The sequence below is a fragment of the Gossypium hirsutum genome, chromosome D01, assembly GCF_007990345.1.
Source record: "Gossypium hirsutum isolate 1008001.06 chromosome D01, Gossypium_hirsutum_v2.1, whole genome shotgun sequence".
In the NCBI taxonomy this organism is placed as follows: domain Eukaryota; kingdom Viridiplantae; phylum Streptophyta; class Magnoliopsida; order Malvales; family Malvaceae; genus Gossypium; species Gossypium hirsutum.
Genome location: NC_053437.1, coordinates 60839553 through 60966389, shown reverse-complemented (window position 1 = coordinate 60966389; position 126837 = coordinate 60839553). Strand labels below are relative to the sequence as shown.

The 126837-nt window shown below is 31.9% G+C and overlaps 10 protein-coding genes, 4 long non-coding RNA genes and 1 other non-coding gene across 26 annotated transcripts; 9 read left to right on the top strand and 6 right to left on the bottom strand.

The window, feature by feature from the left end:
* Nucleotides 1-4867: 4867 nt before the first annotated feature.
* On the top strand, nucleotides 4868-8460 carry LOC107922326 (receptor protein kinase-like protein ZAR1). The gene is made up of 2 exons (XM_016852312.2): nucleotides 4868-6462; nucleotides 7677-8460. The coding sequence occupies exons 1-2, from the start codon at nucleotides 5163-5165 to the stop codon at nucleotides 8303-8305; spliced, it is 1929 nt and encodes a 642-aa protein (XP_016707801.2). The 5' UTR covers nucleotides 4868-5162; the 3' UTR covers nucleotides 8306-8460.
* Nucleotides 8461-26008: 17548 nt separating this feature from the next.
* On the top strand, nucleotides 26009-29085 carry LOC107921052 (transcription factor bHLH130). Its single transcript, XM_016850908.2, has 6 exons — nucleotides 26009-26920; nucleotides 27756-28024; nucleotides 28127-28297; nucleotides 28367-28432; nucleotides 28510-28578; nucleotides 28668-29085. Exons 1-6 carry the CDS (start codon nucleotides 26527-26529, stop codon nucleotides 28737-28739), a joined length of 1041 nt encoding a protein of 346 aa, XP_016706397.2. The 5' UTR covers nucleotides 26009-26526; the 3' UTR covers nucleotides 28740-29085.
* A 418-nt stretch (nucleotides 29086-29503) lies between these two features.
* On the top strand, nucleotides 29504-29586 carry TRNAL-UAA (transfer RNA leucine (anticodon UAA)). Its single transcript has one exon. It is a non-coding gene; the product is annotated as a tRNA-Leu (tRNA).
* Nucleotides 29587-30610: 1024 nt separating this feature from the next.
* Nucleotides 30611-32842, bottom strand: LOC107921086 (3,9-dihydroxypterocarpan 6A-monooxygenase). Its single transcript, XM_016850940.2, has 2 exons — nucleotides 31851-32842; nucleotides 30611-31317 (listed from the first exon to the last, which is right to left on the bottom strand). The coding sequence occupies exons 1-2, from the start codon at nucleotides 32763-32765 to the stop codon at nucleotides 30688-30690; spliced, it is 1545 nt and encodes a 514-aa protein (XP_016706429.2). The 5' UTR covers nucleotides 32766-32842; the 3' UTR covers nucleotides 30611-30687.
* A 2825-nt stretch (nucleotides 32843-35667) lies between these two features.
* Nucleotides 35668-38277, top strand: LOC121213996 (uncharacterized). 4 transcript variants are annotated; one of them, XR_005909604.1, is made up of 5 exons: nucleotides 35668-35916; nucleotides 36194-36348; nucleotides 37321-37463; nucleotides 37683-37869; nucleotides 37957-38277. It is a non-coding gene; the product is annotated as an uncharacterized lncRNA (long non-coding RNA). The 4 variants fall into 4 exon arrangements; XR_005909603.1 differs by having other exon boundaries at nucleotides 37683-37877; XR_005909605.1 differs by having other exon boundaries at nucleotides 35670-35916; nucleotides 36204-36348; nucleotides 37683-38277.
* LOC121213997 (uncharacterized) lies at nucleotides 37239-37737 on the bottom strand. Its single transcript, XR_005909606.1, has 2 exons — nucleotides 37644-37737; nucleotides 37239-37503 (listed from the first exon to the last, which is right to left on the bottom strand). It is a non-coding gene; the product is annotated as an uncharacterized lncRNA (long non-coding RNA).
* A 930-nt stretch (nucleotides 38278-39207) lies between the features above and the next one.
* On the bottom strand, nucleotides 39208-42992 carry LOC107915020 (uncharacterized). 6 transcript variants are annotated; one of them, XR_005909601.1, is made up of 3 exons: nucleotides 42032-42987; nucleotides 41839-41942; nucleotides 39208-41750 (listed from the first exon to the last, which is right to left on the bottom strand). It is a non-coding gene; the product is annotated as an uncharacterized lncRNA (long non-coding RNA). The 6 variants fall into 6 exon arrangements; XR_005909599.1 differs by having other exon boundaries at nucleotides 39208-40413; nucleotides 40730-41942; nucleotides 42032-42986; XR_005909597.1 differs by having other exon boundaries at nucleotides 39208-41942; nucleotides 42032-42146; nucleotides 42522-42985.
* A 5746-nt stretch (nucleotides 42993-48738) lies between these two features.
* On the top strand, nucleotides 48739-49577 carry LOC121213995 (uncharacterized). Its single transcript, XR_005909595.1, has 2 exons — nucleotides 48739-49120; nucleotides 49357-49577. It is a non-coding gene; the product is annotated as an uncharacterized lncRNA (long non-coding RNA).
* A 26813-nt stretch (nucleotides 49578-76390) lies between these two features.
* LOC121213994 (uncharacterized) lies at nucleotides 76391-79484 on the bottom strand. 3 transcript variants are annotated; one of them, XR_005909593.1, is made up of 4 exons: nucleotides 79144-79484; nucleotides 78563-78696; nucleotides 78269-78438; nucleotides 76391-78122 (listed from the first exon to the last, which is right to left on the bottom strand). XR_005909593.1 is itself a non-coding variant. In XM_041087561.1 (4 exons), the coding sequence occupies exons 1-3, from the start codon at nucleotides 79406-79408 to the stop codon at nucleotides 78367-78369; spliced, it is 471 nt and encodes a 156-aa protein (XP_040943495.1). In that variant the 5' UTR covers nucleotides 79409-79484; the 3' UTR covers nucleotides 76391-78122; nucleotides 78329-78366. The 3 variants fall into 3 exon arrangements, 1 of the variants encoding a protein (XP_040943495.1); XM_041087561.1 differs by having other exon boundaries at nucleotides 78329-78438; XR_005909594.1 differs by lacking the exon at nucleotides 78563-78696 and having other exon boundaries at nucleotides 78329-78438.
* Nucleotides 79485-82498: 3014 nt separating this feature from the next.
* LOC107944570 (3,9-dihydroxypterocarpan 6A-monooxygenase) lies at nucleotides 82499-84338 on the top strand. Its single transcript, XM_016878383.2, has 2 exons — nucleotides 82499-83484; nucleotides 83561-84338. The coding sequence occupies exons 1-2, from the start codon at nucleotides 82582-82584 to the stop codon at nucleotides 84203-84205; spliced, it is 1548 nt and encodes a 515-aa protein (XP_016733872.2). The 5' UTR covers nucleotides 82499-82581; the 3' UTR covers nucleotides 84206-84338.
* A 4166-nt stretch (nucleotides 84339-88504) lies between these two features.
* Nucleotides 88505-90727, top strand: LOC107944571 (cytochrome P450 93A3). The gene is made up of 2 exons (XM_041087560.1): nucleotides 88505-89404; nucleotides 90040-90727. The coding sequence occupies exons 1-2, from the start codon at nucleotides 88505-88507 to the stop codon at nucleotides 90655-90657; spliced, it is 1518 nt and encodes a 505-aa protein (XP_040943494.1). The 3' UTR covers nucleotides 90658-90727.
* A 1961-nt stretch (nucleotides 90728-92688) lies between these two features.
* LOC121213993 (protein ABHD18) lies at nucleotides 92689-95920 on the top strand. Its single transcript, XM_041087559.1, has 5 exons — nucleotides 92689-93429; nucleotides 94158-94242; nucleotides 94343-94512; nucleotides 94602-94876; nucleotides 95533-95920. The coding sequence occupies exons 1-5, from the start codon at nucleotides 93054-93056 to the stop codon at nucleotides 95707-95709; spliced, it is 1083 nt and encodes a 360-aa protein (XP_040943493.1). The 5' UTR covers nucleotides 92689-93053; the 3' UTR covers nucleotides 95710-95920.
* Nucleotides 95921-98208: 2288 nt separating this feature from the next.
* Nucleotides 98209-99859, bottom strand: LOC121213992 (60S ribosomal protein L6-1). The gene is made up of 4 exons (XM_041087558.1): nucleotides 99456-99859; nucleotides 99256-99362; nucleotides 98634-98815; nucleotides 98209-98520 (listed from the first exon to the last, which is right to left on the bottom strand). The coding sequence occupies exons 1-4, from the start codon at nucleotides 99710-99712 to the stop codon at nucleotides 98365-98367; spliced, it is 702 nt and encodes a 233-aa protein (XP_040943492.1). The 5' UTR covers nucleotides 99713-99859; the 3' UTR covers nucleotides 98209-98364.
* A 2617-nt stretch (nucleotides 99860-102476) lies between these two features.
* Nucleotides 102477-103630, top strand: LOC121213991 (zinc transporter 9). The gene is made up of 2 exons (XM_041087557.1): nucleotides 102477-103189; nucleotides 103283-103630. The coding sequence occupies exons 1-2, from the start codon at nucleotides 103058-103060 to the stop codon at nucleotides 103403-103405; spliced, it is 255 nt and encodes an 84-aa protein (XP_040943491.1). The 5' UTR covers nucleotides 102477-103057; the 3' UTR covers nucleotides 103406-103630.
* Nucleotides 103631-109376: 5746 nt separating this feature from the next.
* LOC107944815 (bZIP transcription factor TGA10) lies at nucleotides 109377-114967 on the bottom strand. 2 transcript variants are annotated; one of them, XM_041087555.1, is made up of 11 exons: nucleotides 114550-114967; nucleotides 114357-114454; nucleotides 113821-113903; nucleotides 113586-113720; nucleotides 113401-113475; nucleotides 113266-113325; nucleotides 113108-113185; nucleotides 112958-113033; nucleotides 112571-112842; nucleotides 111798-112037; nucleotides 109377-109675 (listed from the first exon to the last, which is right to left on the bottom strand). In XM_041087555.1, the coding sequence occupies exons 1-11, from the start codon at nucleotides 114693-114695 to the stop codon at nucleotides 109523-109525; spliced, it is 1416 nt and encodes a 471-aa protein (XP_040943489.1). In that variant the 5' UTR covers nucleotides 114696-114967; the 3' UTR covers nucleotides 109377-109522. The 2 variants fall into 2 exon arrangements, with proteins under 2 accessions (XP_040943489.1, XP_040943490.1); XM_041087556.1 differs by having other exon boundaries at nucleotides 113401-113472.
* Nucleotides 114968-126837: the final 11870 nt, after the last annotated feature.

Here is a 126837-nt window from a genome sequence, read left to right as displayed (position 1 = left end):
ATTTTACTTATTGTCTTGTTGTAATTGGCAAATAAAAATTAATAGCTTTTTACTATTAACTCATTACTACTTTTTTTTTGCTACATAAGAATAAGAAAATAAAAAGAATAAGTAGGCGTTAACTATGATCTTAGCGTGCAAAAGCCAAGCAAATCTTCCTCCATCAAAACTCAGACTTGAGGGGGAGCATCAAATATAGTAATACCATGTGGGGTATCATGAGTCATGTTCGCTAACTGATCCGCACACCTATTGCCTCCGCAGAAAATATGTCTAATTTCCAAAATCCAATCTCCCTTGATGAGTTCCAAGCAATCTTTAACTAATGTGTAACAAGGATGAGAATCAATCATCGTGGACTTAAAAAAATGAACAACCACCGATACATCGAGCTCTACTATTAAAGGCAAAAATCCTCTCTCCTTTGCTAGTAATAACCCTTGCCGTATGCCCCATAGCTCCGCTTCAAGGCTGTTCGTCACTACAATGTTGATCACAAACCCTGACATCGAAATCCCTGCAGCATTCTGGATTAACCCCCTACCGAGGCATGACCATTATCATGTCGTCTACAGTCATCGATATTTAACAAAAGGATACCCTCTGGAGGATGTTTCGACTTCACAATTTGACCTGAAGCACCCCCTAAACTCACGGAAGAAGAAAACACTAGCCCCGCTTCACAAGCAAGTTTAGTAGCATAAGCAAGAATAGCATCCGCACTTGGGGTTTTAGCATTGAAAACTAAATCATTCCTAGCGTTCCAAATACTCCATAACAATAAAGGAAATAAAGAATTCTAATTACAGCCATGACTTACCCGAATCTTCTTATTGATGTTGGTGAACAACCAATCCACCAACTCATGTTTGTCATCAAACTGAACCCCAAATCACTTACCTACACATTCCCAAATACCAACTACAAAGGGGCACCTACGGAATATATGATCGGCATTTTTCAAATCTGCTTCGCAGAGAAGACAATTAGACTCTATATCAAGTCATTTTCGACACAAACTCACACTTTTTTAAATTGAATAATGATAATAAGTTGTGCACAATATTAAATAAATTTAATAAAGCACAAATATAACATTTAAAATTTAACATAAAAAGTTATCAAGCTCGCTCCCGTAAATACCTTAACAAATAAAAAACGAGTAATTATAGATAATTAATTTATTATATTTCAAAAAAATTGTTTGGAAAGATAAGTTTCAACATACAGGTAGTGACAAAATAAAAATATATATATATTTTATCGATATAACAATTGCATCTGTTGTTTTCTCCTTTGAAATCAGTGCAGGTTTATTGGGAAAGATTATCCTTTGTATATTTTCTATACTTTCATGCTGTTATTTTCTCACCGTCCAAACACAGATCCATACCTTTGATTTATTTCTCTTTGGTATAAATTTATACCTTCATTACATCTAAAAAAGGACAAATGATTTCTTTAAACCACATAATAAGAGATTGAGATAAAATAATAAATATAAAATTTTCAATATATAAAAAGTAGATTGATTTAACAAAAACTAATCTCTATAAAATTTTCAAAATCTTGAAAATCAATTCTATCTATTCGCATATTTGATCGGATTAAATTTTGAAAGTTAAAATATGTTTCAAGTCTCTATACATTTTTTATATTCAGAATTTAGTACCTTATTAGTATTTTCATTTTTTGAATTTGATTATTCAGGACCAATCGGTATTGTTGTTAATATTCTTCTATTAAATTTATCGATATAGCATTTTAAATTTAATATACATATTCACTTAGTAGTAACGTAATAACAAGAATAATGTTCAAAACACTGATAGTATATATATACTTGTTTCTTAAAGCACCAATTCGAACTCGTCATGATAAAATATATTTTTTATTAGAGTAGTGTTCTTCAGAAAAGTCGATGTAAACATTTTAATTGAAATAGTTAACACCATTAACTATTTAGACTAACTAATGTTATTATAAAAGTAGATGAATCAAATTGTATAAAAATTAAAGCATATAGATTAAATCTCAAATTTTAGCATAGTATAGTGGCTAAATTAAAACTTGACTACTGTCTTGTAATGTTTTTTTTAATCGAATGTCTTGTAATGTCAAGAAAAAAAAACAATATAAACTCAAAATAAATGAAAAATCATGTGTACCGTTAAGGCATTTAAATTATATATAATCAGATAATATTTTAATAAAAATATAAGACTAATCTGTATTAAAAATTAAAGTATTGAATTTAAGCATAATAGATGAAGTAAAATTAAATTTTAGCTTTCCTATAATAGAGAGAGCAAAATTTGGGTACTCACATGTCAACACCTTCCTTTTATATATATATTTATTTTAATTTGAATATTTAATAAAAATAATTATTTAAACTAATTAATAATATTATAAAAATATAAATATTAAATATTAAATTTAAGCACAATAAAAAATTGAAATTAAAATTTAACTTTTTTTTTATAAAATTTAACTATTTTTTAAATTTGTAAAAGACCAACAACTATATACCATATGTTAACAAAGAAAGGTAATTTTGAGAGTTTTTTATATCAAAACTATAAAATAAATAAATATCAAAATAAGATAAGGGGATTAATATACACGAATGGTATTCACTATATAAGCAGCATGAACAAAGAAGATCATACACCAATAATTTTAACGGAAAATAGAACCGCCTATTTCGACCAGGGAGAATAGGCCATTCGATAGGGGATTCTAAAATAGCAGAGGCTTGGTTCGATCAAGCCGCTGAGCATTGGAAACATGCTATAGCACTTATTCCTGGTAATTATACTGAAGCGCAAAATTAGGGTCTGTTTGATTGACGAAATTGATTTTCCGGAAAATCATTTCTAACTTTTCCAGCGTTTGATTGGCGGAAAACATTTTCCATTTGGAAAATGAACTCCAAAACAAGGGAAAATGGGTTACATTTTAGAGAAAATGTCTTACCCTTTCAATTTCCGTAAGACATTTTCCGTGCTCTCCTCTCTATCGCCTCCTTCATTCCTTCCTTCATTTTCGGTAGAGAACTGCTTCTGTTTATCGATTTTCCAGTAACTTGTTTTTTTAATTATTCAATACTTATTTTTTTAACACAATTACAAATAATTTATTTGATATTAGTTTTTTTCAATTTATAACGATTAATATTGTAGCTTAATAATTGAGTATTATTATAAATAAATCATTGCAGTATATGTAAAAATAATTTAAAATATAAAAAATTATTAATATATATTAATATATGTAAAAACAACTTTTCTGAAAAATATTTTCAAAAAATTTGCCAAGCAGCAGAAAATATTTTACACAGGTTCAATCAAACACCAGAAAATATTTTCCAGTAAATTATTTTACAGAAAAGTAAAACATTTTCCAGAAATATTTTACGGAAAATATTTTACTGGCAATCAAACAGACCCTTAGTTAAAGATCACGCGTCGTTTCGAATAAGAACAAGAGCTCTCTATTTATTTATTATTATTTTAGTTTTAGGATTCGAAATTTGAATTAAAAATTAGAAAATTATATTAATATTAATATTATATTCTTATTCTATTTAATTTATATTAAATCTATTTATTTAATATTTAATTTAATTAAATAAATTACGGTACCATTTAAATTATTAAATTCGATTTTCTAGTCAAATTGAATATTTAAATAGTAAAAAATATTAATTTAATTGGAATTGTTAATTGTGTAATGGTTTGATTTTGTTTGACCTATGGGTCAAATAAAATGGAGCATTTCTCTCTTTGGGAAAAACCAATCAAAGAATTTCATAATATCATTTCTCAAATCGTTCTATTTCGTTTGATATTTCGTAAGGATAAGTAATACACGGATACAGCAAAATAAAATATATAATTCTGCTTCTAGTTCTATTAAAACTAAAACTAATAAAAACCCTTAAATGACTAAATATCAATACTCAAGTATCCCGTAATAATGAATGTGCACGTGATTTGGGATAGAGTAATATTATTTGTTCCATCCATGTAAAACAAAAAAACTCCACATTGGAACTTCTAATTGAGATATGAATACACTACACCAGTTGCACGAATAAATGGGTTTTGCACCAATATAAGTAAAGTCCATAAAAGGTTTTATAATATTAAAAAGGTCCGTTGAGCGCCTCATGGATATGTCATAGTAGATTCGAACACTTGCCCCAAATTGACTTCCAGATCATAATTGCTCTAGTGAATAACTAAAATAGAAATAGATGAGAAATAGAAGAGAAGGAAACTAATTATAAGCGTCTCTCATAGGTTCACTAATTACTGACTGTTGGTGGGTCTCTTTGTATGTGTTTCCGGAAAAAGGAGGACTCAATGATTATTCATTCGCCAGAACCAGAAGTGAAAATTTTGGTAGATAGGGATCCTGTAAAAACTTCTTTCGAGGAAAGGGCTAGGCCGAGCCATTTCTCAAGAACAATAGCTAAGGGACCCAATACTACCACTTGGATCTGGAACCTACATGTCGATGCTCACGATTTCGATAGCCATACCAGTGATTTAGAGGAAACCTCTCGCAAAATATTTAGTACCCATTTCAGCCAACTATCCATCATCTTTCTTTGACTAAGCGGCATGTATTTCCACACTCAGCGACTTAAAATAAAAAAAAGATTAAAATTAAATCACCAAAAGGTAAACATGCTAATTACAATTTACCCAAATTGATATTAAGTTAAAACATTTAATTCTTTTAAGAAAATTCCTTTAATGAAAAAACTGGATCAAGACAAAAATTCAAAATGTTTTCAAAAACAAACTTATTATTATAATATTTAGAGAATCAAGAAAAGAAAGAACAACTTTCAAGGTAAATCAAACCATTAATATTCCAATGTCTCATCCACTTAATGATGGTATTTGTCAGTGTTCTTTTCATTTTCATGATAACAAGAATGTGACTGATGTTCAATAAACTAATAATATTTTTTGAAAAATCACTGTTCACCAAGAAATTCAAACTTTTATTTTTTATACAAAACACAACCCCACATCAGACACTGTCCTGTCGCTTGTTCTTCTTCTGCAACTTCTCGTTGCGTTGAGTTGAGTTGGGTTTTTTTTTGGGATTAAATGATCGAATGAAGTGTTAGAAAGAGTGGCAAAATGATGTTACGTTTAGTTCTTGAAGTTGTTTCTTTTTTGTTTTTGTTTACTTCATTGGTTTCGTCTCTTAATTCTGATGGTCTTTCTCTTCTTGCTCTCAAGGCAGCTGTGGAATCTGATCCAAATCGATGTCTTGAAAGTTGGTCCGAGTCTGATGCAACCCCATGTCACTGGTTAGGAATCGGTTGTACTCGGAAACGAGTCACTTCGATCTTTCTTCCGAACAAAGGGTTAACTGGTTATATCCCATCGGAACTCGGTCTTCTCGACTCGTTGACTCGTCTTAGTCTTGCTCAAAACAATTTCTCAAAACTGATTCCGTATCATCTCTTCAATGCCACAAACCTTGTCTATATTGACCTGTCTCATAACTCGCTTTCTGGATCAGTTCCTCCACAGATAAAATCACTTAAAAACTTAACCCACCTCGACCTTTCCTCCAACTCACTCAATGGGTCACTCCCTGAGTCACTCGTTGAGCTTAAAAGCTTGAGAGGGACCTTGAATTTGTCTTTCAACAAGTTTTCAGGTGAAATTCCAGCTTCTTATGGAGAGTTTCCGGTTATGATAAGCTTGGATCTGAGGCACAATAATTTAACAGGGAAAGTGCCTCAAGTTGGTTCTTTGGTGAACCAAGGTCCCACCGCATTTACAGGAAACCCTAATCTTTGTGGGTTTCCATTAGGGAACCTTTGCCCTGAAGCTCAAAACCCTAGAGCTATCTTAAACCCTGAAGAAAACCCAGAAAATCCCAAAGGTTTAACCCCTGTTTTTTATGATGGGAATGGAGATAAACACAAGGAGAAAATTGGGTCGGTGGCAGCTCCTTTGATCTCCGGCGTTTCGGTGGTGATCGGAGCGGTTTCAGTACTTGTTTGGTTGGTTCGGAGGAAATGGAAAACCGGGGAGGACAAAATGGGGAAAGAGAAAAAGAGGGAGGAGGTTGAAGAAGAAGGACAAAACGGTAAATTCATGGTGGTTGATGAAGGGTTTGCCTTAGAATTAGAGGATTTGTTAAGGGCATCCGCATATGTAGTGGGGAAAAGTAGGAGTGGTATAGTGTATAAAGTGGTGGCGGGGAGGGGATCCGGCACGCTGGGGAGTACGGTTGTTGCCGTGAGGAGGTTGAGCGAGGGCGATGCCCCATTGAAGTTTAAAGAATTCGAGGCCGAAGTAGAGGCTATTGGGAGAGTTAATCACCCCAATATTGTAAGGTTGAGAGCTTACTATTATGCTGATGATGAGAAATTGCTGGTCACTGATTTCATCCGTAATGGAAGCTTGTATGCTGCACTACATGGTAACATTCCCCTCTTTGACTTCTCATTTTGTACTACAACATATGTCAATGTTTGTGGAACATGTTTTGTAGTTCAATGTTGGTTTATGGTTTTGCTATGAATGTACCCCTGAATCTGCATTATGCGCAGTAGTTATTTTGTGTACATGATGGCATTGTGTCGATAAATCCCGGTTTGGCTCTTAATTGTGGATAGAATTGTTGGTTATTGTAGTTTATAACAGAAGAAAAACAACTTTTAGTGCTTCAATTTCAACTTTCTGCTCATAGGTTATGATCTGGTCAAAGTGTTGATCGGAGTTTTTGTGCATGATAACGCTTTTGAGGCACTTTTATAATGTATTTTTGACCAAAAGTCTAGAATTTATCTGTACTCATTTTCTAGTACATGATCTTCCTTAATATTATATAGTTTATCATCTAATATATTAGGTGTATCAAGGTAAAATTACCATGGAGGCCTTGTACTTGGAGCTGGATTGCATTTTGTCTCATTTACTAAAAAAATGGGCAAATTAGTCTTTGTACGTTAGATCAAATAGTAAATTGGTTCTTCTGTAAAAAATTTTATCCTTAGAAACTGGTCCTTGTATCTCAGCATGAGACCACATCCCACTATTTGGTTCTTTAACAAAAAGGACAGGTTGGCTCTTTGATCTAATGTATGGGGACTAATTTGCTTATTTTTTGAGCAGAGGGGTCAAAATGCAATTTCACACCTAGTAAAAGGGCTTCCATGATACTTCTACCGGTGTATTGGTTAACATAGAAGCATTCTTGCTTTAGTGCATTTACTCAAATGTTGCTTCAATTCCTGACCCACACACACACACACACACACGTAGTCTATATATTTAGAGAGTTTGTTGGTCCTCATCGGTCATGTATTAACTCAGCCCTGGGTCACCTGTGATATATTTTTTCTCTCTTTTAAAAGAGTTGTCTTGCATGCCTTTTATTGGAATCATTTTCACTTTATCAAGTTTAGAACATATATGATATATAATAGTGTGGTCCTTGCTGCTTTTATGCTCATACAAATTGAATGGACCCTATCAAGTTGACTGTCAGCTGCATTTTTTGTTTATACATCATGTTTTTTGTTGATGACATTTAATAAAAGCTGGACCACTTGCACAATATTTGCATTGTTATTATCTTGAATGCAATTTATATTTATTAGCCATTCTAATGTGGTTCTTAATTTAATGCAGGAGGACCAACCGATAATTTGCCGCCACTTTCTTGGGCTGCAAGGTTGAGAGTTATTCAAGGAACTGCAAGGGGTTTAATGTACATCCATGAGTCCAGCCCTCGAAAGTACGTTCATGGCAATTTAAAATCGACGAAAATCCTTCTTGACAAGGAACTCCAGCCTTACATCTCCGGGTTTGGACTCACTCGCCTTGTCTCTGGGACTTCGAAATATGCCAGTTCGATAACCAAAAAGTTGATCTCAACCCAAACTGTTGCAGTGGGTTCAAGAATTTCAACTCCTAATTCTTACCTGGCACCCGAGGCTCGAGTATACGGTAGCAAATTTGCTCAGAAATGCGATGTGTACTCATTCGGGATTGTGCTATTGGAGGTTTTAACCGGCCAACTTCCTGATGCTGGACCTGAAAACGACGAGGAGGGATTGGAAGGTCTTGTGAGGAAAGCATTTCGAGAAGAGCGTCCCTTGTCTGAAATCATAGACTCGACACTTCTAACAGAAGTTTATGCAAAAAAGCAAGTGGTTGCAGCATTTCACATTGCACTCAATTGCACTGAACTTGATCCGGAGTTGCGACCTAGGATGAGAACGGTGTCGGAAAGTCTCGATCGTATCAAATTGCAGTAAAAAAAAAGTATGTGCAGGACTTGTAATTTGTGTGAAGTTTCCATCTTTTTTGCTGGGAGAGCTGTTTTGGTGAGTGGAAGCTGTGGGAGCTGGATCACTTTGGATGTAGGACTTGTTAGATTAATTGTTGTAATAAAGTGTCGTTTTCCTTTGAATGTTTTTCGATCAGCCTGTATTTGAATGCCGATCATCTCATTTCCTAGAGGATTTAGATTTTTAAAGCAAGGCAAATTGTTAAGAGAAACATCAACTAACTCAAAAGGATGGGTGCATTCAAAAAGGAAATAAGTAGAATTGTTTTGTTAAAGAGCAGAAAGGAAATAAGTAAAATTGTAGCAGCCTTGAATTCTGAATTCTGAATATATACTGTAAGTTCAAATAACTTAATTCTAAAGACATTTTTAATAGAGGTAGCCTTGAATGGTTTGGTTCTACTTCTCTCCAACTCATAAATAAAAGGATAATAAGCTTCAACGCACTCGAACCAACGTTTTCTTGCATTGACAACAATACTCATGACAATCGAGCTAAGACTCAACCAATAAATCCTGTAAAGCCCAAATTCTGCCCAAGCCCATTTAGAAGCAACAAACAAAAATAATAATAAACCAAACGAAAAATAAAAGTCCAATAAATTAATGTTCAGTCCATTTACAACAAAAAAGGCCCAAATTACCAAACCCAAAACAAGCCCAATAACCTAAAAACTAATCCTAGCCCACAATGTTTTTAAGAAACAAAAAATAAAACCCTAACAACAACCACAAGCAGCCGCCGCACGCCGCAACAGTAGACGCCCTTCGCGCTACCTCCTCCACGTGTGCCGCCATGTCTGTACCTGCAAAACGGAATAGGAGAGTCAAAAAGTAAAAAAACAGTGTAAAAAATAGAAAAAATAGAGAAATAAGTGGTATTTTCAGGCTATAAAAGGAGCCCCGATTTTATGTATTTGACTTATGAATGAATCAAAAGAAAACGGAAAAAAGTCAGTTCAAATACAAGCCATTTTCGAAGGTAGATCTTTTACCTTCTGATTTCTTATTTATTTACTTTTTTTTCCTTTAAAAAAACTGAAAATAAAAAGGATAAAAATCGTACCTTTTTGCGGAGGAGGTGCCGATTTCGATAAAAATCGGTGTTTTTTGAGTCGGGGAGTCGAAAAGCCCGAAAAAATGGGCGTTTTCGATTTTTTGGCCATTGCAAACTGCAGCGTCATCGCCGGCTGCCGGTGGCTGCCACGGTGGTCCGGCAACCAAAGCTGGCCGGATTCTGGGGAGTTGAGAGAGAGTTGAGAGGTTTTTGAAGTTTTTTAAAAAACAAAGGCTGAAATGAAGTTTTTTAAAAAAATTTGGGCTTAAATACCCATATCAAAACGACACCGTTTTGAGTTTTAAGTTCAGAGGCCAAAACGACGCTGTTTTGACCTTTATTGCCCTTTGACCTGCGCGGTGACCTAACCAGGGAAAGGATCCGCATTTTTTCTATTAATGGGTTATTTGTGTTTTAAGTCCTTCTCCATTTTTGATCTGTTCAATTTAGCCCTTTTCGCACTCTTTCCTTTATTTTCAAATTGGGCTTCAAGTTTTTTTCGACTGACAATTTAGTCCCTGACGCGCTAATCCTCTGGGAAGTGACACGTGTCCAGGAATTGGACTTATTGCTCATTTGGCCCTCGTTTCTTCGCGCGTGCTACAATTTAATCCTATATCGATTTTATCTTTAAATTTGCTACGAATTTTACTTCAAATTTTATTCTGATTTCAATGTAGTCCTTTGCTTAATTTTACTTTATTATTTACCTATTAATTTGTCTTGTTTTTCTTTCGTTTTTTTAGTTAATATTATTTTTTTATATATTTTTTATGTATATTTAAATCTTAATTTTTTTTCTCTTTTATAATCCATAAATATAGTCATATGTATGCTTTATTTACGTATTTATTATCTTGTTTTTACAATATTGTTATTGTCATTATTATCACCATCATTTTCATCATTTTTTTACTGTGTTATTTAATATTTAATATATATATATTTATTTACTCTCAATTTTAAATCCATCTTATATTAGTTTTTATTTTATCATTATTTTTTTATATTGGCTTGTTTATTTTATTTTATTTTGTTTTGCCATTATTAGTGTTATTTTATTCCATTGTTAGTTTATTTGGTTTTTTTTAAAAAAACCTTCAAGTTTTAAACTTATTGTTATGGTTATTGTGGTTGTTGTTGATTCGTTATTATTTACTTGTTGATTGTTAATATTAGCATTGAAATGATGTATGCTATATTATTATCGTTATTGTATGTACAACGATTTGCTTATTAATACATTCATTGTAATCGTTCGATAACTTGATATTTTATTCGCATATCACTTTAAACATTGCATTAATTTTCGTCCAAATTCGAAAAGAAGATTTTTTAAAAGCAAAGACAATATTTCGTATCTTTGGAATTCGAGAAGTTGTTCCCTAACTTACGGGGTTTCAATTTTCCGAAAAATCCGATTATACGAACCATTTTTTAAAAATACATTTTTAAAATAATCTCGGGATCAATAAAGGATCGTGTTCTAACTTACGGAATATGATCTTTTTTAAAATCGAGATAATCAAAATTTCTAAAAAATAAATAAATTTTTTGTGTTTATTCTCATGTCGGGATTAAAGTATTGTGTCCTAACTCACAGGATATAATTCTTTTTCTCGATTAATGTGAAATACACCATTCCTTAATTTATTAAGTGATTTTAAAAAGGATCATATTTTTAATTTTCTTTTCGAATTTTTAATTTTTCGACATTAAGGCATTAATTAATTGATTAGGTACCAATTTTGGGCATGATGAGGGTGCTAATCTTTCCTCGCATGTAACCGACTTCCGAACCTGTTTTTCTTGAATTCCGAAGACCAAAATTATTGTTTTAGTAAAATCAAAACGTTTTATTAAAACGATTGAATCGCAAGGTGATCTGATCACACCCAAAATATATCGGTGGTGACTCTTGTTTTTTGTTTTTCAAAATCTAAGTCGATCCTTTTATTAAAAAATGGTTTCGACAAATCCTATACGTTTGAATGATAATAATTATTGTATTAAATATAAATTCCTTTTGAAAGTAAGTGCATATCATAATATTCTATCTCACTTGGTTATGGAAGGATAATTATTTGATATATTGGTGGTGAAAAGTTTAAACTCTATACGTGAATTGAAATTTTGTCATATATTCTTAAATTATATTTAACAAAGATAAAAATAAATAAATGTGACTTGTGTCAAAATGAATAAGTCTTCTTTAAGCTTGGGTTCAATCTATAGATATTTTATTTTAGTTGTTTTATTTAAGCATTTCATATAAAAATAGTAAAAGACGAAAACATAATCATATTCATATTCATATTCATTATTCTAGTAAAACCCAATTTTTAAGTAATTTCCATGACCGAATTAGTTTGGAGTTAACTCATGACACCAACTTAGTTAAATATTTAAAAATAATAAGGTTAATATATATTTTGTGCTTTGAACTTGTCTAGTTGTATTTTATCCTAATTGGTACCTAAACTTGTATTTTATTAACCAGTTTGGTACCTTCGCACTAACACTGTTAGTTTGTACTCACGTGGCACCGCTAGACAATCTGGTGGTGCGACATGGTAGTCTCTTAGTATACAACATAGCAAACATAAATGTGAAAATATAAAAATATTTATAAAATATATAAATTAATTTGTATCTCGGCAATCATTTGTCCAAATTGATTCTTGATGCATTTTTAGTGATTTTATATATTTTTAATTTTTTCTTATAAATATCAAGTTATTTATGTTATTATTTTGAAAAAAATAGAAAATATAAAAATATATAAAAAAGCGTATAATATTTTGAAAAGTATATAATTTATAAATTTATTTTTATGAAGCATGTCTAGAATGAATCTAAACAACCAAATCTCTGGTTCATTCTTAATATAAATAAAATTTTATACTTTTTGTTAATGTATATATATTTTATTTTTTAATTTAAAAATAATATAAATAATATAAAATTATTAAAAACACAACTAGAATGAATCTGGACAAATGATTGTCCAAATACAAATATATCGAGAAAACAATTTGTCCATGTTTATTCTTGATGTGAAAAATGTATACTTTTTATTATTTTATATTTTTAAAGTTTAAAAAAATTTAATTTATGTTTGCTATGTGGTATACTGAGAGGCTACCACGTGCACCATTATATATTGGTTAACAATGCCACGTCAGCTCGAACTAATGATGTTAGTGCAGTGGTACCAACTTGGTTTGATAGAATACAAGTTTAGGTATCAATTAGGTTAAAAAAAAATTAAGGACCCACTAGTGTCACGGACTTGGATTTAGGTAATTCTTTTGCACAAAAACGCCTAAGTTAGCCTAACTCCAAACAATTAAGGATTCAGCAGAATTCCTCCAAGGAACCAACACAAAGCGGAAGCAATTCAAAGATGAATAAAGATGAACAAAGAACAAAGACATAGAAAAACTAAGAACAGAAGAGAAGTTTTGAGTGAATGCTATCAAGAATTCTTATTACTCAAGAATGAAATGATTTACAACGAAGGGGAGAGGCCTCTATTTATAGTTGAGCCTCCCCAAATTCAACGGTACAGATCAAAATACATCAACGACTGATATTAAAAGCTGTCTACAAATTAAATTTCTAAGATTACAGAATCATATCTTCTAAGATTTACATATCATATCTAAGATTGCATATATATGAAGATTACGTTCCATATTTGCCAGCTTTGTAGATGGACTTTCAATCTCTCTAAGAAACGAATTAGTTCGATTGGGCCAAATGACCTCCCTTGAACTTGATGGATCACACAAGTGTGTCATGGTTGCGGGCTCCCATACTCAACCCATGATATTCTCCCCTACCTGTTCTAGCGACGCCCTCGTTGCATCCTTCGCGTGAAACTAGTTTATCTTACCTTGGAATTGTCACAAGGCCTTACCAGGTTTCCAACTTGCCTCACTATCGCGAAAACCCGAGATTGAAACCTAAAAATTGTCTGAACCGGGCCCTGTGTGTGAAACTGGGTTGGTGGTCCAACCGGTGACTTGACTAGACTAATCGAGTCGTCATTTGCTCGGATCGAACCGGCAGCAGCCGAACCAGCCAGGCCTATTCGGGCAAAACAGAGACTATTCGTGGTGTTATGGGAGTCGTGTTGGCGATGACATTGTTGGGCACGATGGCGATGATCTAATGATCGACGGATGGTCAACGAAAGTGGTTCTTCGGTGGTTGAGCAGTGCAAAAATTAGACTCCTAGTGAGACTCTACCGGATAACTTGATTTTAAATTAACTTTTCCAAAGATAATATTGTTTTAATAAATTTAATATTAAATTTAATTTACTATTTATCTAGATAATATTTTATTAATTTAATATTAATATGAGATTAAATTAAATTAAATATTTATCTAGATAATATTTTATTAATTTAATATTAATGTGATTAATTTTAATCTTAGTTGAACTCTCTCTACATAAAAAGAGCATTGGTCATTATTCTCAAACACTTGAATTCAAGAAAAGTTGTAGAAAGAGAAAATTAACTGAAGAAATTATTTCAGAAAATTCCTAGAGATATTCTTGTCATTTACATCTTGACCCTAGAAGTTTAGAGAAATTACAAAATTGCCCTACAGGTAATTTTGTGAATTTTTTATTTGAAGTGAGCCCACATTCGGCAAACAGGAGCTTGAGGATAGCAGAGAAGACTTCTCGGTCAAAGCATTCATCCTAAACGAATAATAAATGTATAATTTTGATTAAGTGTTTATTACTTTAGATAAAACAACCAAGTTCTTATTTTTGGAAAAAAATTTAAAACTCTGGTTTTCCCTTAGACCTATTTTTCGTTACGTTTTTTAAACTTGATTTTCCAACATAAAATGGTTGTTAATGATATTTGAATTGGATGTATGCAATTTATATAAACTTGTAATTACAAAATTTGATGTATTCTTGTCATTTACATCTTGACCCTAGAAGTTTAGAGAAATTACAAAATTTCCCTACAGGTAATTTTGTGAATTTTTTATTTGAAGTGAGCCCACATTCGATAAACAGGAGCTTGAGGATAGCAGAGAAGACTACTCGGTCAAAGCATTCATCCTAAACGAATAATAAATGTATAATTTTGATTAAGTGTTTATTACTTTAGATAAAACAACCAAGTTCTTATTTTTGGAAAAAAAATTAAAACTCTGGTTTTCCCTTAGACCTATTTTTCGTTTTTTAAACTTGATTTTCCAACGTAAAATGGTTGTTGATATTTGAATTGGATGTATGCAATTTATATAAACTTGTAATGCTTTGACTTGAATCATGGAAATACCATTGAGCTTTATCGCTCAGTGTACGATTTGTTTTCTCCATGCGTAGGTATAGGTAGGGGTGAGCATTCGATCGAATCAAGTGAAAAAATTTCGAATTAACCGAGTTGATGAGTCCTATTTTATCATCCTAACTTGATTTGAATTTTTTTCGAATCCAGTCGAGTTGAATTTAGGAAAATTTTTGAGTTAAATTAAAAAATTAAATATGTCGAATTAAAATCTTGTTATGATATAATTAATTCCATATTAAAATACATAAATTTGAAATTATATATATTTGAAAAAAATTTCAAAGTAAAATAAGAAATAAAAATAAGATACTTTAGTTTGATAAACTTGAATAATTAATTAACTTATTTAGGTCCCAAAATTATTATTTTAGAAAATTTTAAAATTTTAACTTTCTTTATATATTCTTTTGAATTTTTATAAATATTTTGTATTTTAAAAAAATATTTTGAATTTTTGAAAATAATTTTAAATTTTTTTTGTAATTTTTGTTGAGAGAAAGAGACCAATTTGCTCATTTTCAAATTGACAGGGACTAAAGAGGTATTTACACCAATTTGTTATTTAAATTATTCGAGTTGTAAAATTAAACTCGACTCGACTCAACTCGAACTCAAAACTCAAAATACTTATTTTAATTTACTCGTATAACTCAATTTGAATAACTCGAAATTTGATTTTTTTTCCGAATTGAATCGAGTTTTGCTTACCTTTAGGTATAGGTTCATCTTGAGGTCCCAAGAAGTGATTCCATCCTCGAGGAAGCTATCTGCAACTTGACAATGTTTGTATAATCCCTTTTGTTTTGATAACTGGTATGTACCTAAGTCTCAAGTCTATTTTGTGTACATATTATAATCATGTTGAAATTGAGCTAGTAATGGTTAGCTAAATATGGAATACTAGTATTGTTCAAATCATGTTTTGAAATTGTTGATAATGAAAAGAAGTTGATATGCATATATAGTTTTGAAGTGAATGAAATGAGTTGGTACCTTAAAACCAGTAGTTGAGATGAAGAAAATGTGTTTGGTAAATCAATTGGAATGGTGTTTTGATATAATGTGTATGTGTAAGTTGTGTTAATGCTTATAAATAAGCATTGGATTATAGTATTTTGCTTGTTTGAATGAAGGAAAGTGTAACACCCCTATCCCGTATCCGTTACCGGAACAGGGTTTAGGAGCATTACTGGAGTTTTCAGATCAAAATTAGATATTTTATATTACTTAACATTCATATCAGAAATTAATTATGAATTATATTGTCCCTTATATGAGCCCTCGAGGCCCAAAACATACATTAGAAACAAGTTGGGACAAAATCGGCAACTTAGAGAATTTTTTTCGTGAAACTTTAAAAATTTTTTCAAGTGCAGGGGTCACACGCCCGTGTGGTCAGGCCGTAAATTTTATTATCCACTAAATTCGTACATATATATGAATGAGTTGAACTAGGATCAATTAAAGTAATTATATAAGTATCAAGAAGAGAAAAAGTACCAGTAATCACATCAGGTGTAGAGGCATTCTCACGTGCACAAATAGCATATGCTATTACCGGTGCTCGTGCTTCAGATTTGATAGTTGAATCTTTTGCTGTACCTGGCTACTACTCACATTACTAGGGTTATGAGGTAGTCTACCTCTCGAGGCAGGGTTGCTCAGCCTTGAAGTCTATACAGTATCGTTCTCAGACTTTTTCGGGCAGTCTTTGAGATAGTGGTCAAAAGAACTACATCTAAAACATGCTCCGCTTTTCATGCGACACTCTCCAAAGTGAAATTTATTACAGTGTTTGCACCGGGGTTTGGGATTTCCAACACTACCAACACTTGCTACAGATGTAGCTCGAGATCTTTAATTGGAATGTTGAATACTTTTATCTTTCCCAGAATACACCGTAGAGGTAGTAAAATGATCAAAGTTTTTCTTTGATTTGTTTGAGGCCGACGGATATGACTTTCCTGTAAGTCTTTTACTTGAAGTTCGGGCTTCAATCTTTGCTTGTCTCTTTTCTTTGCTTAATTTTTCGGTTTTACGTGCCTGGTCAACCAGTACAAGAAATTTTTTTAATTCCAAAATCCCAACTAACAACTTGATGTCTTCATTTAAACCCTCTTCAAACCGCTTACACATGGCAATTTTAGTCGAAATACATTCTTTGACATATTTACTCAGTTAGACAAATTCTCTTTCATATTCGGATACCATCATATTCCCTTGTTTGAGCTCCAGAAATTCTTTCTGTTTCTGATTAAGAAACCTCTGGCTGATATATTTATTTCAGAATTCAGTTTGGAAAAATTCTCATGTAATTTGTTCTTTTGGCACAACATAAATCAATGTATTACACCACCGATAAGCCGAATCTTTTAACAGAGATACAACACATTTCCGACATTCGGTCGATGTACATGATAATTCATCCAAAACCCTGATAGTATTTTTTAGCCAAAATTTACCCTTTTTAGGGTCATCTTTGGTTGTTTCTCTAAATTCTTTTACCCCATATTTATGGATTTTATCACCAGAAGGTTTACCAGTTCTAACAAGTTATGCACCTTGTGGCATGTTGGGAACCGATTGAGAAACAGGAGGGGTGGAGGTTATTGTATAGCCGGATTTATTCTTACAAATTCAGTAAACAATTCATTCATTATCTGAAAGAAGGCTTCTTTAGCCTCTCCTTTTCGTCCCTAAAAAATAGGCCTTTTACTACTCGAGGCTGCTCTTTGTATTGAAGCTTGAACATTGCTCTCAACTTCCTCGGATTCAACTTGGTTGGATGACATTACTATATGAAAAACATGTTTAAAATGGTCAGGAGATATCACATTATCACATGTTATATAATGGCATGTATAGCTAGACTCGTACATGCTAGGTTAGTTCAAGAATCGGCTAAACCGTAGCTCTGATACTAACAAATGTAACACCCCTATCCTGTATTCGTCACTAGAACAGGGTTTAAAAATATTACCAGAGTTTTTAGATCAAACTTAGATATTTTATATTACTTAACATTCATATCAGAAATTAATTATAAATTATATTGTCTCTTATATGAGCCCTCGTGGCCCAAAACATATATTAGAAACAAGTCGGGACTAAATCGGTAACTTAGAGAATTTTTTCGCAAAACTTTAAAAATTTTCCTAAATACAGGGGTCACACGCCCGTGTGGTCAGGCCGTGTGGCTCGTGTCTTAGGTTGTGTGGTATTTGAAGTAGGGCACACGACTGTGTCCCCAGCCCGTGTAACACTCTCACTTGCAATACATTTAAGTGCAGGGGTCACACAGCCAAGCCAAACACTCATGTGCCAGGCCGTGTGAAAATTCTTGAGCATTCTGTTTTGAATTTCTAAGATGCAGGGGACACACGGCCAGAACACACACCCATGTTCTAGGTCGTGTGTCACACATGGTTGAGACACACGCCCGTGTCTTTTCACGTGTGGACAAAATAAGGCCATTTTGAAGCCCTATTTCTCACCCAATATTGTCTTCCACTTACATTAACACTTAAACACATCCCCAATCTAATTCAAGACATTTAAACCAAGCCAAAACCAAGTCATATGCATGATATTTTCATCACATGTATTCCTATACTCAATCTTACCTAATTGATCAAATTCCTATACTCCATCCGTTCATCCATATGCTTACCATCATTAAACCATTTCAATTTCACACATCAAACATGTTAAGGCCGTATATATATTTCAAAATATACCAAACACAAGCCATATCAATGGCTAGTTACAACCAAAATATTTAAAATGCCAACAATGGCTAAGTTAACCTATACATGCCATTATAACGAAAATTAGTTTCATAATTGTACCGAAATGGGCTGGTGGATAGTGTGAGTGATCTCCGCCAAGCTTCCAAACCAACGAGCTTCCGAGTACTATAAAACAGAGGAAATACAACTGAGTAAGAACTTAATGCTTAGTAAGTTCGTATAACAAGAAATTATCTTACCATTCATTTACTCATACAATAAACATGCATAATACATCCAAAGCAATTTTGCAATTAGCCTAACACATATAATTTCAACAAACGTGTTAGTCATGTATTTCATGTGAATAACAAGAACAAGGATGAGATCATCAGGTATCGAGTTTCCAAGTATTTTATGCATATACAGATAATAGTTTCAGTTTAATTTCACATGTTCTCATGTCAGAATTTCAACTGTTGAATCATTTGAAATCCCGATGGATACTTGGGTAGTACACCTAAAGTGTACAATACTATAAATCCGTCAATTCATATCCGAGAGTGCTTTTATGAGCAGTGAAACAGAAAGCTCTCTCTCAAGCACTATAACAGGAAGCTCATTAAGCCTTGTATAGGAAGCTTATCCAGACAATATAACGAAAAGCTCACAAAGACCTTATAATGGGTAGCGCCGAAGAGCAATTAACGGGTAGCTCCGAAAAGCATTTAACGGGAAGCACCGGATAGTCATATAACAAGAAGTTCAAACAAGCACTAACGGGAAGCTCACGAAGAGCCATATAACAAAACGCTCATAAGAGCTGTGGTGTGCCCACAACACATGTAGGGTCACAACCGATCGGGATGCTTCAAAAAGTATTTAACGGGAAGCTCGCAAGAACACTATATAATGGGGAGCTTGAGAGGGCTTATAACGGGATGCTCTTTTGAGTTATAGTACGTCCGCAACATATGCAGGAACACTACCATTTCGGGAAATAGAACCCTGTATCCAATCAAATTTCATTTATTCAAACGAGATTTAACATTTATCGGGTATTTTCCAGATATGTGATCAAATTTCATATACATGGCTAATACACAATTCACATACAAATCATTCAAATCAATTCGAACATACAATTACACAATTAAGTTACACGAACTTATCTCGACAATTGTTTGTGACTTGTAAACTACTAATTCGATACTTTTTATTTTCCATGATCTAACTCCGTTTTTGATCTATCCTGATCTATACGATTAAATTTAACATCAGTTTGATACACTTTACATTCAATTCAATCCACATCTTAGGCAAAATTATCGTTTTGCCCCTATACTTTTAATTAATGATAATTTTGTCCCTAGGCTCGGAAAGTGAAATTCATGCAATTTAATCATTATTCCAAGCCTAGCCGAATTTTACATGTATCAATAACAGCCCATGTATTTCACAAAAATAAAAAATTTTCCATAGATTTTACATTTTTACAATTTAGTTCCTAAATCACATTTTCTTCAAAATTCCTCTAACAAAAGTTGTTTATCTATCAACAACCTTTCATTTTCTACCATAAAACTCATAATTCAACTATATTCATCCATGGAAAAATCCTAGAACTTTGATAGCTTTGCAAATTAATCCCCAAAATAGCTTAATTATGCTATTACAATTTCGGAAACATAAAAATTACTAAAAACGGGACAAGAATTCATACCTAATTATGCCAAGAAAGCTTGATTGAGATCTTTTCTCTTAGTTGGAGTTTCCATAAAAAATTTGGGAAAGATGATGATAATGATGATATTTTCTTTATTTAATCATTTATCATATTTTAAAATCTTTTGTTTCCAATTTCATCTTTTTCTTTAATTAAATTTTCATGGATGAATCATTATCCTTATCTACTAACTTCTCTTAATGGTATATTTGCCATATAACGACCTCAAACTTTGAATTCCATAGCTATTTGATACTTATAGCTACTAGAACCCAACTTTTGCATTTCATGCAATTTGGTCATTTTATCAATTAGACATGTAATCGGTAAAATTTTCTTAAAAAAATTTTCATACGGTTTTCATATTATAATTCAGACCATGAAATAATATTAAAATAATTTTCTTTTTGGATTCAGATTTGTGATCCCGAAACTACTGTTCCGATTTCATTGAAAACAAGCCTAATCAGAGAATAGGTACCCAATTGGAAACAGTGAGTCACATTGCGACGAAGCCTAATCAATGAGTTGTGTCGCGACGAGAAACCGTAAAAGTCATGATGTCAACCCGATACTTTGAAATCTTTACAATTTAGCCCTAATTTGACCTCAAGTTCGCAAAAGTGTTTTCGTAAGCTCATATAAGACCCGAAAATGATTACATATCATATTATACATGGGTACTACTCATATTTGGATGTTTAATGATTCTAAATTGAATGTAATTGTTTGTAGTTGCTCCGAAACGAATGTAACATCCTGTAGCTCGGACCCGACAATCGGGTTAGGTATCAGGGTATTACAGAAACTTTTAATTTTGTCACTAACATTTTTGATCAATTCTTTTTTTGTCACCCTTTGTTAAATCCTTAACTAGAATGATGAGATGACCTTTTTAAATTGATATAATAACTACTTTAACCCTAAACACTTGCACATTCTATCAATTTGGTCTTAATTCTAAATACTTCAATAAATTTAACCCTCTATATTTGCAAATTCCATCAATTTTATCCTTTAACACATATTCATCGTACTAATTTGTAACTTCCATTTTTTGAACTCTTTTTACCAACAATTAAAAGTGCCAACAAAATACTAATTTGGTTGGCATTATTGTTGTTGTAATTGTGAGTTCGATTGCAGTTAAGCATGTAATATCTTCTAGTTTAATTAATTGGGATTTGGGGATTTATGGGTAATTTTTACATAGACTTGTACATAGATTAGAACTGATTGAATCATGGTTAGAAATTTTTTATTTTCGTTACCCAAATATATTAAAAAAAAACCTCTCCTATCTTTCTCAAAGTATGTAAATTGCTCCATTTAAAAAGATTAAAAAAACTTAATCATTGTAAATTTTGAAAGTGAGCGTCTAAGGACAATTAATACAATGCTTAGAATTATTCATAACCCCTCCCCAACCCTTAAACAAGAGGATAATACACTTTAGCAGACTTAAATTCACGTCCTTCTACACTAATAAGAATACCAATACCAATTGAACTAAGAGTAAGTTGACAACTTATACAAATATTTGAATAATAATTAAGTTAGGTGAAAATAACTACTTTTTTATCCCAAAGAAAAAAAGTTTGAAAGGAAAGTAAGGGCCCAGTGACTTTACATCTCTCTCTCTTTATTTCTCAAAAGTAGGAAAGGAAAGTGAAAGGTGAAACAAAAGCCAAAAAGATGTTTGCTTCAATTAGAAGCACTTTCTTTATATTAAACCCACCCCTTTTTGGACATATAATAAAAACCCAAATTAAGAAAAATGACTCAACAATTATTTTTAAAATTAAAAAAGATAATATTTACCCATTTTATTACAGTAAAAATAAATAAGAGGTTGAGATGTGGTAAATTTTAATTAAAATCAGTAAAACAAAGATCAACCCAATAAATAATTACACTTAAAACAAAACCCCTTGAAGGCGGAGTGTATGTGCGTTTTCACGTGTCTTTGTTTCCTTTCACACAAACATTTACCCTTTTTATTAGGGCTCACAAATAACTCATCAAAATTATAACATCAAATTATTTAATATATAATTAATTTTAATTTTTTATATTATAAAAGTGAGGGAAAACTATAAAAATAGTCATTTTTGTGTACCTTAGATTATATTTTAGTCACTTATATTTGAAATGTTACCTTTTAATCACTTACATTATCGTTTCGTTACGAAGTAGTCACTCTACCGTTAAGTTCCGTTACCTCCCTAACAGCGGTCTTACGTGGCAGCCCAAATGGTTTTAAATGTCAACTTGGATGTCCTACGTGGTAGTTTTAATTAAATTTATTTAATTAAAAAACCTATTTTCATCCCAACAACTAGACATTCAAGTTGTCATTTAAAACCCATTTGGATTGCCACGTATCGTTTTAGTTACTTATGTTTGAAATGTTACGTTTTAGTCACTTACGTTATCGTTTTGTTACGAAGTAGTCACTCTACCATTAAGCTCCGTTACCTCCCTAATAGCGGTCTTACGTGACAGCCCAAATGGTTTTAAATGCCAACTTGGATGTCTTATGTGGCAATTTTAATTAAATTTATTTAATTAAAAACCTTTTTCATCCCATCAATTGGACATCCAAGTTGGCATTTAAAACCCATTTGGACTGCCACGTAGGACTGCCATTAGGGAGGTAACGGAACTTAACGGTAGAGTGACTACTTTGTAACAAAACGATAACGTAAGTGACTAAAACGTAGCATTTCAAACATAATTGACTAAAATGTAATCTGAGGCAAACAAAAGTGACTTTTTTTTATTTTACCTTAAAAGTAAATATTTTATATTTAAAAAAAGGTGAAATTAATATAAATTATTGTTTTTTAGAAATATTTATGAAAAAGACTTGAAATTTTGTTAAATAATATTGAAAAGTCATAAAATAAAGTTCATTTTTATCAAAATAAGTCAAAAAATCAAAACAAAAAATTAATATGAAAAAACCGAAAACTGAAGGAGCCGAACCGAATTATGATGGACGATTCAAAAAATCTAAGAAATTTGATTGAATCGAACCGATATCACCCTCTAAGCTTTTTACTTTAACAATAATCACTTGCACCAATTAGATTAGATTAATTTAATTTATTTTTTAAAATATAATGGTCCCTATTTAAATTTAGAATTTAATATTTATATTTTATATTGAAATAGTTTGATTCTTATGTATAATACCATTAGCCAGTCGAAATAGTTGACACATTTAATTATTCTAATTTAAATGCTGAGGACAAATATTTTGTTAGAAATAAACATTCCAACGTATCATTTGGAAATAATTTTTTTTGGGTGTGTGTGTTAGGAAGGTCTTTTTATGAGAATTTTATGCTATCATTTTAATCGAAATAATTGAAGATGTTAACTTTTTTTTTTGAAAGTTAAATTCATTAATTCATTTAATGAATGGAGCTATACAATTCAGGAAAAAGTAATAATAAACTCGTCGTAGATGGAGCATCAAATTAAAATATAAAGGCTAAATCTCAAATGTAACAGCAATAGAGGGATCAAAACTATAAATTTACCGTTATCTTATAATGATCATAAAAAAGAGAAGATAAATACTTCCGTCATTAGCCTATCCACATAGTTAGCACTCTTAATGATTTTTTAAGAGTGATGTGGATTTTTTTAACACACTTATTCTAACTCATTATCGAATGTTTTTTGGTTAGAATAGTAATTTAAAAAATGGTTAACAATTTATTGAAATAGTTATCAATATTCACTATTTAAACTAAATTCATTTAAAAAATATATATAAAAACTAAAATAAGTTATAAATTAAATTATAGAAATTAAATCTCTAATTTAATCATAATAGAGGGACCAAAACTGAAATTGGCCACTTCTCTAAGATAATAATTTGAATGAAAACAAAATTTAAAAAATTTAAAAAATAAATTAGAAAATGAACATAATAATATTAACCCATCATCGATTAAAACAACTTTGTATTTCTCTATGATGCGATCGTAATTTGAATGTGATTTAATACTTCCGCTTTAATACTCCAATATTTGTTTTAGATACTTTTAACTTATTAATGTTAACAACCTCCGTTATAGAAGTGAAATCCGATAAATAAAATCTAAAAAAATCTAAAAAATCAAAATAATAACTAATAACATAATTAAAATATATTAATTATTTTGATAATTCACATTTCTTACCTAATCATCCTTAAAGAATTTGTAAAAACTATAAAAAATATTAATATATTGTAAATTAAATTATTCACTCGATTTTTTATTTTTAAAAGTCAATTGAACATAATAGTTAATAGATAATATATAATTAATATAAATATAATCTATTGTATTAAATTATATAACTATATTATTTATAACATTTTGTTAATATGTAAAAATGTAAGTTGAATTATTGAATCTAAATAAATTAGAAGGATTTATTATAAAAATATAACTTACAGAACACCAATAAAATTATATTAAAAAAGGTGGACGGGTTTATATCGCAATTTTTCCCTCCACAAATGTTTACTTGACAAAATATTAAATTTTTATAGTTTGATTTAATAAATTGACGGTAGACTTTTTTTAATTGTATAAGCGAGATTAAAAAGTCATCACACAACATAAGCTATGAACACATGCAACCTTCTTCCCTATTAAAGGCTATTTTGACTATTTGATCTGCTTCCTTGTTTTCTTCTCTAGGGATCTATTCGAGTGCCCATTTATCAATAGTCTTCAAGAGGAGGTGAATGTGCTTGATTATCGTTGATTTCGAGGGTTTTGAATTTGAAATTTGGATAGCTTCAATAGTCTCGAAACTGTCTATTTGTATCATCACTTCATTTCATTAGTTTTCCTACATCAATGATAGACCATCCAAGATGCCCCATAATTCCGCTATTTTTCTAATTAATGACATAAAACAGTTTGTTAATATCACAGTGTAGCTAAAAAACCTCCACTATTACCAAATGTTACCAATAAATATTTGGTGTAATAGTAAGTAAAGTTATCAGAATTGAATTTATAGTTAAACTGGCCAGACTAATATTTTTTTTCAATTTAATTAGTTTGTACTATTCTATTAAATGAATTATTAAAAATAAAAATTCGATTTAAAAAAAGACGGGTCTGTTTGATTGCCAGTAAAATGACTTTTGGAAAATGTTTTACTTTTCTGTAAAATGATTTACTGGAAAATATTTTCTGGTGTTTGATTGAATCTGTGTAAAATATTTTCGGCTGTTTGGCAGATTTCCTAGAAATATTTTTCGAAAAAGTTGTTTTTACATATATTAATATATATTAATAAATTTTTATATATTAAATTATTTTTACATATATTGCAATGATTTATTTATAATAATACTCAATTATTAAGCTACAATATTAATAGTTATAAATTAAAAAAAACTAATATCAAATAAATTATTTGTAATTGTGTTAAAAAAACAAGTATTGAATAATTAAAAAAGCAAGTTACTGGAAAATCGATAAACAGAAGCAGTTTTCTACCGGAAATGAAGGAAGGAATGAAGGAGGCGATAGAGAGGAGAGCACAGAAAATGTCTTACGGAAATTGAAAGAGTAAGATATTTTTCCTAAAATGTAACCCATTTTCCCTTGTTTTGGAGTTCATTTTCCGAATGGAAAATGTTTTCCGCCAATCAAACTCTGGAAAAGTTAAAAATGATTTTTCGAAAAATTAATTCCATTAATCAAACATTTAGATTCAAATCTTAAAAACAAAGCATTAAGGAAGTATAAGTTAAAAGAAAAACTCCACTATGAGAAATAAATTATATATATTATATATCTAAATTTAGACATATAAACCCACCTTTCTTCATTTAACTTTTTTCTATTTGTATCCACACCGCTCCTTTTTTTGGGTCTTAACTAGATCTTCCTTGCTTTTGCTGCTCTGAAACCCAAATCTCAGCCTCTTCTCCATCTATCTGTCTCTCTCTTTTCCTCTGTTCTTTCACAAATCCGTCTTTTTCTTTTGTCTGATTCCAATCTTCTAAAACCTTCAACTTCCCATTTATTTAAGCTTTCATTTTCTCTAGTTTGGGGCATTTTTCTTTCTTCTCTTGTCAACTTAGTATTGTTTTGGAGCTTGGGTTTTGCAGTTCTTAAAACAGAGCTATTCCTTTTTGGTTGCTTCTTCTTCAAGATCTTATCTAACTCTGCTTATAAACTAAGCTGAAAGTGTTTTTTTTTTCATGGTGAAATTCCTTCAGAATCTTCTTCATCTTCGTTTTAAAGAACGTAGACTTGGGATAAGGAGAATGGTTTTCTAGCTCCTAGCATAAACATAGCAGAAAAAAAAATTAAACAGAGGTTGTCAATGGATTCAAGTACCCATCAAAGCTATCAAAATCAAAACAACCAATCCAATTCTGGGTTATTACGTTTTCGTTCAGCTCCAAGTTCTCTCCTCGCTACCGTAGATTGCGGCGTCAACAAAGGTGGTTTCGAGTCTAGATTCATAAATTCAAGCAGTGGCGGCGATAACGAAACCGAGGATAAATCTGGGTCAGTGGCGGCTGTTAACTATGCCAATTCGGCGCCGACTTATTCAGGATTGCCGCCTCAGTATCCGAGGCAGAGTTCTGCAATGGATAACTCATATGAGTTATTGGGATTGAATCATCACAGTCAAGGGAAACCCGTTACTTCTAGCTTAATGAGACAAAGCAGCTCCCCTCCAGGGCTTTTTACCAACTTATCTGTTCAAAATGGTATTCTTTATTGTTTAAAAATGCTTAGCTTTTTCTTGTTTTACCATTTGATGCGTTCACTTTCTTTCGGGATTTAACATTAGCTCACTTGGCACTGTTACGAGGATTCGAACCATGTTTAAGTGCATTCCTTCTTTCGGACTCACTAAATTTTATGTTTTATCGATTTAATCTTAAGGTTAAAGTCATGTTTAAGTATGTTTTCACTTTGATTTAGTAAGCATATATAGAAAACTTTATGCTTTTGACTTTTGTACTCCCTTTTTATAATTTGGCACAGATTTAAAGTTGATATTTTTTATAATGTTTATAACTCTTAAATAGAAAAATAAATATGTTTTTGCATGTTTAAACTCACGTTACAACAATATCAATTTTAATCGAGCTCAGACTTTGGTAAAAATTGACATCTTAATCTATAAACTATGGAACAGTAAAAGTACTATAGAGACACTTAAATTACGAGTCAAATTACATTTTACTCCTTTAATAAAAAATAGTAAAATTAGTCGTCACATTAAAGTGCAAATTGGTCTTTTTTTTGTTAATAATTTTATCCATTTTTGTCGTTAAAAACTGGTGTGGTTGACAAAATACGTGTACCTCATACATGAGCTAATTTTTAACTGTATAAATGGATAAAATCTTTAACAAAAGAATCAGTTTGCTCTTTGATCCAATATATAGACTAATTTACCAATTTTTGAGTAAAGGGGACAATGCAATATGATACCTAGTACAAGGGTCTCCATGTTACTTTTATCATTATAGAACCTGAATGTATAGATGCTGTATATCTAGTGATGTTAAGCCAAATAGATTGAATAACTTGCAGGGTTTTCCGGCATGAAAGGTTTGGGAAACTACTGTGGGGTGAATGGTACTAGTGGAGAATTAAGTCCATCATCAAATAGATTAAAGAATCAGATTAGTTTCTCATCAAGACAACCTTCATCATTAGGCATTTTGTCTCAGATTTCTGAAATCGAAAATGAAAACCTTGGGGCTAATAGCTTTGATGGTGGCAAACCTGAATACCAATGTGGTTCTTGGAATGAATCTGCACAATTGACTGAGAAGCACAAGTTGTTTACCAATAACCAGGTATATTTGTTTAGTTTCATATCAACTAACATGCATCTTTCTCTTAAATCCCTCAACATAGTTTTATTATTATATCATTTAGTGACTGTTTTTATCAAATAGAATGGAGATATTGGAAGTGGTGTTCATGTATTACCGCGCCATTTGAGTCTGCCAAAAACTTCGAACGAGATGGCTGTCATGGAGAAGTATCTACAGTTCCAAGATTCAGTCCCTTGTAAGATTAGAGCTAAGCGTGGTTGTGCTACTCATCCTCGAAGCATTGCAGAAAGGGTAATTCAACCTTATTTGGAGATGTGTTAATGTGGATTGTAAAGGGTTAAAATAAATTACTTTTTGCAGGTGAGAAGAACTCGTATCAGTGAACGGATGAGAAAACTTCAAGAGCTTGTTCCAAACATGGACAAGGTAAGAGGTTTTTGGTCACAGTTTTGGACAGAATATATAGTGTCTGTAATTAGAAACTGAAATGAAATTTTGGGCAGCAAACAAACACAGCAGACATGTTGGATTTGGCTGTGGAGTACATCAAGGACCTTCAAAAACAGTTCAAGGTACGTAGTGAAGGACACCCTTTTTACTCTTTTGCAAAAACTTTTATAATCATTGTCTTACAATTGCAATGATGATGGTTTTGTTGCAGACTCTAAGTGACAATCGTGCAAACTGCAAGTGCTTAAATACTCAGAAGACAGTCCCTAATCAAATTTTATGATTTCCTTTTCTTTTGTGGGAAAGATCCATCATCGACAAGGATGGAGAGAAGTGGGGCAGAATTTTTTTCTGATATAATATTAAAGATGGAGGATGAGATGATAGGATTTGAATCCGTATCAAATAAATGTTTGACAAGAAGTTTAATCACTGTTCCGTATAAGTCAAAATAGGCAGAATTTTGATATGAAAGAGTTGTTGTTGTCGGGTTTTTTTGGAATGTAAAACGTTTGGTTGCATTTTCATCACAAGACTCGAATCCTAAGCTTAGAGAGCTTCCCACTTCGAGGAAATAATATGGAATAAAACGAGAAATGTATAGGAAATAACAAGGTTTTTTACTTCAAGTCTTGGCTTTTGTTATCCTATTTCTATTTCTTGTAAAAGCTTCCGCTTTAAATATTATATATAAGATATATAGGATTTGATAATTTGATAATTTTAATTTTATTAATATTATTTTAAATGATTTTCGAAAATAATTTAAATATTTTGTTTAAAAAATAATTTATTTTAAATGATATTTTCAGAATTATACTGATTTTTTTAATTGAAAAACTGAATTTACCGTTATTATTTCAGAAAAAGTAAATTCAAGCATTTGGTGGTACAGCTTACAAAATTATGATTTTCTTTTTTATTTATCAAAATATTGATTGGCATCTTGTTGCTTTCGACTAGATAAAAGACACATCAGATATAATTGGCTCTTTATTTTTTAAACCAAAAAGACAAATAAAGATTACAGATCCTTTAAGCTCAACAGCAGGTTTGCCCGAGAGGTTAAGGGGGAAGACTTAAGATCTTCTGTACATAAGTGCGCGTGGGTTCGAACCCCACAGCCTGCACGTATTTTAGAAAATTCAAAAGAAAAGGGAAAGTTTAAAACAAATTATAAAAAAAATTATTTTTTATTAAAAATTATAAAATTCAAGAAAATTAAATTTTATAAAAATTCAAATATCCAAAAAGTAGTTGAAGAAATTACAATTTTAAAAAAAGAATATCTTGGTTAAAATTGTAGAAAATTACAAAAAAAAAAGAAAGTTTAAAATAAATTACAAAATATTAGGAAAATTATAAAAATGCAAATATATATATATATATATTTTTTTGAAACAAATTCAGATTGGGCTTTATAACTTAAGAAAAAAATACAGAAGGTCCAGGCTAAACTAAATGCAAGTTCTGGCCCGTAGACAAATCAAAACTTTGGACCAAATCAGAAAAGAAATTAAAAAAAGAAAGAAAAACAGTCTTTAAAAATCTTCTAAAACCGAATAAATGCAAATATATATTCTAAAAGTACTATAAGTTGAAGAAAATATATATCTTGGTTAAAATTGTATAAAAAAAATACATAATCTCTAAAAAGTATAAAAATTCAAAAAATAATTTGACCATCTTTGACTAATACTGGCTGACATTGACTGAAAACGAATTCTAATCGTCGGTCAACATTGATAATCGATGTTGGTCATCACGATCAAAGCCAGTCAAATCATTTTCTAGCTTTTAAAATATTTTTATACTTTTTTTTTTTAGAAATTAATATTTAAAATATATATTTTTATTTTTACCACTTTGTAATATTTTAACTAACATTTTTAGAATCTATATATTTTAGAAATTATATATTTTAATTTTTTCAATTTATCAATTTTTTATATAATATTTAAAATCGAAACCTCAAAAAAAAAAGAAAGAAAATTAAAGCCCTAGTTATCAGATTGCAGATTGCAGTTTGGGAGGTAATATTTTTTAATAATAGAATGATTATTTTGTAATAAAATAATAACCTAAGTGACTATTTTATTAATTTACTTTTGTTTGAGAATAGTATTGATGTGCCGCTGGTGTGATTGGAATTGGTAAGATGTAAGCTACAGGCTTTACATTTATTTTATTTGCTCAGCAGCTACAGATTTCAAGCACAAATATGGTGTTGCTTAGAAGGGATTAAAACGTAGTATAGGGTAGCACACAAGTGGTTGAGCCATTTCTGAACCGAACCCTGGCCCTGGGTTTAAATTAACTTTCTCACCACCCTTCACTTCCCAATCAAAGCACTGAACCAACGACCCTACTGCTGCATGCATCACCAACATGGCAAGTGAAGCTCCTGGGCATCCTCTTCGACCACTCCCGAATGGAAGGAACCTAAAGTTTTGACCCTTGAATTCCATTTGATGCTCTCCGATTTTCTCATCAGAGCTGTCTAAGAACCTTTCAGGATCGAATTCATCAGGGTTTTTCCATGAATCAGGGTCTCTCATGACAGCATAGCAGTTGACCAGTACTCGGGTCTTAGCTTTCACCATGAACCCATTCACAGTACAATCTTCACCACATTCCCTGATGATCAAGGGAGCTGAAGGATGAAGCCTTAGAGTTTCTCTTATGACAGCTCTAAGATATGGAAGATTTGGGATATCAGATTCTTTGATTAGCCTGTTAGGTCCTACTATTGTATTGATTTCATCTCTAAGCTTGTGAAAGGCTTTTGGGTTATTAATGAGCTCCCCCATTGCCCATTGCATGGCTGACGATGATGTATCAGTACCTGCCATGAAAATATCCTTTTTTTGCACATTAATTATCAAGTTAGAGGCAGCACTTTCACGGCTTAATTAATTAAGCACCTAATAAAAGCTAGGGTAAACCACCAAGTTGATCAGTAAGTATATATTTTCGTCACTTAATTTTTAAAAGTTACCAAATGGTCATTGAACTATTCAAAAGTTTTTATTTAAGTCATTGGGCTATTTAGTTTTTTAAGAAAAAAAGTCCAGCTAGCGAGAGGGTTGGTATGGTGGATTAGTATCTATCGACAAGTAGAAGAAAACTGTTTGAATTTTAATTCGTAAATTCGTGACGTTCAAAGTTATTTCATAAAAAAAAACTGAATTGTAGAAGAGAAATGAAAGGAGGTTCACGATTGGTGCAAGTGATAATGTGAATAAAGAAGGCTATGCAGTAATAATTTTAACAATCCAGTAACTTAAATAAAATTTTTTAAATAATTTAGTGACATTTTGCAACTTATTGAAGTAAAATGACCAAACCATAAAAATACTAATAGTTTAGTAACTTAAAAGCAATAATAACTTACCAGCAAGAAAGACTTGATATCCTTCATGGAAATCTTGACTTCAGCAGTAGGATCTCTATAAACCTCCAACAAAATATCCAACAAATCTTGCTCTTGATTCTCATCATAATAACCCTTAATTGCTTTCTCTTGATGTTCTTGAATGATCCTTTCCACCAAACGATCATACTTCAACAAAGCCGCTTTAAGCTTCTTCCCATTCCCCGAGAAATCCAATACCTTCAAAGGACCCAACACATCTCCAATACTAATCTTCCCTGAAAGCTTCAAACATGTCCTAATCAGCTCTTCAATCTCAGAAGCATCATTATCATTCCCTGAACAACGAGTACTCATCGCCATCCTACAGATGGTATTGTTTGTCAAGGTAGTCAACTCGCTGCTCAAATCACAGGGCTTTCCTTCTTTACAACGCTTCATCACGTACTCCACCAGCATCACCTTCTCTTGGTCTCGGATATCAGCGAACTTGTCTAGCTGAGGGACGGCTAAGAGCCTTGTCATGCAAAGTTTCTTCATGAAACGCCAGTAATCACCGTATTGAGCTAAAACAAACCTTGAGCCTCTATAAATGAAGTATTCTGAGGAACCAAATTCGGGTCTAGAACAAAAATTGAGTTCTTGGGTTTTAAAGATTTCTTTGGCAACAATGGCGTTGGATACAACAACGCAAGATGATGCACCGAGGCGGATCCGCATGAGAGGGCCATAGCGTTTAGCTAGGGCTTGGAAAGATTTTGGAAGGACAGAGGTGACCATGTGGAGGTGGCCAATGAAAGGGAGAGAAAACGGGCTCGGTGGCTCGGGGTCTTGATGCTTCAAAATGTTTTTCATGAAAGAGTGGAGTAGGACAACAGTGATGAACCAAATGAAACATTGAAAGTAATATTGAACATCTATGGAAATCAATGCCATGGTGAATTGGAGAATGGCTTGTCAATGCTTGGCTTTTAACATGCCTTTTATAGAGCAATTTAATTTCTCTCATTTTTTGTTTTTTGGCCATATGTTTCCATTTAATAAGAATATACATTCTAATTATTTGATTGATAGAATTTTGGATCAAAGTACACTTACAATTTATAATTTTATACCACCTAACTAAATTAAACAATGACACATTATCAACTATTTTTAAAAATAACTTACACAATTATTGAGGACATTAACTATATAAACCTTAACTAGGAGCGAAGCCAGAAAATTTTTAGGGGTCAAAATTAAATTGTAGTTTTTACGATAATAAAAATGTAATTTCGCCATTTTAATACCTTATATCTTTATAATTTTTAAATGATTAAATTGAATTTTTATCACTTTTCAAAGTACAATTTTATCTTTACTAACATAAATGAAAAATTTTCTATTTTAAAGAGTAGAGGCCATGCGAGCCTTAACTATGCCCCTAAACTCAACAATAAAATTTATATTCTATGTCATAATACATATGTTATCTAATTTATTGAAAATATATAAATTTATATGTATATTTTTTAATACATCAAATATATCATATGCATTTATGCTGGATTTAAAATTTTTTTTTATTGTTATAGCATGTAACATAGTACAATTATTATTCTTAAGACGTGTAACAAAGTACCATTTTATACTTTATTGTTTATTTTAATTTTTGTTAAGTTTTGTCCGCTCGCATGTTCAGTATTATTTTTAGTGAAGATTTGTATCCCAATTCTACAAAGAGACTAAGTGCTTGAAGAGATAACTTAAAGAGTTAACGAGTTTAATAGAGTGGAAGTGTCTTGTAAGGTGTGATAGATGAATCACACGGGCCCATATTGTCACCCCAATGAAATCTTACAGTCACTTTATTAGGAATTCAATGAGACGCCCTCAATCTATTAAACTTACAATCTCTTCAATTTACCTTTTTAAATATTTGAGATTTTCACAAAATCGAAAGATAAAACCTTACTAAAAACAACATCGAATGTGTTAAAGAACCGTCAACTCTGAATAAACTACACAAATTTCTCCAGAAAACATCGTTACCACCAATATTATTTAAGAATTAACCAAGTTTTCAATGCTTAAAGAAAGAAGAGAATCTTTTATCCCAAAATTTCCACCCTGCATAGGACAGACAAGGGATGGAGACTAAGCTAATAAGGTTAGGGGACCATCTGATTGGTATATTACCAGCAGGGACCATGCAATAATTTTAGAAATTTTGTTTTAAAAAGTAGAACAAAAATCTCAAAAACTTGGAAGTACTTGAGGACAAAATACACTCAATTATATAGAAACTTCGTTTTCCAATCAATAATTTGTTTACTATTGAAATATTATTATTTGAAAAAAATTTATATTTTGTTATGAATATTTTATTATTAAGTGAATTTCCATTAAAATCTAGATAAATTTTGATACACTTTAAATTCTAATAGTCATTACAAATAGAGTTCTATTTCATTTATACTTATTATGTCTATAAATATAAACTTTGGAGAAGTATTGTAGAAGTATTCCCATTGATAAATAAAATACGCTCTCTCTTTTGCTATCTTATTTTCTTTTGTTCTTTACTTTCTGTCTTTTTATTTTATAATATGTTATCAACACGATTCTATTTTATTTTATAATACGACCACTCCAAACCTACTACTATAAAGTTGTTGTCGATTGCTTTCTAGAGATATTGCAATTTCAGTTTTCAATTGAGGATTGCACATTATGGGTAATCATTATCCAAACAAATTTATATAATCCTTATGTGCGTGATGACGATGATGTTAAAAATCTTCAAGTATATTTTACTATGATTTATTTATTATATCATGTTTATTAGAATTGAAGACTAATCATGACAACATGAATAAATAGATTTTGAATTGAAATCCACGTATGTTTGCGATGGTAATTATAAAATAAAAGAATCAATGGAGGTGTTTAGAAGTCTGTCCTATTAAATTTGTTGCATTCCCCGAAGTGAATGCAAATATAAAGAAAATAAAAGATATAAACGTGGGAACATAGTAATAAATAAGAGAACAATGAGGTTCTCAAGATAACTATTTAAGAGTAAGATAACTTATGTTATCAATGTGATATGAAAGATTATTGGCCACATCACTACACCAAAACAGGCCTTTAGCGGCGCTTGTCAAAGCGCCGCAAAAAACGCCGCTATTGAACGCGTCGCTAACTTTTGCGGTGTTTTTAGAAATAAACGCCGCTAAAGGTAATGACCTTTAGCGGCGCTTCTCCCAAATACGCCGCTAAAGACCATGACCTTTAGCGGCGCTTTTTCACAAACGCCGCTAAAGACCATTACCTTTAATGGCGCTTTTCCCATAAACGCCGCTAAAGACCATAATCTTTAGCGACGCTTTTCCCATAAATGCCGCCAAAGACCATAAGCTTTAGCGGCGCTTCTCCCACAAACGCCACTATAGGTCATGATTTTTAGCGGCGCTTTTTTGAAAAACGCCATTATAAAACAGATATTTAGCGACGCTTTTTCGTACAAACGCAGCTATAGAATAGGCCTTTAGCGGCGCTTTTCACACAAACATTGCTAAAACATATCTTTTAAAAAAAAAATTTCAAATAAAATTTATTTCTATGATAAATATTATATTATGTTTTAAGGATAAATAAAAATTATTATTTAAATTAAATTTTCTACGAAAATTTTAACTTTAAAACTAAATATAAATATAAAAATTAATGAATTTAAATTTAGAATTTAAAATAATAAATTAATAACACAATTAAAATCCAAAAGTTAGAACACTTACAGCGTGTTTGGTTCGCTGTTTTCCCCCCCTCTGCATGCGTATTCCCCCCTATGCAGCAGGCCCACCAGGAAACGGTTGTCTGGTTCGCTGTTTTCCCATTCCCCGCCGAATCGGTTACTCCCCCATTACATTGATTGCGCGTAATAGGCATTACGGCCCCTCAGCGCCGATTACCCATTCCGCGTCTTTCCCTTTTTTCTCTTCCGTTTTCTGCCCTCGTCCTCAACGCTGTCAAAAGCTTCCCCAAAGTAATCGACGGAGTCCTCGACGTTGTCAAAAGCTTCCCCAAAGTCGATCCTTCCAAGGTCACCCCTTTTTCTCACATCCATTTCACGATTTATTGTTTGATTTTATATTTCGGTGCTTGGGTGCTTAGGAAGAAATGATTTTGAAGTTATTCTTTTCTGGAACTACTTGATATTTCACCCGATTTATAGTGTTTTATGTGCATTTTTGGGTTTCATTCCCAAAATTGAAAGCCAAATCTTTCACCGGTAATCAATCATTTTTATACAATTTCTTTTCATGCTCATGTTTCCTTGTTTGGGTTTCTTTCAAAATTTCTGAATCAAATTGCTGTAGTTATTGGTAGATATTAGAAGACGATAGTGCTGGTTTTGGCTTTGGGGGATTTGCATATACCCCATCGGGCGGCTGATCTCCCTCCCAAATTCAAGTCCATGCTAGTTCCTGGAATGACCCAACACGTCTTTTGCACTGGTAATCTTTGCATCAAGGTATCCCATCTTTCTTTTCCTTTCTGGATTTTTTTTTGTAGCTGAAATCATAGTTGAATTTGGTTCCACTTCTTTAGCACTTTGGGTTTTATGTTTCTCAGCAAGCAATTGAATATATTAATTTTCTCTTCCTTTTTTGGAACTATGGATTGTTCATTCCTTTGTAGTAGTTATGCTAAATTTATGCCTAATTTAATCTGGATTTCATGTTTTTGCCCAATTATTTTCTCTTTGAGTTGTAATATGCGAAGAGATATTATTTGCTAGTTTGAATTTGGGAAAAGCAGCAGAAGCTACCATACCTGAATTATCAGTATTTTAAATGATCGCCAGCAATTGTTTTATTTGATAATTGTAATTTTGATCCGAATAGCCATTGCTGCTACCTTGCATTTATACATGCAAAGAATGATTCCTGTCATGTTTGATCTGAAATGCGTATAATCACGTGTCAGATACTAGTTTGTGCCCAACTCTGACATGAGTATGTTCAAAATTTTCGAAGCTTTTCCGTATGTTTGAAGGATTTTATCTCAATCCTTTAAATATGTGTAGGGCATATGTGCCACTTTTGAGAAAATGAGAAGAGTCCGTGTAGCATAGCATTAAGTAGGATTGAAGTACATATTTGGTTGAACTTAGAAACATGTAGGAAGTTAGTCACTAAGGGCTAGTTTCTCATTGCTTTTGAAAAGTGCTGCAAAAAAATGCTTATGAAAAATGCTTTTGAAAAGCTTAGTCTAAAATTTAAGAGTTTACTATCTGTTTAGTATTGCTTATGGCTCTAAAAGCACTTTTGAAAAGCTATTTTTCTCTTATTTGCATAGCCAACAACAAATCAAATGAACCTGATTTGTTAGCTTTAGCTTTATGGAAATTATGCCATAGTATTTCTACCAATTGAACTTTTACGGTTTTTGTTTTTCTTATTAAAATTACCACTGGCCCAGCTAATTCGGACTAAAATTTCAGGAAGTTCAAGATTACTTGAAGACACTTTGTCCTGACTTGCATATTACCAGAGGTGAATATGATGAAGATACAAGATATCCCGAGACCAAAACATTAACTATCAGACAATTCAAGTTGGGATTGTGCCATGCCATGGCCATCAGGTATTATTTTCTTCTTTCCGCTGGTATATAGTATTGGACTCTGCATTTTAAATCAGTAAGTAGTTTGCCATTGATGCAGATTATAAATTTATATTGAAGCATGCATCTCCTGCTGTGAAAAATATGTAATTTCATGCTAATGGTGTTAAATAAATATAAAAATAATCGTTCATGCCTTACATTTCAAGTTAAAATATGTTCTGTTTGGAAAACTTGTAGACAGAGATCTTGCTCTCTTTTTCTGAAGCTGCTAAAGGATGCACGAAGGATCTACAGTTTTATGCATTTGTAACTTGTGATTCTTGCGATAAGTAGCGCCTAAAATTTGTTGGAATCATGTTGTGTTCAAGAACCATACAAGCACAAATGTAATCCACTAAATGCATAATTCCAAGTGGAGAGAAAGGTAACCTGGTATGTTCATCTAAGTTACTTACATTTTTTGCAAGTTGATTAATCATAGACTTACTGTTGCTTCTTTGTCCTTCTGCAGCAAGACCTGCATTCTACAAATATGTTGCCTTCATGTTCATCTTGAATGCACTAGAACTGTTTGCTTTACCTAGAGCTTCTTTCTAAAGATCAATATACCGATATTGCTGTGGGAACATATCCAAAAATGTAGAATGTGCTTTACCTAGAGCTTCTTCCTAAATATCAGTTAGTCCTTGATTTTTTTTGAGTATGTACTATGTGTTATCAAGTAGATTTGGAGTTTGAATATCTACATCTAAATTATTTTCATTTCCAAGCAGAGATCTTTTCTGATCAATTTTCTTGTAACAAAATAAATAGTATCATTGTGTTTGTTATTGTAGAATTACAAGAGTCTTATACTAATAGAATTTGATGGAGTTTGAATGGCTCACAGGTTTGATGGAGTTTATTTTTTAATTCTTTTTTAATTTTTTAATTATGTTCAATTATAATTAACACTACAAAAATTATCTCAACAAACGAAACAAAAAAAAAGTAAAATGCTACAAACAAATCATGTTTTCTTTTTTAAAAAAAAAGAAAGATATTTAACACACTATATTATTCAAATGGGTTTTTTTAATAATAATTATTAAGTCATCAATTAATCAAATCCACAAAATCAATTATTTTAGATTATATTTTATAGTATTATATATTATGATTTTAGTAAATTCGTATAAGAATATTTAATACTAAGAATTTTATTAAATTATATATTTATATTAAATTATATTTAATAATAATTATTTTAGATTATATTTTATAGTATTATATATTATGATTTTAGTAAATTCATATAAGAATATTTTAATATTAAGAATTTTATTAAATTATATTTTTTTATTAAATTATATTTAATAATTATTATTTTAAATTATATTTTATACTATTATATATTATAATTTTAGTAAATTCATATAAGAATTTTATTAAATTATAATATATTTAATTATAATTATGCTTAAATATGATTAAATTATTTATTATTGATAATAATAATCTTATTAAAATTTAAATAACAATAACAATAATCATTTACCAAAACAAATTTATGCTAAGGGTATTCTAGTCATTTTAGTTTTTTCCATTATGCTATTACACCTCTATTCCATTCAACCAAACACAAGATTACTATTACGCCTCTATTCCATTACATTCAACCAAACAGTTGATTTGCTATTACACCTCTATTCCATTACGCTTCTAATCTAATACAACGAACCAAAAGTGCTCTTAAGTAAAAATAAAAATTTAGAATCAAAGCTAAAATAAATAATACATATGCAAGGTAATAAAATATACAATACATTTACTTAATCAAGGAAATCTTGTAATGAACTCAAAGCAATGAGCCTTAGAGAAAAACTTTTGAGCATGGCTTCGAATTTGAACTGCAAATTTGGTTCCTACATGCTCTGCATGAAAATAAGAGTAACTTAGGCTTCGTTTGGATGGGCGATTGACTGCGGTGCGGTGCGTTTAACTTACTTTTTGTCTCACGTTACAGTATCGCTACAGTATCTAATCTCACCGCCACCGCTGTTTTTACACTAACCGCAGCTAAACGCACCACCCATCCAAACTCACCCTTAATCTGTTCAAACCATAGTAAACATGGCAAAGATAAGTAAATCGGTTCAACTTTTTTAGATTTGTTTTATAATATTATAGTAAATTATTAACAAATACATCTAAAAAAAATAATATCTCAACTTTTTAAGATTGTTTATGGAATAAAAAAATGTACACTACTGATATATCTACTCACTTAAGTTAATATAGGTGGAAAGTATTCATCAATATAAATTTAAAATATTAGAACATATCATGCTTAAATTCCAATTAAACCCTTAAGCCTATATTCTTAAATTCCAATTACCATCAACAATTGTAGAATCTCCTAATTAGCTTCTTTGTAGAATATTTGAACATGATATTCCATAGTCAGAATACATACATCAACAGCTTAAATCAAAGTATTAGAACATATCATGCTTAAAGATAATAATTAGATTTATCTAAAATCAAGTCCGATTTAACTAGTACTAAGTAAACCTATTTCAAGTTTTTTTTTCTGGGCAGCCCAACAACATATAGATTCAATGATCAGATAATCTAAATTTATCTAATCAACAGTTTTTTTTAAAAATTAGTTAAAAGTTTAAAATCATGGTTAAAAACCCGATAAATAAACAGGTATGGCAAGAGAAACAAAGCAGGGACTTTTATAGTAACGCACCTATTAGCTGAATCAAAGAAGCAAAAACAGAAGAGAAAGCCGAAGTGAATCCTCAAAAAGTTTGAAAATAAAGAAGTCCCTTCAGTGCCAAGCTTCTTAGATTTTCTGATAGCTGCATGGCAGCTTTATAGTCTCTAGCACTTAGCAATTCCTCAATTTGATTCAACATAGAGGAGTAAGACGCAAGTGGCTTGAAAGGCTTGAAAAATAGTGAATGTGATTGATTTATTTCTAAGTTTATCAAGGAAAATAGTTACAGAATGCCAATCCATAATCCAGTAACACCTTCCACATTTTAACACGGAATCAAACAGAATATCCAATAATTGAATAAAAAACATGTAGATAAGAAGTAATAAGATTTCGGTTGGCCAAAATCAGGTAAATGTTTAAAAAAGTTACAAAGGGTATTTCTAAGTGAAAACATGAAACACAACATTCTGGTCAACAAATCTATGTTCAAACTTCATGAGGAACAAAACTTAAAGATAGACAATGATCTTATTTTGTAATATAAAATCTTTTCAAGGAATTATGAAAAGGATACGTGATTTGCGCAGAAACTAGTTTATGAAAGGTGTCAACAGATAAAGCATGCTCATATCAGTGTAATCTAATTGGAATAGAAATAAACAAGGTATGATTGGAAGCAAAGAAGCGGTATCCAAAATTACTAGCAGAGGTATTTAATGTTCAAAAAAGAACAGTTTGATGAGTTCTTTTTTTTTTCACATTTTAAGCTTCTTTCTTTTCTTTTAGAACAATTTCATAATTTATAGAGAAATTTGCCTTCCACAGAATTTTAAGCAGACCAGTAGCGAAGTCTTCAAACTCGTGGGGGTATGTAGCCCAAGTGCTTTGCGACAAAGCACCACAAAAGGAAAAAGCAAAAACAACATACAGTGGCCGAAAAACACAAATAACCACACAATGAATGATGGCAGACTCTACTAAATTTAACTTGCAAAAATATGAACTTCAATTAAATTCTTTTCTTTTAAGAGATTAGTGTGTCGTTAAGCTAGTTATGAAGCTTGCTAAGGAATGTGATTTTGAGGAGATTAACGTTAATAGTTCAGTAATTATTGATGCTGAGAAAGCTAAAGTCGCCATGTTGACAACAAAAAAGTTTGCAGAAGCTTCAATCATTCTTAGTTTCGTGCCTATAAATTTCGTATTTAATAAGGTGCCATAAAAATTTTGCATTGATTATATATAATAATATTATAATTTTCCTCAAAATATATACAAATAATAATATTTGTGCATGTTATTTGATGAACAATGCAAACAGATTTGTAACAGATGGATTCATCATTTAACAGGGGGGAAAAACAATAATCTAAAAATGAAATCAACAAAACCAAGAATTAATAAAGACATGGAAGAAGCTAGTTCACCTTAAAAACACCTTGGGGTGTTTGAGAAATGCTTTCTCCGTCTAATATAAAATAAAAAGAAAGATCAAAGCAGTTTCAACACATAAAAATAAGATAGATAAATGGCAGAGAAAGAGGAATGTGGACCTGTTCCGCCATGGCTAAGAATTGAAAGGACTACCCGATACTCTGCAAAAACACAGCACAAAAACCCAGCAAGACAGATCAAATTTTAAAGCAAATTGCTGATGGTATTTCAAACTGAAGAATGACTAACTGATGCTTGTATTTCCTCCAGTGTTCGTCATTTAGTCTCGAGCACCATTATTGCTAATAGGATGAAATTTGCACAGCAAAAGGATGAAACTATAAATAATGTCCCTGAAACAATGCCAAAAGAAATGCAGCCATTTGTAAGATAAAAGACGCTTGAGAAATATTATGACAAAAATGAACAAGGCATGAATCACCTGTTGATCTCCATTCACGTAGGAAGTTAAAGTAGTATGCAACAACCCAACCAATGAAACTGCCCATAAAATTACATATGCTTCCTGCTGAACCTTTTACATTTATTGGAAATAACTGTGACGCAAGCAATTATTGTTCAATATGTTGTTGGAATAGATGAACGAAAAACGAAACAAAGGCAAAACAATTTGTGGACCTCTGATAATATCAGCAAAGGTATTTCTGCGCCAACTATGGTAGATCCCGTGTACACCGATTTATATTTATTTATAAATATACCGATTATATTTATTTATAAGGCAAACAGAAACGAGCTAAAAGGAAAATTATATTTATTTATATCGATTTAAACTTATAGACTATAATATTTTGATTTGCATACAGATAAGCATCCATAGTGCAGTTCAGATTCGACTAAATTGAAAAAAGTTCAAGAAATTTCAGACCCTAAAAAGTGAAAGTAAGAAGGAAAAAAAGATAGATGAGTACTTGAAACGATTCTTCTTTATTTTTCATCTTTTGTACTTGAAATATTCAGAGTCACGTAGCAAGAAATCTTCTCATTACGCCTGATTCCAAAAGATCTCACAGTGTACCTAGCTGCAAAATCAGAAGAGGTTTAGCGGCAAAATCAAGCGATCCGGAGAAGGAAAACAAGATGACTCTTTAGCTTCAAAAACAAAAACACCGGAATTGTTTTGATTTTTGAGATTTTGACGAAAAGATAAAGATGGAATAATCATCGGTCGGGAAATCTTTCGGGAAAATTTGGATTTTCATAAAAAATACACCGACCGGATAAACAAGAGAAAAACAAAGACGGTGGTTGAGAAGAAGAGGAGCTTAAAGTAGCAAAAGTAAGGGACGATGATGATGAAGGCGTGGTGGCGGATAGAAACATCTAAAGGGTGCTTTGAGGATACAAATTTTAGGGGGAAAAATTAGGGGTTTTAGGGGGGAATTTAGGGAAAAAAAGGCGCAATTTTTTTTAAAGTAAAATGATTTTGCCTTTTACTTTTTTATTATTTCATTTTAAATAAAATGATATCATTTTGCTCTGCTAAAAATTTTAACTATTTCTTATTTATCAATGTTTTTTTAAAATCTAATATTTAGATATATAAAATGGTTTAGATTAAATATTTTTAAATATAAAAGCATTAATTGATTATATAAAATTTCATTTAATATATATAAAGTTTACTTATTATCTCTTAAATAATTTAAACTATAATCATAATTTTAATATATTAAAATTAAAATTATCTCTTTTATAATTATATAATAAATTATTTAATATATAAATTAAAAAAACTAATTAATCTAAACCCTAAATCTTAAACCTTTAACCTTTATCCCCTAAACCCTAAATCATAAAACATAAACCCCTAAATCCTAAACCACTAAACTTTAAACCCCAACCCTTAAACCGTAAATCATAAACAATAATCCCTAAACCCATAATCCCTAAACTATAATGATAATTAATTCAATATTTTAAAATTAATACTATCTCTTTTATGATTATATAAGATATTTTTAATATATAAATATCAAACACGTCATAGACACTTAAAACTTTGAGATAGTTATACTATTTCTTATTTCACTTATAGGAACCTCATATACTCAAGCACTGCAAGTCTTTTGTGAATTAACCAATGCTTATGAAGATCTACTACTTACGGTTATCAATGCCAGCTGGAATCACAAATATTAACAAGAATCAGAGATATATAGCAAAATTAATCAAGCACTTTCAAGGGACATCATTCTAGTAGTTCTTTAAAGAAATGGATTTCAATCCAGAATTCAGCAGTTCTGTAACTAGCCTAGCAGACAGATGGAAAAATAATATTTATTTTAGAGATCAGTCTACCACTTAAGTGGAATAACTTTCTGTAAACTTTAACCTTGTGAACTTTTTATTAATATATTTCTTCTAATACTTCTTAGAGTTAATCACAGTCAAGAGATTCAACCATTAAGATTCAATGGATGGTTAACATAAGACCAAACAAAGACAATGCATCTAATTTAATAAGCTAAGCAGTGCTCATGAACAAAGCAAAGAATAATTATATTCACCTCAAAAACTTCCATGCGGAAGTATGAATTAATTTCATTTATCGCTGCTTTTGTAGGGGCTGTCAAAGCTCTTTGAACGACCAAAATAGCATTATAAACATTATCTGCTTGCATACACTTTGCACAGTTTCTTACCATAGGAACACCAACCTTTACTTCTGCAGGAAAGAAAACATAAATCTAGAGACAGAAATACCATCAGTACATCAACATTGAAGTTATAAAATTATTTGTAAAAAAAAAAGTAAAGAAAAGGGAGTTGCTCTATATTTCTAATATTAGAGTTAAAAGCAATGGCCCGTTCTAACTATGCAATCTTTTACAACAGAAAGTGCAAACTCATGCAAATTATTTAAAAAATTCTAAACATTTCAAAAATTTCAAATGTGGGCTTCTGATTTATAAACTGATGATTCTGAAATAACTGCACAGCTTGCTAATTTGATATGCTTATTACATTGTATAAGAAATTATTTAATATGTAAATTAAAAAAACACTCAGTAATGTACCCAAAAAACTTAAAAATTATTTTAAATAATAGTATTTTAAATAATGTACCCAAAAAACTTAAAAAAAGTTTTTGCGGCGCTTTTTCAAAAACGCCGCTAAAGCCCTGAGCATTAGCGGCGCTTCCTAAAAAGCGCCGCTAAAGACCCGAGCATTAGCGGCGCTTCTTCAAAAACGCCGCTAACGCCCCGAAAACTCAAAAAACGACATCGTTGTGCTTAGGTTTTTTGCGGCGCTTTTTGGAAAACGTCGCTAATGCTCATTTTTAGCGGCGTTTTTTCTAAAGCGCAGCTAATACTTGATTTTTAGTGGCGTTTTTTATCAAAACGCCACTAAAAACGCCGCTAAAAGCCTGTTTTGGTGTAGTGCATATGTGGCGTATACCCAAATATTTTTTTTCTGTTAATATTCTTTGAGGAAAGATATGAGAATACATTAATGAATTCTATCATTACAGATAGAAAATTTTTATCTTATTTGGTACTGAAACTAACAAATATTATTCCAATATTTGATAGAACAAAATTAGTTGAAAGCTCTAGAAGAGCTAATATATCAATATTTAAAAAAACACAAAATTTGTGATGGTTAATCCATTAGTTTTAAAAGATATTCACTGTAATAGATCTTATATTGAGATTGTGAATGAAGAAAAGATTATATTTTATATGAATCATTATTGTTATAAATATCTATTTTAACAGAATGAAAAAAAAAGGAGGGAGAATTAAGTTATTGATTACTCTTGTTATTATATTGAACTGATTGTGACTATCTTTGTGATCTTTTTTTGTCATCATCCCAATTAAGGGGTTCAAAGCAAAATATTTGACTGTGGATCTACTTATGAGCAATAAAATATTGTAATTCTATATAAAACTCGTTACGGTTGGATGCACCTAAAGTTGCAAGTTTTTTTTAAACTGTGAGTATAACTCTATAGTATTCAGAATAAGTTTTCAATTAAGATTATGTAGAAAAATATTATTGATGAGAACTTGCAAGAGAGAAAACTTATGTATGAAAAGTCATTGGTTATGTACCTGTACACTTGGAAAATAAGATTCACTCTCAAAGTTTGCTATTAATAGATTTTGATTGGATTCAAAGTCTATTACTGGATTTTAATTTACTTACTTCTTGATAAAATCATCAAGACTCAACGTAGAAAAAAAAGTACATCTTTAAATATTAAATCAACTTGATATATGGTTTAAATATTTGAGCTTGTGGTCAAACCACAATTGCTAGACTAGATATATGTGGTCAAATCACTATATTGCAACCAAACCACCAGATAATGCAGATCATTAATCTGTCAGAAACTTCCTCCTTTCACATCAATCCAAATCCCATGCAATGTGTCATGGCATGCATATACAAAATCAGAGTGATGAGCATGTAAGTCATACTACCATTCAATAATAGAATCAGTAGACATGTGATTCCATGTTTTGTAAAACATACTTATTAAACCTTAACAAATCATATCATATTTTCAATGAAGTCGCATGCATGGTTATAAATCAAAACCAGAATCAATATCAATCAATTTAACACGTTCAGATATCACATATTCTTAATCAACAGAGCGACGCAAAGGTGCACCAACAAACTTAACAGATTATGAAACGTACCTGGGTAAGACACATACTTTAACGCATCTAAACAAAGGCACATTATACATTAGCAAGTCATCATTACTTAACTTATATCAGAATAGACATACATACAGATAACATATTATACACTAATGGATCAACAAATACTGAGGTTTATAGCTTCATACAAATCATATAGACTTTGTGGAAAGCTTACGTTTGGTCTGAATGATGATCATGGTCCTAAGGAAAATTTTAGAATCTCGACCCACACGCCCTGGTTAACTATCCCATGTAGTCCATACGGCCTTGCACACACCTGTGTGGCCTATTTATGATCACACACAGCCTGACACATGACCGTGTAACCCAAAGTAGTGAGTTACACGGTCTCTCACACGGCCTAGTATACGTTCGTGTGACTAAATCCCCAAATCCACTCACACGGCCTGGACACATGCCCGTGTCCCTGGCCCATGTGTCTTTAATGCAAAACAGTCTCGAGCAAGACTTAGACACACGTCCGTGTCCCTAGCCGTGTTGGACAAAACAGTGCCTACACGATCTACCATACGACCCGACACACGCCCGTATGGCATCGAAGGCCATGTTTCTCGACATTTGCAAATTACAAAAATTTGGGTTTCGGTTTACCCGCCTGATACAATCTCGATGTAGAATCAACAATGATGATACCAGAACCTAAAAGCGATGTTCAAATGATCAATTAAAGAACTCATCAAATCAAATCGCTAACTAGCACTCAAAATCGAAACTACGCCGAAGGACTTCGACACAAAATCTCGAAATAAAAACTAACACTTACCCTCGCACGAAATCAACAACACAAAACTTAAAATACTGGAGGATCTTGATTAACAACCTCTTTGCCTAAAAGCAAAATCAATCGAATACTTAATGGGGGTTCCGAATGAAACAATAGTAACTTAAACCTCAATAAGGTATAGACAAAATCAATCAGTAACAGAAGAAAACAACGACGGAACTTATGCTATAGCCTTTCAATCGAACAAGAACAATCCAATTCTTCGACAATCCCGCACTAGACTAACGGAAGAACGGAAAGAAAAAAAAGAACGGAGAAGCAAAAGAAAGAAACATTAATAGAATGTTGGGGGTGAACTAAACGTGAAAATAACATATTTTAAAATCAAGAATTTTAGTTAGTTTTTAAAAAATAAAACTAACTCTCAAAGGAAACAAAAAAAAATTTCTTAATGCTTGCACAGATATTCAAACACAAAACCAAAGAGTTTACAGATACTTAACCATTGAACCAACATGCTAGTTCAAAAATATTTTATAACCCAATTGTTCAAAGGGTTTAGGCAAAAATAACAAAATTTTCAAGAAACAAGATTCAAACCTAGAACCTCATATACAAAACCAAAACACTTAATCACTAAACCAGATCAATTTACTTATTATAATTTTGCAACCTTAACTCAAATTCAAGACATAATCACCCTTGGTTTCACTACTCAATTTCTTCTAACCCGTTTTTTGGGATGTTACAATAGAAATATTCCTATTATCAATAAAATACGCTCTCTCTTTTGCTCTCCTATTTTCTTTGTTCTTTACTTTTTGTCTTTTTATTTTATAACATACTCATATTTATTGAATAAAATTTTAATAAAAAATAAAGATATAAATAGATGTTAAATTTGAATAATCAAATCATCCTTAAGCTTTAAAACAATTGCTGAGTGAAAGAGTGGCTAAAAAAGTGAGCACTTCCGTGAACCAAAAAATAAATAGGGGACACAAAGTTTGTTTATGCAATTCGGTTTCTTTATGTTTGTGGAGCCTAACTTAGTGAAAAATATTCACAGTCTTCAATACTTATAATAAATGATCCTAAATCTATCACATACCTGTGAGAATTTTTTCACATTTGCACCTTGAAGAATGATATTCTCATAACTAAATTCACCCCTATAAATTAAGCAAGTAAAACCACACCACAAAAGATTTTACAATCAAAATACACTGACAAAGCAAAGTTCCTTACTAGAATAGATTAAGTGCTCAATCTCTAAATACAATAACATATATCATTCTCTTAATTATATAGGATATTTCGAGACTTGATAACATAAGAAGATCTATATCAATCCTATAAAACAACCATTATAAAGGCAGAATGAAATATAATAAAGGCTTAAATATAAATTTGGTACATAAATTTGTCCAATTTTTTTAACTTGGTACTTAAGTTTTCTTTTGTTTTAAGTTGGTACTCAAATTTTCATTTTGTCCACTATACTTTTTTTTTTGTAATGGTGTTAAGTTTGAGACATGTGGCCTTATGAAATTATGCCACGTGTCAATGAATGATATAATCATTTTAAAAAAAATATTTTAAAATGTTTAAAAAAATCTAAAAATAGATTAGAAGTTATAAAAATTATAAAAAAATCAATAAATATTAAAAATTAAATAAAATTTTTAAAAAAAGTTATAAACTAACAAAGTTACCAAAAAATTAAATCAAAATAACAAAAAAACCTTTTTCTTTCTCACTTCATTGACTTTTTTTTCTTTTCCTCTTTCATCTTCTCCATTCTCTTCTTTCTTCATACCTTAACCACTGCCATCCATGGCCTTCTCCGGCCGATCCTACCACCAAAATATTTCTCTCTTCAACCTCGTCTCAAATCCTGCCTTGTATTTCCAAGGAAATCTCTTCAAAGCCGAAAAAATCAAAGATTGATCCTTGGGTTTTCAAAACTTCGATCTCCGCCACAGGCTAGGGAATCTGCTTGTGGGACTGGGAGTGGGCTGAAGGGCCAAAGGATGCATATCACAGAAACAATATACTCTCTTGGTCTTGTGCTTGCAATTTTCTGGGCATCCCATATACTGAGGTATATCAAAGTCGAATTTTAATTCTCAAATTTGATTTTTGCGATTGTCTTGATGGTTCCGTGGAATTTTGTATAAACATTTATGTGTGGATTTTGTAGATTTGACCGAGTATTTTACCAAAAAAAATTGATATTGGGGTTCTAGATTATTTTGACTTTTTTGGGTTTGGGTTCTAATTTGCAAAGTTTTGAGTTCTGAGTCCGAATCTGAAATGTCTTTTTATTTTGGTTCTGAGTTGTTTGGAGTGATAATGGTGACGAAGCAAAATTGAAGATTAAGTTATGGGTTTTTGAAGAAAGAAGACAATGATGAAAGAAATGAAGTTTTGAAAATGAAGAATATTAAGAGATGAAGATGAACAAGTTCATGAACAAACCAAGATGAGATGAAGCAACTTTTTATATGTTTCTTAATTTTGTAATGTTTTTTTTATTTATGTATTCATTATTATTTATATATATACTTTTAAAATTTTCAATAATTTTTATTTAATTTTTATATTCAAACATCATTTTGATGGTACTAATGACAGTGTATTTGTCTAATATTGCCATTTGTCCCAAATTTAATATTGTTAAAAAGAGTATCAAATTAGTTGAAGATTAGATACCAACCTAAGACATAAAAATCGTATGCGTCATTCTGAGAGAAGTGCACAAGTTCAGACGCCAAATTTATATTTAAGCCATATGATAATAATGAACAAGGTAAATATAGACTCTTGACATCTAAGAATATAACGTTCTAATTCAATTCAAAATTCAAGACCCAATGGATTAGATAGGGTGATCTGATTTGGTCCAATCTTCCAAATGTATTTCCTCAAGTGAGATGATCTTCATTGATGAGCTAAGGAGTGAGAACTCTCTTAGACTCTCAATTATCATTTTCATATTTTTTAAAATATATTTAGATATTAACACTATTCAAACCCAAATAGGTTGGTATAACAAATACCCAAATATCAATTTGAAATTGGTGAAATTCTTCTATTAGTTTATATAAATAAGTTGTAGATTTAGTTCGTGTGCTCTAATTTGGTCAATTTTATTTCATATGCATTTTGAATTTTGAAATTTCAAACATGATTAAAATGGTAGTAATTAAATATGTTAGGTCAAATTATGCTATTTGTCTCGTATAATCCACAAGTTGTGACTTTAGTCAATGTTCTCCACCATACTTTTTGGATTTTAAAATTTTAGTCTTAACTTAAATAGTAACTTTTAAATCCATTACCTAAAATAACATGTTTTTTCTTTCGTGAGTATTAAACATGAAAATAATTGCGCCAGTAATATACGAGAATTGAATCAAACTAAAATTGCATAAACCAAATTCATGTATCACATTGTAAATTAAACTAAAGTTCACGTATAATTTTTAAATTTATCCCTTTTTATAATGATTTAAAGAACTTCTTTAGATTTTTTTTCCAAAACTTTGAAACTTCTTTATAAACCTTTGAAATTTCAATTTTTTTTTTATGAATTTTTTGAATTTGTAGAACATTTTATAAGGTTTCTTTACTTCAGTTATTTTTTTAAATAATTCAACAATTGTTATTTTACAAGTAGCTATATATATATATATCAAAATTTTCAAAACCAAATCAATGATCGAATTAGTCAAATCATCAGTTCGTGTTATATATTTTACATTAAATTAAAGTTCACACATAATTTTTAAATTTATAGTTTTTAAATTTATCCCTTTTTTATAATGATTTAAAGAACTTTAGATTTTCATTTTCCAAAACTTTGAAATTTCAAATTTGTTTTATGAATTTTTTGAATTTGTAGAATATTTTATAAGGTTTCTTTACTTTAGTTATTTTTTAAAAATAATTCAACCATTTGTTCTTCTACAAGTAGTTACTTATATATATATATATATTAAAATTTTCAAAACCAGATCAATTCAATTAAATAAATCATTAAAAAATTTATAAAAAAAATTAAAAATCCAATTCAATTGCCTGATGCAAATGGTTTTTTGACCGGACCATACTAGTTCCCAAGTCAACTAGTTCAATACCCTTCTCTAAACAAATACTCTAGTCGATTTTTGGTTCAATCGGTTCGATGTGCCACTCCGATTCTATTTAAATAACCTTAATATATAATCACATTAACATTTAGTAATGGTCACATTAATTGCCTTTATTTACTTAGTTTCGAATACTGCAATGATTAAATTTCCTTGTTTATTTTGATAGAAACTAAATTGCTTTTTACTTTATAATTTAACTCTAATTCACGATTTAGCTTTTGAAGTATACTTATTTTTTCACTTTGGTACTTAAATTTTTTTGTCCCAATTTGATACCTAAATATTAAAAAACATTTTTGACTTTGACCAACTTTTGACCGGTCGTTGACTGAGCATTACCTTTTTATTTTTAGTATTATATATTGTATTGATTAAAAATGTAAAAAGAAATCATATATAATATATAAAAGAAATTTTTTAAAAGTTTTAAAAAATATTTTTATTATAAAATTATAAAATATATAATTATAAATTTTAAGAAGTCAAAATAATATATAAAAATTAAAAATGCATTTAAATTTCAAGTAATTGCAAAAAACTTGAAATCTAAATACAATTTTAGAATTATATATTTTAGAATTTTATAAAAAAATATTTTAAATTATTTTTAAAATTTTAACATTTTTTTTACATTTTCTGAAATAATATTTTTAATTTCAGCTAATATCTTATCAATTATCGTGTTTTTTTTTGCAAATTTTATTTAATAAATTATATATTTTCTAGATTTTATTTATATATATTTGAGCATTTTATATATTTATTTCTATTTTTATATTTTTAATGTGTATATACATTTATTTAAAAGAAAATATTTATTTTTTTACATAAAGATAGTAAGTGACGCTTTGTGATTGACTATAAATTTTTTTTTTTAATGTCTGTCAGAAAATGAGCTAAAAAATATAACAAAGACATACTTTAAGTATCAAATTGAGACAACAAAAAGTTTAAATACAAACGTGAGAAAATAAATACACTTTTGAGGCTAAATCGTAAATTAAACCAATAATTTATTGATGAAAATAGTTAATCTCATCATCAATTGCGAGAATTTTACTAGTTATATATTAGATTGGGTATTTATTAAAAAAATTGTTTGTTTAAACTTGAATCCTAGAAATCAAATAATGTTAGATGGATATTAAGAGGGTAAAAATCTTGAATCATCATGAAATTACATAGATATTGAGGACCAGTTTCGACTTCATGGACCACTTTTAAAGATGATGCTAACATAGGATTTTTCAGTTTAATAATTTCAATCATAAAAGAAAAAGCTATGGTATAATGACCTTAGGATTTAAATAACTTTTTCCACAATTATTTTGGAACTCCAAAAGCTTGTAGCCAATCGCATATATAGACTACAATCATTAGATACTTCCAAAGTGTCATGGTGAATGAGTTTGGTTTAATTTTTAGAGAAGTTTTTAAATTGTTATTTATTAAGTAATGGGTTGAATCCCAATAATTAAAAGTATTGTTTTCATGTTGGAATTTTATTTTTTGTGTTCTGTCGAGAACCACGTGCCATGAGCAGCTACCCAGAGAGTTTGGGTCACAGAGTCGAGAGTGCCTTGGTTGGTGGCACTTGCAAGAGTTGGGAGAGTTGTTAGAATTGTGTATGAGAACATCTATGAAGTTACGTAGCCCAAGTGGTACCATGGTTGTAGGTAAGTGGGATATAAGCCTTAGGTTGGTGGTTCAAGTTGTCCTGCGCTCAAGTAACTTCATAATTATTCTCATGCATAATACTAACACCACTCCTAAGTCTTACAGGTACAACCAACCAAGGCACTCTCGGCTTTGTGAACTAAGCCCTTTGAGTAGTCGCTCACGATGTGCTGGCTCTCGGCAACTACTAAATGAGGCACTCTTGACCCTGTGAACCAAACCCTCCAGATAGCCACTCACGGCACGTTGGCTCTTGGGAAAGCATGGGTGACAAAATCTTGATACTGGGACAATACCTTTGATTGTTGGGGATCAAGTCCACTACTCGACAGATGGCACTTCACATATTTAACTTCACGTTGGCTTGTCAGTTGTTTTCAACTTATTTCGTGCTTGCTTTTAATATTTTGGTATAAAACGATAAACCTGGTCTAAGATTAAGAAAAAAAAATACATATACTAGTATTCAAATTTAAATTTATTGGATATTAATTTTAGTAATTTTTTATATACTATAATTCGCTTAGCCAAGAAAGTGTGTATATAAAAGATTATCACAACAATCTAGACCAAATAAAAAATTTGTCACAACAAAGAGAGTATTGAGAGTTATTATACCAAAGATTATCAAATTATCTAAATAATTAAATATAAGTATATAACCAATGTATGACATGAAAGTATAACTAATAAGAAATAAATAAAATTTAAAGTAGCCTCTAATCTTGTGGTAAAAATTCAATGAAATTAATAATTCAATATCGATTTTTTCTTCTTATATATATTTAAGTAATGTAGCTAATCAATATCATAATTTGGTCCCCTCACATAAACCTAATTTTTATGTAATAATTAATGCAATATATCATCTATCATCTCTCTATATTAATTAGTAATTTTTCAAATGATAATTTTAATGACGTGAATGATAAGCAATAACATTATAATATTTGGCATACATAAAAATGTACTAATTAAAATATTGAACAAGTTAAATTGATATGTTTAGTTCAATAAATATTTTATTAAGAATGCTATAATAATTATCAAAATCAACCTCATCAAATAAAATACAAGTTTTATTAATTTTAGTATTTTCCAATAATATTTATTATGAAAAATAGTTAGTTTATTGTTAACTAACACACAATTAATGTATTTATAAATTGTATTTATTTTAAATAAAAAATATTTTAATACATTTGAAGAGATAAATCAATGATTGTAAGAACAAAGTAAGCAGTGTTTATTCTCTTATTTAATGTTGGAGAAGGGTTATGGGTAGTTCTAGGCTTTATATCAAAAAGAAGAAGTAGGCATTGATAAGAGTAGTGGGCATTGAGAGTGTAATTGAGATAAACAATGAAGAATACAAGTGAGTTGCTTATAAAGTTCAGTTTCCCTACGTCTTTGGGTCCTTATTTAGAGAGATAATCCACTATCTTTCAACCTTATACAATTGATTTAAGTCTTAACACACACCGGTTTAACAACCTCACCTTTGTATCTAAAAATCTAGATCACTCTTCTCTAAGTTCCTCTCTGAAAACATAGGTTGTAAATTAAGTAAAACACTTGTTTACACTTTGAATGCACTCACAATTATAAGTTCAATTGAAAAATATGAAATTGGCAATTTGGTGCCAAAGGAAGTGCCTACTTCTTTGCCCACCAAATCTTTATGGAAGCAATTTCCATATTTAGGTGTTGGCAATTTATCGAACCTTATATTTGGACTATGCTGATTACTTGGTGAATATCTAGCTCATTATGAAAGATCATGTTACTATGGAATACAAATATTGGTAATTGATTTGGATCAAAATTCCTCAAAGCAATCCTTTGGATTATGGACTTTAGATTGAATCATGATTCTGATGTTGAGCTGTCAAGATTTTATAATTATCATGTATGTTGTTAGCATATTGTATTACTATTGATGGAATTACTATTTTATTGGGATTGTATTACATATTCTATTGTAAGCAAGTCTCGAAATCATGTCTATATATTTAAGAGACTTGCATAGGAAAATGTATTAATTATTAGGCACTTAAATTGTTCTTGTGAGAATATTTTTACAAGAGTGATATTTTTAAAGTAAAACCTGTTGGTGTGGTTTTACTTGTTGTGATCACAGGGGTGTTCATAGTGGTGAGAGTATTGTATCTTCAAAGTGCAAGGGTGAGGGAAACAATCACGGTGTATGTGATTGAGTATGTTCACTTTGTAATTGTTGAAGAGAGTGCATATTTCTTACAGAGCCCGTATATGTAGGGAAACCAAACTGTGTAATCATCTTTTTGTGTTTTGTATGTTTTCTGTTTTCTCATTTAGTGTCTAGAGAAGTGTCCACCAACTTATGCACCAATTTGTTTGTGTTCTTAGCAACGCCCTTTTTACTAACACGTTCCTTAGTGAACATATAAGTTCTAAAACTCTCGATACAAAACCTATACAAGTCTCAAGCATATATACTAGTTTCAACTTACTAACATACTAGAACACTTTCTAATCAATCTTCCCTACTAAAAAGCTACTAAAACAACATATACAATATATTAATAAAGTCCAAGATACTGAGGAGATATTAAGGATACGTCTTCAATGTAGTATCGATCCAATTTCCTAATTTCAAAGGATCTGATTGCTTGATTCAATTTGATCTGATCTGATCTGATCCAATCATTAAGATAAGTTGCTTCAAATGGATCAATTTTCAAAAACATTACAACAAGTATTTACAAAGTTGTATTTTTTTATAATTAGGGGAGGGGAATGGGGTTCCTTGAGATAAAAAACAAGCTATCATGCTTACAACATAATACTCTTGTCACTAGGTCAAAAGGTTGTTGGCTACAAAGTTACATTTTTAAATTAACTATTTTTTACATGTTTTATATTTGTAATAGTGTAACAAATTTAGGATAATAATTTATTCCTATATATTTAGTCTTGCCTCTCACGCCTTGCTTTTTTTCTCTCGCGCCTCCCTATAAGGATTTTATTGTTTTAGGGTTTGTAAAGTACAAGTTTTGTCATCTTGCTTTGTGCATGTGTTTCATATTGCTCTGTCAAGTATCTGTTTGATTTTAGGTATGGATCCTAAGTTTCAAAACCTTTCAATTAGAGATAATGAAGAAGACGAGTTGGTTATGCAAGCAAAGGAAATTTTTAATATTGATACTGATTATGACCTTTGTGTGGTAGGAAAATTTTTGGGTGAACGAATGATAAATTTTAATGCAATGGAGCATACTCTCCTTAATATTTAGAGGTCGATCCAATGTGCCCATGTTCGACCTTTAGGTGAAAATATTTATTTGTTTCAATTTTTTCATAAAGTCAACTTGAAAAGAATGGCTTGTGGGGGACCTTGGACTTTTAATAATTTTGTTTTTCTTATTCATCAGTTGAAAAAGAGAGAGAATCTGGAGGATGTCAATTTCTATTTTATAGATTTTTGGGTTTCGGTGCATGACCTACCCTGGGGTTTACATTGGAATCACTGGCAAAGAGGCTGGGGAATAACATGAGGTCTTTCCTAGATTATGATACGTCAGCAGGTAGAGGTGGATGGAATATGTATATATAGTTGTGGGTTCGTTTGGATGTTCAACAACCTTTTTTGCATTGGAAGAAGATTCTTAAGCAAGGTGATGATTTCTTCCAGGTTAGTTTTAGTTATGAACATATCCCTCTTTGCTTTTTATGTGCTTATAAAGATCGGGGAATAGAATGTTGTCTATGAGTGGCCTAAAAGAATCCAGGCAGAAACGAGAATTGTGTCACGAAAATAATCGGTCTCTTGGTGTTGTAAGATGCAACAAGAGTCCACTGTTAGATTAATGGCGATTTTTTAAGAAAGAATGAATGTTGTATGTACTAGCGGGCGTAATTTAAGGATTGAGAATCAGTTTGATTTCTTTTCAAAATAATTTCAGGTTAATTCAACTACTACTACTAAAGGGGTTAGGTTAATTCAAATGTGGTTATAACTATTAGTTCTCTTTGGGGTCCATAAAGAATCCTAAGAACAGTTTGCATGAAAATGAAAAAGTGGTTATGGATACAAATTTCATTAAGAAACGTCCTTTTATTGAAACAGGTCTTTTACCGACTAAAAGTTGTGTGGTAGAGTCATTTCTTCTTCGGTCCCTCTTCATTCTTCTACAAACTTGGTTACAGATGGACTTGTTCAGTAAGTCAACCGGCAACAATGAATAGCCTAAGTTGGAACTGTCGAGGATTGGGGAATCCTTGAGCAGTGTTAGCTCACATTGAGTTGTTAAATTCGAATAAACCCAATATTGGTTTTTTGATGGAAATGGTGGATGCTAGTAGAATGGAAGAGCTTTGTGTTTGGTTCAAGTATGATTCTTATTTTATGATAGAGTACGTAGAAGTGGTGGTTTAGTTGTACTTTGTAAGCGCATGGTGGATGTTTCTATTTTGAGTTATTCATCTAATTATGTTGATATGCTTGTGGATGTAGTAGGTTGCCCCCGGTGGAGATTAACAAATTTCTATGGGTTTCTAGTTGAGTAGGAAAAGAGCTTTGTAGAGCTTGTTGCGTTATTTGGTTGGTTTAAATGAGCACCATTGGGCTTATATCAGAGACTACAATAATTTAATTTCTCTTAATGATAAAATGAGGGGTACTGAGTATCGTTGGGTTGCGACAAAGCAGTACGCTCTCGCCATATTTATTTATTATTTATGTTGAAAGGTTGTTTAGTTTGTTTCAAAAAGTTGAGGAAAGTGATAGTATACATGGGTTGCGGTGTGTAGAGGAGCTCATTGAGTGTCACACCTATTTTTCGTTTATGACAGTTTTTTTTCTTTTACGCTACGATGGATGAGAGTTAGAAGGATAAATCTATTCTAAATGTTTATGAGTGATTGTCTAGCCAAGCGAACAATTATTAGAAACTTGGGATCTTTTTCAGTCCTAATATGGTGCCTCATCTTGTCGCTAGTATTAAAACTTTATTGGGAGTGAATGCACCTTTTGTAACACCCTATACTCGACCTGATCATCAAGTTCGAGCTACGAGATTTTACAACCATTTTCGGAGTAATTATAATCACAAATTCACCATACAACCATTCAAAAAAAAACTAATTAATGTATTTCACATTTATTCTATGCTAAACAGTTAATTTCGGATCCCACACGAGCTTACGAAAGCTTTTTTACTAACCTGAGCATAAATTGGGATCAAATTCTAAAGTTTTCAAAATCCCAGGCCGAGGTCGCAACTTCATAAATTTCTCATCACAACATCATCAAATTAGTGAGTTATGTCGTGATGACATGAATATTCATGTCACGACATCACTCACTATCGGACGTTGTTGCGGCGTTGGGGCCTCGTAGTTGCAACGTCACCCCCATTTTTGGTAAAATGCACATTTGGTACCTATTTCAAGCCTCCAAAAAATACCTTAATGCTTACATGATATCTTTCCCAATTTAAATCAACCACAACCCATGTCAAAAGATAACAAATCAATAACATTAACATTTGAAATCAACCTTTAACATGATACATTTTACAAGAACATCAACTAAACTTATCCAAGTTATATGCTCAATATTTATGATACCAAAGTACTTTTTTAAATTCAAATTCATTTCTAACTAAGCCCTTTTTAAACTAGGAACATATATGTCCACAATTTGAGCTAAACCGTACATAACCTAACTTATACATCATGCTTAACATTCAATTGTAGAAACCCTAAGTCATTCATCAACTTGACTTATTCAACTAATCCATTTATGTAGCGTTTAGCATCTCAATTTCTTACAAGTGCATAATCACTCATATACTAACATTAAACAAGTCCAAACCATGCATTAATAGACCACATGCCAAGTTTAATACTCAAGTTCAAATATACTTAAATATACTACATAATTATCCACTCAAAGTTGACTATATGCACAACAAGTGCCCTTATATACATGCCACAACATTAGACTCAAAATGGACATAATTCTATCATCTTTTGATAGTGTGAGCTTTGCGTTGATCTAAGTCAACTAGTTCTGTAAGGCAACGATCTACAAGGGAAGGACACAATAGGAGTAAACATTTAAAATGCTTAGTAAGTTCAAATGGAAAATACTAAGCTTACATTGTTTTTACAATAAGCATTAAAACTAAATTAGATTGACAAAAGTTTGGCTAGAACATGACACTCAAAACATAAACAAGGTGAGCAAATATCTATAACATGATCATTAAGTATTACATGTAAATTAACATTCAAAATTCATGTTATTTTCATATAACTTATCAAAATAGCATATTCAATCAACAGATCATAAGATTATACCAAGTAAACATAATTCAATTCAATCACCTTTGCCATCAACAATCATAAGAATATACCATTACAATTCAATCCCTTCAATAACTTTTTAATTTGGATATCAAGTCCATTTCATCACATTTTTAAAATTTCAATTTCATTTATAACGTTTCACCCGATGAACCTTAGTAAGTAGACACAGATACAAGAGTAAACTACACCACACTAGTTGCTCATCTGAGCTAAGTATATATATACATCAGGTTACCTGTTTGGGCTAAACCTTTATAACGACACATCAGATTACTCGTCTGAGCTAAACTTGTGTCATATAATACTTGAGAATTTGCAACAAACGCTGGACCTCATTAGCATCTGCAATAAATCTCGTGCAAGTGCACACAAGACCCTATTGACATGCTAATCATATCCTAACCTTTACTAAGTTCACACGGGCACCAATTTTCACATATTTCAATATAATCCCTGTACTCGTTTACATTTGCATATGACACCCTATAAAAAAGGTAACATCTTTTATTCTATATCATGTCATCATTCGTATTTTCAAATTTGTACCTTGTATTATTTCATAATCATCAATCACCACACACTATTTCAATTCAATACATTACTAGCTAAACGTGCCAAATTCCATAATATTGCAGCCATATAGAAACATTCATATATTAAATTAAATGCAAGCATACAATTATAATAAAAAGTGAAATAGTATGTTCCATATGAACTTACTTGTTCAAAATGTGAAAAGATTGAATGCTTTAGGGATTAATCCACAATTTTAACTTTTCCCCTATTAGCTCCAATTTGATCCAAATCTTGATCTATACAATTATTTTATATAACCAATCAATACCAAATATTTTCACATATACCATGGTATGCATGATCCTATATCATTCCATTATTCAAAATTTCTAGTATTTTACATTTTATTCAATTTAGTCCTTGAACTCGGGATAAGTATAACTTTAAATTTTTAGCTTTGGATTAAAATCTGATTTCACATACTTTTATTAAAGACCTTACACTTTCTATTTCTAACATAATTTCATGACAAATTTTACTTTTATTTAGTTTGGTCCTTAATGTAACAAAGTTAACAATTAAACTAAATTAACTTTACAATCTAGTCATTTTCATAATCTAAGCTTAAAACCTATTAATTTCAAGCCTAATTCTTCAAAAAATCAATAATGGAAACTTTAAAATACTTTAATAGCTTTATGGATTGGTACATAAGCTAGCTAAATCAAAGCTCCCACAACTTCAAAATTATAAAAGTTATACGAAAAGGACCTGAATTACATACTAATTTGCTTGGTCGAATGTCAAAATCTTAAAAGGATTTTTTTGTGTTTTCCTTCGTATGAAGAATTAGCCATGATAATTAATGCTTAATTAACTTAATATTTCTTAATTAATTAACGTAATTACATTTTAACTTCAATTAGGGGAGATATCCATCATCTCCCACTAACATTCACTAAATATTGGTTTAATTATCATTTTAAGACCTTCGTTTAATTTCTATTTCAATACTTAATTCTTTTGTAAATTAATAATTTATAGCGATTGGACTTTACAATTTTAGTCCCTAAGTATTAATTAACAATTAATTCGGCAAAATTACTCAACCAATATTTAATATATTTTTATATTATCTTTATAAATATTCATATTTAATATTTACAGGCTCAGTTTGCAGGAAATAGGGTTTTGAAACTGCATTTTTTGGTACCACTGAAAATTGGACAATTACACCTTTTGATCATGGTCGTTATCTCAAATTGCCCTCACTTATTGGCCGTAATAAGAAGAGTGTTTTCTATTTTTTCAAGGAGAGATTGAAGACTCGACTCTCTTGCTAGAGAAACAGGTTCCTTTCCGAAGTTAGCCTAGAGCTTGTCATAAAAAATGTGTCTTCGACTTTTCCAATTATTACTTTGAGTGTGTTTTGGTGCCAAAGGGGCTTCGTAAGGATCTTCAGTTCATGATGAACTCACATTGGTGGGTTTTCAAGGAGAATGCTAGAAGATCCATTAGGCTAGTAGGGAAATACTATGCATGCCAAAGAAGCTCGGTGGTATAGGTTTTCGCAATCTCTATTATTTTAATCTTGATATGCTATGTAAAAAAAGTTGGCAACTCTTCTCTTCTCTGGATTCTCTTGTTAGCCAAATATTTAAGGCTTGCTATTTCCCTACTTGTAGACTCTTTGATTCGATTAACGGTACTAACCCAAGTTATGTGTGGAAGAGCTTGTACAAGTCTAAACAACTATTATGTAGAGGGGTGCGGTGGACTTTTGGAAACAGGGAATCAATTCATGTCTATCAAGATCCTCAGCTTTGTAATGAAAATACTTTTTATGTTACCTCTGGCCCTTTCAGTGGTACAGAATGTTGGAAAATCGGGTTCGAAAAATGCAGCAGAAAATAGGTTTAAGGGAAAACCAGAATTTTAAATTTTTTTCCAAAAATGAAACTTGGTTGTATTATCTAAAGTAATAAACACTTGATCAAAATCATACCTTTATGATTTGTCTAGGATAAATGCTTCGACCGAGTAGTCTTCTTCGTTATCCCCAACCTCATGTCCGTCGAGTGTGGGCTCGCTTAGAATCAGAAAAATTTTCATAAAATAATTTCTTTCTGCAACTTTTCTTGAATTCAAGTGTATGAGAATAATGACTCATGCTTTCTTTATATAGAGAGAGTTTATAGAAATTTCAACTAGGATTAAAACTAATCACATTAATATTAAATTAATAAAATATTATCTTTAGAAAAGTTAATTTGAAATCAAGTTAACTAGTAGAGTCCCACTAGGAGTCTAATTTTTCCACTGCTTTACCATCGAAAAATCGCCGCTGTCGACCATCTGTTGATCGCTAGATCGTCGGCATGTCCAACGGTGCCATTACTGATGTGACTCCCCTAGCACCCTGAACTGTCGTCATTTTTCCTAAATCGGCCTAGCCGGTTCGACTATTGTTGGTTTGATCTAGGATAATAACGGGCTGACTAATCTAGTCCAGCCACCAGTTGGACCATCGGTTCAACCAGTTTTTGAGTTTTAGTCTCGAGTTTTGGTTATCGGGTTCAATTTTCAATCTCGTCTCTAATTTTCAAGTTCAATTACCCACTGGGCTAATTGTCTGACTTGAAAATTAATTTCCAAAAATATCATATTTATTTTAATTAATTTGATTATTTTAATTTTACTTAATCAAAATTAATTTTTCCTAAAATCACTAAGAATTTTCAAATTTATTTTTTTTTTCAGAAAATTTATTAATCAAATTCTTTATTTGAACAATTCTCACTACCATCTAATTTAATTTCACATCAAATAAATCAATTTAATTAAATTATTTCCAAAATCGTAGAATTTTCTTCTAATTCAAATACAGTCTGACCGACCTTTTGTTGAGCTAGCGGAGGGACAAATCGAACATATGCAATTAGGCTCGAATAAGTACAATTACATCCAAAAGTATCATTCTGATAATTTGCAATTTACTTAATCATGGAGTCAGTCCACAAGAAGTATCATGATTGAAAACACCTTATTATATACTTTTTGCCAAAACAATTTGTAACACCCCACACCTGGCCTAGTCGTTATGGCTACGCTTCTCGTTTGAAAACTCAAACTAAAAACTAGCTTTGAAAATCGTATGATCTGAAAATATTATTTTTGGAAATACTCTTATATATTTTTCTTTACAAAATCACACGCAAAAATTATTTATTTTACAAAAAAACTCTTAATTTTATACTTAATTTTTGCAGCGGAAAAATATTTAGATTGTTTAATTTTGAAAAACCAACCATTTATTTTAATTGACAGAAATCATGTAGAAACCTTTAACTAAATAACAAAAACCTGCACACAGAAAACCCGAAACCGAAATTAATCCAAAAATTAGTCCAAAAACTAAAAGTCCAAAAATTTTAATTATTAATAATTCAAACCATTTTATACGAGAAAATCGATGCAAGTTCCTAAATGTCACCCATTCCTAATTCTGTTGATTACCTGAAATGGGGAAATGAAAAGGGGTAAACTATAAAGCTTGGTGTGTAACTTTAACTCAAACAAAAACACAAATAACATAATAAACAAATCAAAACATTGCATAGAATTTCATCAAATTCAAATGGGAAAAATTGTGCATGCATGGTTATGTCAATGCAGTATTTTAAAAAAACATAATGCAGATATTTCAGAAAACTTCCTACCCAACTCCGTTACACATCAAATAGAGTTCCCCAAAACTCGTCCATCCAAAAGCACACCAACAGATAATTGTGCACAATGCCACCAGAGTTGCAGTTAAACTACCAAATCAGATATATGTGGTTAATCCACTATATTGCAGTCAATGTAACACCCCAAACCCAGCATAAACGTTATGGCCGAATCTAGCGATGTCACATTATAACACCCCTTACCCGTATTTGACGCCAGAATAGGGTACGAGGCTTGACCAAAACATATACACTTATAAACATGTTAAACCGAGTTATAAAATTTCATTCAAATTTAAACTCTTCAAATTTTTAACAGGCTTTTATAAATCTTCACGTTATAACTTCAAAATACTATATTTGTAACAAATAGGGTTTCTGAGACCCAATACATACTCATGCAATTCAATACTTCATTTCCATTTCATTTAATTCACGATTCTCATGTTCACGATTCAATTCAATTTCTAAATCCAATATACATTTCAGTACCACAATAATTCATTTAATTCACATCATATCATTTGCAATTTCCATTTAATTTGCATATTTATCGTTTAACTTAACGTCCCCTATTTGCATCATTTTACACTTCAAGCATGAACCTAGTATTTCATTTTCTTTCCACTCCCGTTTCTTATGCATATCACACAAGATATAAACATTACACTCAACCATAGTCGCAAGCTAGTCTTTTTTAAGACTAACCACATGATAAACCATTTTAATAAAGATTACAAACTTTAAACCTTACCACCCTTTTATGATCACAAGCATATTTCCATCTAAACGTTTACCATCTCAATGCATAATTTTATAAATTTAATATGGCGTAATCCAGCCACAACTTGGCCAAAGCCTAAGCATACACACTAAACATGCTAGCCAAATAAACATATAGTATAAGCATTATAAGCATGGATAAGCACCATATTTATTTATGTATCAAACTTATCAACATGAGTTAATTCATAAACCATTTATGATATTGCTACATACCAAATCATATACCAAGTATACCACATACACATACTATGAAACTTTATTTTCTCACATGAACTTTAACTATAACTAATAATGCACAATTATAAACATCATTTTTTTTCAATCGTTTATCGATTATAATCGAGCATATGGCTAATTATACACAAATCATTCATATGTTCTTCCAATTTTCCTCTTCCTCCTCTCCATTCCACATCCTTAATGTGTATAACACACTTAAACAACATTAACTACAATTTCACTATTCACTCACATGTATATTCAAAGTTGTCTATTCAAGTCAGAGTCACTAAATTATTTTTACTCGGAGCTACAGAACTCCCAATTAAGATCTGTAAATTTTCCCCAAACCTAGATTCACATATCTTCTTACCATAAAATTTTTAGAATTTTTTGTTTACCCAAATAGTACAGTTTATTCTTTAAATTTCCCCTGTTTCACTGCTCTATAGTTCTGCCTCTCTTCACTAAAAATTAATTATCTCATTATACAGAATTTGGATATTGTTTCTATTTGTTTCTCTTGAAAATAGATTCACTGAGGATTCTAAACATATAAATTGTATCCCATAATTATTTTTGTAAAATTTTTTACAATTTTCCAAATTCAGAATAGGGGATTCCAAACTCATTCTGACTCTATCTAACTGAACTTAAAATATCTCAAAATATATAACTTTTTTGCTTGCTCTGTTTCTTTTATGTAAAAATAGACTCATTCATCTTCAATTTCATATATTATTCAGCCTCTAATTCAATCTCCACCATTTTTGGTGATTTTTCAAAGTCACACAACTGTTGCTGTCTAAATTGTTTTATTGCTAAATGTACTCTTTCATAATTTCACTTTTTCACTTTCAATCACAATTCAATTCAAAAATCACTTTTCTATTTCTAAGTCGATATTCAATTCAATTCCACACCTATATTCATTATTCAATTACACTTAGTCAATTTCCTGACGAACACTTCGGAATAATAAGAGATATTCGGTGGATTAAGCACATAGCAACCACCTTATTAATCAATGATGTTCGGTTCACATAATAGCCTGCACATAGTACTACACATGTAACCATTACCATCCAATACATGTAGTAGCCTGCATATAGTACTACACACGTGATCGAAACTATCCGGTACGCATAGTAGCCTGCACATAGTACTACACATGCGACCTATCATTCCGGTACATGTAGTAGCCTGCACATAGTACTACACACGTAACCATCACTTTCACTTTTACATAGTGGCCTACGCAAAATCTGTGCCACACATGTGATCATTTCTGTCACTTCATTCGTATCCCTTTTTATTCCAAAGGTTCATTCAAGAATTTTTCACTTTTTCTCACTTTTCTTTTTATCGATCAATTTCAATTTCTCGTCTTTCTTGATTTATAACAATACATTTAACTTATATAACCTTCACACTATTCATTCCAGTCCAAAAATCATACTTTGGAAAAATTACATTTTTGCCCCTAAAGTTTCACAAAATTACAATTTTGCCCCTAGGCTCGTAAAATAATTTTTATTCAATTTCCTTGTATTTTAGGCCTAGTTGAACCATTTTCATAACTATAGCAGTCCACGGTACTCACTTATTCACACACTTGTGACATATTTTATAACTTTTACAAATTAATCCTTTTAGGCATTTTCATCGAAAATTTCTTAGTACAAATCGTTTATCACACTCCAAACATTCATATTCTTCCATAAAACATCAAAATACATGCATATCATTCATGGGTAAATTTTTAAACACAAACTCTAGTTCAAAACAATGGTAAAAATAGGTAAATCTTGTTATGAGGATTTCAAAAACATAAAAATCATTAAAAACCGGGATAGAACGGACTTACAATCGAGCTTGGAAGCTTGAAGAAATTTTTGGCCTAGGGGTTAAAGATGGACAAAAATTGGCTTTTAATTTTGTTTTTAATTCATTTTAATAACTAAATGACTAAAATGCCCTTAATGAAAAACTTTGGAAACAGGCCTAACCATACCCATTTTTGTTCACCAACTTAACCAATGGTCTAATTACCATAGAAAGACCTCCAATTTAAAATTTCATAACAATTGGACACCTCTAACATATAGAACTCAAATTTTACACTTTTTACAATTTAGTCGTTTTGACTAAATTGAGAGCCCAAACGTCAAAATTTTCAAACGAAATTTTCACGAAATTATTTTGTGAAATTGTAGACCATAAAAATATAATGAAAATAAATTTTTTTCTCCTCAAATTTGTGATCCCGAAACCACTATTTCGACTAGCCCTAAATTCGGGCTGTTACAGTCAAGCTGCCAAAACAGATATGTGTGGTCGTGTCACTATAATTGCAAACAAGCTGCCAGAATAGATACATGGATAAACCACCAGATAGTGTAGATCATTAAACTACTAGAACTTCCTCCTTACCATATTATCCCAACCTTATACAATGTGACATGGCATGCAAATACAGAATCAGAACAATAAGCATGTTGAACATGCAATCGTATATTTAATAGAATTCGATAGGCATGAGATTTTATGCTTTGCAAAAAAAAATGTCAGATTTCAATAATTACAAATCACCTTAATTAGAATAGCCACAATGTCACATGCCATGAGAACTGGAACAAACATAACTCAACAATAAACATATATACTTAGCTAATCAGAATCACACTAACGATGCTCACAATTTTAGATATCAAAACCAAATTTTATAAGGTGGCATACCTTTAGAATTTATGCAATCATATCAAAACAAAAATTTTCATTAAACAAACACTATACATATCACTTAACAAAACCTATGAAATCACTGACCTTGAACCGCACGTCAAAACACAACCCTAACTAAATTTTATTGAAAATGGTCCCAAACGCCTGTGTGACCCACATGGCCTAACTGGACCATCTCATATGGCCCACACGGTCTGGCGCACGGCTTCACACATGCTCGTATGGCCCACATGGCCTACTTAACTTAGCTCGTGTGGCCCACATGACCGTGTGGCGTCAACAGTAAATTTTTTGGCTTTACACTGTTCGTTGTTTTTAGAGATTATCATTATACACCTGACCATTTTTTGATGCTAACACCACAACGAAGATTCCAGAACCTAAGAACAACATTAAGAATGAACAATTAGCAATGATACTAATTCAGCCACAACCACTAACCTTTGGCCTTAACAAAATGAGTCAACCCCTAATCGAAAGCTTTAATCACTTACCCTTGAAAGAAGCTGCAGCCTTAGGAAGTTAATCGTTACCAAATCTTTACCTAAACAGAACCGAACAACAACATCAATCAACAACATAACAACTCAATTTCCAAACTTATAAAACACAACCTTCTTCCACCAATTAGAAGACTTTATTAGACCTCTAACATACACTCGACCACACTACAACGAGGTGTTACCAATCAACACCACCGAGCAAGATGAAAACGAGAATCAAGAAGGCAATGAGGGAAAAATTAAAAAGAATTTTTAGGAAAAACAAAGGAAAACGACACTATCATTGGTTTACTATAACAAAAGAAAAGAAAGAATGAGAGGGAAAAAACAAACGTGACAGAGAGAATGAACAAAATGGGACAAAAAAAGATAAGAAATGGAGAGAATGGAATGGCTGAAAGAGTTTTGGGAAAATAATTTTCAAAAAGGTTTTTTTTTTAGATAACTACCCATATCACCACTAAAACTGATACACTATCCTCTTATCAAATTTCCGTTAGAATTCAAACTCAACTCAAATTCTACCATATGGACAGCACAGGTAAAGAAATAGAAAAAATATTCTCAGCTTGCACACATAGAATTTAAACACGAGACCCCTCGTAAGTTGAAATCTTACCACTGGAGCAATAGGTTAATTCTTGTCAATAGTTGAACAAAATTACTATATAAGCTAAATATTCAAATTCAGGGGTTGGAATAAAAATACTAAAAGTTCAAGGGAAATGATTCAAACCCAGAACCTCACAAACACAAACACAACACTCAACCTTTAAACTATATCTCTTGGCACAATTTCACAACATTTATTTTTTTAAAAAAAACAAGGCGTGACCACTCTCTCGGTTCACTAACCCAATTTTTACTAACTCAATTTTTGGGATGTGACGCAATTCATCCAACTACTTTGTCCAATGACCTTACCATGTGTATGTTACCCTCATATGATAACCTTGATTCCTTTGAGTTAAATACATTCACTCAATAAAATTTTATTTTATCATATTGTCACCATTATGTCTTCTTAATGATTAACATTATCACTGTCAACTAATGACTGTGATAAATTGCTCATTCGAGAATAAGCAACCCATGGTCACGTTCCATATTTATCAATCTACACAATGCTAATAAGAGGATATCGTTAACTCTTTAATCAAGCTTTGATTTTCGTTGTTGCTAGTAAAGTCATGTCATATATAAGTCATGTACCCAACAAATTGGCTATTGACTCGATCATTTTTTAAAGCATAAGCCTCCACTTATATCAAAACATATGAGTTACATACGCATGGTCAGTGGCTAACTCAAGATTTAGGTAAGTCACACCATGAACGTCACAAATAAATTAATTCATAAACAGATTCAGAATTCATTCAACTTGGGTCTAGTACAATTTATTATCCTTTCAATGAGTACATTTATGTCTTTACTCGTGGAGTCAACTACTTCGATAGCCAAGAATATTCATCTCCCTAATTGGAATTTTAGATGACATAATGATCTTTCTGAGTATTTGAATCAAATGCTTACTTTGATTCTTTTACAGTATTATAGACTTGTTTAGATTATCTACTAAAGTAAGATGTCTTTCTCGTAATGTAAACATTCTAACAGTGCATCTTATCATCAATTTGAACTTAGAAAATTAATGAGGTAACATTTTCTTGTCAAAATTTCACTATATATGAAAAATATGAAAGACAGAAACACAAAAGATATAATATTAAAAAGTAAAATTAACTTTATTTTTACCAATATGGGCACATTTCCCAACATGGAAAACCTCATCGCTAATGCTCTTTTAAATGATCAAGGGAAGGATTAGGATGTTGATTTGGTTTGGGGATTGTTTGCGCCAACTAATGCTTAAAAATTTTTACGCATCCCTATCGATATGAGTAAGTCGCTTGACAAATGGATATGGCATCTTGAAAACAATGGTACCTACACAGTTAAATCAGGGTATCAATTTGTTGTCAAAATGCTTACAAATATCACAAATTAAATAGTCGAGGGGCATTGAGTTTCGGTTTGGAGTAATGTGCTGCCTCTAAAAGTAAAGCAATTATGTTGGAGAATGCTGTGAAATTTTATCCCTTGTAAGGTTTTATTAGCAATGTGAGGCTTGAATATCGACACTTGCTACTGGTGTGGTAAGATTGAAATAATAGATCATGTTTTACTTTATTGTTTTGAGGCTCGAAAGGGGTGGGATGATTTGGGTGTTACGGTTGATAATGTCTCAATTGTGAGCTTCATTGAAGATTGTTTGGAGGGGAGGCATGGTACGATTAGTCATCATTTGCTCGCTTATTTGTGGTACTTGTGGTTTAATAGAAAACACCGTTTCAAGAAAAAGAATAAATTTTTATTCAGAAAAGATAATCAGCTGGACAACCAGCTTCTTGTATTTATAGAGTTTTTACAAGGCTAACTAACACCAGTACCTGCTATCAACTAACTAACTGCTAACAACTAACTATAACAGTTAACTACTATTTTAAACCTCAATATGCCTCCAGCTACTTGACCTCTGCTGCTGGTTCTTGTTTGGAAACAACCTTGAGACTCGTCCGAAACTTTGTAAACATGGAAGCAGACAAGGGTTTTGTGAAAATATCGGCTACCTGATCCTGTGCTGGAACATGCCCCACAATCAACTGTCCAGTAGTAATTTTTTCTCTAACAAACAACAAATCCAACTCTACGTGCTTCAACTTCGAATGCAACACTGGACTGGCGGACACAGCAATAGCCCCAGTACTATCGCACCACACTGTAGCTCTCTTAGAAGGAACAACATGCAACTCAGACAATAGAGACTCGAGCCACACAGCCTCAGTAACCGCATGAGTAAGTCCATTATACTTAGCCTCTGCAGTTGATCGGGAGACAACCTGTTGTTTCTTGGATCCCCAAGCCACAGGATTACCATAAAAAACACACAGAACCCTAAAGTAGACCGCCTATCGTCGACATCAGTTCCCCAGTTCGCATCAGAAAAACCAACGAGATCTAAGTTGGCAGCAGTAGTAAAATGAAGGCCATACTCCACAGTATTTTGAAGGTATCAAAGAATTCATTTGACAACCTTAAAATGCTGATCAAGAGGCCGATGCATGAACTGACAAACTCTATTTACAACAATGTAATATCAGGCCGAGCGATAGAAACATACTGAAGTGCGCATACAATGCTCCTATAATCAGACCTATTTTCAATAGCACTCCCTTCATGCTGAGACAAATGTGTTGAAGTAGTCATAAGCATAGGAGAACCCTTCACACAATCCATTCGAGCTCTCTTCAAAAGGTCAAGAACATATTTTTGTTGACTCAAGAATAACCCATTTGTAGTAGGCAGGACTTCAATACCCAGGAAATAACTAAGGGACCCTAAATCTTTCAAAGAAAACTTTGCAATAAAGCAAGAACAAATTCATCAATGTTGCTTTGATGACTACCAATGACAATTATGTCATCAACATAGACAAGTACTTATAGCAACACACCTCCAGCTTTCTTGACAAACAATGAACCATCTGACTTTGCTAACAAAAACTGAGAAGAAATTAAGAAGTCTCTAAGTTCAGAAAACCAGGCTCGTGGTGCCTGCTTAAGATCATATAACGCATTCTTTAACCTACATACCAGATTTTGGCTACCATGTTACTGCTCAAAACCAGGAGGTTGAACCATGTAGATCTGATGAAGTTGGTTCAGCATGCAGCAAACTCGACAGCATGCAGGCCATGAAGACCAAATCGTGCAGGAGCTGCTGGAACGAGCTGAACTATTCCTATTTTGTTCATCTAGTAATCTTAAGTTAATGTAATGTACTTTAGTTCATTTAGAACTATGTTAGGTTTATGTTTGATGTAATTTTGATGACAATTGAGCTGTTAAGTCAGCTTTGTTTAAGTGTGTAAGCTTAGTTTTTCAAGTTTCAATGTATTAGTGGTAGTAGGTGATGATTAGGTATCATTATGCAGATTTTGACAAGCAAATTGCTTGGTTTATGTATTGGCATTATGCCATTGTTCAACATATGAATGAAATCAGCTTTGTTCATCAATATTCTCTAAAATTTCCTCAGCTTATTTTCTTCTTTCTTCAACTCGAAATTGTTTGTTTGCTCAGCAAGATTCGAGGCTTGCTCGACAAGATACTTGCTGAGTCTGTTTGATTCTGCTGTTGCACCAACAATTGGTATCTAGAGCTTATTTCTTAAGGGACCTGTTATACAAATCCATGGCTTCATCAAGCTTTTCACCAGCTGCACCTCAAGTTTTCAATGGAGAAGGCTATCACATATGGGTGGTCAAAATGAAGACCTACCTGCAGGCTTTCGATCTGTGGGAGGTGGTCAACTCTGATGTTGAACCAGAGCCACTTAGAGCTAATCCAACAGTGGCTCAGATCAGGCAGCATGCTGATGAAAGGACCAAGAGGCACAAGGCTATGTCTTGCATCCAAAACTCAGTGTCTGATGTGATTTTCACAAGGATTATGGCCTGTGAATCACCAAAACAGGCCTGGGACAAGTTGCAGGAAGAGTTTCAAGGGACTGAGAGGACAAGGCAACGACAGTTGTTAAACTTGAGGAGAGATTTCGAGAATTTGAAGATGAAGGAAGAAGAAACTGTCAAGCAATATTCTGACAGGATTATGGCTGTGGTTAACAGCATCAGGCTCCTTGGAGAGCAGTTCAATGAAGCTAGGATAGTGGAGAAGGTTATAGCAACTCTGCCTGAGAGGTATGAGGCAAAAATCTCATCTCTCGAGGACTCAAGGGACCTGTCCACCATCTCCCTGACAGAGTTGATCAATGCTCTATATGCTCAAGAGCAGAGGAGAGCAAGCAGACTGGAGGAGCACCAAGAAGGTGCCTTTCAGGCAAGAACAAATACTGCCTACAAAGGCAAGAAGGCCTGGAGAGACAAGCCAAAGGATGATGCTGCAAGGAGAGAAGGTCAGACTTGCAAGAACTGCAGAAAGGCTGGTTATTCAGAAGAAAAATGCTGGTTTAATCCAGATGCTGTGTGTCAGCATTGTAAGAAAAAGGGTCATGTTGAGAGAGTCTGTAAGAGCAAGGCCAAATCAAGGCGCAATCAGTCTCAACAGATGAAAGCTGAGGCTCGAGTAGCTAAGGAGGACAGTGACCAAGAGGAGCAAGTCTTTACTGTGTCATGCTCAGCTGCTCAGGAAAGGTCCTCATCTGGTTGGCTCCTAGACAGTGGATGCACCAACCACATGACACCTGATGCTGCAATCTTCAAGTCTTTAGACAGAAGCTGCAGAACTAAAGTCAAGATAGGAAATGGTCATTTTATTCAAGCTGAAGGCAAGGGTGATGTTCTGATATGCACCCTTACAGGTACCAAAGTGATTTCAAATGTGCTGTTGGTGCCTGAAATTGACAGAAACCTGCTCAGCATAGCTCAGTTGCTGGAAAAAGGTTACTCAGTTGTGTTTAAAGACCACCAATGCCAAATCAGTGATCCAAGTGGATCCAAACTGATGGCAGTCCCTATGGCTGATAAGAGCTTTGTGGTTGACTGGACAAAAAAGTCAGACATTGCCTACACAGCCACTTCAGATGAATCCAAGCTGTAGCATCAAAGACTGGGACATGCCAACTTCAGATCGATGGCCCGAATGATCAGAGAAGACCTGGCTGAAAACTTCATCAACTCAGTAGACCATGATGATGTATGTGAAGTATGTCAGCTAGGAAAGCAGGCCAGACTCCCATTTCCCTCGAATCAAGCCTGGAGAGCCTCTGAAAAACTCCAACTGGTGCATACTGATGTGTGTGGACCTATGAAGACTGAGTCATTGAGTGGAAACAGGTATTTCATACTGTTTATTGATGATTTCTCGAGATATTACTGGATTTACTTCTTAAAACAAAAATCAGAGGTGGCCACTGTGTTTTGGAAGTTCAAAACTGCTGCTGAGACTGAAACAGGCTGCAAGGTGAAGACCATAAGGTCTGATAATGGGACTGAGTACACCTCAGCTCAGTTCCAAGCCTTCTGTGATAAGGCAGGCATCAAACATCAACTTACCAACACATATACACCTCAGCAGAATGGGGTAAGTGAAAGGAAGAATAGGAGTTTGATGGATATGGCCAGGTGCTTGATGATTCAGAAGAATCTGCCTAAAGCACTATGGGCAGAAGCAGTTAACACTGCAACATACATTCAAAATAGACTTCCAACCAAGGCTTTGGATCAAAAGACCCCATTCGAGGCCTGGTTTAGCTTTAAGCCATCACTGGCTCATCTGAAGGTCTTTGGATGCATCTGTTATGCACATGTACCTGCTGTTAAAAGGGACAAATTGTCTGAAAGGGCTCGACCTGGTGTTTTGGTGGGCTATAGCACTGTTAAGAAGGGCTATAGGATTTTAGATCCTTCAACAAACAAAGTGTCAGTAAGCAGGGATGTGGTATTTGATGAGAGGTCATGTTGGAACTGGGAAAGACATGAACCTGAAGAAGTTTCTGAAGAACTTGCAGCAGACCAAGCTGAGCCAGACCAAAATGTCCCTGAAATGGATATTGATGATGAACCAGTCAGAGGAACAAGGCCATTGGCTGAAATTTATGAAAGGGCTCATGTAGCCATAGCTGAACCAAGCAACTTTGAAGAGGCTGAGGCTCAGCAAGGGTGGAAGCAGGCAATGGCTGAGGAGATCAGCATGATTGAGAAGAACCAGACCTGGAAATTGGTTGAAAGGCCAGTCAAAAGGAAGGTGATTGGGGTGAAATGGGTGTACAAAGCCAAGCAGAATGCTGATGGTACCTTGAACAAGCTGAAAGCAAGGCTAGTTGTCAAGGGGTTCAGTCAGAGGTATGGCTTGGACTACCTGGAGACCTTTGCACCAGTGGCCAGGCTCGACACCATCAGACTGCTGATTGCCTTAGCAGCACAGCTTGAATGGAAGATCCATCAACTTGATGTGAAATCAGCCTTTCTGAATGGTTTCTTAGATGAAGACATCTATGTTGAACAACCACAAGGGTTTGAAATAGCTGGCAGAGAGCATATGGTCTACAAACTGAAGAAGGCCCTATATGGATTAAAGCAGGCTCCAAGGGCCTGGTATAGCAGAATTGATGGCTACTTGACTGATCTAGGATTTGATCGAAGCAAGAGTGAGCCAACACTGTATGTCAAGAAATAAGGGACACAAATACAACTCATTGTGTCCCTGTATGTTGATGATCTTCTGGTGACAGGAGGAGATCGAGTAGTGCTGGCTGATTTTAAGACCAAGATGCAGGAAGTGTTTGAAATGTCTGATCTTGGGGAGATGTCATACTTTCTTGGAATGGAGGTGTCTCAAGTACAGAATGAGATATTTCTAAGCCAGAGAAGCTTTGCCACAAAGATTCTGACCAAGTTCTCCATGCAAAACAGCAAGGCAACTAAAACACCTGTTGCTGTTGGAGAAAAACTATCGAGCCAAGGTGATTTTAAGAAAGTTTGTGAAACAACCTACAGGAGTCTAGTTGGTTGCTTGCTATACTTGACTGCCACTAGACCAGACATTATGTATGCTGTAGGATTGCTCTCAAGGTTCTTGCATTGCTGCAATGAGAAGCATTTCCAAGCTGTAAAGAGAGTGCTGAGATATGTCAAAGGCACTTTAAACTATGGTTTGAAGTACAGCAAAGAAGGAAATCTGAAGCTGGTTGGCTACACTGATAGTGACTGGGCTGGCTCGATAGATGACATGAAAAGCACCTCAGGGTATGCTTTTAACCTTGGTTCAGCCATGTTTTGTTGGAGCTCAAAGAAGCAAAGTCTAGTAGCTCAATCTACTGCTGAAGCAGAGTATGTGGCAACAGCAAGTGCTGTCAACCAAGCCATATGGCTAAGAAAAATATTAGCTGACTTGAATGTGCATCAAGAGGAAGCTACTGAGATCTTCTGTGACAACCAATCTGCAGTAGCAATTGCTAAAAATCCAGTGTTCCATGGAAGAAAAAAACATTTCAGCATCAAGTTGCATGTTGTTCGAGAAATGGAGCAAGCTCAGGAAGTAAAGCTGATCCACTGTAATTCAGAAGATCAACTTGCTGACATTTTAACCAAAGCTCTTAGTGTCACAAGGTTTGAATATCTAAGAAAGAAGCTAGGTGTTTGCTCCATGCAAACCAAGGAGGAGTGATGAAGTTGGTTCAGCATGCAGCAAACTCGACAGCATGCAGGCCATGAAGACCAAATCGTGCAGGAGCTGCTGGAACGAGCTGAACTATTCCTATTTTGTTCATCTAGTAATCTTAAGTTAATGTAATGTACTTTAGTTCATTTAGAACTATGTTAGGTTTATGATTGATGTAATTTTGATGACAATTGAGCTGTTAAGTCAGCTTTGTTTAAGTGTGTAAGCTTAGTTTTTCAAGTTTCAATGTATTAGTGGTAGTAGGTGATGATTAGGTATCATTATGCAGATTTTGACAAGCAAATTGCTTGGTTTATGTATTGGCATTATGCCATTGTTCAACATATGAATGAAATCAGCTTTGTTCATCAATATTCTCTAAAATTTCCTCAGCTTATTTTCTTCTTTCTTCAACTCGAAATTGTTTGTTTGCTCAACAAGATTCGAGGCTTGCTCGACAAGATACTTGCTGAGTCTGTTTGATTCTGCTGTTGCACCAACAAGATCTCTTTAGTTAAGTCCCCATTAAGGAAGGAATTATTGATGTCAATTTGCCTTAACTGCTAGCCAAACTTCACTGACAAAGCTAGACCAACACGAATTGTAGCTGGCTTCACAACTAGGCTGAAGGTTTCATAAAAATCAATTTCATCTTCCTGGAGATATCCTTTTACCACCAAACAACCCTTATATCAGCAATAGAGCCATCTGAATGACGCTTAAGTTTGAATAGTCACTTGCACCCCACAGCTCTCCTATTGGCAGGTAGAGGAACCAAATACCAGGTATTGTTCTTTATTAACCCATCATTTTCTTCTTGAGCAGCTCGAGTCCACTCCTTAGAAGAGAAGGCTTCATCAATTGTTAGAGGTTCAAGAACATGCAACTCAGCTGAAAAATTTTGAGGTTTAAAAATACCACTTTTAGCCCTAGTTTGCATTGGATGAACATTGATAGGAGGAGCAGATATTTCCTCAACAACTGGAGCACTAACATGAGAACCAGAACCTACTTCAGTTTGAGGAGAAAGTGATGAAGAAGATATAGACCTACTCTCGCTATCTACAGCAGTTGAAACAGACAAACCAGAAGACCCAAATTGTACACCAGGAGAATTACCAGTTCCAGGCGGAGTAGCTGTACCCAAATTGTACCCAAACTGTACACCAGACAGCAGTAGGCATCACTACTGGAACACGCGACTGTTGATACAAAAACTGAGGCTGAAAGCCATGGAGATTCGCATTACTAGCTGAGCTGACAGAATCCGTAAAAGGAAAACAAGACTCATCAAATGTCACATGGCGAGAGATAAACAACTTCCCACTATCATCAAAGCACTTGTACCCCTTGTAACTAGGACTGTAACCAAGAAAAACACATGGCTTGGAACGAAACTGCAACTTATGAGAGTTGAATGGCCTGAGATAAGGATAACACCGACAACCAAAAACTTTTAAGTGCATGTAAGCATGCACAAACTTGTACAACATCTCATATGGAGACTTTCCATTAAGAACAGGTATTGGTAGCCTGTTAATGATGTGAACAGCAGTGATAAAGGCGTGAGACCATAGATGCATGGGAACATTCGCTTGAGCCAACAAAGTTAGGCCAACATCCACTATATGTTTATGTTTTCTTTCAACTAAGCTATTTTGCTCCGAGGTATGCGGGCAAGAAGGGCCGAAACTCTTTCCCCAGTCAGTTTGAAGTACCTTCACCTTACCACCAAATTGAACTTCAGCAAACTTTTTAATATGTAGAAACTTTACAAGAGCCTCAGACTTATGTTTAAGAAAATAAACCCAAGTAAATCTGGAGTAAGCATCAACAAACAAAATATGGTACGAATGTCTATCAGAGGGTACAGAAGCTGGCCCCCAAGATCAACTACAATGAGCTCAAAAGGAGCTGAATACACTGTTGTAGAGGGGGAAAATGGAGCTTATGATATTTTCCAAGCTGGCACACAGAACATATTGAGCTTAGCTAAGATTTCTTTGCAACTATATTACATTTTTGAAGTACTGTAGTAACAGTTCTATTACAATGGTGGCCAAGTCTTTGATGCCACAAATCAAAAACACTATTACTGAAAGCAGGAGGCACCAGACTAGTAACATAAACAATGGCAGGAGAGGAACCAACAGTGCTGGACTTTTGGAAAGCAAACATATCAAACTTGTACAGGCCATTATGCATGTGACCCTCCAATAAAACGCTCCCTGTCTTGACATCCTTCACAAAATAATGCACAGGATGAAATTCAAAGTAAACCTGATTATCTTTTGCAAACTAAGCTACAGACAATATATTTTTGCAAATGCGAGGAATATGTAAGATATTTTCCAACTGAAACACTCTACTAGCAGTTGGAAGAAAACCTGAGCCAATATGAGCTACAGGCACTGACATCCCATTCCCCATGTAAAGCTTATGGTTACCTGTATATGGTGCAGCACCCTTCAAATTATCCAAATCATTAGTAACATGATTGGTTGCTCCTGAATCGGGATACCACATAGTTGAATTTAAAGAGTTCGAAGAAAATGACCTGTCGTTAGAAGTAGCTACAGCATCAGTGGAAGCACTCGCATAAGAACAGTAGTAAGCACAAGAAGAAATTGAAGGCTCTTAAAACTGATGACAATGAGCCTGCATAAACTGGTCAGACACACCCTCAAAATTCTCATCAAAACGATAATAGCACTTCTGGACAGTACGCCCAACTCGTCTACATAACTGACATTAGGGTTTAGTGTGACTAAACTTCCTTCTTCGACCTCGGCCTCGAGAAAACCTTTCATTGCCTCTGTAAGAAGTTCGAACACCCCTATCACTCTTATTGATAGTGTCATCAGTATTTTCATGCTGTTGAACAAGATTAGCCTAAAAAGATACATTCGAAAGAAGCTCTTATTGTCGAGCTTCACAATCAGTGAGCATTTCTGCAAGAAGATCAAGAGGAACCCTCATTGCAGATGCTACGATCCTAATAGATTCAAACTCCACAGGCAGACCAGCAAGAATAATACTAATCTTGTACCCTTTTTTAGAGTACAAGGAGTGACGCAAGGTAGAACTGTTAAGCTCGACTTTGAAGCAAAACGACGTATAACAGTATTCCAAATATCAAAGTTAAACCGAGTATTAGTACGATGAACCAAGATCTCATCACAAATGGTGGACAACAGCCAAGAAGCTAAAAACTTGTCTTGTTGTTTATGAAACAAGAAGTCAGGATTGGGAACAAGATTACCTTCTGTATCAGTAACAGACTGTGGAAGAATGCTAACAGTACCAAGAACAAACTCATGGAGGCCATAACCTTCAAGAATTAATAGAATTTGTTGCTTCCACAAAAGAAAATTACGTTCAACAAGTTTTACAGTATCATGCTTAGAAAACTGTTGAATCTTTCTTAAAGAAGTAATGCTAGGACCGGAAGAACCATCTGCAGGAACCTCGTTGTTAAACGACTGATGATTCTTGAATTTATTACCAGAAGCAGCTTCAGTGGCCATAAAAAAGAAAGAAAATCTTTATATTTATGGCTCAGATACCATAATAGAAAACACCGATTCAAGAAAAAGAATGAATTTTTATTCAGAAAAGATAATCAGATGAACAACCAGCTTCCTGTATTTATAGAGTTTTTACAAGGCTAACTAACACCAGTACCTACTATCAACTAACTAACTGTTAACAACTAACTATAACAGTTAACTACTATTTTAAACCTCAATATGGTTCCATCGCAACATGCTTCTTTGGTGCTAATAGTATATTTTATGTTATCAGCTTTGACCGATGTCTAAAATTGCATGCAGAATTGACAGGATTCAAGAGCCGTCGACTTCCTTACCCAGAACACCAGGGACTAGATGCTGGTATAGTTTGGATGCCTCCAGAACCGGGGTGGTGTAAATGCAATACTGATGTCGCAACCTTTCAGACTAAAGAAGCTTTGAGTTTTGCAGTGATTTTTGGAGTTGATATTGGCCATTTTGTTACAACTATTTCAGGCCATAGATCGGGGCTGTTGGAGCTACATATTACCAAGGCTTTGACTTAGGTTAAAAGGTTGCAGCTAAATAAGGTTGTTGTTGAACTAGATAGCTTGATATTTTGTAATGCTTTGGTAAGCTCCTTAGTAAGTCTATCTGAATTTGGTATGGTTATTGGTGATTGCATTGTTTTGAAAAATCAACGTTATGAAGTGTCCTTCCATTGGACTCGATGAAGTACTAATAAGGTCGCTCATTCTTTGGCTCGGGCAGCTTTGTTATAAACACATCATGCAACTTGGGATCATATCCTTCCTTGTTTAAGTTTTTTTTGTATTCAGTTTCTTTTAGTCCAGGGGATAGGTTGGATAATAGATTGGAGTGTATGGGGTAAGGCCTGTTGGTGTTGGCTTGAGGTTTAGTACATCCTCCTATGCTTGGTTTCTTTCACTTTCATTTCACTTAATAAAATATTTTTCCTTTAAAAAAATTAGGATATAATTATTATACCCTATTAAAGGAAATAAAATTGTGTTAAAGTCTAGAATGTTCAAGGATTAACAATCTTTATTTTTAGAGATATGCTTTTGAAGAGATTGAGATATACTTTAAAGGGTTGATTTTATATCTTATTTTAAAGATACCTTATATGGGTGATATTTTATATATTGAGATTGAATATGAAGATCGAGTTTGATCCTTTTAAGTTGATTTGAAGTGATACTTATAAAGTCTTTATATTGAAGTATCATTTAGCGTTGATGCACAAGCTCAATTCATTTAAGGGACATTTCATGAGTGTTATTACATGTATTAATAGAGTTGTTTTATCAATTTATTGTACATGTACGAGAGTAAGTTGCAACAACCTAAGATTGATTGGGCTTAAATCGTAGCTTTTTTGAGAATTTATAGTAGATTTTAAGGCTGAACAAAAAAAAAACGACCAAATTAAGTAACCGAGTTGAACCAACAATTCGATTTGATTTGAGTTTTTTTTATAGTTCAGTTCAAATTTGGTTAGATGATGTCATTCAATTCAATTCGATTTAGTTTTGGTTTATTCCATTAAACTCCAAAAAAATCCAAAAAAATGATTAATTTTTTTAAATTCAATTTTTAATATATAAACCCATCTAAAACTCAATACAAAACAAATTATTTCTAAATCTTAAATATAGCTTATATTTTATAATTAAATAAAAAAACTCCTAAATCTAATTTAGCCTCAATCTTCCAAAGTCATTTGCTTTATTTCACATTGTTCCCTTGATTCTTTTGAGCACTAATTTCACAATTCATTCACAAATCTTGGTTTAACAAATTTGTGACCATTTTTATTTGGGTTTAGTTGTTTATGTTTTGTTAGGAAATATATTGGAGTTTTTATGTTTACTGAAGATTAAGTGGTTAAATTAATGTTTAATTAGATTTTTAATAAATATTTATAATTATAAATTTTAATAATGATTATTTTTAGATAAAATGAGAATAAAATTTTTAAATAGTCTAAGAAACATAAAACAAAGATAATTTTATCAAATTAAAGTAGAAAAGTTCAAAACAGAAGATAATTTTGTCTAATTTAAGTTCAAAGGTCCAAGGCCCAAAAGCAATATGAAAACCCAAAACCCGAACCAAACCACCAATTTACTATGGTTCGATAATAATTGGTTTCTTATGTCCATCAATTCAGAAAATGAAAAAATCGAATACCCCAATTTAGTTCGAAAAAATTAAAAAAATAAAAAAATCGAACTGACCCAATCTCACTCTTAATGGATTTCTCATTGAACAATGTATTATAAAAGTAAGTTGTTAAACTAAATTGCGTAAACAACTTCGTGTATTTGATTATTCTAATTCTCTTTTACATATTCTTTTAAAGTTACAACCATAATAATAACTACTCAACAACTTCGACATTTTTAGAGATATTGGCATGAAATAATTATATTGTTTTTATTTCTCTATATTAAATCCAAGAATAATTAAATACAATACATATCTCTCTCACTACATACATTAGTAGCCCCCAGGCCCCAACTCATGTTCCTATCAAGCATATTTGAATTATTATCACACTTTTGTAATTTAACTAGTGACATAGGGCAGAGCTATGGTGCTGCACATATAATATAATGTTATTAATTATTAAATTTCATTTTATTAAAATTAAAATTATTATTGTTTATTAAATTAACTGCACCCAGCATCTTAAATTATGACCTTCATTTTAAATTCATTTTCAAACTTCAAAACGTTCTATTACACTCTTAAACTATTGTTGTTATGCCAGTCAAGTCATTTTGATATTGAAACCATTAAATAACACGTCAAATTTTATGTAGCTAAATTTAAAATGAAAATTTTAAAGAAATCGAGTGTTGTCGTATAACTTTTAAAATTAAAAACTAAAAATAAAGAAATGTTTAAACAATTATCTCTTGTTTACTTTAAAAATTACGAGACACATAATTGTTGTGTATAAATTTTGATTATTTTGGGCTTTGTATTGATTTAATTAAATTTATACTTATATGTTTGTAATTATACACCGGTGGTTACAATTTTAATAGAAAATCCCAAGATCATAATTCACAATCTTTATTTATGTATAACCATCCCTTCTTTATCACCCTGCAATAGCTCCATAGCATCAGTTCTTTTCTCTTTCACAAGTTCAAACTATGGCTGATCTAGGAGATCATGCTATACTTGTCACAATATGCCTAGCAACCATTTTCTTGTTCCTAGCCATCTTTGTGAAGACTCGGGCAAAGGGCCGACGGCCACCTAGCCCTCCAGCCTTACCGATCATCGGACATCTCCACCTTCTTCGCCCTATACCACACCGAGGTCTTCACAAGCTCTCAACCGGCTATGGACCAATAGTATCCTTCTACCTTGGCTCCAAACATTGTGTCGTTGTTTCATCCCCGGAAATAGCAGAAGAATTCCTTAGAACTAATGAAACATCTTATTTGGACCGCCCTAAAATGGCCAACTTCGATTACCTTACCTATGGCACGTCTGATTTTTCGACCGCACCGTATGGACCACGTTGGAAGTTGATGAAGAAGCTTTGCATGTCTGAAGTACTTGGTCCCCGGACATTAGAGAAGCTCCTTCCAATTAGACGTGAAGAGATAAGGTCATTTCTCAAAATGATCAAAAACAAAGCTGAAATAGGAGGATCTGTTGATGTTGTAGCTGAGCTTATGACATTGACCAATAACACAATATCCCGAATGACGGTCAGTCATCGATGTTCTAGTGACGAGAACAAAGCTGACGAAATAAGGAAAATGATGAGAGAGATGAATGACCTTGGCACAAAGTTTAATTTAGCTGATATTATTTGGTTTTGTAAGAACTTGGATTTGCAGGGTTTTAAGAAAAGACTAGTGGAAGTTCGGCACCGGTATGATACAATGATGGAAAGAATCATAAAAGAGCATGAAGAAGAAAGGAAGAAAAGGAATGAAAGTGGTGATGAAGTGAAAGATTTTCTCGATATTTTACTTGATGTTTATGAAGATGAGAGCTCAGAGGTCAAATTAACAAGGGAAAACGTTAAGGCTTTCATTTTGGTATGTTTCATATGCACATATAGTGTTGTAATTTGTTTCATGTGCCTTTATTTTGTATGCTTTGATGTGTTTGCAGAATTTATTTGGGGCTGGCACTGATACATCATCAACAACAATGGGATGGGGACTTGCAGAGATACTTAATAACCCAGACGTTATGGAGAAAGCAAGAGAGGAAATCGATTGTGTTGTTGGGAAGAAGAGAATATTAGAGGAATCAGATGTTGGCAACTTGCCTTACTTACAAGCTATGGTGAAAGAAACACTAAGGCTTCATCCCAGTGGACCATTTATCGTAAGAGAATCAACTAAAGCTTGTGTTATTGCTGGTTATGAAATCCCAGCAGATACTCGTCTGTATGTTAATGTATGGTCACTTGGAAGAAACCCAAAACAGTGGAAGAACCACCGCGAGTTCCGACCAGAGAGGTTTCTTAACAGTGAAGAATGGCAAGCGAGGAGTCCATGGATGTTAGATGTGATGGGAAACGATTTTAATCTTTTGCCATTTGGGAGTGGAAGAAGAAGCTGTCCTGGTGCTGCACTAGCACTCAGCATTGTATCAACCGTCCTTGGTTGTATGATACAGTGCTTTGAATGGAAGCTTGGGGATGGTGCTGGCAACGTTGACATGGAAGAGAAGAATGGGATGACTCTACTTAGGGCAAATGACTTGATTTGTTTCCCAGTAGCCAGGCTTAATCCATTTCCCTCTATTTGATTGTAATCTATTGTATGCTGTGTTATTAGGAGTGTTTTCTGGTGATGCATGCAGCGTCTATATCCATGTATCTTTCTTTTTTATGTTGCCTAATAAAGATACAAAGAGTGCAAAGTTTGCTACTATGATAAAATATATATCATAAGATGAGGTGCTCGAAATATGCAAACCAGTATGAATCCATCTGAAAGGGGCATAAGTTCCCACTGAAAATCCCATTTTGGTTCGGATCCTATCAGGAATTAATGTTGCAGTCATTATAGATAGATAGATAGATAGATAGATATATTCTCTACCATTTTCTAACTGACCTTTAACCCTTCTAATGCAGTATTTCTCAATATATCAGTTTCATTTCCATGGCATTCAAGAGGTGAAATACTATTAACTGGCATCTAATACTTGAGCCATCTCTGAAGTGGTCCAGTCAATGCACAATTACTTTAGTGATGGAGAACATAAATTAAACTATAAAACCTGGAAAATGATGTGAGATTTGAATAAAACCAAGGATAGAACCTACTTAACTCAAACAAAAAATGATATGACAGATTGATATAAACATCCAGGAAGATACGGTGTTTGATCCCATGGACCACTGTTGTAGATTGCTTACCATCATGAAACTAAACTCCAAAAGAAATTATACTAAGTATTGCATCATCAACATTTTCGATTAATGGACACTTTCGCCAATTCATACAAGGAAAAGCTTGCTGCATCGAGCTTAGTTGGATTAAAGAGGACGGTAGCAGTGACAAGACTGGTGGCTAATCGAGCCACTAAGAGGGTTAGACTGTGAGGAGATGATATGGAATTTAATTTCAATTTTAATCTAATTTATTTATTTTTTGAATAAAATATTAATTTTGGTCGTTGATTCTTAAGGTAATATATACACATCAATTTGGGTCCCTGTTTCATAGTACAACTTAGTAGAAAATTTGAAATGTATCAATCAGCTGCCCAACCTTAATATTATATCATATATACACATCATTATGACCTATCCCCACTCAACCAAGAATACATGTCATCGTTTGTCTTAGAGCAGACATCATCTTAATTTAATATTGTACAACACAAAAATGTTAAACTCAAAAAATCAGTTTAATAAAAAAAACTTAATTTTTAAAGAATAATTCCGGAAATTCCCGGTGCTCCAAAATTTTTAAGTAATTATTATTTGCGGAAAAAGGACTGTAGAATTAAAGTGACACTTAACAAGGTAATTTAAGTTGATGGAAGTATAATTATTAAACTGTGAGCAAGGATTGAGTTGGGATTGTGGTGAAATAGGAGGGACTTAAATGCAAATATCACCATGAAAGGACAAAGCGGTTAGATGGTAATTAAACCCTATGCATCGGTAATAGTGAGGAAATTTCGAGTGGGATATATATTTGCTGATAAACAAAATGTTTAGTACATTAGGCCGGCCTGAATTGGGTTGGGTTGGGTTTGTACAATGTTTTGGGTGTATCTGAATAAAATGATAATTTATTAATTTTTGAACAGTTAAACAGATTTTTTTAGTAAAATAAATTAATAAATTTAGAGTTTAAAAAATTTAATATCCAACTATAGTTTAATTCAACTCATGAATAAATCTACTTAAAAGCTAAGTGTAAAGTTTAAAGGTGATATTAAGAATGGTAAATGGGTAAGGAGGGACTAGCTGCATGTACAATTGGTCCACCATAGAGATAAGAGGAAAACTATGTAGCCGTGACCTTTAATTGAGAGGAAATATCATCATCCAAGCTTATATAGGCAATTCTTTCTTTCTTAATGTCAAAATTCCATCCATTGGTATAGATTAAATTCTTAGTACTGTAGTTTAAATATTCTAATATGGTTTCGCTTACTAATTCGAACTTTTTTCTTTCTTAATTTGCTATGAATTATTCAATATGGATCATAAAAAGCTTTCAGCAACAAGTTCAAACGAGTTATGAACTTGAAATGTTTCTATTTGGATCTACCAGAGATGCTACATACAACTAAGGTAAAATCAATTAGAAAAGCATTGATCACCCGAGTTCATTTACAAATGACATGATATCTGCTGTAACCATCATCATAGGCTTTTGATTTTGTTGACATTTCTTATGGTCTTCCTCTTTTTAGAATAGTAGGAGTTAAGAGATGTTTCTTCCCACAAACGTTTACTACTTTTCGCAGATCCATTGTGAAGCGTGGAATATTCAAAGAATTAGTGGGATAGATGGCATAACTAGGTGAATTGGTGGTTAAACTCATGCTAGGTGTCAAAGCCAAAAGCTTGACAAATTTCCCACTCTAAGCTTGTGAGAACCGGCAAGTGAAGGCGGAAAAGAGAGATGAGCATTTTGGCTATCACATAGCTAGCGTAAGGTTAAGTTTGGAAGGTAAGAAAACTTGTCCATCCCGTGAGTATCACTATTTTTTTTTCTATTTCATTTTACGATTTATTGTTATCTCTTTTAATAATATCATTTTCAAAATTTGAACGTACATTTTCTTTTTGAAAGCGCAATGTCTTTTATTAAGAACCTATAATCGATTGATTCGATTATTTAATATCAATAACCGAATAAATTAACTAAGGTTGTGTTTAGTAGTACTTTTTAAAAGCACTTTTGATATGAAAAATACTTTTGAAACAAAAGGATTGCTAAACAAATAACTTTTGAAGGAAATTTTTTGTTTTTTTAAACCACTTTTTCCCAAATGGAGAAGTTAGAATTTTTCGCTTTTCTCTCTCAAAAGCACTTTTAACAACTTAATTATGTTTTCATACCTCCAACACATGATACTTTTCCTTCTCTGGTTAATTTCTTAAAAAATATTTAAAATTTATTTTTCATATATTAAAATATTAACAACAAATTATAATAAAATATTTTCTATATTCTTATTAAAATATCATAATATTAACTAATTTAAACATTATTTAAATGCTTATTTGTTACTTTATAACACCATATCTAAAATGGACATTTTATTTCTCAAAAGCGCTTTTTGATAGCAATACTAAACATTTAAATCTTGGACCAAACTTTTCAAAAGTACTTCTCAAAAGCAATGTTAAACTAGCCCTAAGTGTCTAAAATCGAATAAATCAAACTAGATTTATTGTCATAACTGAATCAAAATATTTCAGTTTTGTTCATTAATTTTTTTTTATTTTTATAACTTATTTATATAAAAATAAAAAGTTGTTATTATAAAATATTTAAAAAATAATATTTTGTATTTTAATGGGTTTATCAAAAATTAAATATGTTTATGATCAATAAATTCTTTCGTAATCAATGAATAATTTTAGAAAAATAGATTTAACCCCGATTAATTTTCGATCTAATTTTGTTCAAATAAAATTATTTATGGAAAAGAATTGTATGAAATAGAGACGCCACATCATCTTGTATTTCTTACCAATTATTTAATGTCTTTTCAGCATCTATTTTCCATGTTATTGACACATTTTGGTAAATTTTTTAACCTAAACCCTGAGCGCTGGACATTAAACCTTACACCCTGGACCTTGGACCATGGACCCTAGCCCCTGGACCCATCCAAGGCCATATATAGTCTAAGGCTTAATATCTAGGGTTTCGGTTCTTAAGTATAGGATTTAAGGTTTTGGGTCTAAAATCTAAAGTTTAATATCAAGGATTCAGGTTATAAATATTATCAAAATAATGTATCAATAATATAAAAAATAATATTAAAATGACGTTAAATAATTAATAAGAGATATAGTGTGTATGTTTTCGTAGAATCATTTCCCATTATTTAGATAACCCTTGATTGGCTCCTGGCCGGCTACTTGCGGAAACAACCAAAAGCCTTTTCTAAGAGAAAGAAAGGTTCATCTAAAAGCAATATAAAGCCAAAAGAAAGAATGATTGGAAGAACAAGACAAAAAAAAATGTCCTTACATATAAAAATAACTAAATACTTTTGAACTTGTTATCCTTGGGAGACGACCATCGACCTAGTCATGGCAAATCAGCACCCAAAATTCAATTACATGACGAATACACAAACTTTAAACCAATTAATGGAAGTCTAGCATCCTACCACTTATAAAATCATAAGTCTACAAAAATGTCCTTACATATAAAAAAAACTAAATACTTTTGAACTTGTCAATATCCAAGGGAGACGGCCACTGACCTAGTCATGGCAAACCAACACCCAAAATTCAATTACATGACAAATACAAACTTTAAACCAATTAATGGAAGTCGATCATCCTACCACTTATAAAATCAAAAGTCTACGTGTTAATTGATTAACCAAGGTTCAAAAATGGCTGATTTTCAAGGCTACTTCTTAGTTTTCTTCCTTTGGCTACTGTCTTTCATTTTGTTCAGAACCATACTCACCAAGAACCGGACCACCACACGTCTTCCACCTAGTCCAATAGCCTTACCAATCATCGGACACCTCCACCTCCTTGCTCCCATACCTCACCAAGCCCTTCACAAGCTTTCAACTAAACATGGACCCTTAATACATATCCGTCTCGGTTCTGTCCCATGTGTCGTGGCTTCCTCTCCGGAAATAGCCAAGCAGTTCCTCAAAACCCACGAATCATCTTTCTCAAACCGACCGATAACCGCCGTTGTTGACTACCTTACATATGGCTCAGCTGATTTCTCCTTTGCTCCTTACGGACCGTACTGGAAATTCATGAAGAAAATCTGCATGTCGGAGCTGTTAAGTGGTCGAATGTTGGATCAGTTTCTTCCGGTTCGACGTGAAGAATTAATCCGGTTTTTTCAGTTCATGCTGAAAACAGCTAATGCTAGTGAAAAAGTAGATGTTGGAGGTGAGCTAGTAAGGTTGACCAATAATATTGTGTCGAGAATGATAATGAATGATACATGTTGTAATAATGAAGATGAAGCTGAAGAGGTAAGGAAGTTGGTGGAAGTTATAGCTAAGCTGTCGGGACAGTTTAATTTATCGGATTTTATCTGGTTTTGTAAGAATTTGGATTTGCAAGGAATGAACAAGAAGCTGAAACAAGTACGTGATAAGTTTGATTCAATGATGGATAGAATAATAAAGGAACATGAAGAAGCAAGGAAGACAAACAAGGATGATAATACAGTAAAAGATTTACTTGATGTTTTACTTGATATTTCACAAGATGAAAGCTCGGAGATGAGATTAACCAGAGAAAACATTAAGGCATTCATCCTGGTAAGTGGTAACCTTCTTTTATCATCTACTTTTATAATATTTGAATTATATAATCTTTAGGTTAACTACACCCGAAGTCAATGGATTGTTAGTAAGTTTTGGTTATTTAGTGATCTGTTCTAAAATTTTTATCTAATTAACTGAGTCATTAAGTTTTAATTGAAATCTGGTTGATGAGTTTAATTGATAATTCGATAATCGATATATGATAGTATAGTACTCAGCAACAAGTAAAAGAATATACTAATGATCAACATTAAAAATTGAAGAAGAAGAAAATTGTTTGGGTTTTAATTCATAAATTCATGACATTTAAAATTAGTTCATGAGAAAAATTAAGCCATAGAAAATGAGAAAAAAAAAGTGCTTTCAATTAATGTAGCAATGCAAATAGAGAATGCCATAGATGTCAAGTGACAATGAAAAGAGACTAGGGTTTAAAATAAGATGATGTTGTTACTTGATCAAGAACTTAAAAAAAAGCATAAATCAAAGTAATTTAGGTTAAGTTAATTCAGTAAAGGACATTTTTTTCAGTAACATAAATAAAAGCTTTCAGATTATAATGAAAATTTTATAATTTTACAAACATTTGGAGTCGAATTAACTGACTGACACTCTATATGGATTTTTAGGACCTATTTGTAGCTGGGACAGACACAAGTGCTGTTACAATAGAATGGGCATTATCAGAGCTTATTAATCATCCAAACATAATGGAAAAAGCAAGACAAGAGATTGATATTGTGGTAGGGAAAGACAAAATAGTACAAGAATCAGATATCACCAACCTCCCTTACCTTCAAGCTATTGTAAAGGAAACATTAAGGCTTCATCCGGCTGGTCCTATGATTGTAAGGGAATCAAGCGAGGATTGTAATATTGAAGGTTACGAAATTCCGGCAAAGACACGACTGTTCATTAACATATGGGCGATCGGTAGGGACCGGGATCACTGGGAGAACCCACTTGAATTCCGACCAGAGAGGTTTGTGAATGGGAGAAGTAGTCAAATGGATGTAAGGGGACAACATTTTCATTTGTTGCCATTTGGGAGTGGGAGAAGATCATGCCCTGGAACTTCAATGGCGTTGCAAGTTGTTCAAACGAGTCTTGCTATTATGATTCAATGCTTTGATTGGAAGGTTGATGGAAGTGTTGATATGGAAGAAGGACCTGGACTTACACTTCCACGAGCTCATCCCCTCATTTGTGCCCCTATCCTTAGGCTAAATCCATTTCCATCCTGTTGATCTGAATTTGTAGTAATACAAAACTGTAATGTATGTGGCTTTTCGATATATCAGATTGGGTTTGCTTTCTCATTAATTCCAGTTGGATCCCTAGTGAATGAGAATATAAATTGTTCAAGATAACATAAATTTTGAGCATGGGAGGGAACAATTATGGAATATCAACTTTGAAAATTTTAAATTTTATTAATATAAAATATGAAAGATATTTTTACCATAATAAACCCTTCAACTTATATAAAGATATTAGGGTTTAAAATCTTTAAAAATGACTTTTTTATTAAAACATGATGCAATTTAGTACACTTGAACTCATATATGACAATGTCAATTAAACTAAAATTCAATCTAACTTTTAATTAAAACCAATGATAAGGCAAATTGTTGCCAAGTGTTAGTTCTATCATTGGTCAACGTAGCCTTCTTCGAATTGTGCTGCAAAGGAGTCAACCCTTTATAGGGCCTTCGGTTTGGGCTTTGAGATTTTAAAAGACTCGGTTGAGACCATTTTTAATCAAGAGATCAATGTTGGGTGGGTTGAGTTGGGACTCCGCTTAAAAAATATGAGGGTTTGGGTAAAAATACATACACGAAAAATAGGCTTGGGCAAAAAAGTATTCTTTGTTTAGAAAACGAGTCAGGCTTCTTGTAAAGCTTTTTTTACTTGAGCCTAGCCCGAACCAAATATGAAAAGAAAAACCTGTTGTTTTTTTTTACTGTTTTTTATTATTTTCTTGCTATTTTATTTGTTTTTTTTCACTATTTTGCTTCAATTTCACAGCTATGTTGCTACTATTTTATTGTTATTATTTGGATATTGTAGAACTTTTATTTTATTATTAATTTTGTTACTATTTTTCACAGTTACTTGTTAAGTTACATTTATCTTAGTATTATTTAAGTATACATATTTTTTAATTTATTTTTAATTTGTTGGGAAACATTTATTTTAATGTTTTTTAATATTTTTGATGTATTGTTTTTTTTAAATTATATAAAAAATTATACGGCCGGGCTCGGGTTTTAGTATTTTTATCCAAGCCGAAATTGGACAAAATTTTAAGCCCATTTTTGGGCCAAACCCGAGCCTAAATTTTTTGTTGGGCCCGACTATAGACACCTTTAATCGGGTGATTATTAATGTAATTTATTGAATGATAATATTATCATATAAGTCCCCTAACCTAATTTCATATAAACTTTAGTAAACTTATAATGTCAAGGTTGAGACTTGAGATAAACAATTCACCTATATACACTAAAAACAAAATTCTATGTTAGTGATTTTCATCCAAATAAATAAAAAATAATCATATTTTAAAAGTTGTTTAAGATATATCAAGGACTAAAAAATAAAAAATAATAATAACAGTTGGGTCCTTGTATTAAGATAATTGATTACAATATGATCATCAACATCAAATCCTCAACCAACTTTTTTAATTTTTTTTATTCAAAATTATTTAGTAAGAAAATGAAAATAAACATAATTACAACCTTATCCACTGTGTTCCATGCTGGCCTCTACAATTATGGGGAAGACAGTGGGGACCCTCACCCACTCACCACCATATAGGCATATACTACACAGACATGAAAGTGAGACAATAAAACAGCAAATCGGCAATGACGACGTGGCAAATAGATGTTCAATGACGTGGCATGTAGGACCCAATCCTGAATACCACCCACAGATTAGAGCGGCGGTATGGTTTGCTTTAGCTTGGTTCCTAATATTTGTTTGGTTTAAATTTTTTATTAGTCCCTCTACTTTTATATAATTTGATATTTAGTCTCTATACTATAAAATTTAATGATTCATTTGTTTTCAATTTAAAAATATTAATCCAATCATTATCATAAACTTAACATGCCATAAAGATTTTAATGATTGGATTGAGATTTTAAAATCAATTTTAACCTTTTAAGTCCATGGATTAAATCTCAAATTTCGTTAAAATAACAGGGACTAATAGTATGTTTTAACCTATTTGCTTCGAATAAAAAACCCCCGAAAACAATTCGAAAGCTACATCCTTTCTTCATAATCCGTCCTTTTTCTATCTTTCTGGGTCTCACTTCATTATCTCAAATCTTCTCTTTTTCTTATTAATTGCTTACCCTGAATACTTTACAGCTCTTGAAAAAAAATTTTCTCTTGCAATGTTATTGCTTCATTGATTTTAGAGGGGAAGGTATGGTTTTATTCAACAGATCTTGTATTGTGCTTTTCTCCACATTCTAATCAATGTTCTTTTTATGAAAAAAAACTGATCTTGTTATTGAGTTCTGATTACTGGGTTGTTGATACTGAAGCGGAATCAATAAAAAGATACAAATTTCCTCTCTTTTATGCAATTTTGAAATCTGGGTTTTCTTCAAAAAGAGAAAAAAATATGGTTACAGTTAATATAGGGATGCTTCATTACATTCTAGACCATGTATATGGTGCATTTGTGCATAGAACAAAGATAACCCCGCCGTTCTTCTCAAGAGGGTGGGGTGGAACAAAGCTTGAGCTTCTGGAGAGATTGATAAGCCAGTTGTTCCCTGAAGTTGAAGGCCAAAACTGGCCTCCAAGCTTGATTCAACCCATTTGGAGAACTGTTTGGGAGACCCAAAATGCTTGTTTGAGAGAAGGTGTGTTTAGGACCCCTTGTGATGAGCAGTTGCTTAGTGCATTGCCTCCTGAAAGTCAAAATGCGAGGGTTGCTTTCCTTGTCCCAAAAGATGTGCCACCTCAAAAGATGGCATGTGTGGTTCACCTAGCAGGTATCTTTGTGTGCACTTTTTGATTGCTTTTGTTGATTAATTAAGCTGGTTTACAAGAATTTGGTCTTCTCATTGTTAGAGTGTAGTTTAGTTTATTAGTGATTCACTTTTTAAGTTGGTGAATCTTAGTTGTTTGTTTATGTTTATCTTCCTGGATAGTGCAAATTGATTGTTTATATTCTTGGTTTGAGCTTAGAATGATCATCTAGTAATGAATATCTAGGCTGCTTTATTCCTGATGTAGATTTTGACTGAAGCCTACATGCTATGCCCAATGTTCAAAATTTAAAATCTTAAAGAAGATAAGAGAATGCTTATAAGCAGTGGATGGTATAGCACAAGTCTGTTTGAAGATTACATCAACACCCTGAAATGCCTCTGTGGATATTGAAATGAATACAGTTTATTGTGGTTGTTTCAACTTTCGACTTTCGAGGCTTACTATTTTCTACTGGATCCTACTATCAAATAAGAAAACATAGACATATTCACTAGATTTCGTGTTCTCGTGCTGCTGTTTTGTTTACTCGTGTATAAAACCTTTGTATTGTTTGCTATACCTGTATCATTTGTTACCTGTTATTTCCTAGATTATTCATTCCAAGTATTTCAGCTTAGATGTATACTACAATCTTGCAAGTATTGCTTCAAATTTAAAATTATTTTGGGTTGTGAATTTGATGTTTAAAACTCATCTTTAATGATATAAAATGTAACCTCTTTGACAGGCACAGGAGACCATACATTTGAACGGAGATTGCGTCTTGGTGGACCATTATTGAAACAAAACATTGCAACTATGGTGCTTGAGAGGTCAGAGTCCTTTCTGTATTATCAACTACTTTTTGAAGCTGAGCTTATCTTCTTGTACTTGTGCTTTTAGGTTTTCTAATTAATATAACTGTTTTTATAGCCCTTTCTATGGTCAAAGGCGTCCTATGCTGCAGCGTGGTGCAAAACTCTTGTGTGTCAGTGATTTGCTTTTATTAGGACGAGCAACCATTGAAGAGGCTCGGAGCCTTTTATACTGGTTAGACTCTGAGGCAGGGTTTGGCAAGATGGGTGTGTGTGGACTTAGCATGGGTAAGAATTGTTGTTCTTGTGGTGCTTTTATTCTATTTGTATTGTTAGTTAGCACACCCTTTTGAAGTTTGATGCTTTTATGGGAATAGGGGGAGTGCATGCTGCAATGGTTGGATCACTGCACCCCACACCTGTTGCAACCCTTCCTTTTCTCTCCCCACATTCTGCTGTTGTGGCATTCTGTGAGGGTATATTGAAGCATGCCACTGCATGGGAGGCACTGAGAGAGGATCTTGCAGCAAAAGAGGCTGCAATGACTCTCGAGGAGGTGAGAGAACGAATGCGAAATGTACTGTCTCTCACAGATGTCACACGCTTTCCAATTCCCAAAAACCCTAATGCCATAATATTTGTTGCAGCAACTGTAAGTACCATATCTCTATCTGACAATATGGATGTTGCTTAAGAATATGAATAAGGAGCTTGTTGATATTGTTATTGAATCACTTTCTTCATCTTGTTTTTTAATGGATGTTGCTTAAGAACATGAAAACTTCTTACTATTAAATTTTGCTGCGAATAAATCTATCATGGTTTTTTAATGGATGATTCATGTGGGGAGCTTGATTGTTTCAAAGTTTAGCTTGTCTAGCATCTTACTGACCTTATGAGTTATGATGCATTCTATAAGTAATTTGTGTTAATATTCAGATTTCAATTTCTTAACTATTTTGACCATTTAAATGCATCGTCATTCATAAGGCCAGTAAAGATTTGATTCAAAACATTCAATGCTTAACTATTGACCATTTAAAATTTCTAGTTATGAAAAAGGTTGTTGATTGTTTGGATCATCCATGTTAAGTCTTATTTGAAGGTCCACTATTAAGTTTTCTTCCCCTTGTGAAGGACAAAGGGGCTTGGGTATTTCCACATACTGTAAATAAGGTCTTACGATAATCAAACACCTATATATATATACACACACACACACATATGTATACCATTCCTATGTTTTATAGTTTTCATAGAATGCCAATGGTGCTATCTATATATTTCAACTGCAATTATGCGTTTCAGGATGATGGTTACATACCAAAACACTCAGTGCTGGAGCTTCAAAAGGCTTGGCATGGTTCAGAAGTGAGATGGGTCACAGGTGGCCATGTCTCGTCGTTTCTTCTACATAACAATGAGTTCCGAAAGGCAATTGTTGACGGGCTTAACAGATTAGAGTGGAAAGAATCCTCCTTATGACAGTGCATCAGCCAGTCCCGGTGGTTAAATGACTGTTTTTGTTGATCACTTCAGAAAAATGGGCTAATAGCAACTGAAATTTGATGGCACCCCCTTAAAATTGAAAAGAGAAGGGGGTAGTGCTTTGTGAATACATTATTTCTTCTCTAATGTGCTTATAAATTTAACTTACACTTACTTTATAAAGTTAACTACACCGCAAGTTACTCGATTTCTTTTACACTTCATTATTTAGAGTTTTAAGTTCTTCACTCAGTTAATTGAGTTTGTTTATATCTGTCTAGTTTCTTGATGTATCATCAAGTGTTTTGACAGAAGAATAATGTGTGTGAGAATTGGATTTCAAAAATAGGGTAAATTTAGTAAAATATTTCAGAATGTAAGATTCATTATCATTTCTCTAATCCATAGAAGCCTATTCAGTAATAAATTTAATATCTTTCAAATATTTCTAGATTTGACTGAATTTTATCCAATTTGTCCATTGTTATTGCCATTTAAGTAATAATTGAAATCTAAATCCAAGAAGAAACAATAAACCTAATGTGTCAAACCAAAAATATCTAATCTAATTCTAGTTGATCTCAAAGGTAAATTTAATCTAATTCTAATTTATCTCTTAAAAGTATTTGGGTAAATTGCACCAATAGTCACTCAATTTTGATGTCACTAACAAAACAGTTACTCTGCTTTCAATTCAGTCACTCAACTTTTGAAAAATAATAAATAAGTCACTAACGTTATCGAGCTGACGTGGTCATATGGGCCTCTAGGCTACACCGTAAACAGTTTAATTGGCCACGTCAACTCGATAACAATAGTGGTTGGTTTGTTATTTTTCGAAAGTTGAGTGACTAAATTGAAAGCAGACTGACTGTTTTGCCAATGACATCAAAATTGAGTGATTGTTAGTGTAATTTACCCAAAATATATATTTTTTTAAAAATATTAATAAAAATAAATAACCCTAAATTCTAAACGTCTTGTCAGCCAATTCGAGTTTCCGTGTCAAAATTTCCATGCAATTTACATATAAATTTGTTTTCCGACACATCAATAATTGTAATACTTACATAAAAAAATGATCAATTACTGTCAAAATTAATAAAATTTATGTTCAAAATTAATTAAAATAAATAATATTTTCAATAGTGGAAATTGGCAACAAAGAGCATATAGTTATTGAAAGGAAGGGCATAGTTGCAATTGAAGGCTACTTGCATGCTTTCTATGTTCTTGAAATTAATCAAGAAGGTTAGTTTTTAAATTTGGATTTAGATTTTAGAATTTTAGTTTTGCAATTTATGAGTTGTGAATTAATTATTTTTATGTTGTTTGGGAATTAAAATATTTGAAATTTAAGATTTTGAATTAATTCAAATTTATTATTTGTATAATTCAAATTTAGATTTAGATTTCAATTAATTCTAAGTCTTAAAAATATATATATTTTTAAATTTAATTATTTAAGAGGACTTTGAACATTGTTGTTTGAACCAGTCTATTGGGACAGATCAACGTATCGGTCTGGCGAAAGGCATTAGACCGGTTGAATTGAGAATCGCTATCGATCGGTTGATTGGGCAATTGAATCGATTGAACCAAATTTTTTTTATGAATTTTTACATGCTTTATTTAATAGAGCCAGGTGGACCGATCAAACCAATCATACTAATCAAACTGATCAAACCGGTTGAATTGATCGAATCAATTGGAACAATAAACCGGTGACCTAATTATTGAAATTACAAATTTTTTGGAGGGATTTATTAATTAAAATTGTGGAAATTATGGTATAAATTTTTTTTAATATTTATATTGTATCAAATTAAATGCATGAACTTTCATCATTATTTTCAAAATCAAATCAACAAGAATTGGTCCAAGTACCAGTCTAGAGTGAAGGGTTAAATTGGTTAACTCATGAACTAATTAGATTGATTGAATCGATTGAACTAATTTTTATCTATTTTGAAATAATTTTTTATTTTCAATAATTTATTCAATTGAATAGATTGAATAGGTCAAATCAATTGAACTAAGAATCGACCGTTTCACCTATCAATCTAATTTTAAAAAATTTGAACTTCATTGATGATATATTATAAGTCTAGTTATTTATTGATTGAGTTTTGAAAAAAGTGTGAAAAAAGAGAACAAAAAAATTCTCATGTTTTTTAAAATTGAACTTGAATTTTCTCAAATTAAAGTCCAACTTTTTTATTTATTATCCACACAAAGAATTTAGATCTTCAAATCCAAATCAGTTTTTTTGACCCAAATCATAATTTTCTATGATAAAGAAATTTCAAATGCAAGCATTTCATGATTAAAGATGCAGCCTTCAGGGATGGAAAAAAGCTAGTGATTAAATGTGTTCAAAATTAAGAGACTTCATTTAGTGATATGAAAATTATTCAGGTAGAAATAACTGTGTTCCCATCGGCCATCATTAAAATAGAACAAGCTTCAATCATATGAGCACAGAACACAAACAAAGAAGGAAACTTTAAGTTCTTGCATAACAGAAGATACTATCCAAAATTTAGGTTCTGGACATATAGCAATAGCACCCCATAATAAAACCATAGATAATCTAAACCAAAAGAATTCAAAAGTAAAAGCCCTTTAACATAAGGGAATGCAAAATATCCTCTAGAAGACAAGCTCATGCGGTTTCATGCCAGACTTGAGAGAAAACCTTGCGGCGAGGTAGGCCTTCAAGTCTGGGACTCCCTCGATGGACTTTATCAAAGAGGCGTCGACTGCTTTCTGGTCTTCTTTCTTGTCTTCAGGCAGTTTTTTCTTATCCTATAATTTTGTTTGATGAAATGTAAAAGAGAAGACAATCAGCACACTAAAATATAAGAATCCAATTAGGACAAGCTTAAGCTATAATTACATGCAAACCAAAACAAACTTGCCTCTTTTTCAGCCTCGAAAAACTCTCCCTCAGTCTTCTTCTTCCTCTTCTCTACTTCCTTGGCAAAGTACTTGTCATCAAACTTGTCTACGTTAACCCCTGAGATGTCAACCTTGGTGGAAGTAGCAATGACATAGGATTGGTTAACACGCCTTAAAGGAACACCGTTGATCTTGAATGGTCCTGCCATCGTTTAAGACTCCCAAATTTAAGCAAAAAACGTGAACAAACCATGGAATAAAAAAGAAAATCTAGCTTATGACGAACAGACAACAAATGCGGATACTACATTATATACATAAAACGAACAAGTAAAAGCATCAAATTTCAAGATAGCATCACTCAATCTCGGGCATATTGAATGTTAAATTGGTTTGTTACCATCAAATATTATCTATAAGATAAAAGCAGCACAAAATGGAAATGCAACATAATGCTTCTAGAAAATAAACCACGTGAGAAACTATGGAAGTAATACTGAAGAAATCAATAACAAGGGTTTTAACAAACATGTTCATATATCCAACTCGCAATTGAATAACATATATCATACATCCAATATTTTCAAGCAGTAAGCAAATCAATGACAAAAAAAGGATAGCAGTAAAATATGTAATGCCCACCGGTGACCAAAAGGAGCCCAGAAGTAAGTTGCTTCAAGAAAACAACTCTCTTCCCCATAAACCTTCCAGCCAACAAAATCAACACAGTCCCTGGTGTAATGCTTGCTCTAAACAAATGAAAAACAAGTAAAAACCCAAAAATAAGGAACGTTTCTTCAGAAATCTATAAATAAAGGAATAGTGGTTTTCAAAAGAAGAACCTGAGTTTGGTGGGTTTAGGTTTGCGCTTGTTAAGAAGCGGCTTCTTGACATCCTCAGCCGGGTAAAACTTGGGAGGTTTCTCAGCGGCAGCGGGGGCCTTAGGTTTGGGATCATGGCGGGGGAAAGCACCGCCATTTTTGGCCTTGATTGCCCAAAGGCCACGCTTGTGGTACATCTTAGACCTGGAATACTTTCCCACACCACGGATCAGATCTGGGTTTCTGGTCTTGACGGGAGTCTTCCTTTTCGCTGCCATTTCGTCTCTAAACCCCTTGCTTCTGCTGCTGCTGCTGCTGCTGCTGCTATAGGGCTATCCGTGTGGCGTCTAGCAAATTCAATTCTATCAAATATATCGATTCTCTAACTAGGGTTTTTCTATGGGTAATGTAGTGAGTGACAAAATTCTTTATTTTGGGCTCAACTCTATTTTGGGCTTTTATCCTTATGGGCTTTACATCACAAAATATATCAAAACATCTGTCCGAAGTCCAAATGAATAAATAAATTAAACTCGTTTAAAATATGAATCACGTTAAAACTACAACTTTTAAGGTACTAGCTATGTTGAGTCTAGCTCGACTTGATTTCTATTTTATAATATATTGTTTTATTTATTTTTATAATTTATATAAAATAAAATAAAATAAATAATATTATAATATATACATTAAAATATATATTAATTTGTCTATGTTTAAAATTTTAATAAATGAAAAAATATATAATTAATATATATTAAATTAATAATAATACGAACGGTTTAAAATAGATTTGAGTTAGCTATATAAAATAAAGACAAATTTGGGTAAAAATTAAGACTCGTATTTCAAGTTAAGCTAGGCTTGAACAGATATAATGCATGTTAATAGAATACATAGGTCCGGCAAAACTCAACCCATGATATCTTCAAGTTTTTAGTTAAAATTAATTTTTAATAGAGTTAATTACACTATACATCCCTAAACTATAACTTTCATTTTAAATTGGTTCCCAAATCTTTAAAATATTCTAATTACATCCTTAAACTAGCGAGATTATATCAATATGGTCCCTCCATCACTAAAATCATTAATTTAATAGTTAAATGAGATGTCAAGCCTTATGTGGCATAGTTTAAAATGAAAAATTTAAAAATATATATATCTTGATTTTGAGGTATTTGAAACTTTACAAACCTTTATCGATCAATCTCTCTTTTTTCAATTTTACTTTATTTTTTGTTTTTACTTTTGAAAGTTATGTGGTAACATTTTACTTTTATCTAAATTCTTCATTTTAAATTATATTACATAAAGTTTTAATAATTAAATTAACCGTTTTAATAATTAAATGACTTAATTGATATAAAATCAATAATTTAAAGATGTGATTAGAATATTTAAAAATTTAGAGAAGCAATTTAAAATGAAGGCCACATTTTGAGAAATCGAACCCAAAAATACTTTTTACTGCCCAATTATTTTGTTTTCCTAGTGGCAGATTTAGATGTTATTTTCTTCCGCTCTTCAAGTAGGGTTAAGTGGTTATGTATCTTTAATTACGTAAATTTAATATTAACTTAGTATATATTTTTTTAATCTGCTTGTAGAATTAACAATAAGTCATGATAAATATTATTCTCATATTAATTTTATAATATGATAATTAAACTATAAGTTATAGTTTTGTGGGTTCATAAGATTCTCCATATATTTGTGATTTTATGTATATTAACTTGTATTTTACATATGTTCCATATGGTTTTACGTATTTTAATTCATTAAATAATATAATTTTATATAATGTAATGTAATTAATAAAAAGAAATATTATTCACATTGTTAAACATAATAAAATGTATTAACAATTTAGATAATTAAAATATTACACCCGTAAAGAAAATCAAACCATAATTAAAGCCTAAATGAAAATAATAATTAAATTAAAAAATTGTGGTTTTTAGCTACTAATTAAATGAAAATACTTAAATATTAAATGTTAATGTATTAGTTTTATAGTGGTGAGTCTTAATTTTATATTATTGAAATACCAATATAAATGTAACACAAAATTGAATAATTTTACCAGCATTTTTCATGTTTTAGATCTAATCATAGATCAGGTTGCTCATCTAAATCGAAAGGCCTGGCCCAAAAATAGAAAGATTTGAACAAAAATATAAACTCAGAAAATAAGTCTAGACAAAAAATAATGCTTACTTTCTAAAAGAGCCAAGCCTCAAGTAAAAATTTTAGCCTGGGCTTAGCCCAACCCAAATCTGCCTAAATTTCTTTTTTCTGTTGTAGTTTGCTGGTTGTTGTTGTTTTGTTCTCATTTTGTTATTATATTGTTACTATTTTGTTGTTATTGTTTGGATATCATACAACTCTTATCTTATTATTAATTTTGCTACTATTTTAGACGCATTTGCTTGTTAAATTACAACTATCTTAGTGTTATTTAAGTATAAAGACTTTTTTAATATATTTTCAATTTGTAGGAAGACATTTATTTTAATATTTTTAGTGTATTTGATGTATTATATTTTTTAAATATACTTTTATATAAAAATAATAATATAAAAAAATTAATACGGACGGACTAAATTGAACTCGGTTTAGGATTTTTTTTTATTAGGGTCGGACTTGTACAAAATTTTAGACTCAAACTTCAGGTCAAATTGAATCTGAACTATAAAACAAACCTAAAATTTAGCATCCATCTAACAACACAAAATCTCTTCCTCCCTAGCTCCGTTTTGTGAGAAATGAATGCATGATGATATTAGAAAACAGCCCACAAGCTCTCTTGAATATAGACCCTACACCTTGAGGAAATAGATGATGGTGTACAGGAATTGAAATTTTGGAATCAATTTATACATTTAGTCAAAGTTGGGATACCAAAACTATAATTAACTCAAAGAAAATTGTTAGCTCTAAAACTTAGCCACTAGACAAAGTAAAGACCAATCTAAACTCATCATTTGTTCTTTTGTTAGTTTGGACTAACATATAATGCGTACAACTAACTCATATAATGCGTATAACCCGCCTGTCGACCTCCTAAAGCCTTCCTCAAAAAACCCCTTTTTTTCATCATCAAAGCCTTTGTTGCTGGTGTGATATTGTCCATTGGCTTCATCCATGTTCTTTCTGACGCCAATGAAAACTTAACATCTCCTTGCCTTAGTGAAAATCCTTGGGATAAGTTTCCGTTAGCCAAACTGTTGGCTATGGCTGCTAAGATTGGTAGATTGATGGTTGGTGTGTTTGCTACATCTCATTACACCAAGTCTCACCTTCACAAAACCCATGAGAGCAACTATGTTGATGAAGAGAAAATAGGGAAGACCAAAAATCATCTTCATCTTCATACTCATGCTATTCATGGCCATGCTCATGATTCTGTTTCTATGCTTGAGCGTTCGGATTCAGCTCAACTTCCATAGACACCAAATATGTTTTATGAATCATATATATTGTTATTTTAGGAAAATATATATTTTGTGATTTTGGTTGTTTTTGTTGTTATCAATCTTTTCTGTAACTGACTCAATTGTAATATGAGTTTGAAACTGTAATATGAAAATCAATATATGTGATTTTTTTAAGGTATTGGAATGGCACACTCTATGATTATAGGGATATCATTGGGTGCTTCTGAAAGTCCAAAGGCTATAAAACCTTTGGTGGCTGCACTCACCTTTCATCAGTTCTTTGAAGGCATGGGACTTGGTGGATGCATTTCCCAGGTAATACATGCATGTGTTTTAAATTTTAACTTCTTCTTTTTTATTCCATGTACTATTCTTTGTCATGACTTAGCTTTGAATGATTTTCTAAAGATTAAATTCCAGGGTCGAGCAATTGCAGTCATGGGATTAAGGTTTAGGGCTGGGATTATCGGAATAAGAGACAACCTTGGGAGATCCATCAACAGGTTCAGTGTCCAAGGAAGCCATCGGTGATGCTGGAATCAATCGGTGGTATTTTTTTAAAATTTTTAATAGCATGATAACATTAGCGACATCTTTGTAAGTTTTAAAAGTTTAGTGACAAAAAGTAAAAATTAATCAAATTTCTGTAGCATCTAGAGTAGTTTACCCTTTATTATTTGACTAAACAAGGTCTGGAGAGAGATTATTATTTAATGGAAGTCAATTAATAAATATCTTTGACAAGTTAACCTTTAAATGACTGAAGTCCTCCCTCACGAATGGCAAAATTTATATAGAAATGTTGCATGTGATAGTAAGACAAATTGTATTCCTAATGAGGGAATACATGCTCGAATTTTGAAGATGATAATGTTAGGAGAGACAGCTATGAACCCCAAACATAAAACATAAAAAAAAACAAAGGACAAAACCCAAACAAAGCCAAAACTAAAAATAAGTTTGTTTATAACAACCCGTTTTCAGTGGTGTCGAAAACAGTGGTTTCAAGACCAAAAATTCAATGTGTGAGTCCGTAAACATTATTTATTTAATATTTACGAAGTTATTTAAGTGTTGTATTAAGATTTGGTCCAGTAATTTTGACATTTGGCTAGTTAATTAAGAAAAAGACTAAATCGTAAAAGACGTAAAATTTAATCTCTAATTTCTATTTAATATCATATGACTTCTTTGTACTGTTAAAGGTTAATTGAGTCAAATTATGCTTTAGATCAAGAATTACAACAACTAGAGGATGTACGAGGAAAAAGAAAAATTACAAACTAGTCCCTACTGGCTAAACCACTATGATTTTGTCAGGTAAGTTCATACAATATAATTAAATTACTAATGTTAATATGTTATATTTGATTTGGTAATGGTGATTGTTGGTGATTATGAATGGCGGTGCAATATGAGATAAATCCCAATAAAATTAGTAAAAGTCTCGTATACGAGGTTACGAGTTATTCCTCGCAGGTTCTGAGCTCTACCATGTGTTGTGGACTCGAGAAAACAGGTATATTAACCCCTGGCCAGGCTATTTGTTGTGCAGGTTCAACCTTAATGGGTGACCAGGCACTATTATCTGATTCGTGCAGGTTCAACCCTAATGGGTAACCAGGCACTATGATTCATTACTCGTGTAGGTTTAACCCAAACGGGTACTTAGGCACTATTACTTTCACCTGTGTATAGAGTTCTTTTACAAAGTTTCATCGAGTAATATTGTGAATGAAAATGTGATGATATGCCATTGAATGTTGGCAAAGTAATATATATGATTTGGATATAATATATAATTTGGTTTGAAATGAAAATGTGAATAAATGATGTTATATATATGTTTGAGCTCAAATCCTTATATGTTAATGATGTTGTTTGAATTCTTGATAGGTATAATTGTATTACATAATGATTTTGTATGTGATAAGAAATTTAGGTAAGTAAATGTTTACATTGTATGAGCTTACTAAGTATTTTAAATACTTACTCGTGTTACTACTTCTCTGTAGGTTTTGGACGTCCAGAACATGTTAATTGGATCAGCGAGAAACTCATACCTATCATCTCTTGATTCGGTAGACTTTTGATGTTTTGAAGTTGGTTACTTGTGGCATGTACATATGACGATTAACCTTTGCAAGTTGTTAATATGTTTTGGCACACTAGATTTGTATACAAACTTATATATGTAACTCAATTTGTGTTATGTTATAACACCCCAAAATCGATCGAAAAGTTATGAGCGAATCTAGAGAAATTACATCGACTCGTTTGGAAAATTGCTTTCAGTAAGTATTTTCCAAATACACATATGTGAAACAATCATTAAAAAAACTATTTGTTCATTTACAAGAAACGCTTAAGAAATTACTTAATTTACAGCGTAAAATCTCTTTCAGAGTTTTAGTTCTGAAAACTGAAATCTATTTTTTCGACTTACGTGATTTTACAGTTTCACATTTGAAAACATTAATTACCGACGAATTTAACGAAGCCCAAAACAGGTTCAGAAACAAATTACAACCCAAAAGTCCAAAACAAATAATTACGAAACATAACCATATTTACATTAAGTGCGAAAACAATCCGAGCTCTCACACGCCATCCAGTCCTAAGTCAGAAGGTTACTTGAACAGTCAAAGATAAACAAAAGGGTGAGCTATAAAGCTCAGTATATAACTAACTCAAACAAAGATCATACTAAATACAATAAACAAAACAGAGTAATGTAGAGAATTTCGTAATGATCATATAATCAGAATAGAGAATGCATGACTATGCCAATACGGTATTTTTCAGAAAATTAAAATGCAAAATTTTCAGAAAACATCCTACCTAACTCCTCCAAACACACCAATAGAGTTCCCCAAAACTCATCCAACCAAATCACACAAACAGATAATTGTGGATAGTGCCACCAGAATTGTAGTTAAAATTGCTAGATCGGATATATGTGGTCAAGCCACTATGATTGCAGATAAGCTACCAGACAGAATTGTGGATAACCCACCAGACATTGTAGATTATTAAACTGTCAAAAACTTCCTCCTTTCACATCATCCTAAACCACAGGCAATGTCTCATGGCATGCATATACAAAACCAGAATGATGAGCATGTAGAACATGTTGTCATAAAACAACAGAAACAAAAGGCATGGGAATCCACACTTTGCAGAACAGATGTAACATATCTTAATGTATCATATCAGATTTTTTATGAAGTCACATACATGGTTATATATCAAAATCAGTATCAAATAAATCAACATATTCAGATATAGCAGGTTCTCATCCAATAAGTAACACAGAAACGTACCATCAAATTAACAAAACACGGATCATACCTAAATAAATCACATACCTTAAACACATCCAAAACAAAAGCACATTATACGCTAACATATCATACTTACTTATCTTATATCATATCAAACATACGTACAGATAACAGATTATACACTAATAGATCAATAAATATTGGGTTTTATAGCTTAATCTAGATCATACGGACCTTACGGGAGGCCTATGTTTGATCCAAACGATGTTTAAAACCTTAGGAAAAATTTTGGAAGTTTGGCCCACATGCTTGTGTGGCCTTACACAGCCTACATGTTTGGCCCGTGTGGCCTGCATGGCTTGGCACATAGGGCCACACGGCCATGTAGCTCATATTAGCACTTCACACGGCTTGACACCCGCTCGTGTCCCTCGCCCATGTGTCTCTAATTCCAAAATAGTGAGTTACACGACCTAGACACGCGTCGTGTCTCCAGCCCGTGTGCCTATCATTCTAAAATAGTGAGTTACACGACCTACCACACAACTGTGTAGCATCGACAAACATATTTTCTAGACTCTTTGATCATAATTTTTCGAGTTTTCGTTACACACTTGATACGGATTCAATGCATAAGCAACAAGGATAATTCCCGACCTTAAAACGACAATCACACCTCAATCAAACAATTAATTCGCAATCAGAACTCTAAAAACTAACATCTAAACTGAAATTACGCCGAAATACATGCAACACAAAATCCTCAAATCGAAACTTCTTCTTACCCTCGCTCGTAAAACAGTAACACGTAAACTTAGATCGTCGGAGAACTTGCTTCATAAACCCCTCGCCTAGGAAAAGAATCAATTGAACACTCAACAAGAAGGATAGAGCGAAACGAGCAGAAAATCTCAATCTTGACAAAAACTAGCGAAAGCGAACATTACTAAAAATTCAACGGCAAAGACTTACCCTGCTAACCTTTAAATCGAACCAAGAACACACAATCTCCTCAACAAAACCTATAGCGGAGTTGTTAGAAAAAAATAAAAAGAAAAGGAAGAAGGGGAAGAAAAACAAACGTGAACAAAGAAGTTTTTGAAAAAAAAATAGAATTTAGTTATTTTAAAACAAAACAAAATAATTTCACAAAGTAGCATAATGAAAAAAAAACATTTTTCTCATTACTTTCACAAAGTTTCAAACACAGAATCAGAGAGTATTCAAAAGCTTAACCATTAAACCAACAGACTCATTCTTGACATCAGTTGAACACAATGAACTTGTAAACCAATTGTTCAAAGGTAGGGGTTTAGGTAAAATAGCAAAATTTCAAGAAACAGGATTCGAATCCAGATCCTCGTACACATAATCAAAACACTTAACCACTAAACCAAAACAATTCACTTGTCATAATATCACAACCTTAACTCAAATTTAAGACATAATCACTCTCAATTTCACTAACTGAATTTCTTTCAACCCAATTTTTCGGATGTTACATATGTGGTTGGTGCCAAATTGACAATTAGAAGGTTAATGATAACGACAAAGTTTGAATGGTATTATGCATATGAAATAGGTTGTGATATGAAATGGTTAAAAGCTTTGGTATGAATTGTATTTGATTTGAGTTTATTGAATTGTTGGTGTCAATGAGCATAGTTTAAATGATTATTTGAATTAGTGTTTTGGCTATGAAATATGTATGTTTTGGCGTAGGACTGAATGGCATAAATTAGCATTTTAGGTCATTTTGCTTGAATGGTATGAAACTTGTTTAAAAGTGCTATTTTTGCTGTATGCAGGCTACCACACGGTCATGTGTCACACATGGTTAGTTGACATGGTCGTGTATTCAACACGTTCAGGGTGTTTTTTAGTTCACACGGCCCCAGTGATTTACACGGCTGTGTGACCCTGGATTACACGACAACAGTCTGTTACATGGTTTGGGGACACGAGTGTGATATTGCACCACATGGCCTCAGCCTATCACACGGCCGTGTGACCATTGTTTTACATTTTTATCTATCTTTTTTGTAAATGTTTCAAAATGGTTTTGATTTGGTTTCGAGCTGATTTAAGGGCTTTCGTAAGCTCGATTAAGAACAACTTTGCTTGTAACGCATGTTAACGATAGACTTAACATTTATACATTGATTTAATGATTATTAATGAGTAAATTGCATATGAATGTTCTGGTTTACTGTTGTAGTATCCTGTAGCTCTGGTCCGACGATTGGACAGGGTATGGGGTGTTACATTATCAACTTCGTATTATGCTTTATTTTATTACCTCAAAAGTAAGGTTTTGGGGGGGAGAAAAGGGGAAAATCGAAACCCGATCCGAGTTGATAGTGTTTGGAAAGTTTTTTTGTTAAAAACAATCATAGTTATTGAATTGAATTGAATTTTATGTGTTATTTAATTTATAATTAATTTTAATCTTTATGATGTAAAAGAGAATGTTTATATTAAATATAGTAAAAATAATTTTAAAATGCTATATAAAAATTGTTTTTGAAATAATATTATATATAAATTATTGATTATTTTTTATTTACTTGAAAAATTAAAAAAAAATTATGATTTTTTAACTTTATTCAATAATATCCAAAAGCCATAAAATAAAGTCAATTTTTAATATATAAAAACTCAAAATTAGTATGAAAAAATAACAAAAAAAACTAAAGCCAATTATCACATACAATTAAAAAAAGATTGAAGCAAACACAGACTCGACCTTACTCAAAAGTTACCAACACGCCATGAATAATATATTTTTTATTAAGTTAATTCATAAAATAATCCTTCCTAACCCTTTAATAAAAATAACACATTTAAATACGTTTGAATTCACGTACTCCTAATTATTTCAATAGCAATTCACTTAAAAGCTATATCAATTTTGAATCCAAACATTTCCATCCACTTTGTCTTATCTTTTAAGGATTAAGATGAGCCAATGATCTAATCATTTAATCCTATATTCTAACCTATAACCAGAGAAAACCCATATATACATTCAACACTTGCATCCTTTTTTCTTCTAAGACTAAATCAAATTTTGTCCTCTTTTGAAAATAGATAATATTAAAAGAAGTTCAAACCCCTCTTCTCTATTCTTTCTTATTCTCAACATTCTCTTTTTAATCAGTCAGAAATATCTGCAAAATCAAATCCATATTCCTTTGGCCAAAGAAGAAAAATATGTATAGAGAGAGAGAAACTTATACCCACTTTTAATTATGAACTTTTTCAAATCTATTCTATCTATATATGTAGAAATCTTGATGAAAATATCAAAGAAGACATTAATAATCAAAGTCAACTTAAAAAAAGACCTAGCTAGCTAGGGTTTCTATTGTTCCTGCCGAGGTCGAGCCAACCACAGAGAGCTAAGAGCTCTTAGGCGATGGAAGTACTCAGCTATCGCCAACAAACACTTTGCTACTTGGCGGATCGTCAATATCTGATGCAGTCGATGAATGGCTTGGCGCCTCAGATTATCTGCCTATATATATTTTTATATCAAATATAGAATAAAAACAAGACCAATGATACATGGAACATATGTAAATCTTTGTGTATAAGCAATTTAATTTTTTTAGAAAAAAGAGAGAGAAAGAAAACATGATTAAGGGCAAGTTAATAATTTGCTAATCAACCCATGACTTTGTGGCACCACTTGATTGTCAAATGGAAAAAAAAAAGGTTGAAAATGATGCAAGGATAGTTGTTCCATTTCAATTTCTTGGTTTATGGATTTACTTAGCTTGATCTACAAGGTTTCAACAGAGAATTTCCGGGTTCAACCTTAATTATTTCGTACAATGACTTACTTATAACTTTGGGTATGAATTAAAGTAACAATGATGGAGAAAAGCTAGTTTGGAGGAGATTTATCTTTTCAAGTCAATCAGTTACGACCATGACATCACAAACATATGGACATCAAGCATATCTTTGGACCTCCATATGCATTATTAAAGGGAGGGGACCCATTAGCATGTGAAAGTACTGAAAATGCAAATATTCTTGAACTGGTTTCTTGTTCATATTCATGTCAACTAATTACAAGATTATCGTATCGCGTGATATAAGAATTTGAATTCAATCCTTAATTATTTCACTTTTTACGCATCTCGTAAAATTAATAAAAAAAAGAGAGATAATTGTAGGTGTTGGAGTGTAAAATCAAATAATACGGGTGAATTAATAAAAAAAATATAATTTTACGTGATTTCACGATTTAATTTTATGTAATTTCTTTAATTGAATTGGAATCACTTGAATTACATTATCAAATTTTTGATAGGTTGCTAAGGTATATGGCATTGTGCTAATCTCGTTTTTCAATAGAAAAGAAAACCCAAAGTGCTAAGCATTTGGGGAATGGAGGAAAGGACAAAGTTCATAACTCCTACAACTACAAGTAGAGTTTGATTCTTCAATGGACAGATATTCTCATACATTTCAGGCATCTAATATTGGTAGTAGTAAGAAACTGGCTAAATTTTAACCATAAAATTAACTTTTGTTTTCTTCTTTTACTCTAAACTGATAAGCCATGTTATATTGGGAAAATTTACCTAAATCTACACAAGCTGAACCTGGTCATTTTTAGATGATCCTCAGATGGCATGGGCAACATTTTAATTTTACCCACAAACCTAAAACACTTCTCCATACATATGTCACTTTCCTACGAAATGTCCTTACCATTTTTTGAGATGGCAGATATATATGCTATATATTAATAAGATATTAACTCGGTTGAATAATAACTAAAATATCATTGTTTTACTGAACGAATTATATTATTTCGAGAATATTTTTATCTTTTTATATATTTATATAGAAATAGAGAATTGTGTATACATAATGGGATTTATATCTAAGACATTATGATTTTTAATATTTTTGCTTTTCTCTGGTAAAAATATCATAGAGGTCTCTGTACTAGGAGTCAGGTTGCATTTTATCCCTTCTATTAAAAAAGTGGGTAAATTAGTCTTCGTACCTTAGATCAAAGAACAACTTGGTTATCTCTGTTAAAAATTTCATCTATTTGTACTGTTAAAAACTAGTGTGGCTAACGGAATAACCAGATAATGACAGGTGGTGTTCCATGGGTACCTCATGTTGACATATTGATAAATTTTTAAGAGTAGAAATGAATAAAAATTTTAACAGAATGATCAGTTTTCTATTTGATTTAACTTACAATGATTATTTTATTCCCTTTTTTTTTAGTAAAGAGAGTAAAAAGCAACCGCCTCCTAAAAATTTATATATTATAATAATTATTTATATATTATATAACTTTGTTTTTAGTCATAATCTAGTATATATATATATATTTGTATGTGGGGTTGGTTGATAATATGTGCATGATTTCTAGGTTCGAGGTTAGGTTTGATTTCCGGCCAAATTCTTTTGGATCCCACATAAGTATATATGAATAGGTATGAACCCATGTTGGTGAGATCATCATCATCATACATGGGGCGTGGGGCCCACAAGCCCACCAATCAAATAATAATAATAATAATAATAATATGAGAGCTAACTAGTTAGTAAATGCAAAGCAAGGGCAGGTAAAAAATGATGAAAGTTGGCATGCACATACATACCTGTCTAACGAAACCTTCAAGGGTGGAGAGCTTGTTGATGGCGATAGCCATTTGGCCCATGTAGTTACTCATATTAGGCGGGCAGCTAAGTGAATCAGAGATTATGATATCAGACAGAGACTGATTCAAAGCTTCCAAGCCTTGTGATAGTGCTTCCTCAGCTTCTTGTGTGGATTGCTGCAATGCACATATGCCCATTATCTGTTGTTCCGTCAATGGCTCTATCTGATTCAATATAACCTGAAATACAAAAACATTATCTTTGTCTTGCTTGCTTCGTGTTATGTATATATGTTTGTTGTGAAATGTGAAGTGTGAACTGAAAGTCTGAAACTGAACTACTTTTGGCCATTTTGCTTGGATATTTATGAACAGGAAACAAAGATGGGAAGATGAAAACAAGCCTTGATTTCCGTGAAGGAGAAGACAAAAGAGATCAGTGGAGAGTCGAGAAGAGAAGAGAAGAGAAACGTGAAGTTCTCTCTTTTCTACTGCCTCAATTTGTAGTTAACAGACACGGCTTTATAATTTAAACAACTAGCCTAATCCTTTTACAGAAATTAACTTTTCCATACCTTTCGTCAGTCAATTTCATGCCTTCTTTTAAAAAAGTATATTTCTTAAATTTTGTGCAAATTAACTCAGATATATTATAGAAGACAAGGAATAAAAAAATTGTATAAGAAAGAATAATGTAAAATTAGGATCCTAATGCAATTAGTTTTAAAGATTTTTTAAAAATGTGTGTGGTAGTTTGGGTTAGATTACAGTACCTTGATGAGGTGAGAGGGACGAAATCCAGCAATCCACATGAAGCAGCGTTCGGCGGGAGTTTTCCACATGCCAGACACAAGGTGAAACACATCGGTTTTGGCCGCCATGCCTTTTAGGTTCATCACCTCGTCGAAATGTGCTAAGCAGTTGTCCACGTACATCCGGAGCTCGTTCTCCGGTAAGTGCTCTTGTACCGCTGCTCGTAGCTCACACATCAGTCGATGGTGTTCTTCTACCCATCTTCCATACTCCATGTCAAACACTGCAGCCTCTGCACCATAATAAAACATATTTCACTTTATAATATATACGAGAGAGAGAGAGAGAGAGAGAGAGAGAGAGAGAGAGAGAGAGAGAGAGAGAGATCATTTATAGTAGTAGACAACCTGAGCTTATGTTGTTAATTCCAACAGGAAGCCCTTGTTCTCCTTCCAACATATTACCACCACCAAAAAACATGCCCTAAAAGAAAAGATTTCAATTATATTATAAAACAGATGATATAAAATGAACTATGGGTGGTTTAATGCTCTCACTTGAGCCCTGGCTCTTTGAAGTTCTTGCTCCAGTTGGGTAAGCCTAATCCTACTTGACTCTAATTGCTGAACATAAGCCTGTGTTCAAAAACCCAAGAAAATTAGTAGCAAAGAAAGCAGTATCAGTAGGTAGTAATTAATTCAATTTACAAGCTGACCTTTTTTCTCAGTCTGCTTTTCCTTGCTGCCTCTCTATTCTGAGCAAGTCTTCTCAGTGTCTGCTCCAAAAAAAATTACAATATGGTGGTTCAATATAATTGAATGTCTATAAAAAGAGAGTCAAAGTGTTTCACCTTAGGGTCTGGTGTTTTGGGTCCTTCCTGTTCTGAACTTGAAGTTGTTGGTCCTTTTCGATTCCCCTCACGCTGCTAAATTAAGACATGCAGTGTTACAATAGATTCCAAACAAAATAATAATAAAAAACATGGGAATCTCAGTTTTCTTTTTCAATAAGATGATGCAAGGGAGCCAATCATACCTTGACAGCTTTAGGTGGCTGATTTGGAGCAGAAGCTGAAGCAATATTATCAGTTCTGGGGTTGGCCAACTCCATGGACGGCTCTGATGGTCTTTTTGAACCACTAGTTGATGGAGAAACTAATCCTCTACTTGTCTATACCAAATACAAAAACAAACCCACTTTGAAAATTAAATATATATAATTTCTACTTACCATAAAAGCTGTAGATCAATATATATAAAGTTTTATTTACTTTTGTTGATGATGGTGGTTCAACGTGCATAGGCTGTGAAGGGAAAATGTTGAGAGTAGGAGGCTTTATTCCAGAGCTATGATCTGCATTTATAAAAGAAACTGATTATTCAAAAAAGACCCAAAAGAAAAGGAAGGGAGACAAAGACAAGAGATGTAAGAAAAAAAAACACATAGGGATCGTCATGCATCATCCATTTGTAGCTTTGTTCCATCGAAAAGAGGGGGGGGGGGAAAGGCAAACAAAACCCATACCCCTTAAACGTACACTTGGCAGTACATGTAAAGAGATTCTTTTTTTTTTCAAGGAATTCATGATCATAAAGAGGTGTTTGTTACAAGTCATGGTCCAAAGCTATAATAAATAAAAAGAAATTATTTTTCTTTGAATTCTTTCTTTAGTTTTTGGGTTTTGTTTCTGTAAGGATCTGGTCAAAGAAAGTTCTGGGAAATTTAATCTGTTTGAAAACATGAACATGTTTTTCTTGTGACCAAACAAAAAACAAGACAGGAGATGCAGGAAATAAAAACACTCACGTCTTTGGTCTTGAATAGTGGAAGGGTCTTGTCCATCAAGGTAGAGAAAAAGGGCTTGATCTAATTCGCCTAAATCATAAGCTCCAGTTTCTTTGCTTCTGCTTATTCAAAAAAAAAAAAACTAGAGGATGAAGAAAGGTTGATTCTGGGTTTAGTTTTTTTATAGTTAAAAAGAACAAAAAAAAAAGTTTACACGAAGTTTGCAGGGATGGAAGATGATGAAGATGATTGCATCATTGCATAAGGAATCTGATGACTTTGATGATGGTCTTGATTTTGATGATGATGGTGATGGTCTAGTTGGATGGAGTGATTCATGTTGCTTCTACTGGTAGCCATGAAAATAACAAGGCCAAGCTATAGCTAAGCTTCTTCTTCTTCTTCTTGCTCTTTTTGTTCTACTTTGAGGAGAGTTATTGAATTCACCATTGATGGCATAACAACCTTCCTTTTATTCCTTTTTCTTTTTCTTGCTCCATCATCTCAATAGTCATCAACAAAGAAAAGAAAATAAAAGAGTCGGTTATAATTTGAAACAAAACAAGAAAAAAAAATTTTATGAGAGAGAGAGAGAGTCAGAGAAGAGAAAAAAAAACATTTGAATGCATATATCAATGAAGGACAAAACCCTTTTTATCTCTCTATAAATAAAATCAAATTAATATTTTTTTCAGACACAAATTTTTAGATAAAGCGGTTTTAAGGCATCCTTTAGAAAAGTTGTAATAAAAAATATAAAGAAATTAGACAAGATTTATGATTATGTAGTAAATATATTTATTAAAATTCACATTAGTGTTTCGGTTTAAGTTTTATTAATTTTTATTAATTTATTATGAAAAAGATAAAAATATTCTTATAAAAATATAAATATTAAAATTTGTTACTATATTTTATTTTAATTGATATTATATACTCTAAAAATGCTTTTATTTGATAGACTAAACTTTAAATTTTAATTAATTTTTCCATTAAATTTGATTTTTACAATTAGATACTAATTTTAATGATTTAAAAATAAATTTTAATGAGAAAATAGTATTTCAAATATTTTTATTTTAAGAGTCAACAATAAGTTACTTTATAAAATTACTAAAAATTATATATTAATTTCGGATTTTAATTTAATGGAAGGAAGACTTGAAATTTTTTAAAATATAGAAAAAATACTTTATTTTCTATAAATAACAATTTTTTTATTAATAGTTAACATTATGTTAATTAGTTAATTATTTAAATAAAACATTTTAATTTGAATTTAACTAAGATTAATTTAAATTAAAATTGAATAGTAAAATTTAATTAAAAATTAAACTTTAATTTCAAAATTCACTCAAATAAACAAATTTTAATATAGTGTTGAAGTGGAGTGGTAAATTTACCATTAGTTTAAAAGTATCAACAAAACTAAAATATAGTGGCGAATTTGTATACTAATCCAAATTTAATTGGATGTGAAAAATATTTTAATAATTTCATAATTGAGCTGGGTTCAATTAACTCGTATTATTAATTTAATAAAATATTTAAAATAAATATAAATAGATAGTTTCTTTAATTCTCAGTTGTTATTATAAATTGGGATACTCTAATTAAGTATAATTAAGTGAAAATTTATTATTAAAATAATAATAAAACAACAACATCTTTAATATTTTTTCATTTAAAAACCATTTTTGGATGGAAATCCCGCTTGAGGCTTCCTTGGTGGAGTTTCCATATTGATTTAAATTGAAGGACGATAATGCCCTTATGAAAAAGCAAATTTACTATTGACATTTTCATGCAAACTTACACGTAGATGCTGTGGTGGCGGCTCTCCTCTCCTTCAAACGACAACAACCGCCGTTTCGTGCCTTTACTTTTTAGCCCTACTTTTTTTACATTCTACCTTTCGTAAATTGTAATCTTTCTTATGTATATTTTTCCATTTGACTAATATAATCATATAAATTAAATTGAGGGAGTGAGAGTAAAAATTATTATGTTTGGCCTTACCACTGCAAGTATCATACAAAAAACATGAAATAGCCCATAGAAGACCTTCTGTGAGGAAATGCCTGCATACAACCTCTCACTTACGATGGTTCGTGAAGAACTCTTCGCACATTATATCTGAATTAGCTTGGAGCGGACTTGCTATGCATCTCCTGAGGTATGGGGGAATCATTAGCGTACCACTCCCTACACATCTTTTATAGAGACCATTGAGTCTTAACAACTTTATATAGCCTCATGAATGAGAATGTCACTACACAGTACATTATATGGTGACAACTTACTTGTAACGACCCTATCACTTAGTCACCACACAGTTATGTAGATTCCTTGTATTGTTGGCTAAGTGGCACTAAAGAGAATGGGTTACCTCTCTATATAAGCCCCAAAGCACAAGGGACTAATGATGTCCCTTCTTCCCTAAGAAAAACCTAAGTATCAACCTAGTCTCCTCCTCCTTCACCTTCTCCTTCTCCCTCAGCACTTGAACTCCGACTCTCCACCTATCACAGGTGAACCAACACTCCTCTTAGCCACCTTCTCTTCCTTACCTTCTTCCTTATTGAAAACTAGCATCAACATTTAAATTTAATATATTAATCATATAAAAAATTGTATAATTTAGTGATCCCGATATGTATCACTTCCACTAAAAACATGATGCATAATTTTTTTTAAAAGAAAAGTCAATTGCATCATTAATTAATTACTTAACTATTACATATGATGTGTAATAAAACTATCATGACTTGAATGAAAGTGATATATTCTGCTATGGCATCCCTAAATATATAGTTTTTTAATTTCATCTTATATAATTCTATATACAATTAGTGAGTTAAATACAACGCGTTTAAAATAAGGATCAATATTTGGTACGTTAGTAGTGTATTTTTTTTTATTCTACAGTCTTGAAAATTTGACATGTCTCTTTTTTAAAATATTTTACTATACTCCTATAGGACACTTGTTAACCCCTAACTCTGCTTGTAAAGTCTAAAAATTTCACTAGCAATGTACCAAATAATTTCCCTTAAAATAATTAAATCAAAATGAATTTATTTTTAATAATTTATCATTTTTATGCACTAAATATATACACTTTCAATAAATTAAATATAAATCCTATTAAAATTAGAGAAATAATATAAAACATTTGTAATAATACAATGAATATCCAAACAATTTGGTCTTAACTTTCATTTTAGAGTGTCCTTAAAGCTGACTAAGTCTTAGTTTAGTTAGTATCGACATTATTGTTAGGAGAACGTGGGTTCGAATGCGCTAAAACACATTTATCTTATTATATAAGGATAAAGGAGAGACTATAAATAATTCTAAGCATTTTGAAAAAGCAATCACCAAAATATTGATGTAATTTATCATATTTTTAGTATTTTAACAATAAAAAATTGGTTTAGATAATTTTATTTCAACTTTAAATAATCGATTAATACTAAGCACTTTATGCAAATAAAATGCTTTTAAAAGTTTGAGAAAAGAAAGCAATATATATTTAAGATGTAAATTATTATTTTTATCCTTTTTTACAAATTAATTGGTACTTTATTAGCCTTAATATAGTTTTTTAATAATCTAATTATCTTCTCAGCTTAATTTTTAAGTAAGATTTTTTATTTCGAAGAAGTACATGTTTAAGTATGCTCGAGCCTACTGCCTCTTTATTGTTGTAATAACAAGGCTTAATCCACAAATTGGTACCTAAGTTATACTCGTTTTTCCTATTTTTGTGCCTTTTTTTTTGGAGTCACAAGTGATACTTAAACTATTTTTTTATTCTCAAGTTGGTACATCTGTTAGTCCAGTTGTTAAATCTATATCTAAAAGGGCTTAACCCACAAATTAGTACCTAAACTACACTCATTTTCCAAGTTCGTACCTTAAAGTTCCAACTAATAATAAATTATCACGTTAGTATAACATTTTGATATAAAATGGGTAACAGAAGAATAGTTTAGGTGCCACTTATGATACAAAACAAAATTAGATACCAAAATGAAAAATATATATAATTTAAATACCAATTTATAAAATAATTTAATAACAACTATACCAACTAAACTAAAGCACAATCACTCTATTTCACACTTAAAAACGCTTAAACTATTCTCAGCAATCTCGAACAATTCTCGTGGTAAGTCGAATAGGGATTTAGTGATTAGAATAAATGAACTTAGTAGTAGAAAGTGCCAAGTGATTTTATAGAAGGTAGCAAGAGAAATTAATGCTACAGCTCACATGTTGGCTGGTGCAATGTAAAAGAATCCGTATGGATTTATCAAGTTCAAGGAAATTCCTACAGATATTATTGAGCAAGTTCAAATTGATGGGGTCTCAACTTGTAGTGCAATTGCTTTATCTATGTAATTGATCTCTATTTTATTTTTTTTTTAAACCTTAAACTATATTCCTTAAAGGTTAAAGCTTTGAAAAATTGAATGGCATTCCTAAAAGTATTGTCTACCATAAATCACATTAATTTGAATTTATGGTTGAAACAATATTGATAAATTGAATGAATTCAAATCCCAAAGTCAATGATTTATCCCCACCCAAAGAAAAGTATGTAAAATGAAATAGGTAAAAGATAAAAAAGAATAATTGATAAATTGAAACATTGTCTATTAGCGCATTTACATTTTTGTCATTCAGGTTTAAAATTTCCCATTTCAGTTACTAATGGAATGTTGATGTGGCATTTTTTATCTACATAATAATAAATTTAGTCATTCTAGATTCTATCAATTTGGTCATGATTCTTACAAATTAAGAATTAAAAATTAAAAAAAAACTTAAAAAAATTTATTTTAAAAGTTTATTTTTGATAAAAACACATACAATATTATAAAATATTTATAACTAAAACAAATTAAGGAAAAACCATGAAGAAAATTTAAGCAGATTCAACTTTTCCCTTTTTTCAACAGTAATGACCACCATGTTCAGTTTGGGTAAAAACCTATAGCCTGAGGTGAAAAAGGGTAAGAATCGATGTGTTTAGGTTGTTATTCAAAACGAGTTTATTGCGTTTGAGGTTTGCTTGAAGGTGGGCATGATTTGGGATATATAGGTGAGGATGAAGTTTTGGATATCTAGCATGTGGAAGACTATGTCAGTAGCTTCACAACCAATTCTTGGTTCAATGGCACGACAATAAAAGATGTGAAAATCGAGGAGTTCAAAGTTATAAGAGTTATTGGTGCTAGTGGTTATGGGCAAAGGCAATGTCCAACGCTTGGTAAATTTGGCAAGGACTAAGGAATGAGGCAAAATGTATAATAAATAAATTATTATTTATTAAAAAAAACTCTAAAAAAACCTGGTTTAAATATTATTTGCAGTATTCATTTATTGATAATTTATTTATAATTCTATATGTATTTTTTATCAAAAATAAACCTTTAAACAAATTTTATTTTTTTAAGTTTTTATTTTTGAATTTTTAAGAATCAAGAATAAATTAATAGAATATGTAAAGTATTGGAGGTTAAATTTGTTGATTTTTTAGAACTAAGACCAAATTAATAGAATCTATAAACATTGGAAGGCTAAATCTATTATTATGCAATAATTATTTATAGAAAATTGATATCATTACTATGCTCCACTCAGTGCTCAATAGACTGTTTCTATGAATGTAGACAAGTCATTGGGTTTCATTGTATCCTCGAGATTCATTTACTAGTAACTCTTTTGCACACTATAATATAAGCGAGGGCAAATAGAACCTTAAAAAAAGTGACATTGATACATACCTTAAAGTTCTCGTTAATTTCTCATTAGTTTATTTTTATAACAATAAATTTTTCATAAAATGAGCTATAATTCATTTTAATAAATTATTGAGAAAAGAAATGATAGCAAGTGTAGATTAAATTCAATGTGAACATAGATGTTGAAAGGTAAATAATATTGTTGTGTGGGGTTTTTGGATTTTTGAATGGTCCATACATTTATAAATATATCTGGACCAACATTTCACACCTTCTCAATGTGTTCACTTTAACAATGTTAAATTTCAAGACAAGTAGGGTCAAAATCCTTAAATTCCCACTCATTAATAATAGGTCAATGCATGTTTATGAAAATTTATATATGTGAATGCATTTTACTACACATTTTTCTTTAAATATTTTTTACTATAAGAATTCATTCAAGTAATCTCCCATGGATATCTTTATATAACTCTCCTAAATCATTTAATTGAAATGATATATATGAAATTTATTGTTTTCCCTAATTATATTCATTTTTCTACTTTATAGTTTACACGTTATTTTATAACACATTATCATCACGATTTTACTTTAAAAGTAATAATACTTGGCAGATTTACGACCTGTTTAGGTTGCTTGAAATTGATATGTTTATTACATGGTTAAGACGTGAATTTAATTGAGTTTAACGTTTATTAATGATGGTGGAAATTCCTAACGATAAAAAATAAACCAGGTACATGAATTTTATTTAAGTTGATCTTGATATTCATGGATGTCAAAGTTAAATTTATTGTATTTTTATGTGATTTTTAGAGATTTTAGGCTTGAGAATTTTGACAGTTCAACAATATAAGAGTTTCGACACTTATTAGTATTGAGTTGCTCATTTAAAAAAATACTATGGGAATTAAGTTCCAAAAATATATATTTTTGAAAATATAAAATATATAAAAGGTTAAGATATGTCATAGTTTTTGTATTTTTCATAAATTTTGAATTTAATCCTTGTATTTTTATTTTTAAGAATTCACTCTCTTTCCTTTTCATACCAATTATTAACACTATTAGATTTCTTTGTTAAATTTGTTGGTGTGACATTTTGAAATTAAAAAAAATCTCACTTGATAGCAATGTGAATAAAAATATGACGTTGCAATGAAGTTGAATTTAACAAAATAATTTTAATTGTATTAATAATTGTACTTGAATTTTGAAATTTGAAAAGTAAAGAGACTAATTCCTAAAAATCAAAATATAAAGATTAAAATTAAATTTATTAAAAGTAGACCTGATCATGGTCGAGCCACCCGCCCAAGCCCGAAGGCCAACCCAAAAAGTGAGAGAGTTTGAGCAAAAATATAGGCTCGAAAATGAGCTTGGACAAAAAAAAAGACTTATTTTCTAAATGAGTTTGGCCTCGGGTAAGATTTTTTTTCCCAAACCAGGCCTGAAGCTACCTAATTTTTTTTTCTGTTGTTGTTTTGCTATTATATTGCTACTATTTTATTTTTATTGTTTGAAGATTGTATGAATCTTGTTTTATTGTTAATTTTTCTTCTATTTTAGAGGCATTTGCTTGATAAGTTGCAACTATCTTTATGTTATTTAAGTATCTTTACATAAAAAATTTTAATACAAGTGAGCCAAATCGGGCTTGAATTTAATTTTTTTATCTAGAACGGACTTGAATAAAATTTTAAATCAATTTTTCGAGCTAAATTGAGCTTAGAAAATAGACATAAATTTTGACATTGACACGACTCCAATCTGATTCATGATCAAATCTGATTAAGATTACGTAAACTTATAACATATTTATTGGATATAAAATTGTAACGATGGAACAAGCGTTATAGAATCCCATAACAAACAAACAAACAAAATTGAGAAAAAAAAAAGGATGAAATTAGAAAGAAAGTGAGAAATGAGAAAATTTGTTATCTTATATATTTTTCTTACGTGGAAATTACTTATCATTTACACAACCAGCTAATTTGTTAATTTAGCTATTTATTTTTAAATAAATTATAATTAAAATTAAGTGTAAAAAATGAAACTCCAATTTGAGTTATCCGTAGTTAATGATAATTAATCCTTTTTCTTAACAAAAAAAACAGAAACAAGTAAAATTTGTTATTACCGGGTGGACAGACAGATCTCCTATAGACACGTGTAAAGCGCAGGAGAAAGGTAGGACTGTTGACTGCAAAACACGTGTGAGATTAGAGTTCTCAAATTGATATTTGCAAGAAGAAGAAAACAAGAACGGAAGGGAAAGTGGAGCCCACAACATCAAAGTAAAACTATAAACAATCCAACGGCTGTCCCATTTCGAGGAGTGTGGGGCCCATCTTTCCCCCATTTATTTAATAATTTTTAGGATTATCTATAAATTTTATATTTATATTTCAAAAAATTACAAGTATAATCACAATCGCTTTTAACAATTTTATATCGGAATTAATAATTGAATTTAGATTACAATAAATTTAGATAAGATCTATTCATCATGAAACTTAAACCATAATAAATTTGAAAATATCCACGTACGATTTACATAGAGTGAAACTCTAATACGGGATTTTAGAATTCCTAAGACCTCAACTTTAATAAAATTAATGAATTCTATTCTTAAGTTAGTATTTCAATAAAATATTTAAATTTTACATAAAAATTATTAGTAAATTTGTAGTTTTTATTAAAGATATTATCTAAATCTAACTATTAATAGGCATAATGACTTATTTGGTCCTCCATTTACTTTTTTTTTTATCTATTTTAGCCATTAAACTTGTAAGGTTTGTCAAATCACCTCAAAATAGATGAAAAATCTTAATTTTGGCATAATTGCGGATTGTCATGACAACAAAATTAACAAACATTAACTTTTCTATTCATTTTGGGGTGATTTGACAAACAAAACAAGTTTAAGAGTTAAAAGAGGCGAAAAATTAAATGGAAGGCTAAAATGACATTTTTTATAAAGTTAAAAGATAAATTATTCATACATTACAATTTTTTAATTTAAAATTTAAAATATATATATAAATATAACATAAATATGCTATAAATATACTATATTCATTTTTACAACCTTCAAAATCTTGACAAATAAATAAAATTGTTATAAAAAAGATTAATGGTATAAATAACTAGTTGGTGAGATAAATTAAATGGTTGAGATAGTTTCATCAATAATTTGAATTGATGATGAAAATTAATTCGAACATTAATTGGCATGTAATTATAAGAATTTGGTAGTTTGTCGATTGAGTCTTAGTTCGACTGGTATGGACATTATTGTTAATATAAGATGGCGTAAGTTCGAATGCGTTAAAGCGCAGTATCCTTCTATTTATGGGTTGAGAAAATTAACAAGGGTAGGAACTGCGGTGGTTAAGAAATTGCAACCTTTTAAATAGGAGCTAGCCAATCCATAAGTGTACCACGAAGTTACAAATGTTGTACCTATAAACCAACCCCTTATAACGAAATAGGCACAAGGAAAGAGTAATATGCCGGGCCAACCTACAAAAACAAAATAGTTTTAGGTATTATATAAAAAAAGAAATATATAATTATTATTTATAGTTAAAAAACAAAAATTCACCGTTGTTATTATTATTATTATTATTATTATTATTATTGGAGCTGGTGTGAAAAGCAAATGTTATTCGTATTTGATGGCCAAAACACGTGTGCAGTGAATACGACATATAGAACAGTTGAAAGGACAAGCGACGCAAACCTAGCTTGAATAAGCACTGGGAAAGGGCATCGTCAACCCAGCACCTATGGGACATATTACACGTGGATAATAGTCAGTCAACTTTCCGAGAAAATTACCGTCTGGATGGTATTTTGACCAGTTTAAAGTGACTTTTGCATAAATATATAGCTATATGGCATGTATCTATATCTTCTTGCAAATGTCTGGGGGTATTTCCAAGTTAATTCACCTTCCCATGCAAATAGGATTATATCCTATTATTTAGAGTATGAATTTTATAATAATTTTTATATTGGGGTTTGAATTTTTTTGTCTAAGTTAATCTCTAAATTTAGTGATTATTTTCGTATTGGGGCATGGATTAGTCAACTCTTTCTATATCGGGGCTTGAACTTTTTTTGTCCAAATTAATCTCGGGACCTAATAATTATTCTCATATTATGGCTTAAACTTGATAATTATTCTTACATTTAAGGTTTTCAAGAAAATATAATAGACTAACTTGGACCAATTCAGTGATTAATTTGGGAAAAAAAAGTCCAGGCCTCTATAGGAGAACAATTGTCTAGTCCAAGGACTAACCTAAACAAAAAAAAAATTTATACCAATATGAGAATACTGATCAAATTTAAACCCTAAAAATAATTTAACCCTACCTTATAATATAAGAAAATGGTCCATTAATCTATCTTGGTATATTATAATAAAAGTACAAAAAAATATAAAATCTTATTTGGAGTTTAGATACGTCCATTATACTTAAAAATAAACATCAGTATTTTTTTATTTATAGATTTTTTTTTCCCATATGGACAGTCTTTATCAAGATAATTAAATTGAGTACTCAAAAACAAAAACTAGTTGCTTTAATTTATACAATATATAATACAATATGTACTAAAACCCAGAACTATTTGGATTAGGTATATGGTAGAGGCTACAAAAAAGTAAAATGATTGTTAAAGGGCATTGAAGTAGCTACAATTTCCACCAACTCCTTTCATTGGTTGAGTCCACATTTCCATCCTCACAATCACAATTAAGTTTCCCCCATAACATAAACTTTTGTTTATTATGTAAAAGGAAAACCCTAATTTTCGTTTTGAAATATTATCCTAATTTCTTTTTCACCCTTCTATCACCTAATCAGTGACGAAGTTAGAGGACTGAGACACGTACGTCTTTAAAATCGGGACTGCACCATCACCTTAGAAGATATCGCATTGCAACTCAAGCTCCCAATTGATGGTGATATTGTGGTCACGGGTTCAAGTTTCATGCCACTAGAAGAGGATGCTTTATAAACCGCATACATAAGTTTGACATCATAATCATAGGGGAAAAAAGAGGTTTTCCAATATAATCAACTTATTCATTTTCTCCATCTCCATCAAAGTAGTATCCTTAACCTCATTGTTTGAAACATGTGATAGAGTTGGGAGCAAGAAGACTTTCAGGGGGGAGTGACTATGACGGTGGAGAAAAGCTGAAACTTGAGTCGAGGCAGCAGCGATTGTGGTTATTAATGAGTTCATTAATCATAGAAATGGCTGTTGCCCCGAGTCGTGTTTCAGCTTTTCTCTACCGTCACATCACCATGAACTTAAGCATACCTTAAAACTATCACAATGTCTCCCTAAAACTCCAACACAAACAAACTTTCCCTCCCAAAATTTCAACATTCAACAAAAATTAACAATTGAAAAATTTTCTAAGGGACAATGGACGAGAGAGCTGATGGAGTAAGGGGAAGCAAAACCCCCTTTATATAGGCAACCAGGGAGAAAATTTTCAAAAAAATAAATCATGCAGGAGTCCATGACCGTCTAAGATTTCTGGGATGGGATGTTTGAAAATTATTTTTGGATTCTCGAGTTCTAAAATTTTTTCATGGGATTCCCTAATAGGCTTAAGGTTGAAAATGTGTGGGAAGAAAACATGTCTTGCTAGACCCGTTTTTTGTTTCTCTCTACAAAATCAGTTTATTTCCCTAAATTTAAAAAAAAACCTAATTTCCTAATTATTTTTTTAAACCGACATTTTCTACTAATTTTCCCTAAAATTAGTATTATATACTCATCCATATTTAATATATTCTCTAATTTAATTTAATTTTAACTAAAACATTTAAAAATAGGTAATTAAAAAAACAAGTAACTCAAATTATAAAAAAAAATGGGTCGAATGTATTTGGAAAAAAAAAGCCATTTGTTTTTACTTTTGGTTCTTTCATCAATTTTTATAAATTTCTTGTCTCAACCTATAAAGAAAACCAAAACAAGTCAATTAAAATTGAAAATTAAATTCTGAATCTCATGTGATGATATGATAGTTAAGAGCGTTTACCGCCCCAAGTGTAGCCTGAGTTTGAGTCGTGTTAGTCGCGTTGGTTGTTTGGGCTTTGCCCTATTATTACAATTCACCAAAAAGAAAATTGAAAAATTCTACTTATGATTAAATTCAAAAAACAATGGTATAGTATAATACAATCTTATATTTTTTGATACAAAAGAGGGATTAAACTGAAACAAAGTAAAACGAGGTCACACTACATTAGATAGATCATTATGTAGAGATTAAAGGACTCCATCCGAGGGTTGCATGAATATAAATTTGTCAAACCATCAATTACCCTATTACCTTCTTTGAAAACATGTATTGTATTAAGCGAATTGTCCAATCACATTAGAAAAGCCTTTTAATATTACGGATCAAGATGAATCATACCGTTCCTTCCCAGTTTCTTGAATTGCTTGAAATTATAATACAATATTAATCCTATCTTAATACCTTAATTATTGTGTAGTTGACTTTTTAATATTTTTATTTTTGACAACAAAATATTCCATGCTTTAATTATCAAAAGGGACACCACAATTATAAAGGAGATGTTTACTATTTGCTTGAAGCAGTCGTTCCCAAAAGTCAAACTTGAAATTTTATTTATTGAAAGCTTACGTGATAAAATGGTAAATTATGATGATTTAGGTTTAAATGGAATTTTATTTATTTT

Excerpts from the sequence above, each read along its gene's own strand:
- LOC107944570 (XM_016878383.2), top strand. The coding sequence starts at position 82,582 with ATGGCTGATCTAGGAGATCATGCTATACTTGTCACAATATGCCTAGCA. Across the intron at positions 83,485-83,560 it reads ACGTTAAGGCTTTCATTTTG|AATTTATTTGGGGCTGGCAC; the intron begins GTATGTTTCATA and ends ATGTGTTTGCAG.
- LOC107921052 (XM_016850908.2), top strand. The coding sequence starts at position 26,527 with ATGGATTCAAGTACCCATCAAAGCTATCAAAATCAAAACAACCAATCC. Across the intron at positions 26,921-27,755 it reads CAACTTATCTGTTCAAAATG|GGTTTTCCGGCATGAAAGGT; the intron begins GTATTCTTTATT and ends AATAACTTGCAG. Across the intron at positions 28,298-28,366 it reads CTCGAAGCATTGCAGAAAGG|GTGAGAAGAACTCGTATCAG; the intron begins GTAATTCAACCT and ends TACTTTTTGCAG.
- LOC121213994 (XM_041087561.1), bottom strand. The coding sequence starts at position 79,408 with ATGGCCACTGAAGCTGCTTCTGGTAATAAATTCAAGAATCATCAGTCG. Across the intron at positions 78,697-79,143 it reads GTCTGTTACTGATACAGAAG|AGGCAATGAAAGGTTTTCTC; the intron begins GTAATCTTGTTC and ends AACTTCTTACAG. Across the intron at positions 78,439-78,562 it reads TTTTGATGAGAATTTTGAGG|GTCATTTTCTTCGAACTCTT; the intron begins GTGTGTCTGACC and ends TTCTAACGACAG.
- LOC107944815 (XM_041087555.1), bottom strand. The coding sequence starts at position 114,695 with ATGGCTACCAGTAGAAGCAACATGAATCACTCCATCCAACTAGACCAT. Across the intron at positions 113,186-113,265 it reads AAAGCAGACTGAGAAAAAAG|GCTTATGTTCAGCAATTAGA; the intron begins GTCAGCTTGTAA and ends TTTTGAACACAG. Across the intron at positions 113,034-113,107 it reads TTCAAAGAGCCAGGGCTCAA|GGCATGTTTTTTGGTGGTGG; the intron begins GTGAGAGCATTA and ends CTTTTCTTTTAG.
- LOC107944571 (XM_041087560.1), top strand. The coding sequence starts at position 88,505 with ATGGCTGATTTTCAAGGCTACTTCTTAGTTTTCTTCCTTTGGCTACTG. Across the intron at positions 89,405-90,039 it reads ACATTAAGGCATTCATCCTG|GACCTATTTGTAGCTGGGAC; the intron begins GTAAGTGGTAAC and ends ATGGATTTTTAG.
- LOC121213993 (XM_041087559.1), top strand. The coding sequence starts at position 93,054 with ATGGTTACAGTTAATATAGGGATGCTTCATTACATTCTAGACCATGTA. Across the intron at positions 93,430-94,157 it reads ATGTGTGGTTCACCTAGCAG|GCACAGGAGACCATACATTT; the intron begins GTATCTTTGTGT and ends CCTCTTTGACAG. Across the intron at positions 94,243-94,342 it reads GCAACTATGGTGCTTGAGAG|CCCTTTCTATGGTCAAAGGC; the intron begins GTCAGAGTCCTT and ends CTGTTTTTATAG.
- LOC121213991 (XM_041087557.1), top strand. The coding sequence starts at position 103,058 with ATGGCACACTCTATGATTATAGGGATATCATTGGGTGCTTCTGAAAGT. Across the intron at positions 103,190-103,282 it reads TTGGTGGATGCATTTCCCAG|ATTAAATTCCAGGGTCGAGC; the intron begins GTAATACATGCA and ends GATTTTCTAAAG.
- LOC121213992 (XM_041087558.1), bottom strand. The coding sequence starts at position 99,712 with ATGGCAGCGAAAAGGAAGACTCCCGTCAAGACCAGAAACCCAGATCTG. Across the intron at positions 98,816-99,255 it reads TGGGCTCCTTTTGGTCACCG|GACCATTCAAGATCAACGGT; the intron begins GTGGGCATTACA and ends AAACGATGGCAG. Across the intron at positions 98,521-98,633 it reads TTTTCGAGGCTGAAAAAGAG|GATAAGAAAAAACTGCCTGA; the intron begins GCAAGTTTGTTT and ends ACAAAATTATAG.
- LOC107921086 (XM_016850940.2), bottom strand. The coding sequence starts at position 32,765 with ATGGCATTGATTTCCATAGATGTTCAATATTACTTTCAATGTTTCATT. Across the intron at positions 31,318-31,850 it reads ATATCAAGTCTTTCTTGCTG|GATATTTTCATGGCAGGTAC; the intron begins GTAAGTTATTAT and ends GTGCAAAAAAAG.
- LOC107922326 (XM_016852312.2), top strand. The coding sequence starts at position 5,163 with ATGATGTTACGTTTAGTTCTTGAAGTTGTTTCTTTTTTGTTTTTGTTT. Across the intron at positions 6,463-7,676 it reads CTTGTATGCTGCACTACATG|GAGGACCAACCGATAATTTG; the intron begins GTAACATTCCCC and ends AATTTAATGCAG.